General features: G+C 42.3%; 1 protein-coding gene across 4 annotated transcripts; it reads left to right on the top strand.

The window, feature by feature from the left end:
- The first annotated feature begins 7,402 nt into the window (after positions 1-7,402).
- On the top strand, positions 7,403-97,182 carry LOC122540912 (membrane progestin receptor gamma-B-like). Of its 4 annotated transcripts, none has more exons than XM_087981435.1 (9): positions 7,403-7,497; positions 51,218-51,446; positions 57,215-57,342; positions 66,160-66,392; positions 66,578-66,704; positions 76,762-76,806; positions 80,225-80,321; positions 84,174-84,318; positions 85,628-97,182. In XM_087981435.1, the coding sequence occupies exons 2-9, from the start codon at positions 51,396-51,398 to the stop codon at positions 85,951-85,953; spliced, it is 1,152 nt and encodes a 383-aa protein (XP_087837561.1). In that variant the 5' UTR covers positions 7,403-7,497; positions 51,218-51,395; the 3' UTR covers positions 85,954-97,182. The 4 variants fall into 4 exon arrangements, with proteins under 4 accessions (XP_087837561.1, XP_087837562.1, XP_043533135.1 ...); XM_087981436.1 differs by having other exon boundaries at positions 66,160-66,365; XM_043677200.2 differs by lacking the exon at positions 76,762-76,806.
- The last annotated feature ends 23,103 nt before the right edge of the window (positions 97,183-120,285 follow it).

A 120,285-nucleotide genomic window follows, 5' to 3' on the forward strand; every position in this document is an offset into this window, starting at 1 on the left:
ATCTGCTGAGTTTCTCCAGGAATTTCTGTGTCGGTTTTGACTGAAAGGTCTTGTCCCATTGCCACAGGGATTTGCATCACTAGCCAAGGTGAGACTGTGGATTAAGGTGGAGCCCCTCCTTTTCAAAGACCCCAATCCAAAGGGAAGTCTCCACCCATGTTAATTGCTATCCTTGCTTTTTTTCCACTTTCCATTCCTCCAAAAACTGTGGTCATGACCTTGGCACAGACCTCCCCACTGGGATCTGCCTGAGAGACCCTGGTGAAACTGACCAACTGACCTCACAATCTGCACTCCACTCTGCTCCTTTTCATGATCTGACTGCAGTCCCAGCAATGGCTATCATTCCCCCCCCCCCCCCCCCCGTTGGGGTGCTATTGGTCATCTGATTGACTGAGAAGGGGCATTTGTTGTACAAGGTCACGGTTCTGAAAGAGGTCGTGTTCATGTTACATTGAGCTCCATCCATTCTGATGGCATCACACAGTCATCGGTTGGAGAGGGTTGAGTTCTGCACAAGCACCTGAACGGAGCAGGCGTGTTCTATACAGCCCCTGACAGTCCTTAGTAAGCAATTTTTGCAAATGAATGTCAACAGTATTTATTGCTATCATACAAGAAATACCTTGTTACCCATGACAAGTGTCTCTTCTGTTTAGACTAACCAGTGGTCCATTCATTAGACAGACTCCAGATTCCAAGAGAATAGTGATGTGGTGGACAGTGAAATACTGAAACCAGGTACATCAGAGGTTGGCGGTGGGGTATCTGAAAGTATGGTAGCGTTCAACCACAGAAGGGGGCAAGCCACAACCTGAGATGCTTAACAGTCTGGCAGCTAATAAATCAGGTCACAGATTTCCAATCCTATGGTAGCAGAGTCCGCACCTTCCACCTATCCTGCACACCGCTCTCCCCACTCCTGGATTTTCAGCCAGGAATTGAGACCACTGCCTCCCTGTGAAATAGGTCCCATGGAAATTCCAGCCTTGGAAGAGACTCTCTTGCTGAGACTGTCCTCACGCTAGCTCTGAACTGCAGCTATCTATTCGAATTACTTGAATGTGTTCTAATATTGGAACTGAATGCAGGATCCATCCCTTTAATGTAGTGCGGTGTGGCGTTTAATTGTTTTTTTGTGTCATTGCAAAAGCAATTGTTTAGATCACCGTCATGTTACTGTACTGGTACATTAATTCTGTCAGTAAGCCAATACTAATGATAATTACACTACTCCATACAGACTTTTTGTATTCACTCCGCTCTCACATAATAATAACACTGAAAAATTAGATCATTTTGGTTGCATAAATCAGACCGGTATTGTGCTGCTTTGCAGGTTATTTTGATTGGAAGCTGATTTGAAGTTTCCCTTCAGCACTGTCCTGTCCCTACATGGAGGTAGCGAGGATTTGTCAGGGGACCCAGGATGTTAGCCTCTCCCCAGCCCCTTTTGACATGTGACTCCAAAACAATGCAAACTGCCCAGTCATGTGACTGTGGTTGTCACAGTGAGTCCTATTGCTGAGATCACCTATGCTCGACATGTGCACATTGCCCAGGAGCTAGCCCTAGAGGCAGTTCTTTAATCATGACCCTTGGAATGGCCTGACCCAAACCTCACACTTCAATATGCCATCAGAGCGGTCTGGAGGAATGACAGTGACCAACGACCTTCCCATAACTCCAAGCTGGGGTGTCCTTTCATTTCAAAGATAAAACCAAAGTCTTGTGCCTATGTAATTCCTTTCACAATCACCAATGTGTCCAAAAGCATTTTATACCCAACACCTTTAAAGCCCTGTTGTAATGTAGGAAACACTGCAGTGTAATTCAGACAGAGTAAGGATGTCCCAGGAGTGAGATGGTGATGATGAGGCAATTTGTAATTGGCATCGCTTATTGAGAAATATTGCTCAGGACACTGGGGTGAACTCTTGAGCTCTTGTTCAAAAGGGGGATCTTTTACATCAAGTTGAACGGGGAACTGGGCTTTGACTTTTCACATCTCATCTGGAAGTTGAGAGGAAATCAGCTTATGTATTTGCAACCTTGTGTTGTCTTTGTGAATTGTGGCCCGCAGATGCTATTTTTCGGTCACCTGGGATTACCTCTGCTTCACAGAGATAGCTGTCTTCAATCTGCAATGACCGATGACATAGTGAAGATTATCGTGACCAGGGTTTGTATCCCACACAGTTGGACGCTGCATAATTATAGATGACTTTGACCTGTGCTATGAAAGTGCCTTATCAATGCAGTAGGCCACAGGTCACTCATAAGTTGAGTTCGCATACTCAGTCAGAAAGAAAACACTTACTCTGCTCACGCGGGCTGTGTACATGTTTACAAGTCACACGAGTATTGAAGGAAATGTAGATAATGCTTGGATCAGTGAGGTGCAGCTCAGCTGATAATGAAGGGGACCCACCAGTACCTCCGTGTTCCTTCCTTCCTCACACTCCCTGTCAAGCCTACCAGACATTCCATGGACCTCTTTGAGTTCACCTCTCAACATTACTCCCAAGCCCTGGCCCTGCAGTTTGGTAAAGCCACCCATCATGTTGCACAGTCCCCCAGTTGAAGCCAGAGTGCTGTGACTATCGATGATATCCCTCCCGCAGTGTTCCCATGGTCTGTCATCTCTCCTGCTTATTTGCTGATCTCCCCCTTCACAAATACTGCCCCTCTGATGCCAGTGTGCTGTCTCCAATTCCCACGTCTGAGGTCACCCATTTCCCTTCCAAACAGTGACCCCCCCCAAATACCAGGACCCTTCTCGGTATTTATTAATCTGACTCCCATGACTGACCCTGGCCCACCCTCTGATGAACTTGGATGCATAGTCCCAACTGATGTGCGATTGGAACTCTGACTGGTGTGTAAATGACTTAATGCAAATCCCTAGACTGGTATGACTGCACCTGTAGGAGTGGCCATGATCTACTCTCCAGACTGGAGTGAGAGGCGCCCTCTGACCCTGACTGTCCCATGTGACCAACTGACTATGTCCAAGCCCCGGACTGACAGCAGACAATGCCCTTGACTCTCTGTGCCCGGACGCCCTGACTGAAGGCTGGCTCCTTGACTTGATTGAGGATTACTACTATCTAACTTAGAGACATGGCCATTGAATTGAAGCACTACTTGCAATATTCTTTTCTGCAAAAGCTGTTGGCACATCTTGCAGCTGTGACGGTGAGGGAAGACAGTGTCATGAACCAACATGTCTATCCCTTTGACTGATAACTGCTGACAATCATGACGAATTGCCTGGCTTTGTGTCTGTGCTGAGAGGCAAGGCAAACCAAGGCAGAGATGCTTTGAACATTGCATTTGACATAAAATAAGTGAGTGCTAATGGAGCATGTAATGAACCCTTTTATGCATTCTGGTCAAACCCATGACCTGGGTGCCAGTCACTGTGTGCAGAGTGCCTTGGTCGCATCATTCCAATGAAAGGTGCCTGTGCATTCCAAAGTACAGTTCTGACGTACTGAATTGCATTACTGGAATGTGGCATGAGGGTTCAGGTAGGCTGGAACATCCCGATGCCAATCTCTGTGGATAGATATTGGGAGAGAGTTGTGTTACATGTGGTCACTACCTGTGGGGTGTACCGTGAAATATTATTTACTGGTGTCCAAGATAGAAGGCCGGAGGAGCAAACAGTGAGCTGGGGTCAACAGGTACCTGCTTGGACTTCCATGCTGTGGATTGTTGCTATCCTGTTTCTATCCAGCCAAAGGCAGAATGGAAACTGCGAGATTAACTAATTAGAAAATGTTAATGCCTGCTAACAGATACAAATAGACCCCTCATCACTCACTATTGAGAATCTCATGCATTATTCAATACTTGGTTGGGTTGACATTGAGAATCCCCTTATTACCAATTTCAAGTGATTTTCCCAACTTTCCTACCAATGCCTGCAATCTTCACTGGCTGGGAAGACTCCACCATATGCTTTTATATGATATAAATCGATATGCATTTCCAAAACATCACAGTTTCGATGCCACACTTTGTAACTGTTGCCAAATAATGTTTGAATAGAAAAGGGCAAGAGTAATTTGTACAAATTTTGTTACAGCAAGTATTTGGCAAAAGAGCAACAGTTAAATCTTGTGCTTTTGCATTAAACTTAATTCCATCATGTTTACTTTATTAACGAGGAGATGGTGAGGACTGCGGATGCTCAAGAGTCAGAGTTGATAAAGTGTAGCATTGGAAAAGCACAGCAGCTCAGGCAGCATCTGAGGAGCAGGAGAGTTGACATATCAGGCATAAGTCCTTCGTCAGGATTCCTGATGAAAAGTCCTGCTGGAAATGTTGACTCCCCTGCTCCTCGGATGCTGCCTGAGCTGCTATGCTTTTCTAGTGTGACACTTTATCGACTCTTTACTTTATTAATAAAAGGCAGTGGAACAGAAAATCAGGTGCAAGTATTATAGGCACTGATGTGCTTTCAAAAGACTAATATTAAATCAAAATGCATTACCTTGCCTCAGTAATCAGTAACTAAGGCACATCCTTAGTGTAGGCAGTCTTTGATCTTACATACTTAGCTCGGGTTATCTGGCTTCACTCCTTTCCTCTGGTTGTGAAAACACAGTGGGATGGAGTAGGGACAGAAACAGTCATGGTCAGACAGTTTAGTAAATTAATAGAAAACTTAGCACCTCACACCCAAAATCATGGTCCAATTGGAGGTCTGTTTCCCCCAATGAATCACTGCTCAGAAGAGAATCACTTTGCTCCCCCACAATCTTCAACCAACAAAGCAGAACTCAGGATAGTGGGGAATCTCTTTATCAAAGGCAATAATTGTTTGGGGGTTCAAAGTCATTTTAGGATGGATCACTTGACTATGAGGTCATGGGTGTGATTAAAAGTAGCCTAACCACAATCGATTTTACTCAGCAATTCTTATATGAAGTGCAATGAAACTATAGTATGAGCAGAGATATTAGGAATTGTTGATACTGATTTACTAATCACTACCAGTGTGAGTGTTGGAACTTGTGAGAAGTCTGTTTGAGGAATAATAAGCTTTGTTGATAGTATGACTTTGAAAACGTGAAGTACACAATGAGAGTTCAGAAGGAGGGGCCAGTACCTGCAGGTTTGATGATTCCAGGTGTCAAACCAAATGTTTTGGGGCAATATCAATGATTGAGGAAGAATGTTTACTGTATACACAATTATAAATGTTCATTTTAGATAAAGGTTGTAGTCAGTTTGTCATGTGCCAGAGGTATTAGAGAGGTTCCCCTGTGGGACTTGCCTGTGGCACAGTTACATGGAGCCTGCATGACCTTGTGTTTTTTAGAAAGTCCCAGCCTTCAGCAGGCAGCAATAAAATTAACTCTTTCAATAGCTAACAAAATTACACAATTTTAAAATGCTCACAATGTCATAAACAGACTGACCATGGTGTGTGTGTGCGTGCGCGCTTACAGGTGCATGTGTGTCTGTGTACATGTGGGTGTCTGTGTATGTGTGAGTGTGTGTGCACGTGTATGTTTGAGTGTATAGGTGCGCGTCTGTGTATATGTGCACATGTTTGGGTGTATTTCTGTGCATATGTACATTTGCATGTGTGTCTGTGATTGTGTGTGTGTCAGTATATGTTTGTGTGAGTCAGTATGTGTGTGTTTGTGTGTGTGCGCGGTGTGCATGCTCCACCACATTGCCACATTTAGTGATTCTCATCTGTGAGCTACACAATGTTTGGATGGCAATTCAGCTGCAGGCTCGGCACTGGAGCCAAGAGTGACCTGTGTCCATTCCAGCAAGAGAAACTACCCAGCAATTCTGAGTTGGACAGTTTGTTTAATTTTTCCTTCTGTAGATCAGGAGCACTAAGGCCAGCCATATTTCTTATAATACCCATGTGATTGAGGGCATCTATCGGGGAGCAGACTCAGGAGGAAACCTTTTACCTTCTACTTTGCTTGAGGTCCATGATGCACCATACAAAGGATATGAGGCAAGAAAGCAACAGCGGCTCCTACTTGCTGAATTACCCCAACACACAATCTCCCTGTGGGGCTGTATCCCAGCAGGGAATCCCCCCATGGTACTGTATCCCAGCACAGAAGCCCTCTGAGGGGCTGTATCCCAACAGGTAAGCCCCCTGTGGGGCTGTATCCCAGCAGGGAATCCTCCTGAGGGGCTGTACCCCAACAGGGAATTCCCCCGTGGTGCTGTATCCCAGCAGGGAATCCTCATGTTGGGGTGTATTGCAGGACAGAATCCCCTTGTGGTGTTGTATCCCAGCACAGAATTCTCCCATGGTGCTGTATCCCAGCACAGAAATTTCCCTATGGGGCTGTATCCCAGCACAGAATCTCACTGTAGTGTTATATCCCAGCAGGGAATCCCCATGGGGCTGTATCACAGTACAGAATATCCCCTGTGGACTGCTTCTCAGCACAGAATCCTCCTGAGGAGCTGTATCCCAACAGGGAATCCCCCTGTGGAGCTGTTTGTCAGCAGGGAATGCTCCTGAGGGGCTGTATCCCAGCACAGAATCCCACTGTGAGGCTGTATCCCAGCAATGAATTCCCCAGTGGAGCTGTTTCTCAGCAGAGAATCCTCCTGCGGGGTTGTATCCCAGTAGGGAATTCTCCAGTGAGGCTGTATCCCAGCACAGAATCCCCCTGAGGGGCTGTATCCCAACAGGGAATTCCCCCTGTGGAGCTGTTTGTCAGCAGGGAATGCTCATCTAGGGCTGTATCCCAGCACAGAATCCCACTGTGAGGCTGTATCCCAATACAGAATTCCATTGTGAGGCTGTATCCTAACACAGAATTCCCCAGTGGAGCTGTTTCTCAGCAGAGAGTCCTCCTGTGGGGTTGTATCCCAGTAGGGAATTCCCCAGTGAGGCTGTATCCCAGCACAGAATCCCCCAGTGAGGCCGAATCCCAGCAGAGGCCTCCCTCATTTAAAACAGGAAGAAACAATGGCTGAAAAGTTTCGAGCATTTTCTACACACCTGAGACACTTGGCCGCTGTTAGTTTCTGACATGTGTTGTACTTAGGGACATCGAATAGACTGTTGCAAATTCAGCATCTGGGTCATTGCGGGGGAAATATTTTAATTATTAACCTCTTACTTTTCTGCATTTACTTGTGCAGAATGGCAAAACTGAAGTTATAATAATTAATCTTATTACATACACTTCACTGGGCCTCCAAGGCGAATCCTATTTCCAGACCTTTGGTAACGAGAGGATTTTAACCAACAATTGAGTTAAAGGATTTCCTGTGACTGCTCGTTCCATGTCTGCTCCCCCACACACCCTCTTGTCGTACTACTCCACCTCTTCCCCTCCCCTCCCAAGCTTACAAGAACAGCCAACAGCAATGTTGGTGGCAGATCAGGAAGTAAGTGCAGTATAACAGTGTGACACACACAGGCACATGCACACACCTACTTGTGAATGTCACAGGTAGGTGCACCTTAGACGCGGCTCAAGACAGTAAGAGCAGGTATGTCTCTCCCTTTTTTAACAGAATTTAAACAGGAGTCTGAGTCTGTTCCTAAGAAACCAACTTGTTGCACTTTGTATCTTTGTCGCTGCAGGAGACACGGTGCTTTCTTTCGGGTTAATTGTTGGCAGATGCTGTTTTGTTGTCTTGATGTTTAATATTGATCTGTCTCGCTGTTTGCCAACAGAATTTTTTTATCTCTGTTTCCAAGTCTGTATTTAAAGTACTGTATCTTACTGAGAGTATGCCTGAGGCTAGAAGACCACCTCTGTACTATTATTTCAGGGCCACATGTTTCTCAGACGTTCACAGTAGCTGTCTCATAATTTTCATTACGATTCTGCAGCTAAAGGAACGGCAAAGCTGAACAAAATTATTCCATCTGTTTTCTACTTCACCAGCAAGACTCTGTGAAAAATCAGAGTTCCACAACAAGATATATCACTTGAATTTCAGGGTCATCACCATGGTAACTGAAACAAGAGTGGGGGGGGGGGGGGCGGGGATGGTGGTGGGATTATGGGGTTTTCTTAGCCCACTTGGCTTCAGCTGAAAAGTGCTACAAGGAATTTGGGTCTGAAATCTTTATCTCTGATTGCGGTATCACGCCCAATTTGAAAGCCTTCCCAAGGTTTAGGTCATTGATGTTCCCTTCAGTGTTCATGAACTACCTCCCAATACCCTGACCTTAACTTGCCCACCTGCTGCACAGTAAGATCCAACCAACAACAAATGCACTGCCAGCTAACTTGTTTTCCTTTTTAATGAGTGGTAATGAAGTATCAGTGTCGCGACTGGGACATTGCAAAATCCCCCTCCAAAAACTGCTTGGGTGTCTTTAAATCCCACCTGTCAGGTGCAAGGGGCCTTGTTATATTGTGTTTTTACCAACATTACAATCAGAGTAGATTGTTTTTTCAAAAGTATACTTTATTCATAAAAAACTTAGTCACAAATGCAGTTCAGATGTACAGTAGCGTATCAAACAAGCAAACATTGGAATTTGTTTCAATCCAGCAAACAAAACCAAAGGCATCGCTAATTTTCACAAGGCTATATTTACATGCATTTGAGACACCAGGAGGGGCAATAACTGAACAGATCCACATTTAACTTTAGCAGAATGTCCTCAGATCGTGGTCTTTCCCCCACTGTACCTCGGCGGCAGCTGCTCCAAGCTTTAGCACATCCCTCAGCACGTAGTCCTAGACTTTGGAACGTCTTTCACTGATTTGATGGTCCTTCAGGCACAATCAGTATTTATCTCGATATACATCCAGGGAACAGGCCGTGGAGCACAGAGTTTTGCATCATTGAGCGGCTCAGGACGATCCTTGACAGTAATCACTGCATCTTCCTCTAGACCTCCTTTGCATAGGCATATTCCAGCAGGAGATTTGTAGCAGACTCTAACAGCCGTGTCCCACGCCTCCCTCCACTTTGGTGTGGATGAGCTGTTTTTATTAAACACTGCAGAACATTTGTTCAAATAACATTTTTAAAAATCTATGATATACCTTGGAGTGTCCTTGCCTCAAGCTGGTGACTCTGATGGGTACGTTACAGTCTCGTAACAATCCATACAAAGCACCTCTGACAACATGGCACTTTCTCAGTCCTGCATTAAAATAAGAGCCTTGACCACATGCTCAAATTCAGTGGTACTTGAGTTCTCAATGTCCTGAAATACAAATGCTATCAGCTGAACCAAGTACAATAGGACACCTCCTTCACTATATATAATGCAAGCAGCTAGCACCATAGATAGGAACAAAGCAGAAAAGTGGGGCAAAGGTATTAATTAATCATGATCTCATTGCTCAGGTTTGAGGGGCTGAACAGCCTCTTCCTGCTTCTATGACCTTGAGTGCAAGCTCAAGCCCTAAATTGTGCTTAAAGGGTCCAATGTTTGAGATCAATAGAGATTAGTTTGCTTACCTGAACCCAAGGACTGTTGAATTACAGTGTGACTGAGTTTTCAGTAATACGTTCAAAGTTATGTCTATCATTGATAGAAATTCATGTTACTCGAGTTGTGGTTACCATTGAATGGCTCCTGCAGACATTGCTGTCAGAGTCAGGTTTGGGGAAGGCAGTGATGCACCTTAGAGTCAAATAGTTGGCCGATGTTTGCTCTTTGGGCAAAAGTGTATTGGAGAGGTGTCAATACAGTGGCATTCACATCTCAGGAACCATACAGAAAAACAACAGGCATTTATTCAAAGAATATATGCTGTATTTATCATGGAAGGTTGTTCTGTCCTTTTGTTGGTTGGGGTGGCAGTTGGGGTTTGGGGGTGAATGAATGGGGGATGGTAATGATCAAACATATCATTATTGACTTATGACTTACACGGTTATAAAGCTAGAATCTAATGAGCATGTCCTTATGTCCCCTGGTTTTCCATGACATTTATCAACCATGGTGTATTTGGATCTCCGGATAAAGAATGTACTGTCTGGAAAAGTGGTGGAGGCTGGCTCACTTGGAAGCATTCAAGAGGGTATTGGATGGATATTTAGATAGATGGGTTGAAGATTGTCAGAACTGGTTCTTTGGATACATGATTTGTTGGCATTTTCTGTGCAACAGATTCTTTGAACGATTCCATCCTGTCTGTTTCAGGTTCAAACTAAAATCCAGAATGTTCTATGATAGGCCAATGAGACATGTTTGAGTGGGTACAGCTTCTCGCTCTCTGCTCTATCCAGTACACTCATAGATTTGGAAAGCATTTATTAAGGCTTTATCATAGAAGGGTTTTGTAGAATCTTTCCCACTCCTGATCCCAAATCACCCAATGGTGAAAAGTGGGGAATTACTCACTGGGATCACTCATAGGAAACATCCACTGTAAGGGATTATGAGGATAGATTGAATAAATTGGGGCTATTCTCCTTAGAACATTATAACAGTACAGCATAGGAATGGGCCCTTCGGCCCACGATGTTGTGCTGAACGTGATGCCAAATGAAACTAATTTTTTCTGCCTGCCCTTGGTCCATATCCTTCCAATCCTTGCATGTGCTTATCTAAAAGTCCCTTCAGTGCCCATTGCAGAGAAGAAGACTAAGAGGAGGTTTGATAAAGGCTTTCAAAATTTATGAACAGCCTGGTTAGCGTAGATAGGGAGAGCTGATCCCAGTCGTAAAAGGAAAAAAACAAACGAGACATAGATCAAAAATGATGTGCAAAAGAAGTACTGGTGCTGAAAGAAATGACTGTTTCACACAGCGAGTAGTTAGGGTCTGGAATGCACTGCCTGGGAACATGATGGGAATAGATTCAATTTGAGACATTGGAGAGGACAATGAATATTTGGATAGAAATAGAATTGAAGGATGCGGGGAGAAAGCAGGAGATTGGCACTGGGGGATAGAACTGGTGCATATACGAAGGGCCAAATGGCCTCCTTCTAGGCTGCTGTGATACTGTGAAAGAAGATCTGCTCGTACACAAGGTTTCTGGAGAAAGTGAATGTTTTTAGGAAAGGAAGGGAAATGAAAGTTTAGAATTGAAAATATGTTATGTCTAACTTGGATGGGATCACTTTAATGGTTATGACTGAAATTGGGAAGAAAGGCATCAGCCAGAAGTCTAAATGTAAAACATACTCAGATTGTTATAAACAACTGAAATGTCTCACTGGATCAGATTTTGATTCAATGTCAGGCTAGATTTGTCTCAATAACCTACATTCTTGTCACTCGTAGCAACAGGATTTCTGTGCCCATTCAACAAAATAGCTGTAGAACTGGACCTACCAGTAAGGACACATTCACAGAGATCTGCTTTCTTGTTTTGCAGTTACTTAAAATTTCTTTTGTGGAGCAATAAACATAAGGCGCCTCTACCATTGAAAAAGGTAACTCTAGACGCAATTAATAGAATCCCAACATTGTGGAAACAGGCCCTTCTGCCCAACAAGTTCACATTGACCCTCCCAAAAAGTAACGCACCCAGACCTATTCCCCTACCCTATTATTCTATATTTCCCCTGACTAATGCAACTAACCTACACGTCCCTGAACACTATAGGCAATTTAGCATGGCCAATTCACCCAACCTGCACATCTTTGGATTGTGGGAGGAAACAGGAACACCCAGAGGAAACCCATGCAGACACAGGGAGAATGTGCAAACTCCACATAGACAGTCGCCTGAGGCTGGAATCGAACCCGGGTCCCTGGTGCTGTGAGGCAGCAGTGCTAACTACTGTGCCAACATGCCACTTCACGATTATTAAGCCTCATTATTCCTGCTCCAAATAATGTTTCTCTGCACGCTGCTGAAATTAGATTCTTAGTTGCACTTGAAGAAGGACTTTTGTCGATTCTCCTGCTCGTCAGATGCTGCCTGACCGGCTGTATTTTTCCAGCACAACACACTCGACTCTTCGTCGCACCCTGTCCATCTTTCTCATCTCCTTAAAGACTACTTGTGATGTCACCAAGTGTCCTCACCTATCCTAGTATCTCCCCATTTGGCTGGGTATTGGAATTTCTTCAGTCCCATCCTCCCAGAGTTAGTTTATAGATACATGAAGAATGTTATTAAACTGGAAAGGAGTACAAAAATGTACAAGAATGTACCTGAGACTGGAGGGTTTGAGTTATAAGTAGAGGCTGGGTAGTTTAAGACGTTTTTCCTTGAAGCTGAGGGGTGATCTTATAGAGATTTATAAAATCATGAGGGGCATAGATAAAGTGAACAGCCAAGGTCGTTTCTCCAGGTTAGGAGTGCCCAAAACTACAGGGCATAGGTTTAAGGTGAGAGGGAAAAGATTTAAAAGGGACCTGAGGGGCAGCTTTTTCACACACAGGGTGGTGTGTGCATGGAATGAGCTGCCAGAGGAAGTGGTGGAGGCAAGAATAATTACAGCATTTTAAAAGAGGTTTGGACAGGTACATGGATAGGAAAGGTTTAGAGGGACTTGGGCTAAACGTAGGCAAACTGTACAAGTTCAGCTCAGGAAACTTGGTTGTGGATGAGTTGGGCCACAGGTTCTGTTTCTGTGTTGTATGACTCTATGACTTGAAACATTAACTCTGCTTTCTCTCCACAGATGCTGCCAGACCTGCTGAGTTTCTCTCGCAGTTTCTGCTTTTGCTGCAAGTTATTGTTGCCAATAGAAATTCTTACCATACTTCAGGTCATGAAAGGCATCTTATGAACACAAGTTGTTCTTCATGTAGTTGAGTACTATGTTTGGCAGAGTCTTTACCAAATGAGGAGAAAGTGAGGACTGCAGATGCTGGAAATCAGAGTTGAGAGTGTGGTGCTGGAAAAGCACAGCAGATCAGGAAGCATCCCAGGAGCACGAGAATCGACGTTTCAGGCATAAGCCCTTCAGGGGCTCTCGACAAATGAGCCACCAGATGAGCAGTGGATGGTCAGCTGTTACAATGAAAGGCAGCAGGTTTATAGGAGATCGGATTAAGAACCTTCTTCACCCAGGGGGTGGTGGAAATCTGGAATGCATTGCCAAGGAGGGTAGTTGAAACAGAAAACCTCACACTCTTTAAATATAGGGAGGTGATGGCCTAGTAGTGTTGTCGCTGGATTGTTATTCCAGAGACCCAGGTAATGTTCTGAGAATACTGGTTTGAATCCTGCTATGACAGATGATGGAATTTAAATTCAGTAGAAATCTGGGAATTAATCTAATCTTGAGCAAGAATCCATTGCCCTTTTAGGGATGGAAACTGCCATCCTTACCTGGTCTGGCCTACATGTGATGTGAGACCCACAGCAATGAGGTTGACTCTGAAGTGCCATCTGGACAATTAGGAATGGGCAATAAATGCTGCCTAGCCAGTGATGCCCTCATCCTGTGAATGAATTAAAAAGTAGTATTTGGGTGAATGCTTGTAATGTCATAACATTCAAGGCTGTGGGCCTAGTAGAGGAAAATGGTACTAATGTTGGTATTAGAGGTTTATTCTGGTACAAATTGGATGCACTTAAAGACCTCTTCTATACTGTATGTTTCAATGACTCTAGGCCACAATAATATACATGCTGTGAACTCCAGAGCACATTGCCTCAACAGCAGAATTGGCAAGGCCAAGTTTCAGTGACACTTGTTTGGGGACAAAGATGCATTTGAATGAAAAGCTCTGAGTGATGTGAGGCAGAACTGGACAGACCCCAGCTTGTTCTGGGTTTGCCCCTCCCTCCCTGAGAAGCTACCAAGGCAACAAAGAAGGACTTGCACTTATACAGCACCTTCCATCACTTCAAAATATCCCAAAGTGCACTACAAGCACACATTACCTTTGCAACATGGGCTAGTTGCGGTGTAAATATTGGCCAGGGCACCAGGGGAACTCCTCTGAGGGAGTGCCATCAGATTTGCTGTGCCTCCTGAAGGAATTCCCAATGGAGGACTTATGCCCGAAACATCGATTCTCCTGCTCCTTAGATGCTGCCTGACCTGCTGTGCTTTTCCAGCACCACGCTCTCTCGACTCTGATCTCCAGCATCTGCAGTCCTCACTTTCTCCTTTAATCAGGGAGTGTCAGCCTTGATTCTGTGGCTCTGGAGTTGGTCTTGAGCCCTTGACTGTGAGGCCAAAGTGCTATCAGTGTTGTGCCACAGCTGTTGCCAGGGGGGCAGAGCAGAGCTAACTGGCACAGGAGGGGGAAGGGAAACTCCTGACTGTTCCCCTTTGCTTTGCATACAATCTCATACTAACTACCCACTAGCTGGGGCCACCTCCTTTTGGTAATGACAAGGTAATATCCCGTGAGCTAATCCTGCAAATACCAATTATCATTAAAAATGCACAGGCACATTGTTTACTTTTCTTGTGCACTGTCCTTTGCTCTAGATAGTTTGAGTGTGTGCATGTTGATCACGCTCTTTTCAGGAGGTGATTCTTCATGCAGAAGAAAAAATATTCTCCACTTTGAACTGTTGGGTTTGCAGTCCCGAGATCGTCTGTCCTGACCTGCCGTGCTTTTCCAGCGTTATACTTATCGACTCTGACTATGCAGCATCTGCAGTCCTCACTTTCTGCGAGTTGGACTGAAGGGTGTGCTTCTGTGCTGTACAATTCTATTTCCTTCCCTGAAGGACATTAGTGAATCGGTTGGATTTTCAGAGCAATCAGTGATAGTTGTTTATATACAGTAGTTGGTGTCAGGTGTGGGTGCAGACTGCACGAATCTTTTACTGGAACAAAGGTTTTCTGTTTAATGATTAGCTGATTACACAGAGAAAATACCTTCATGCAATTGCAGCAATTTTGATAATTAGCATAAAAAGTCAGAGGCAAACTGCTCCCTCCTTTCAGTGTACAAACATAACCTTGTCAAGGAATTTGCTTACAGTATTTATGACATTACTCAACTTCAGATTCCAAAGTGAATTTAAATATAAATAAGAAAAAGAAACTCGTGCCAATTTTGGCTGTAGATCAGGAGCTGAAAGAATGTATTCCACATCTAGAATAAGGTCACAAGTCACACGACACCAAGTTATAGACCAACAGGTTTATTTGAAATCACAAGCTTCCAGACCACTGCTCCTTTGTCAGGTGCAGTGCACAACTGCCGGAGCTTCGAGACTTCACCTGACGAAGGGGCAGGGCTCCAAAAGCTCGTGATTTCAAATAAATCTGTTGGACTATAACCTGGTGTTAATAACCAGGTGTCAACCAGGAACCTGGTTTCCTGATGAAGGGCTTCTGCCTGAAACGTCGATTTTCTTGCTCCTCGGATGCTGCCTGACCTGCTGTGCATTTCCAGCACCACTCCAATCTTGACTATAACCTGGTGTCACGTGACTTCTGATTGTGAAGAGTATTGGTTCAATATGGGATGTCACCGGAGAGGAAGACTCTCAGAGTGAGATGGGCACTAAGCTGTTTGGCGGAATCCACTGAGTTTGGACAACTGAAAGATACCTCATTAAAAGTAAGGTTGTATAGATAAAAGGGACTTCAGCTGATGAAGAAGCAGCACTCTAAATGCTTGTGATTTCAAATAAACCTGTTGGTCTATAACCTGATGTCATGTGACTTCTGACCTTGTCAACCCCTGTCCAACGCCGTCACCTCCACATCACATCTAGAATAGAATAGAAATAAATTGTCATGTGTACTTGTACACAGTGAAAAGTTTTATAAGCCACCCTACTATGGCGCCTATGTTAATGACTGAAGTCATGCATAATAATAAAAGAGAAATTAAGACAAAATTCATCACAGTTCAGTTAACAGTTCCTGGCCTCAGGGAAAGCTGATTAAGAAGCAATGGAATACCGGGAAGAAGCAGCCAGGACATGACTGTCATTCCCAGATGCTTGGCTGGTGGAATAGCCTCAGAATAGCCTATTAGTTAGCTGTGTTTTCTAGTGTGTACGTGAGGTATCCAAATTTCAACCCCCATGTTTCTCCTTGCTCAGTTGGCTGCACTGCTTGTTTGCAATCTCATGTGAATAGCCTGGTTTCAAATCCTGCACTGGCTGAGGTCACCAGGAAGGTCCCACCTTCTCAACATTGCCCATTGCCTGACATGTGGTGATCCTCAAGTTAAACCCACTACCAGTTGAATCTCTCCCAGAGTGATGGCTTTACGTTTAGTTAGCTTTCGCCTCTTTTGTATGCCCCATTTCCTTCACTCAACCAATGGCAGCTTTGCTTTCAGGGGTCCGAGCCTAAGCTTTTTAATTCTGTCCAGAAACTTCTCTCCTCTCCATCCCTATACTCCTGTTTGCACATTCAACAAAACCAAACTCTCTGCCTAAGTGTTCCATAACCATTTTAACATAGTATTGTTTGTTGTTGGATTACCCCCATGCCACCTTATGATAGTCCCCCATGTTTAAACACAAGTTGTAGACCTCTCTGACCTCACTGACTCTCTCTCCTCCTTAGAATTTATCTCGTTCACCCAGAGCTTTTAGTAACCCCTTGCAATCCAGCTCCTTTGGCTTGGGTCCCTCATCAATGAGCATCCCAAGAGTAGAAGGTTCAGATCGAAGCATTCACAGAGTGGTTTACACAATTCTTCAGTTCAAGCATTGTTCTTCTTGGGAATCAAAACTCTTTTTGGTGGATATGGTTAGCAATGTGAAGAGGATCAGGTAATCTGCTTTATGTTTGTGTGTTGTTGATCGATGGATAGATATTGATCAGGATTCTGAGAATAACTCCCCTGTTCTACAAGAAAACAATGTCACTGGTTATTTCCCATCTATATGAGCATGTAGTAGGGGCCTCAGGTGAACTCCTCATCCAAAAGTCAGCACTTTCCAACATTGCAGTGCTCCCTCAGTATTGCACTGGCACGTCAGCCTTGTTTGATTTTGTGCTTGAGCCCTACAGAAAGTTTTGAACTCGAAACTGGAGATTCAAAAGCAACAGTGCTACCAACTGAGTCACAGCTGATAAAGTGAAATAATTATTAAATATTACAAAGCATTCTTTTCAGTGTTCAATTACTTGAGAGTGGATACAGTTTGAGTATCGACCAATATCTTAGTTGCTAATAAATTTGTCAACAAACATTTATTAACTTTCAATCAGCACCTAATTTGGAAACGTTCCAGCGTTGATTCTATTTGTGAAGTTAAAATAGAAGTTCTTTGTTACTGTAATGACATAGCTGCTTGAAACCTTGTGTCATGTACTTTGTGGTTCAAATGATATAGAAAACAGGAGTAGAAGGTGTGGCTAACTTGCCCTGATGGCTTAATCAGCATTGTATGAGGTGAAATTAAACCAAACAGCTTCAAATTGTTCTGATGTATGGTCAGGGCTAAATCAGCTGACTTTTATTCTGAATTGGTTTCAGAGTTGTACACTCATTAGCGCACATCAGGAAGCCATTCAGCCCCTAGAGTTCATACCAGTGCTTCGACTCACTTCAACTCCAGTGGGTAATAGAATGGAGATTTCAGTCCTCCAGAAATTGAAATTATCTGGATCTCTGCTGCCTGTAATTAGGTTCATGGGAAGTACATATTCGCTCATCACTCCTGTACTCACTAAACCTTGCCGCCTGTCCATTAATGTCTTCGTTTTTAAAATGTAACCCTTAGGTTCAAATCCTTCCCCTCTAGGTCTGTAACCTCCTCCGACCCCAAAACACTTCAAGAGCTCTGTGGTTGTCCAGCTGTGGCCTCTTTTGCATGCCACACATCCCTCACTCAAATGTTGTGGCTGTGCCTTCAGCCATCCTGGCCCTAAGCTTTGGAGTTCTGTCCAGGTAGATGCTATGTTGGTGGCTCCTGACTACCCTTTAAGATGGCCTAGAAAGCAAATCAATTAAAGGGCTGCAACTGAAATAGCATCCACTTGCCAGTGAAAGATGAGGAACAAACCAAACTGAATTTTTATTTCCCAGCTTCTATAACAGGTTGGCATCTGGAACCAGTTTCCAAATCAAGTCCGCCATGAGAAGAATTTGGATAGAGGCAGCAATGGATAGGTGGAGCTGTTCAGGCTTGGCTGAGAGAGAGAATATGACCGAGAAGAGTGGGAAGTGAATTGATTGAACTGGAGTCAACAAATATTTGGATTCCTGTTGCTTCACCAAAATATCGTCACAAAATACAAAGACTGTGACATGAAACCAGCATCTCCACGGCTTCAACAAATTCTTGACATCCAATTACCTGAATACAGAGCAGTCCAGATACCAAACTCCATTTATTTCCTATAATTGCAGAAATGAATATCTGTGTGACTATACATCAAGTTGCATCATGCCCTGACTATCTTCTCATACAACCTCAAGCAGTCCCAGTAAATACTTTTTTTTAATCTCTTATGGCAGTTGTCATTAAGTGTGTTTAATGTGGTACATGTCCCTTTATGGCAATTTCAGCTACAAAGTCACCAAAATCAGAGACCAAGCCTATTATCTAGGAATGTGCAGATTTAAAAACAGACTCATGTTAACCAGTGGCAGTGGTGGAAATAGAGGAAAATGGAAGAAATGGATGCACTACACTAGAGAAATCTTTTACTCCAAGGGACATCTTCTAATTATCCACATGTATAATATAGACAATAATGAGATGGTAGGTAAGTGCAAGGAACATTACGACGAAGAGACATTCTTTGAATTTTACTTGGCTCTTACAGGTTTTAAATTTCCTGAATATTTGGTGTAACATTGCATCAAACCTGACTAGCTGCATTCCATAGATACCATCCCTACAAGTGAAGCAACAACGCTACATTACATTTGATCATCTCCATCTGTATTCACCTCAACTGCTTAGTCACAATTTGATATTTGTCCAACTAATTGACATGTCATTACCAGTTTCAATGAATGCTCATTCCATTGAGATACAATGCCTTAGGAAACACGCAAAAATCTTTTCCTGGAGTTTTGCTAATTTTGCTTTCAGAGCTTTTTGTAATCAAAAGTAGAAGCTGATTAAATTGGTACTTCGATTAGCTGTAACTTTAAAGCAATATGCAGATAATTACTTAGTAGTATAGAACTTTAAAAGGAGGCAAGATATCAAAGCTTATCACGCTACACTAGTTAGAATTAGGATGCACGCTTTAGCCATGAAAATAGGGGCACCCTTTTATCGAGAAATCAAGGTTAACGCTTTTGGTCTGGTGAGCCTTCCTCAGAAATGAGGACCCGAAACATTAACTTTGACTTCTCTTCACAGATACTGCCAGACCTGCTGAGCTTTTCCAACAATTTCCATCTTGTTTCTGATTTACAGCATCTACAGTTTTTTTTGGTTTTTACTCTTTTTTTTTATAGAGGGTGAGAAGAGGGTGGTGATTGGTTGGGCCATCACGAGCATGGAGATGACAACAGAAACTGTCAATCTTAATCCTCTGACCTTAAGTAGGTTGACTCTGATTGATCAGGGTGTTACCATGGGAACGCAGCAAAGATCGGCAGTTTCCACGATCTTGAGAGAAAGTGAGGACTGCAGATGCTGGAGATCAGAGACGAGAGAGTGGTGCTGGAAAAGCACAGCAGGTCAGGTAGCATCCGAGGAGCAGGAGAATCGACGTTTCAAGCTTAAGATCTTCATCAGGAATCTTGTTTCCATGATGTTGTTTTGTCTGTGAAAAGGGCGCGATGTATGTATAAATTCCTTTTGTCTACATAGTCAAAGTCACATGACACCAGATTATAGTCCAACAGGTATATTTGTTATCACAACTTTTAAAAGTTCGCACTTTAGAAACAGCATTTCCAATTCGTCAATCTCATTGCAGTGAATTCACATTGACAAAACATGTATTATAGCAGAACAACCTGTATAATAGCAGCATGAAACAGTCAGTTTCCTTTGTTCAAATGTTTGAGAAATTTCCCCTTCCAGATAATCTGAGGTAAACTGGGCTAAATTGGTGTCCCTTTTTTTTCAAATTCTGTTTCTGGTTTCCTAATGCCAATGAAAGCAGGATTTGACATCTCATTTCCTTCCAGCACTGTATAGATCTGTATAATGTCCCTCCTCATGCAGTCCTCTTGTCAACAGTAAGGGGTTGAAGATGATACCTTGCTGGGCCTAGTGTTCTGAAAATAATTAAAGATGAGAAAAGCTGAGCTTATCAGTCCAAAAGATTGTAAAATCCACTCATGCAAATATCAAATAGTCTCTTAAATGATGTCTGGAATTGTGGCTCCCCTTATATACCCAGGAATCCATTGATTGTTCACTAATTCCTCTGCATTTGAAGAAACACAATATGCTGATTTTCAAAGAAAAATTCATATATGGGATATGGACCTCACTGGTTGGGCCAACATTTCCTGCCCAACCCCTGAGTGCTTTTGAGAAGTCTTGGGTGTGTCCTAAATTTGCTGTTTCCTGTAGCAAGGTAGCATCTTCTTAACTCTGAGTGTGTACCATTTGTAACACTGAAGTAATGCACCGAAGAAGCTTCAACAGCAGCTTCCAACTCCCTGCCCTGCGAATAAGGAAGGAGACAGGATTTGAACCACCAGTGATAAAGGAATGGTGATAGATTCTAAGTTGGATACTGTGTAAAAGGGAATTTGTTGGCGGTGATGCTCCTATGCACTTACTGCGCCTGTTCTTCTAGATGGGAGAGGTCAGGGATTTGGAAGGTAAACTATGCTGATTGTTTTGACAACCTTTTTCTGCACTTCCTCAATAGGATATACTGATGCATCAGTTGACATTCTGTTATTTTTATTATTTATTCATTCATTCACAGGATGAGGGCATTGCTAACTAAGGCAGCTATTATTGCCCATCCCTAATTGCTCAGAGGGCAATTAAGAGTCAACCACATTGCTATGGGTCTGGAGTCAGTTGTAGGCCAGACAAGGATGACAGATTTCCTTCGCTAAAGAGCATTAGTGAACCAGATGGGTTTTTTCCTGACAATCAACAATGGTCATCATTTGAATGTTAATTTCAGATTTTTATTGAATCTGCCATGGTGGGATTCAAACTTTAAGCATTCAAGCCCAGGTCCCTGGATCTCTGAAATAACAGTCCAGCAATAATACCACATGGCCATCACTTCCCCTAAAGTACTCAAGTGTTTGGAGTGAAAGTTGAACCCTCAACCTTATGATTCAGGAGTTGAAAGTGCCAGTGCTGGCACCGAGCATGTACTGATCGAGAAAGTCCAAGGTCTTCAAACAGACTTTGTGCTTCTCTGGACCTCAGTGGTGGTAAAAATAATCAAGATTCCCCAAATTACCATTGCCTTTAAACAAACATTCCTTTGGCGGAATGATCACAAAGTGGGATGTTCTCTTTTTAAAAACCGAAAGAACTGCGGATGCTGGAAATCTGAAACGAAAACAGAAATTGCTGGAAAAGCTCAGCAGGTCTGGCAGCATCTGTGGAGAGAAATCAGAATTAACGCTTCAGGTCCGGTGATCCTTCCTCAGAAATGTTCTCCTTTTTATCTGCATTTCTAAGTACATCGCTAAGACTCCACAATTCTGCAGTTGATAAATTCAGTTTAAGCAAAGTCTGAGGCTTCATTGAAGGTGTCATCGTCATAGAGAAGTGCAGCATTGAAACAGACCCTTCGGTCCAACCCGTCCATGCTGACCAGATATCCCTGTGCAAAGGTTTGGGTGAATCAGCTTGCTGCCAGTCCTGGTGGAACTAGTTAAACACATGAGGAGGACAGAGTCGAAGAGGTTGTTGATGGGATTAGTTGTTGAAGGATAGATAGAAGGTAGTGTGGAGTTTAAACACCAGCATAGAAACACTAACATAGACATGTTGATTTAAATGGCATGTTTCTGTAAAATAAGACATAAGACTACATAATTCTGGTAGGGAATCATTTAGTGTATAAAAATGCCTCTCACCCTGAAAATAAGGACCCACAAGGGAGAGATAATAGGATTCTGCTATTACCTGAGATTATTCAGAATTTGACAGAGGGTGGTGGAACGTTGTCAGACAAAAGGCGCGGAGGATCCAAGTCTGGCTGTTTGATATAAACTTGCATAACACGGTAAACAGAGCTTAAAAATCACACAACACCAGGTTATAGTCTAACAGATTTATTTGGAAGCCCTAGCTTTCGGAGTGCTGCTCCTTCATCAGGTGGTTGTGGGTGTCTGTGGTGTCTATAACCACCTGATGAAGAGCTGCGCTCCGAAAGCTAGTGCTTCCAATTAGACCTGTTGGACTCTAATCTGGTGTTGTGTGATTTTTAACTTTGTCCACCCCAGACCAGCACGGCAACTCCACATCACGGTAAACACGGTCCAAGAGAAAGCTGGAGGCAAATCTGTAAGGGAAATGAAAGATGATGGAAAAGAAACCATTTTAATTTGGAACATGCTGCCTAAGAGAGCAGTGGAAACAGATTTTGTCACAATGTTTGAAAGGAAATTTGACATATGAACTTCAAAAAGGAAAGATGCACAAGTCTATTGGGGGAGGGGGTACAAAGCAAGGGGCGTGTAGGTCTAATTGGGTAGCACTTTCGAAGACCTGGCATAGATAAGAATTGTCTCCTATTGTGTTAGCTGATTCCACCTCTGATTCATGAAATCTGATATCTGACAAAGGGTTCAGATCTGAAATGGTAACTCACTGTTCCCTCCACAGGGGCTGAGTGAGCAGTGTTGTGTCCGCAATCTCCCTTGCAGGGATACTGAGGGAATACTACACTGTCAGAGGCACTTTTCTTTGGTTGGGTCGTTAAACAGAGGGCCTTACGTACCCATTTGGACTCACTAAAATATCCCATGTCTCTATTGGAAAAAACACTATGGGGTTTCCCTGCAGCATCCTAGTAGATACTTAGCTCTTGACCAATGTGACAGATTATTCAGTCCTTAGCATGTTACTTATTGTGTGCAATTTGGCTGCTAGGTTTCGACATGAACAACAGTGACTACACTTCAAAAAGTAAGTGTACAAATGTTTTAGGATAGCCTAAAGGATTGAAAGGTGTCAAATAAATGCAAGATCGTTTTACTATTTCTTTACTGATTTGCAAACAAAGGTTTGACTAAGATGTGTCAAGGACAAAATGCAGTTTTCTTTAAGCCGATAATCTTACTGGAAGGAGAGGATTACTTTGGTTAGCGCATCAGGAGAACGTTGTTCCAACAGAAGTGATTGTATAGTGAGCAAATCAGAGACTAACTATTACAGTATTTATTCAGAAAAATAGCTAATAGTCACAGCTGAAAAGATCTGTGTTGCTGTTATCATCCACTGTCAAGCTTATTGTCCTATTCCTACATCCTTATCTCAGTTTATCTTCAAATACCTATTCAACCTACCTTTCAATGTTGACATGGCCCTTGCTTCAGTCACTATCACCACCAGTGTGTTCCACAACCTCATACTTCTGTGTGTATGAAAATGTTCTCTCACTCCACCCTAAATATTGTACATTTTTAATCTTTTTGTATCTTTACTGTAGCATTAGAAACATTCTGCTTTAATTAACTCAGTTGAGGGAGTTAGAATTGATGTTAATCATTCCACCATTGGTGATTGTGCTTTCAGCTGCTTTGGTCCAAAGCTCTGGAATTCCTTCCCTAAACTTCTCTATCTTGCTGCTATTCCCTCGCTCTCATCCTTAAATGCTCCACAAAATCTTTCTCTCTCAGCAGGTTCTTGGCTGTCAGTCCAGTTGTGATACAGTGTCAAACTTTGATCGAATATGCTCCTGTGAAGTGCATGAAACATTTTGCAAGTTAAAGAAGCAGCATAAATAGGATCCTGCTTGATGGGCACGCCATTTACCATCATTAGCATCCACTCCCTCCAACACTGATGTGCAGTAACAACACTGTGTACCATCTACAAGATGCACTGTAGCAACTCACCACCAGACAACTACAACCTGGCACAATGCTTCCCAAATGGAGGTTGGGACCCAGGGCAGGATCATGAGCTGACGTTTTAGTGTTATGAGTTGTCAAGTGATAGTAGCTACTATAGAGTTTCAACTGAGGTATAATAGCTGTATGCCTTTACCACCAGGCCCCTACTGTCTAAGCCTCGACCACCACAACTCAAAGAGTTCTCACTGAGGGGTTATGATTAATTTCAAGACGTGAAATGAGGTAACAGCAGGAAAAGGTTTGGGAAGCATTGATTTAGAAGGACAGGGCTGTAGATGCATGGGAGTACCACAAATTGCAAGTTCTCCTCCAATCCACACACCAACCCGTCTTGATTCAATATCCCCATTGTCACTGGGTCAACTCTTGGAATTCCCTCCCTAAGGGCATTGTGGATCTACCTAGAGCACATGGGCTATGGAGAAGGAGATGAATGCAAGAGAACTTGGAAAAATAAATTGTAGTGTCATATTACAGAAGAGGAGGTGGTGTGTCTCAAGGATCGGTGCTGGGTCCAGTGCCTTTCATCATTTATATAAATGATTTGGATGTGAATAAAGGAGGCATGGTTAATAAGTTTGCAGATGACATCAAAATTGGAGGTGTGGTAGAGAGTGAAGAAGGTTATCTCAGAGTACAACAGGACCTTAATCAGATGGGCCGAGGAGTTGCACATATAGTTTAATTTAGATAAATGTGAAGGTCTGCATTTTAGAAAGGCAAATCAGGGCAGGATTTATACACATAACGGTAGGGTCTTGGGGAGTGTTGCTGAGCAAAGGGACCTAGGAGTGCAGGTGCATAGTTCTTGCAAGTGGAGTCTCAGGTAAACAGGCTGGTGAAGAAGGCATTTGGTATGCTTGCCCTCACTGGTTAGTGCATTGACTATAGGAGTTGGGATGTCATGTTGGAGCTGTATTGGACTTTGTTAGGCCACTGTGTTCAATTCTGGTCTCCCTGCTATAGGAAAGATGTTAAATTTGAAAGGATTCAGAAAAGATTTACAAGGATGCTGCCAGGATTGGACGGGTTGTGCTACAGGGAGAGGCTGAATAGGCTGGGACTGTTTTCCCTGGAGCGTCACAGGCTGAGAGGTGACCCTACAGAGATTTATAAATCATGGAGGAGCCTGGATATTGTTAATAGCTTGGTGGGGGAGTCCAAACCTAGAGGGCCTAGGTTTAAGGTGAGAGGGTAAAGATGTAAAAGGAGCCTGAGGGATAACTTTTTCACACAGAGGGTGGTCCATGTATGGAATGAGATGCCAGAGGAAGTGGTGGAGTTTGAAACAATCGCAACATTTAAAAAGCATCAAGATGGGTATATGAATAGGAGGGGTTTAGAGGAATACAGGCCAAGTGTTGGCAAATGGGACTAGATTAATTTGGGATATCTGGTCGGCATGGATGAGTTGGACTGAAGGGTCTGTTTCTGTGCTGTACAGCTCTATGCTTGTAGTAGTTCAAGAAGGCAGCTAACCACCACCTTCTCAAGGACAACTAGGGATGGGTAATAAATGCTGTGCCAGGCAGGCAATGCTTAAATCCCTCGAACAGATAATAAATAACAAATGCAGATTTGTTGTTTGAGATGAAAGAGATAACAGATCAACTATTAAGTGCAAAAATACACTCATGGAGTCAGCTCCACCTCCACGTGGATTGGGCAATGTTGAAGCATTGGGTAAGGTCGCTCCCTGAAAGAGCAACAATTATGACAGAAAACATAGTGTAAAGTTCAGTCACTTGTTAAACAGATCAAGATAATATGGAATGACAAAGGTGTGTGAAGACTCCAGGAATAAAATGATATAGTACTATTGTTTGCCTGAAGGATAAAGCTAACAAAAGCTGGCTGGACTCACTCAATACTGTCCAACAATAGTACTATATCATTTTATTCCTGTAGTCTTCACCCTCCTATCTGATCTAGCCTCAAAGGCCCCACTTCAAGCATTAGTTTAAGAAGTACTGCCGTACCATTGCAAAACTCTCCGATAGAGATTTCCCGTATGTAACATTGAACCTGTATCTCTTCAATCATGGGTTGTTTTTATCTCTTCTGTTGCTTCTTAATTTTAAAACACCTCCTTAAAATTGCCCTTAAAATTTCTTTCTCTCTGAAAAGACCAACAATAGTTACATTGTATTGCCTTTAATCAGACAGGATCCTTGTGAACAAAAGGGAGAAAAAGCATTATGTAACTTGAATTACTTTCACATGACAGCCGTTTTGATATGATCTTGCCAAGGTGTGAGCAGGAAAGCTCACTTTGAGATAATGGGAGATTAACAAAGCAGTTACTTTCGCAGTTACATATTATCTCAGGATGATTGCCTTAAAAGAAATTCCAATGTTTAGGAAACACATTTCTTTGCTTGCTTTACATTATCTCTGGGTGATCAGTTATGTAGTAATATTTAGTTTGTTAGTTTTTAAAATATTCATCACCCTCATAACCATTGGGAGTAAACTGACTTGAGCCTTCCCAGCACTTCATTTCCACAGCCTGCTGAACTCCTGGGAGAGGCTGCAAAACAGAGGGCATCCCAGGGGAAATAAAGGAAAATCAGGAGGGGTATGGATAGGATAAATAGACAAGATCTTTTCTTTGGAGTCGGGGAGTCCAGAACTAGAGGGCATAGGTTTAGGGTGAGAGGGGAAAGATATAAAAGAGACCTAAGGGGCAACTTTTTCACGCAGCGGGTGGACGCTTGTACATTATTTGAAAGGCATCTGGATGGGTATATGAGTAGGAAGGGTTTAAAGGGATATGGGCCAAGTGCTGGCAAATGGGCCTAGATTAATTTAGGATATAGTTGGCATGGACGAGTTGGACCGAAGGGTCTGTTTCTGTGCTGTATATGTCTATGACTCTGTTTCATATGGCCTGAGGAGTGGATGTGGAGTATTTGAGATTGTTGGTTGGATTCTGTCGGATCTTTGGTAGGGTGAATACTGACCAAAAACCTTTGCTTTATTGTCATTGCAGTTTTGAATATTAGAAAATATCAGGATCCTAGTTCACAATTTCTGGGGTCTGTGCTGCTCAACACATTCTCCACTTGTGCACTAGCACTGCCAACCCTCAAGGATTGCCCCAGGGTCTAGAGAAAAAAAACGTCTGTTCAGCATTGAGGAAAATTAGTTTTTGTTCTCACTTTTGTGAATGCTTCTATCAGTTATGAAATTATTGAGGAAAGGGGCCAGGGAGTGTGGGTGTTAGAAGTCAAGATTAATCCATATGAGCAGAATTATTTCTTCCCTTTCCTGTTGGAAGATGATCGTGCAGCTGGAGAAAAGACAATTGCTGGGATTTTAGGTGATTTAATTCAGAAGGTCATGTGATGGAGCCTGCAGGAATGCAGCCAAATGGAGTTGGCAAATATACTGAGCACCTGTTGTTCATGACCTTCCAAAGACAGACTTGCCTTGTTGTGTCTGGGGATAGTGGAGTTGGCTAATGAAAAACACTTTCTTATCTACTTTTGACCTCCAAAACAAATATTCATGTGATTTTTTTTTCTCTCTCTCTATTTTCTCCTTTTTACCTTTGAAGGCACAGGACTCACAGTTAGACCATTCGTCTTCCGATACTCTCTCCGCGCCCCCCCCCCACCCCAACAAAGTGCCGTTTCTCAGCGTATGAATTTCAGCAATGAGTGTCAGCAGACTTTGGGCCATGAGGGAATCCCAGCTCAAGTCAATGGAACTAACAATCTGGGGCAAAAACTCTGCAAGATATTTTCCATTTCACAGCTCATGGGCAAGGAAGTCAATAATATACCTTTACTGTCACCCTTCTGCAACTGGCTTGCTTAATTGGCAAAGATAAATCATTAACCCCTTAAAATTCTAGTCCATACCCAGTTCATTATTTTAATTCTTCCATTATGAGTTTGCACATAACACTATTGACTGTCAAGAGAGTTGGTCAAAAATTCATCCTTGGATTTAGAATTGGACGATTCACCTATTGTGCATCACCTATTCCCATCCCCTTACTATTTGGGGCCACGCTTTCAGCTGCTTGGGTCCTAATCTCTGGAATTCCTTCCCCCAGATGTCTCCTCTTTCTACCATGCTGTCTGCCTGTAAGGCACTCTTCAAAGCGTACCTCTTTGGGAAACTGTACCAATATCTTCATATCCCATCCTTCACTTCACTGTCAAATGTTCATCTACTTACCTTTTCGTAAAGCACTTTGTGACATTTTGAAGGTCTTATATATGATCTTCAAAGTGGAAGCTAAAGTCACTAAAATGGCATTGGATGATGTTTTAAAGGATTTGTTTTAAAAAAAACCCTTTTGTGCAGTGTGAGCCAGACCAGCTTTATTGGTCATTCCTACTTGTTGCATTTAGTGGCTGGCTTGGCCATTTCAGAGAGTGGTTTATAGCCAACCACATTGTATCGGTCTGAAGTCACATGCAGGCCAGAACAGGTAAGGATGGCAGATTTCCTCCTTTCAAGGACATTGGTGAACCAGATGGGTTTTTACAACAACTGATGATAGTCTCATGAGGCTGAGATGTCAATTAAATTTTGACATTGTTGTTACTGGTAAATCATTTGTGAGCGGCGTCTCGGGCCCCTTGGTTATTTGAGCATGCTCATTGTTATCACCAGCTCCAAGTGCCCAATGAGAAACACAATCAGCCATAGGTTTCTCTGATATTGTATGATATATAATGATATTGTATAATATCTCTCAGAAGTGTCACTATTTCTTCTTACATAATAAATTACTTTGAATGCAAACACTGTTGCTTCATTGGGCAGACTCAAGCCAGTATCTACACAGAAAGATCCCATAAACTGCCCCTGGATGAAAGATGATGTTGCCTGGGGGGTGGCATGTAAACACAAGCATTGGGGAGTCATAGAATCCCTACAGCATAGAAATAGGCCATTCAGCCCAACAAGTCCACTTTGACCCTCCAAACAGTAACCCACCCAGACCATTCTCTACCCCATTACTCTATATTTGCCCTTGACTTAATGCATCTAATCTACACATCCTTGAACACATTGCCAATTTTAACATAGCCAATCCACCTAACCTGCACATCGTTGGACTGTGGGAGGAAACCAGAGCACCCAGATGAAACCCTTGCAGATGCAGGGAGAATGTGCAAACTCCTCACAGACAGTTGCCTGAGGCTGGAATCAAATCTGGGTCCCTGGCATTGTGAGGCATCAATGCTAACCACTGAGCCACCATACCACCCAGATGCTTTCCTTCACATCGACGTGGGATTGTGAATGTTGATCTGAGCCACAGAAACCGGTATATGGGCTTGTCATTTTATCATCTCACTCAGGGATTGGCACCTCCTGACAGAGTGCTGGAATGATCTAGCATGGTCTCATGATAAAAGGTTGTCATCTTTTTTTGGCAGGCTGCAGTCAAAAAGGGCACTGTTTTGATTGCACTGAATAAATTACAGTGAAACAAGGGCGCTAGAAATGGCATTAGCACTCAAGACTAGATTAGGGAAAATGAGACAGGACTTCATCTCCTCTTATGCTGTTTAGTGACCCCCCCTACACTATGCACAACCTCAGAAGCACACAGTTATGGAAAATGACTCACTCGTGTAAACATTCTCACATGAGGAAGGTTAAAGCTGAAAAACTAAAACATGAGCAAGTGAGGGATGTAATATTAAGCCAACCTGCTGAAACTTGTGAATAAAGGATTTGCATTTCTATGCCATTTTTTTTTATGACCTCAAGGTCATAAATTTGTGAAATGCTTTCCTGAACAGCAATGTTACTTTGGCTAGGTGTTTTAGATTCTGGATGAGGGTCAAATATTGACCAGAACATCTTGTCAAATGTCTGAACTCTCCTTGAAAATGTATTGGAATCCCTTATATCCACATGAGATAGATCGGAAAGGGCTTTAGTTTTACACCCTGTCCAAAAGACATCAGCTCTTACAGTTGAACTGGGAGTATCAGTCTAGACTTTCCATGTAGATCCTTGGGGGTGGGAATTGAACCAATAACCTTTACAATTCAGAGGTAAGAGCATTGCCAACTGAGCCTGCTGCCCAACTACAGCAAGCCCGGTGAACAAAAGATATATTAGCCCAAACCATCTGAGGATGTGCCTGTTGATCTCACGTTGCCAGCACTCTTTGGACACTAGCAATCACCTGATATGTACCAGAGATGGTCGAGAGTTCTTGCTGTCAGTCTGTCCTCTGAAAATTATCCGTTTGGATACATTCATTGAAAGGTAGATCAACTCCCGAGTCAGATTTTTTTGACCTATTTTATTGGTTAAAAGTCGAAAAATCCTTGATCTTAACAGATTAATTTATCTTTATGAAACACTTTCTGAAGGCCTAGAAAAAACATAGCAGAGCTGATATCAACCTTGAAAAAAACCAGTAAATGATCAGCTAATGGAAAGTACAGCTCAGAAAAAAAATCAATCACGACAAACACTCAGGTCAAATAAATTCACACTCAGTCAATAAAGTTGAGTGGCAGAACTGACAAGTTAACCTTTTAGGTGCCAGTGTACATAGAATGTAGAATACAGAACAGTACAGCACAGGAGCAGGCCCTTCAGCTCACCGTGTCGTGCCAACCATGATGCCATTCTCAACTAATTCTATCTTCCTCTATTCCCTCCCTGTTCATGTGTCTGCCTAAATGCCTCTTAAATGCTGCTAAAGTACCTGCTTCTATCATCTCCCCTGGCAATGCATTTCAGACACCTACTACTCTATGTGTAACAATCTTTCCTCACACATCTTGTTTAAACTTTTCCCCTCTCATCTTAACCCTATGCCCCTCAGTATTTGACATTTCTACCCTGGGACAAAGTCTCTGACTGACTGACCCCCACCCCCCGCTTCCCCCATCCATGCTTCTTATAGTTTTATATATTTCTATCAGGTCACCCCCTCAGCCTCCAGTGCTGGAGCGAAAACAATCCAAGTTTGTCCAACCTCTCCTTCTAGCTATTGCACTCCAGTCCAGGCAACACCTTGGTTACCTTTTATTTGCACCCTCTTCAAAGCCTCCACATCTTTCCTATAATATGATGATTAGAACTGCATACAATATTCCAAATGTGGCCTCAGTAAAGTTTTATACATCTGTAGCATGACTTTGCAATTTTTACACTCGATACCCTGACCGATGTCACACACTTTCTTTCCAACTTATCCACTTGTGTTGCCACTTTCAGAGGCTTATGGACTTGGACCCCAAGATCCTTTTGTATATCAATGCTCCTAAAGATAATGTTAAAAATCACACAACACCACAGGTTATAGTCCAACAGGTTTAATTGGAAGCACTAGCTTTCACAGTGCTGCTCCCTCATCAGGTGCAGCGTTCGAAAGCTAGTGCTTCCAATTAAACCTGTTGGACTATAACCTGGTGTTGTGTAATTCTTAACTTTGTACACCCCAGTCCAACACCGGCAGCTCGAAACCTAAAGATAATGCCATTTACTTAAAGTAAAGTTGTAGATTTTTTTGTTTTCATATGATTTTAGAGAAGATGGACCAACACAAGGGGAAAAGCAGGGATCGATATTTCAGGTGTACAGCATTCACCAGTTACTGAGATATTTAAGCCACTTGATTGTTATCTAACCCCTGTCCTCTGCCTGGTAACCTACATTGGCTCCTGTTTCTTGCCTTAATTTCAAATCCCATCAATCCACCTCCCCCCTCCCTCTCTGTAACTCCATCCAGTGCTATTTCCTTTGAAGAAGTCAAAATTCCTCCAACTCTGGCCTCCTGCACATTCCTGATTTGAATCAATTTGTCATTAATGCCTACCTCTACAGACCCTAAACTCCATGATTTCCTCCTTAAACCTCTGCCTCTATGCCCTTCCAAGAAACCTCTTAAAACCTACATCTTAGACCAGGTTTTTATTCACCTGTTTCACCTTCAGTGAAATGCATTGGTTTATTGGAACTCTGCTAAAGTTACTAAATGAAAATAGATATTGTGAAATCAGTGTAATTAAGTAATGGGCTTATCAGCTGTGCCATTGGTGAGATGCATTAAGGCTCTTTAAAATGAGCTCCACGGGTTTACTGTTGAACAATAAGAATGTTATTTTCTCAATGACAAATACTAATTTGTAACCAACAGTGAACCATTAACAAAAATTGCATATCACTAGAAATAGCACACTTGACCTTCACAATTCAGTGTTTTTAACCTGTGGAGGTTAAGCATGAAGAATTACATCCCAAACAGAAGAAAACATACCAGCCACATTTAAAAGAATTTTAAGCAGATGCTGTAGTTGAAATGATCAGTTTGGAATGCACTGGCTGTAGCAACAAAAAGTGATCTTTGCATACATTCTTTTCCTGAGATGAGCTTACAATGGCTTTGTATCGACATTGAATTAACTGTGTTCATAAAGTACCACTTCAGGAGGCAACCATACCTCCCTGCCTCATGGTGAAGGTTAACTTCTGTGTTCCTGAAGATCTAACATTTTCCTGTAAGCACTTGCTTGAATTAAAACAAAGTGTTGGTAATACTGAGCAGATCAGGCAGCATCTGTAGAGAGAGAGAGAGAGAGAGAGAGAGAATGGATTAACGTTTCAGTTTGACAGCCTTTTCAAATTAATTAACTAATCTCTTGATGTGCTAACCAATATCAAGGAATTTCCCAGAGGGCAGTTCAGAGTAAATCACCTTGCTGTGGGCCTAGAGTCACGTGTGGCCAGACCAGGTAAGGATGGCAGAATTCTTCCGAAAGGATCTTAGTTGATTTTTAATTCCAGATTCTTTTTATCTAATTCAAATTCCAACATCTGACATGGCAGAATTCAAAGCTAGGTCCCCAGAACATTGCCTGGATTAACAGTCCAGCGATAATACCACAAGGTCATCACCTCCCCGTAAGATTATGGCTGATCCATGACCTAAAACTATTTATCTGCCTTTGGCCCATATCCTTTCATACCTTTCTCCAAGAAAAAACTTGAAGTTTACAAAGGGGCAAGAAAGAACACCTAATGCCCTCTTAATTTAATTTACCTGTACCACATTTGCAGACAGTGCATTCCAGACCCTAATTTCTCATTGTGTGAAAAAATTCTTTCTCACCTCAGATTTGCCTCTTTTCCAAAACAGTTGAAATCTGTGTCTTCTGGTTCATGTCTTTTTACAAGCAGGGACAGTTTCTCCCTATCTACTCTGCCTCATGATTTTCAAAACTAAAATGTACATTGTCTGCTTTTGTACTCAGTTCTCCCCATGACGAGTGACTAGTGAATTCACTACTCCAAGTGTAGTGTGCACGGGGACACATAATAAATTTATGGAGGAGATAGATTTTTAAATTAGTAATTGGTTAAAGGGCTAAAGTGGAGTTGAGGCCGAGATGAGATCAGCCATGATCTGTCAAATGGTGGAGCAGACTTGAGGGGCTGAATGGCCTAATCTTGCTCTTTTATACTGTAACATTCTACTAATTTCCTATTACTTGCTGTACCTACATACTACCCTTTTGTGATCCATACATGAGGACACCCAGATCCCAGAGTTTGAGAATTTTTCACCACTTAGATAATGTCAAAATGAACAGATTCACCTATATTGTACTCCATATTGTACCTATATTGTACTTAACCAGTTTAAGTCCTTATGCCCTTTTCACAACTTACTTTCCGATCTATCTTTGTGTTGTCAGCACATTCCTTTTGTCCTTTCAGTTACATTCTTTTTAATCAACATGTTCAGAATTGGCATTTATATCCCTCTGGAGCAGGTAGGGTTTGAACCTCGGCCTGTGAGCTCAGAGACAAGGGCACTGCCACTGTGCCACAAAAGCTCCACACTGTCCTTTTAGCCAAGTCATTCATATGCAGTGAGGACCTGGTATCAGTCCCTGTGACACTTCACTCATTACATCTTTCTGACCTGAAAAAGGCCCAGTTATGCCAACGTTGCGCTTCATGTTAGACAACTAATCTTCTATCCATGCAATATGTTACCTTCGACACCATGATCTTTTGATTTCTCCCATAATTTTTGATGTGACAGGTTAACAAATGTTATTTGATAATTTACACACAATGCATCTTCTTTGTCCACAACACACTAAAATGGCTTCCTATAGTTTCTTTGATACTAGCTTCTAACATTGCTAACTGGCCTATAGTTTCCTGTTTCCTGTTTTTTTGAAGAAAGAAGTTCACCTTGTTTTCTTCTAATTTAATCAACCTGTTCTTGAATCAGCAAGTTTTGGAATATTGTATGCTTTCTAAAAAAAAACAAAGGAACACTTGCATTTCACAACGACTGGTCATTCCATAATACTTTGTAGCCAATGAAGTGCTATAAATACAGAAATTTTCTGATCAACCTGATATTACACACATCTGGAGCAAGATGGGATTTGAACCTGAGACTTCTGGCTCAGAGCTAAGGGCACTACAACTGCACCTCATGTACCCTTGCTGCTTGCAATGCAAATGTTGAATCAAGACCAGGATCAGCTGCTGATGATTAAATGAAATTAGTGGTGCTGAATAGTACGAAAAGGGTTAAGTCCCACACCATTGTATCACATGTAACCACTCCAGTACTGTAGAGTGCTGCACTGTTGGAACAGCCAATTTAAGAGTGAATCAGTTTCTCCTATAAGGTTCCATGGTACTATTTTACCCAACTTCTCTTTGGTTTCCTGGATAATATTTACATCTCAATCAAAACAACTGAAATCGATTATCTGGCCACTTCTTTCTATCATTCGTGGAACATTGCTTTGTTCTGTGCAACACCCTACATTGTTTGCGTCATTGTTTGCGAAATTCTTTTCAGACATCTCAATGTTGTGAAAAATTCTACGTAGGCGTGTGTTTGTACAACTGCACCAAGAATGTAAATAGAGGGCCCAACCCACTTCAGCCTGTCCCAAGTAGCCCATTTTTCTGTTTGTAAAGTACATTCCTGAAATAAAGAATACATTTGGCAGGGGTGGTCCCTGAGGTTGGGACTCAGCTGGGTTTATACTTGTGAAGGAGGTGATCAAATGGTTTGAAGGCTCCCTTATTTAGGAAAAGATACACTGACATTGGCTGCATTCCAAAGAAGCTTCATTAGGAATGGGGAGACTGTCAGATGAGGAGCGGTTGGTTAGGTTAGGCCTGTACTCATTGGAGTTTATAAGAAAGAGAGGCAAACTTATAGAAAGATATAGGATTCTTAGGGGATTTGACAGGTAGGTGTAGAAAGGTTATTCCACCTTGTGGGATAGAGGACATAATCTCAGAATAAGAGGTCCTACATTTAAGACAAAGTTGGGAAGGGATTTCTCTCCGAGGGGAGTGAATCTGTGGAATTATTCACTGCTGAGGCTGGCTCATTAAATATATTCAAGGCTGAGATGGACAGATTTTAAGTCAGGAAAGGAATCGAGGGTTATGGGGAAAAGGCAGGAAAGTGGAGTTGAGGGTTATCCAGATCTCATGATCTCATTGAATAGCCGAGGAGACTCGATGGGCTGGATGACCTAATTCTGCTCCTGCGTCTTCCAGTCTTATGGTCTGAACCGACAAATCCACCTGTACTACCTCACAATCACCATTACGGCCTGAAGCTAGGATATTAGAAATGCAAATGACATGATGCATATTCATGACCTCACAATGAAGCTGTGACATCGCTGCTGCTAACTATCCCAACATCACTATAAATGGGTTTTACAAAAGATGCAAAAAACACACAAATCTTTAATAGAATGTTTCCTGAGGGTCAGTTTGGGGTGATTTGTATTCTAGTTTGCTTGCCTGCTATTGACGGTTATTTTGAAATATCTGGATTTAAAGCTCTCTTTCTGAAGTCTGGACATGTAGGAGGCCCGTGTCAATGTTTAAAGAATGGGCTTTATCAGCTTCTTTTTAACATTTGTATTGCCAACAGCTGAAGCTCAGAAATATAAAAAAATTGGTATGTATGCCTGATTTAGATGCACAGCATTGTCATTCTGACTTTGATTTCACCCTTGCGCCAAGCTTCCCCTCTGCTCTGGTGCTGATTGCTTGCTTGTTTCTGTGGTCACTCCACAAGGCTGGCTCTCAGTAAGAAAAGTTCACAGATCCCACTGGCACCCAATAACGCCAGTGGACTTGAACTTTTCACTGGAGATGAAATAATAGATTTGGTATTGTGGCTAATCCCTCTCCTCTCCCTCCCATACGACACTCCACCTATTCCTCCTATTACGTGATCCAGTATTAACTTCTTGCTTTTTTAATAAATTACTTTACACCTGAGGCCTCTCCTTCTCAACCTTTTACAAGTAGGAACAGTTTCTACTCTATCCAGATCCCTTCTGATTTTGAAAACTTTGACGAAGTACAATGTTTAAAAGACATTTGGACAGGTACATGAATAGAAAAGGTTTACAGGGATGTGGTCCAAGCACAGACAAATGGGACTAGTCCAGTTTAGGAAACCTGTACAGCATGGATGGGTTGGGCTGAAGGGTCTGTTTCCATGCTGTATGAATCTATGACTCTAAATCTCATCTTAGCCTTCTCTCCAAGGAAAACAGACCCAATTACTCTAGTTCCTCATTGGAGTTTCTCACACCTTGAACGACTCAACTCCTTTCTCTTCCTCTTGTTCTCCTTAACCTCTTTGTGTCCTTTTTCCTTTTTCCTTTTCCCTCATTTTTTCTCTTCCTCTTTCTTCTTCCATCCAACCATTTTATTGATGGCAGCACTACCACATTGCTGGTCAATCCCCTTCTCCATCACCTCCCGTGTGTCACTCAATCTTCTTCCAATCCTGTCAAGTTTAATTCTCCCACGAGCCCTTGTTTGCTACTTAGGTCATTCTGCTGCTTTTTCCCGGCAGACCCATCTCTAGCACTTGGCTCACTACATTTCTCCTCTCTATCTCTTTACAACGTGCTATTTCAATCTACCTCTTGTCTGCTCTTTACTGACTTCCCCACCTCAATGTGTTGGTGCCCCATTTTATCTATTTTAGTTACTCAATCTACAATTCCACCTCAGTGATCACTTCTTGTGAGTATCCAGTCATTGTTCCTCCCTTCTAGATGTTGCCCATTTCCACAGACTGGCCTCGTACCTGTCTTCCTGTCAATTTCCGGAGTATTTTCCTATCATACGACACTCCACCACACTTCTTCCAATTATTTGATTTGATTTATTATTGTCAAGTATGCTGAGAAACAGTGAAAAGTTTTTTTTTTTTTGCCTGCTATGCAGAGAAGATACCGAGAAACATCAACTACTCCCACCAGAGCTAATCCATTGTTCCATGTTTCCACTTTCTACCATCACTAACCCCAAGTACCTGAAGTTACCCCCTTTCTCCAAGTCCTCAGCCCTCGTCTTTATACCTTCACTCTGGTGCTTTTCACCAGGGTCAAACCAGCAGACCATAAAGTGGGCCTTTGGCCTCTTGATAGTCATACCGTATCTATCAGGGCTCTTCTTGACCAAATTGGTCATGTCCAGACCACACAGTTCAATGTCATCTGCAAATAACATTGAGATGGTGCTTCCTGTCTCATTTGCTCGGTTATACCATCTGTGGCAATTAGGAAGAGGAAGGGGCTCTTGGGAAATGTAAGGGTATAGGGTAAGGGGTATGATTGGGATGCTCTTCAGAGGGTCAGTTGGATTGGATGGGTCGAAAGGCCTACTCCCTCACTTTAGGGATTCTGTGATCCATGAGGCACTTTGGCACCTTAATGTCCCTTTAAGAAAGCTCCAATTGTTAAAATGACTCACTTATTTGTTTTGGCCCATGGAGTCACTAAATATTTGGATTGAAAAGCTTATGTCTGTCCAGGGTAGAGGAAAAAGAAACTTCCAGAAATAATCTGACTTCACGGACAGAAGGAAGAAGTGAAAAAGTAACTGTGCGACATTTGGACTAATTAAGTCAGTTTTACAACAAAGTATGGAGCATGAGTTGCAACCTGTACAGAAATATGAGTGAGGGTTAATTGAAAGCTACAGCCAAGCCTGTCAGGAAGAGTACTGATGCCATCAACATCTGTGAGTCTTCCTTCCCAACTGTTTTGTTCCCTCGCACGTCCTTAAAGAGGCATAGAGTTGGTGGGAAAAAAAAGCATTTGTGAAAGCTATTTTGGGGAAAGTGAAGAACTAAAAGAGCATGTCGTGTCATTCACCAGTGAGTCAGGATTTCTATTGTTACATTTTTATTGCTGTTTTTGCTATGCGCATATTGATTGCCATATTTTTCTGCACCACTGGGTTTTATCAGTAATTTATTGTCTGTGAAGACTTTGAGGGGTCTCTGATAGTTGTGAAAAGATGCTGAGCTTTGGTGGATCCTAACACCCCCAACTATAATGGTAAAAAGCTGCACACAATCAGCCAATCAGTGTGTGCGATGCCCAACTTGCAGCTGGACCTAGGACACACAATCCTTACCTCCTTCTGTGCAGCAGCTCTCCAACCCAGTGCATCACTGAGCTCCACCAATCTGCCCTCTTCCACTTATCCAATCTCAATCATTCCACTATTTACAGTGTGCGTTCAGCAGCTAAAACCATAAACCCTCGCTACGTTTCTCCAGCCCTCGGCTGCACTCTCTCCTTTTATCTCCTCAAAGCCTCCTACCTTTTGACCAAGCTTTTAGTCATTGGCACCACATTTTGTGACACTTCACTACTTAGAGGTGTTAGACAAATGCAAGATGTTATTGTTACTCAATCTAACCGTGATCGTAAAAACGGACTATAGATATTCATAACACCTGAGATTTTATGGACTAACTGACTTTTAATAAGGACAAAGTCTAACCTAAAATAGCTATTGTGAAATACCTGCCCAGTTTCAGACAAGGACATGAAATCATCAGTGAACAAGGATCAGTCTGTGGAAAAACTAGCATTGTTAAAAAGGATCTGGAACTCAGACCTATGTCTCCTGGTTCATAGCTTCATGGATTTCTTTCTAATCAATTTGCTCAGAGATATTTTTACACACTTTTAGAATGAATGGAACTTGAACTCAGGCCTCTTACCTTAACATAAAGAATGTTACCACTGCACCACCAGATCCACCACATCGGACTGTTATATCTTGGGGATAAAAATCACCTGGAGACCATCCAGCTTGAAAGTATAACGATGCCAGACAGGAAAACCCACAAATAACTATTCCAACAGCAGCTTTTGAGTAGCAGAGGAGAGAGATGGAAAAATGGATTTGTGAGCATTAACTGAAGTGTACTCTATCTCTTTTTCTCAACCTTGAAATCAGTGCCTAGTAAAATCACAACTTTAAACAACAACCATTCACTGAGAACACAAAGGCATCTGCAACCCTTGCCACTGTTATGGACATAAGACAATAACAACACTAGGGACTCAGGTCATACTGAAACTCAAACTTAGGAACTTCAAACTGCACTTGCCTTTACCTTCCTGCCTGCCTCATCCCTGAAGAAGGGTTTATGCCCGAAACGTTGATTCTCCTGCTCCTCGGATGCTGCCTGGCCTGCTGTGTTTTTCCAGCACCAGATTTTTGAACTCTGGTCTCCAGCATCTGCAGTCCTCACTTTCTCCTGCCTGTAGTAGACCCCACCTCCCCTTTCTGTTACACATATTGTGCATGTGTTTGATGTTGTATTTTTTTATTTAGTTTCAGTATGGTAGGTAATATTTTCCTCCTTTCTTTCACTTAGGAAAACCTTTGTAATTTTGTTCCTTCATTTTGATCTTGACGATTACCTTTTATCTGAAGTCTGATTGCCACGTGCTAAGAAAAACAGTCAAAATATTTGTCGCAAATGATTGGCAGAGGAGTTAAGAAGGGAAATAATTCCCTCTCCTTACCTAGTCCTAACGTCTTATACTTGTATTCCTTTCTCCCTCATGTGGCTTGCTAACGTTTCCTTAAATTGCTTCCGTATTCCATATGAGGACAAGTTTCTGACCATTCTCTGGGAATGAAGTTTGAACTGAATTTTGAACCAGATTTCTAAATGATTATCATACATGTATCACTTTTAGTCAAGTGGAAACATCTTATTCACATCTACAGCCAAAGACCTTCATAATTTTGAAGACCTCAACTATGTCTCCCTTCAGCCTTGTGGTCAGACACATAAATAAATAAATATGGAATATTGGAACCACAGTTGATGCACAAATTCAAATTCGTAGTTTCTAATCTGAGATGAAATAGCTACACTGAATTAATTTTCAGTTCACTATTGAGTGATCCATACTATATAGTCAAAAGAGTCTGTCTATCCTAATTAGTGTTCAACAGTTCTGTGATTGGTTATAGATTGATTATGAGTTTGGTAACTGATCTATTCTCTATGTGCTGGATTAGTTAAGCCTGCAAGAAAACTGTAGGTCAAATAAGGAAGTTGTTGTAAGAGTTGCAGGCTAGAACTGAAGGATGGAGAGAATTTTGAAGCATTATGATGAAACTTGTTACCCATAGGAATTCGTGTTATCTTTGCATATAACTGAAAAATATAAACTAACAATGTAGAATCCTAATTGAAGAATAACCATTTGGTCTTTGAACCCTGCCTCAAGCTTGAGTCAGTACCTTCGGGAGAGGTGGGGAGAACAGAGGGAGAGCAATTATTGGCTTTCCTGAACTCAGAAATTAATCTCTTCCATTTTAATCATGGCAAAGTGACAATGAATGTCAGTTCTGTATTTGTAAGTCATTGCCTGCTGTTTGGCTTAAACCTTTTCAACAAGCAGTTGAACCAAGCAATAAAGTGTTTCCTACTGTTTGAATACAGTTGCTGCTTTTGACAGCCCCTGTCCCCCACACCAGTCCTCAGGGGGTGGGCTGATTGGATGCGGACTACTTGTGCTCTTTATTTGCTCTGTAGGCTATTTTACCCTTTTGGCCAGTTGCCCCTGGATGCCACACAGGAAACAAAGGTAACATGGAGGTATCTACAGGAGCCAGGAATCTCAAACTAAATCTTACACTGCAGCCAGGCAAATGTCTGCTGTTATGTGTCATCACACAACACATTGGCAGAATGAGGGGTTGTGGGAGCTGTGAGGCATTAGCAGCTTAACTTGCATGATGATAAGACAGGAGGGGAGGGTGGGATCACAAAAAAAACTGAGAAACAGTCTTACTGGTTTATTATTCCAGAGATTCTGCTTCCCAGTCAGTACTAGTTAAAGGGGCTGTCTCTTTTATAATTGTCTTCTGGGGCACTCATGCAGATTTTGAGATGGCATTTTGTAATTGAATTGCATCTTGATGGTCCAGTGGCTGTGTTAAGTGGATGATCTGGGCACAGGTTTAGCTGTAAAGCACATTTGTATGCTGATTTGGGAATGTGACTCTACATTGGATTTGGATTTAATAATCTCTTAATGAAAGGGTGCTTAAAGCCACTCAAGTGAAAAAGTGAGATCCTTTACAGTGGAGCAACCATTATAATCAGAAATTAAAGCAATGTTATAGAGTTTTTAGTGTCTGGGTAAATTGTTGGGAATAGGTTAAGAAGTGGGCATACAAGAGGGGGAAACCTCGGGAAGATTTTTAGTTCAGCTGCATAGAGAGAAGAAAGTGCTCTCATCACATCCTCAAGACCACAGGATTCAGTTTTGTTAATGCAGGCCAAGTTGAAGGTAAACTAGAAAGATACCACACTTACGATTGAAATGGTTAGAATATAAGGAGGCCATTCCGCCCATTACAACTCTGTTGGCTTTCTGCAAGAGCCGGTCCATCACCTCCCTTTCCAGATAGCCCTGCAGGTCAGAAGTGCCCATCCATGCTCACATGACATTGCATATAGATCCAGGCACATTAATATCTAAATGGCTTGGATATGGTCACTGAAAGCTGGGATTCTGTTCTATTTTCAAATTAGCGGAAACTGCTCCATAACACCAGACTGTCTGATTCAAATCAGCTCAGATGGCCACTTGAGGTGAAGACTTTTCTACTCATATCTCAGTTACATCCAAATGTGTACAAACAATAGGCAGAAACGATCCAGTTGATCTTCAAGCCTGACCCACAATCTTCACATCTGGAAACTTTATCAATTGTGTTTCCCAAAGCTGTGATCGCCACCATCCAGCAGCGATAACCAAATCACACAACTGTTCCAGTGTAGAAGGAGGCCATTCAGCCCATTGTGCCTGGGCTTGCTCTCTCAATAACTTGTGCCATTCTCTTGTCGCATCATCAAAACCTCACATGTTCTTCCTTGTTAAATAGACAAGAAAAAGAAAAAGCATCCTAAAGGGGGAGGTAAAAGCCTAGTGGTATTATCACTAATCTGTTAATTCAGAAACTTAGCGAATGTTTTGAGGACCCAGGTTCAAGTCCTGTCATGGCAGATGGTGGAATTTGAACATGATAAAGAATCTGGAATTAAGAGTCTGTTGATGATCATGAAACTATTGTTGGGAAAAGCCCTTCTGGTTCACTAATTCCCTTTAATGAAGGAAATCTATCACCCATACCCAGTCTGGCCGACATGTGACTGCAGACCCACAGCAATGTGGTTGACTCTTAGCTGCCCTCGGGGATGGGCAATAAATGCTGGCTTAGCCAATGACACCAACATCATGTGAGTGAAATCAAAATAAAACCTGACCCATGGGAACATAATCACACTTTCCCCTCTGACAGACATGCATGATCCTGACTTGGACCAACGTCCCAGGTCATTCACCATTGTGCATCATGCAGTGGGGAGGCAGAGGAGGGGTGCGTCCTCACTGTACAGACTGCAAAGGTACTCAAAGTCAGGGCACCACCCCCTTTTGCAAGGACCATGATGGATGGGGGTGGTTGGTGTGCATTAATTTGCCAATATCACCCACATCTTTAAAAATGTAATGAGATCCAGGATACAAATGCGTAATACTGACAGCTTGCCAATGATTTTTTTTGGTTGAGTGTGTTTATATAAGCTGCTTGTTTATTTAAGGTTTCAGGAGAATGTGCCCCCTGATCACAGTTTCCATTGCTCTCATATCCACAAGCCAGTCTAACAGAGGGTACAGCACAGATCCCTTTCCCCTGTGATTCTAGTCAGTTATGTACCAGTGTAAAAATAACTCAGAAAGAAAGCACTTGGATTTCAGATGTTTAGGCCCATTGTAGAATTCCACTTCCCTATCTCTATTACAGATGCTCCTTAAAAGTTGCGTCTTTGGCCGACCCAATCCCCTTCATTAACATTTCATCATGTGGCTTGATGTCAAATTTCGATGGACCATCTTGAGACTCTTACCAGTTGGACAGTGTCATGGGAAAACAGGTTGTTTTTGCAACTATTTAATGCTCTTCACATCCCAAAGCACTTTAATGTCAATGAACTATTTTCCAAATAGCCACTGTTGTAATTTGGATTAACCCTTCAGCCAATTGATGCAATGACGTAGTCACCAGATAACCAATGACAGTGATGTTGATTACCTCTGTTACTAAAGGAGAGAGGAAGTAATGTTTACATCTCTGTTTATCTGTAAATAATATATCTCAAAAATAATGATCAGATTTGAATGAAAATTAGTACAGAGATTTGGCACAATGAAAGACTCCATTATCATTGGGAGAGAAGACAAGTTGATTTTTTTTGTGTGCACATGTTCTGGGCTATTTTAGTTACATTGCTGTTTATTATTTTAGACTGCTGTGGATTCTCTCAGTTGCAATGTTGGAATTTGTCACAGTTGTCAAAATGTGATTAGAGTTTTAAGAGCAGGTTGTTGGATGTATATTGTTCTGGAGCCACCTCAATGAGCTGGAAGCTCCAAATAAAACAATTTTTTCTCAGCTTTGTGGGTCAGATCATCAATGGGACAGGGACAAGCGTAAAGGAAAAGCTGTGCCTTTGTAATGATGTTGAGTTAACATGCTGTGATGCAGATATGCAGTTTACTGATTGGCACTGTTTAAAAAAAACAAAATGGCAATCAGTACTCCAGAACCCTTGTTGTAATAAGTATCTCTGATGAGACTAAACATTACCATCCAGATGATACTTGAAATAATAATTTTAGTAATAATATTTTTTATTAATCTTTCCCAAAACTGAAGAAATGTGTGAGTGATGAAGATGCGACAATTGGTCTTGAGTAGTCTTGGATAAGTAGGACACAAATCTCCCAGGAACCTTTTGATGTCATTATATTCGATCATCTCTGCTGAGAAGTGAGATCTGAAAGTTAGGGGTGGGGGCAAGACCTTCCCATGGTTGAATAGCCCGCTGACACTGTTGACTAGATTCAAAAATAATGAAGTGTTAATTGGGAAAGGGTTGAACAAATACATAAAGAATGCACTTCACTAACTGCTTGTGGATGGAATGTAATGTTTGTTGGTATGTGACTATTCACTCAAGCTACAATTGCAGTGCAGCGTCCAAAGGAAGTCTGGTGGGGAACTGAACACATGTAATTACGCCATGAGGGGACAATTAATCTTCCTTAGAAATAAAGTACAGCATGGATAAAATCTCTGATAGAGCAATCTCTGCAGCACTGGCCACTTAAAGTGTCAAATCTGTTTTCCTTTGATCATTCATTCAATTCAGGTCACAGTCATTAAATACCTGAAACTCACCTACATCCAGTAAGCTCTTTGCAGCAATAATTTGGGAGCAACATTTAACAATGAGAGCAATAATGTCATTACAGAAATTCAGTCTGAGGAAATTCCAAAGTATGTGACCCAGTTACAGAACTTGGCTTAAACCTGTAACATATTATTATTATTATTATCAGGTTCTCTAGATAAATGATGAATGACAAAATCTGATTGTAAGAACAGTATGCTGCAAAAGATCAATTCAATTTCGCAGTTAGCTACAATTACACATCCTCTGGATGCAGTAGTTTATAGGATTAGCATCGCCAGGATAGTGGCCATATTGGGAAAATTCTTCTCAATGTTCTCCTATTGTATAGATCAGAAAAACTTGGTGACAAGACTCATTAAAGCAGATCAGAAATTCTCCAATTTAGGTCTCTTGAGTATCTCTGATTTTAATTGCTGCAAGTATAGCAGATGTGTCTTCAGTTTCCTAGACCCTGAACTCTGAACTTCCATCTCTGAGCCTTCCCAGCTCTCTTACAAACAAGGAGCAGGAGTAGACCATCCAGCTCTCCAGCCTGCTCTGCCATTCAATAAGATCATAGTTGGTTTGACTGTGGCCTCAAATATACATTCTCACCCCCCACCCCCCACCAATAACATTTTAATGTCCTTGCTAAATAAGAATCTATCAACCGCTACTTTCAAAATATTCAAGGACTCTCTTCCACCATCTTTTCGTGACGAGAGTGTCAAAGACTTAGTCTGGTAAACAACACATCTATATTCTCCCTTGTTTAAGTAATCTGTATGATGCACAGTACTCCACATGTGATTGCATCAGTGTTCTGCAAAACTGAAGCTTAATCTTTGGTATTCAAACCCTTCTTTCCCCATCAAGACACTCTGTAAAACCTATTTCTTGATTAAGTTTTTGATCGTTTGCGCTAATGTTTCCTTCTGTCAAATTTTGCTTCCAAATACATCTTAGAAGTTTTATTACTGTATTACAGATGCTATATTAAGACCCAGTTGCTTTTGTAAAAATGACGATTACAGCACTGATTTTAAGCCTCATTCCTATATTCACAAGTTCACTTTAGGTAAATAGGGTTGTCAATGACAGCCAAGTGGAAAGTGTTGTGTTTTAAGCGATGAGAACACCAAAGAGTCAAGGAAGGTGGAGGATCTTGATAATGAACTTGCCCAGAGATGTTACACTTGCCTCAGAATTCTCCATAAATCAAGTATAAAAATGGGCAATTCATAATTGATGGCCTTACTCCTAATTGCAGGAATCACTCAGCAACATAGTCTACTCAAAAACAACAGTGCATCTTGACTGTGTGGAACAGTGTAGAAAAATGTATTGTGAGTTGACAAGTGGATTTCTACTTCTGCAGGTGACCTTGATGGAATTAAATCACAGGGGTTATGTAAAATAGGCTGACAGTGCATTTATCACCTGTTTTATCCAAATGTACAAATTCAAGCTGTATCCCACAAAATATATAACTCATACTCAATTAATTAAATGAAGCTTTTTTATTCCTTTTGTGGGGTGTGGATATCACTGGTTAGGCAAGCATTTATTGCCCATCCCTAATTGCGAGGCAGGCAATTAAGGGTCAACTCATTGCTGTGGACCTGGAATCACATATAGGCCAGACCAGGTAAGGATGGCAGATTTCCTTCCCTAAAGGACAAGATGATTTTTTAATGATAATTGACAGTAATTACATGGTCACTATTAGACTAGCTGTTTACAAAGTATCTTATGTGGGGTGGTACAGTGGCTCAGTGGTTAGCACTGCTGCCTCACAGCGCCAGGAACACAGGTTCGATTCCACCCTCAGGTAACTGTGTGGCATTTGCACTTTCTTCCTGTGTCTGCATGGGTTTTCCCTGGATATTCCAGTTTCCTTCCACGGTCCTAAGATGTGTAGTTTAGGAGGATTAGCCATGGGAAATGCAGGATTACAGGGCTAGGCGGTGGGGGGTGATCTTCAGAAGGATTAAGTGGCCTTCTTCTGTGCTGTAGGGTTTCTATGATATTGAAAGTAAATTTCACTATTTGCCAAGTTGGGATCAAACTCATGTCTTCTGAACATTAACCTGGTGTTCTGAATTACTAGGCCAGTGACATTACCATGACATCATCTACACCTTCCAAAAAGGCTATCTAGTCAGTCACTGAACTCAGCCAATGTTTCTAGTGTGTATTTATCTCTAAGCCATGAGGCCAGTTCAACTCCCACTTGACCTGGAAGTGTGTCATATCATATCTGAACAAATGGACTGAAAATATCTGAGTCACATTCCATAATTTTGAGACGAACGTATGAAGACAGCTTTGCTGATTTCACTCCTGACTCTAATTTTAAGATTATTCCCGTTATTTTGGACCATCATACCAGAATTTCATCATTTATATAAATGATTTGGATGTGAGCATAAGAGGTGTGGTTAGTATGTTTGCAGATGACACCAAAATTGGAGGTGTAGTGGACAGAGAAGAAGGTTACCTCAGATTACAATGGGATCTTGATCAGATGAGCCAATGGGCTGAGAAGTGGCAGATGGAGTTTAATTTAGATGAATGCGAGGTGCTGCATTTTGGGAAAGCAAATCTTAGCAGGACTTATACACTTAATGGTAAGGTCCTAGGGAGTGTTCCTGAACAAAGAGACCTTGGAGTGTAGGTTCATAGCTCCTTGAAAGTGGAGTCACAGGTAGATAGGATAGTGAAGAAGGCATTTGGTATGCTTTCCTTTATTGGTCAGAGTACTGAGTACAGGAGTTGGGAGTCGTTTTGGGGTTGTACAGGACATTGGTTAGACCACTGTTGGAATATTGAGTGCAATTCTGGTCTCCTTTCTATCAGAAAGATGTTGTGAAATTTGAAAGGGTTCAGAAAAGATTTACAAGGATGTTGCCAGGGTTGAAGGATTTAACCAAAGGGAGAAGTTGAATAGGCTGTGTCTGTTTTCCCTGGAGCGTTGGAGGATGAGGGGTGACCTTATAGAGGCTTATAAAATCATGAGGGGCATGGATAGGCTAAATAGGCAAAGTCTCTTTCCTGGGGTGGGGGAATCCAGAACTAGAGGGCAAAGGTTTAGGGTGAGAGGGGATAGGTATAAAAGAGACCTATGGGGCAACTTTTTCACACACAGGGTGGGACGTGAATAGAATGAGCTGCTAGAGGAAGTGGTGGAGGCTAGTACAATTGCAATATTTAAAAGGCATCTGGATGGGTATGTGAATAGGAAGGGTTTGGAGGGATATGGGCCAGGTGCTGACAGGTGGGACTAGATTAGGTTAGAATATGTGGTTGGCATGGACGGGTTGGACTGAAGGGTTTGTTTCTGTGCTGTATACCTCTATGATCCTGTGACTCTATAAAATAGTTCATTAATTATATCTGACCTTTTACAAAAACAACTCAATGAAGCACAGATTTTCTTCACTCCACCACTTCATCCATCTGGGGACAACATTTAGGATTACTTTCATGGAGATGTGTTTATTAAGATAAAGGATGACATTAAGATGTTTCTTAAAACTTAACTCTTTTGTTTAAGCTTTTAGTCATCTACCCTAATACCACCTTACACAGTTGTGTGCCAAATTTTCTTTGTTAATGTTCTTGTGAAGTCCTTTCAGAGGTTTTACAATGTTCAAGATGCTATATAAATGGAGGTTGTTGTTGTTGTTGATTAGGACACCCCACTGTTTTCTGTACTCCGGGAAAGACAAGAGAAGTTTATGTAATTAGCCCTCTCTTACCTGGGATACTGCTAAGACAGAACAAGAAACCTATGACCATTATTTTTAATTCATTCTTAACAACAGGAGAAAATCCATTTCTCACAACCATATTAATTAGGGGCAGCACGGTGGCTCAGTGGTTAGCACTGCTGCCTCACAGCACCAGGGTCCCAGGTTCGATTCCAGCCTCCGGCAACTGTCTGTGTGGAGTTTGTACATTCTCCCCGTGTCTGCATGGGTTTCCTCCGGGTGCTCCAGTTTCCTCCACAGGTGTGCAGGTCAGGTGAACTGGCCATGCTCAATTGCCCATAGTGTTAGGTGCATTAGGGAAATGGGTCTGGGTGGGTTACTCTTCGGAGGGTCGGTGTGGACTGGTTGGGCCGAAGGGCCTGTTTCCACACTGTAGGGAATCTAATCTAACAATTCTGTGACTTGGCTAGGTGACAATCTCGTCTACACAGGAATTACTGTGTTCCATAGCAGCTATCATCTTTAAATGGGAGACAGGAGACTGCTTGGCAAATGGAGAGAGATCAGTAAAGTATAGGATAAATCCTCATCCGCAGAGGGAAGTTAAACTGGGATCTAGAAAGCTCACCTCAGTTAATCCAAACCGAGCCAAAAGAACATAAAAGTCTGGAAATGTGTTCTTTATTAACAATTTGTTGGTTCCAGAGCTCTTCTGAATGTGTTTAGTTTTAGTGTGAAGAGAAATATGAAGAAGTTGTAGTCAAAAATAGAAGTGCTTATGGATTAAAATGTTGAGAATTGCAAGAAATGTTCATTGACAATGTTGTTCTAATAGTACTTTGGTCTGAAGGAATTCCTAGAGGGAGTGAGTGGTGAACTGAGACTGACTGACTGTTCTTGATGCATTTGACCAAATGCGACATCAAAATATAAATAAAGGCAGTGGGAATCGGGAACAAAAATCCTCAGTAGTTGGGGGAGAATTGGCCTCATGATATTATCATCGGACTATTAATCCAGAAACCCCAGGGAATGTTCTAAAGGACCCACTTTGAATGGTGGAATTTGAATTCAATGAAAATCTCTGATTAAGAGCCTAATGATGACCATGAATTAATTGTCGGTTGTTGGAAAAACCCATCTGGTTCACAAATGTCCTTTGGGGAAGGAAACTGCCGTCCTTGCCAGGTCTGGCCTACACGTTACTCCAGACCCACAGCAATGTGGTTTACTCTCAACAGTCCTCTGGGATAGACAATAAATGCTGACCTGGCCAGCGATTCCCTCATCCCGTGACTGAATAAAAAAACTGCAGAAAGAAAGATGGTTGCACCCCCCAAAAAGGCCTCTGCCATAGGAGACTGAGATAGAATGTTTTCAAGAGGAAGTTGGATATGGGTTTTAGGGTTAAAGACATTAAAGGCTATGGGGAGGCAGTGGGAACAGGGGACAAAGTTGGATGGTCAGCTGAGATCATTTTGAATGTTGAAAAAGGCTCAAAGGGCTGAATGGTCTGCTCCTATTTTCGATGCTTTTTAATCACATGAAAGGCCCAAAAATGATTATTTCAGTCACAGCATGAGAGCATTAGGCCTCCTGGATGGAAGTGATGTGGGGTTCCCACCAACTCCCTAAATGGTGGATGAGGTAGGGGAACCAGGGGAATTAAGTTCTGGGTTGATAAAATGTGGTGCTGGAAAAAGCATAGATTAGATTCCCTACTGTATGGAAACAGGCCCTTCGGCCCAACAAATTCACACCAACCCTCCGAAGAGTAACCCACCCAGACACATTCCCCTATATTTACCCCTGACTAATGCACCTAACACAATGGGCAATTTAGCATGGCCAATTCACCTGTTCTGCACATTTTTGGATTGTGGGAGGAAACCGGAGCACCCGGAGCAAACCCACGCAGACACTGGGAGAATGTGCAAAGTCCACACAGACAGTTGCCCGAGGCAGGAATCGAACCTGGGTCCCTGGCGCTGTGAGGCAGCAGCGCTAACCACTGAGCCACCGTGCTGCCCTAGCTTGACCTGTTGTGTTTTTTCCAGCACCGCATTTTATCAACTGACTTTCCAGCATCTGCAGGCCTCACTATCTCCAAGAATTAAATTCTACCTTTTGCCTTTGAAATAGGGCCAGGAGTGAAATCATGAAACACCTTATTGTGCAGAGGCTAATAGAAACCTGGAACCCTTTTCCTGTAAAAAGATTTTGAAATTTGGGGTTAGTTGTGTTTTAAGATTTGGTTTAAATTAATGATTTCAAAAGGATAGTGGAAGGGAATTTGAGGGGAATAAACTTGCAGGACTGTGGAAATCAGGCGGAGGAATGAGACTGATTGGATTGTTGAATTGAAAGTTTGCACGCACTCAATTGTCAGAATAGCTTCTTTCTGTGCTGCAATCTGACACTATCTTTAGGTCTTTGTGTGGTATGTTTATCAGGGATAGGAAGCAAAACCTAAATGGAGCTGAGAGACGTTTCAGTCCTGGGCTTGACTGAACAGTGCAGTGAGCTAGATGAGCTGAATGGCTCTTAATTTTCCCAATTTATATCCCCACCCTGGCTCAGCTTTGAGTTTGTGCCAAGAAAATCAGCCAACTGACTCAGTGCAGACCAGGAGTACTGTTTGGGAATGTTGAGTCTGTACATTTAGTGATGCTCTTGCCCATTAGGCCATTGTGTGAACTGAAAGTGAAGGATTATAGGCATTCCTCAATCCAACTTCATTGCCAAGAACTGAATCACCAGTGTCCATTTAAGCTACTGTTAGAAAATGCACTGGTAACTTAATCCATGACAGTTATAAATTGCATGTGGGCTGTAAACTATCCTCTTTGTGTGGCTCCCCAGTTATTATCTGGGAAAGAGTTGAACGATTAATTTACATTCTCTGCTCCAGTCACTGATCCAGCTATCCTGACATTACAAAGCAAGCACTGTGGAAAAACTGAGACGAATACTGGAAGAGAAAGAGAGTGAAAGAAAAAACTAGCCGCAATGAGTTGATATAGGAGTGGCTTTCCAGTCAAAAGTTAAAATGTTTTTAGTACTTGCTTATTATCAGCGTTGCTAGAGCAATGATACATGTACATGCTTTCTGTTGTTTCCTTAGACCAGATGTGCTGCAGCCACAGTCAAGCGTGGAAGAGGAAACTGATGTGAAAGATCCTGGAGGTCAGGCCACCGCGGTAGGGTGGGAGATTGCAAAGGGGCTGGTGTTGCCAGTGAACATTTGTCCAGTCTGAGACAAAGCTGACACATTACGTGAGGAGGGCAGAATAACTTCAGGGATGCTGAGCTTAAAGTTACCTCGTCTGTTCAGCATCAATCAAGTGCCAAAAGTAGGTGAATTTTACAACCTATCATCTGTTTTTTGTGTCACAACCACATGATGATTCTCAATTCAATTTGATATAAAGCCGTAAAGTGCTTTGTGGGATTGCTTGCCACTGCAACAATTCGCATTATTTTCCTTTTCGCCATCAACAGGCTCCTGTTTTCTAGGACCTTAATTGCAAGTGTGTGACATCGATATAAACAAGGCAGCTTCTGGAGAATTAAATCCTTGTGTTAAAGCTTGAAGCTCCCTACCCTGAGACCATCAGGCCCTGCCTCTTGGGGCCCTACCTGAATTAGCGGCAGCACTCCGTGGACCCACGTCACTTGGTCTTGTTTTTTTTTCTCTTCGGGTTGTGATCTGAACTTGTCGACCTCTGGAAAAACACAACAGAAAATAGTTTTCAATGTGGATTGAAGTGCGGGTGTTTATTCCCATTGTGCTGCTGGAAGAACTGATGTGTACATTATCCCTTTGAGACCTTAAAAGTAGGGCAAAAAAAATCTACACCTGAGCAAAGGTCACCTTACAGAAAACAATCGCATCTTGTACCATGTTATAGAACATCACATCAGGATGGCCTTTAGTAGTATTATCACTGGACTGCTAATCCAGTGACAGGGTCAAGATTAGAGTGGTGCTGGAAAAGCACAGCAGGTCAGGCAGCATCCGAGGAGCAGGAAAATCAACGTTACGGGCAAAAAACCTTCATCAGGAATGAGGCAGGGAGCCTCCGGGGTGGAGAGATAAATGGGAGGGGGTGGGGCTGGGGAGAAGGTAGCGAAGAGTAAAATAGGTGGATGGAGGTGGGGATGGAGGTGATAGGTCAGAGAGGAGGGTGGAGCGGATAGGTGGGAAGGAAGATTGGCAGGAAGGACAAGTCATGAGGATGGTGCTGAGCTGGCAGGTTGGAACTGGGATAAGCTGGGGAGAGGGGAAATGAGGAAACCGGTGAAGTCCAAATTGATGCCCTGGGGTTGAATTATTCCGAGGCGGAAGATGAGGCGTTCTTCCTCCAGGTATCGGGTGGTGAGGGAGTGCTGGTGGAGGAGGCCTAGAGGAGGCACTGTTAATCCAGTGACCCAGGTAATGTTCCAGAGACCCAAGCTTGAATCCTGCCACGGCAGATGGTGGAATTTGAATTCAATACAAATCTGGAATTAAGAGTCTGATGATGACTATGCAATGATTGTTGGGAAAGTCCACCTGGTTCACTAATGTCCTTTAAGGAAGGAAACTGCCATCCTTATCTGGTCCGCCTATATATGACTCCAGACACACAATAATACGCCTGACTCTCTGGGTAAATTAGAGATGGGCAATAAATACTGGCCTAGCCAGTGGCGCCCTCGTTCCTTGAATGAATAAAACAAAAAGTCGCCTCCTGACTCAGGCTCTCATTGATCTCTGTCTCTCACGGTCCCTAGACTTAATACAAGTGACCCCATTACCTCCAGAAAGGGGAAGGAGAGGTGGGCAGGGACACCTAATCACTATTAGCTTAAGATCGTCACTAATAAATCAAACAAAAATATTCTAGCGTAACTGATTTTACTCGAAGAGTACCAGGAATGTATGGAGTGGCCCAAAGACAGGGAGCTGTCCCTAACTGCTGTTGACTAAGAGATAGTATGTTGCTTTCTTGAAGTGCTGTGAAATGGTGCAGGTATACCCACAATGCTGCTCAGGAGGGTGTTTCATGATTTCAACCCAGCAACAGTGAAGTAAAGACAATATAGCTCCAAGTGGAGGGCCGAATGATCTACTCCAACTCCTAATTTTTACTTTTGTAAGTTGTATTGCTTTCCTCAATGTTGCACAGAATGACACATCAAATGACCTCCATTGTGTTGCATGATTCCATGTTTTCTCACTGAATTTATTTCCACCAGTATTTTTGTTTTTTTTCCCTTGTTGTATCCAGGGTTACAAATCCTAAAAATAGCGTCAGTCTCACTGCCTAGAAAATATTTTATTCATTACTTTCAATTTTGTATGGGCGAATGATTGAAATGCTGTTCAGTTATTTTATCCTTGCAAATGTGATACTTATTTAGTGGCGCTAAAAATGACAAGTTCAGTTTTTATTCCATATTGTGTATTAAATTAAAATGGTGATATTTAGCTGGGGAGGTTAGTGGGGGGAGCTTCAGTCCTTGTCTCAGTGAAAAGGTGAACAGTCAGGAACTCCTGATCAGAGGGGAAGGAAAGTCTATTTTAATGGAAGAGTTTTTTTCAGGATTCTAACAAGCCCACATTATCACCCCATTCTAAATGACTTGGCCAGAGAAGGTGCTGGGTCTTTGTACAGCAGAATGGCTTTTGTTTCACTTCAGAGATTTGCTACACTTCCCGGAGATTTTATTACGTGACCTTCCGTCTACAAGGCACAAGTCAGGAGTGTGATGGAATACTCCCCACTTGCCTGGATGGGTGTGTCTCCAACAACGCTCAAGAAGCTCAATACCATCCAGGGCAAGGCAGCTACTTGATTGGCACTGCAGCCATAAACATCCAGTCCTTCCATCTCTGATTCTGAGTAGCAGCAGTGCAAGATGCACTACAGAAATTCGCCAAAGATCCTTAGACAGCACCTTCCAAGCACACAACCACTTCCACCTAGAAGGACAAGGGCAGCAGGTACATGGCAACCCTCCCACCTGCCGCCTCACCATTCTGATTTGGAAACATATTGCGTTCCTTTACTATCGCTGGATCAAATTCCTGAAACTTCGTTCCTGAGGGCATTATGGGTCTACCTATAACACATGTACTCCTGGGGTTCCAGAAAGCCACTATCTTCTCAAGGACCAACTAGGGCAATAAATGCTGGCATGGTCAGCGACACCCACATCCCACAAGTAAATAAAGAAAAAAATCAAACTGCCCTACCACCTCTCCCTCTAGCCTCTGTATTTTCAGTATTTTTACAACAGCAGTGGTGAAATCATGCATTGTACTTTCAATGCCCTCATGATCTTTCCTCCAACAGGGCGCTGAAGATTAATTTTTAATTTCTGGAGACTCGGAATGAGCGTACCTACTTCAGAGAGCATTATAATTCAGCCAGCGTCGACTAGTTTCACAGGCAGGCAGGGCTGTGCACACAGAGCACATTCCCTTTTCTATCAGTCGGTTTTTTTTGCAATGGTCTGACAGTTTTTAACGCTTGTTTTATCCTGGTGCCAATAAAAACTTCATTTAAGTCAAATTCCATACCCATCAACGGGAGGCACTCAGCCTATATCCGTTGGGTTACTCACTTAGTCCCATAGCTACTGTGGTATAGGTCTGCCCACTCTCCAGAAATGCTCCTGAATTAAAAATTAATCTGCTGGTCACACAGCTGCAATCAACCTAGGAGAAACACTGTAAGGGCATTCAAAACTCTTCTTTTAGAACTTCCATAACTGTATTTGCAAAAACAAGGTCATGGGGCTTTTCTGATCAGGTGACGTGGTTCGAGTTGGGAAGTGAGAGCTTCCAGGGATAAGTCCACTTGGAATTGGCAATGGTACAGCTGAACTGCTATCTAAGATACTGTGACTACAGAGAAAACTAGCTTCAGAGATATTCCTGGACCTCCCTCCAAACACAAGGTGGTTCACAGTGTAGCGATAGGATTGGGTTAGAGCATCCTTAGATCTGGAGAAATCAGAACAGAAATTGGCGGAAAGCCATTGACTTTTAAACATATTTGCAAAACCCTCCTTAGCTGATCTTGAGTTCAGTGATTGACAGTTAACTAGACATTTAGAGTCGTAGAGATGTACAGCACAGAAACAGACCCTTCGGTCCAACTCGTCCATGCCGACCAGATATCCTAGATAAATCTAGTCCCATTTGCCAGCATTTGGCCCATATCCCTCTAAACCCATCCTATTTATATACCCACCCAGATGTCTATTAAATGTTATAATTGTATCAGCCTCCACCACTTCCTCTGGCAGCTCATTCCATTCATACACTGCATGAAAAGTCACCCTTGGGTCCCTTTTTAAATTTTTCTCCTCTCACCTTAAACTTATATCCTCCAGTTTTGGACTCCCCTACCTTGGGGAAAAGACTTTGGCTGCTCACCCTATCCATGTCCCTCATGACTTTTTTACGAACTTCTATCAAGGTCACCCCACAGTCTCTGATGCTGCAGGGAAAATAGCCCCAGCCTATTTAGTGTCTCCCTATAGTAAACCATTTGGAGGTGAGTGTCTCAACTGAGCGGTCCCAGTAGTTCACGGACAGTTGGGACAAAGCACAAAATTCAGTGTGTTTGACTCTCTCACCTGGTAAAATGTTCTGTCTATTGGGGCTGCCAACTGAATGCATTTATCTCCACGTCAAAATTTCATAATGTGTATAAAATGTTAAACCATCGTGCTCTCTGAAACCACATACCAGTGCTTCCCAAACCATCTCACCATGGCCCCATTTCAAGCTTTGAAACTTGTCATGACCTCTCAGTGAGAAATGAAAGAGTGGGTTGTAGGGGTTAGGGGGAGGGGTGTGATGTGAGAGTAGGGGCCCATCAGAGAAGGAGCTGTGGGGCTGATGCAACTTCCCTCCCCAAATATTTTAGAAGCTAAGATTGATAATGCTTACACCTCTGGTAGGTGTTGATAATGTCTTGTAGAGGGGACAGGAAATTGGAAAGGAATATTCCAAAGTTTTTCAGGTTTCTTTTTGCCTGTCTGAGCTCATTTACAGGGATTGAGGTAGTAAGTGCATTGTCCAATGCTGGGAATTCTACATCAAGGAGATCACGCCCTGACTCCCCAAAGCACAGCCAGCACCTAGAAGGCTCAAGTCAGGAGTGAGATGAAATACTCCTCAGTTTTCTGGATAAGTGCAGTTCCAATTAACACTCAAGAAGCTTGATGCCATCCAGAACAAAGATGCCGGCTTAATTGGCACCATACCTACCACTTTAACACTCACTCCCTCCACAACTGTTGCATAGTGGCACCAGTGTGTACCATCCACCCCAATAATGTACTGATGTTCCTTCAAAAGCACCTTCCAAACCTGTGACTTCTACTATCTCGAAGGACAAGAGCACATGGGGCACCACTATCTGAAAGTTCCCTTCCAAATCTCATACACCATTCTGACTTGGAACTACACAATGTTCTTCATTGTCACTGGGTCAAAACCGTGCAACTCTCTCCTTAACAGCGTGTGGACTGTAGGTGTTCAAGGTGGCAGCAAACCACCACCTTCTCAAGGGGCAGTTAATGCTGGGCAAGAAATGTTGGCCCAGCCAGTGAAGCCCACATCCCAAGAATTAATAAACACCGCTCCAGCAATCATAGTGTGTGGGGCAGGATTGGTCCACTCTCCTTCTGTCCATGGATTTTGTGTTCATTGAAGTAACAATGGCCCTTCTTATGTGTCAGCATTTTGTATGCAACTGTTACTGACAGAACATTATCGAGGGTTGACAATTTGAACAACATGTTTTTGGAATTCCTCATTGACCAGCAAGTTGCTGTTCCTTGCACCAGGTGGTGGTCTGTTGCTGGACATCATGAGCAGGGGGTTTCTAAACAAGGGATTTGGTGCCCAAGGTGAGGTCTCTTGTTCACCTGGCTAGGACAGTGTCATGTAATTTGCGATCTTTTAACCTTCACCAGTCTGTTTGGGCATTGAATTCTGCAGTTAGTGGATATCTCCCCTCTGTAGGATGTCAAAACCCAGCAAATGCTAACACTTCATTTCAGGCAATTCAGTCAGAGAATAGGACACTTACTGATCTGCTTTAATTACCTGCAACAGGTATTCCATGAACACAGCATCATTTTTGGATATCGTCACCCAAGGAGCACAGCAACTGATTGTTTATTCAGCCTTTTCCAATTGACAAATGAGACTGTGAATATCTGGACCCACTTCCTGCCAACCTGGTAAGTGCTTGCTGATATGACACTAGAGCAACTGTTACAACACGTGGTAAACCCCTCTGCTAATTTAAATCAGCAGAAAAGATTCACCCCGTGCTATAATCTCTTAAAATTTGAGAAGCAAAGAGCTATCCCAGAGGTCACTATTTAAAGTATTAACTAAAAACTTTATTATTTAAGTCCAACAGAGAATGTTAAAATCAACAATTATTTAGAACTCCTTTCTCTTAAACCTATCTTTTACTGCCCACTCTACAATACTAGTCTGATTTAAAAAAAATCCAGATTAAGATTTACAAAAAAATTAATCACGTTTCAAAACCAGACAGTGTTGCTGAATTTCCTCTGTAGATTTTCTGCTGTGCAAACTCCTTCCCCAGACAGGTACCTCTCAGAGAACACTTGATCAAGCAGCCTGTATTTGTTGGTCCTTTGGCAGTTCTCCATCAAATGTTCAAAAATGTCTGTATTCCAAAACATTCGATCATTTCATTGGTTTTAATATTATCAAAAAACTAAATTCAAACTTGATTGGATTTTGGTATCTTGGGGCATAATTTAAACTGATTGGCCAAATTTGAATTTGTTTTTGTCTCAAGGCAACCCATCTACTGCTAGGTGTTTCGACTATGTGTTACATTGTTACCTTGTTCAGAACAGTTTGTGCTGTGTCTGGCAGGCTGAACTAGCTTTTCAACTTTCTTAAAGGTGCAGGACTTCTACACCTTTATAACACAACATAGAATGAGCATGTATTTACATCCCACTTCACAGCACAGTGGTGAAGCCACTGTTACTTTGTAAGAAAATGCAGCAATCCATTTAGACACAGTAAAGGCCTACAAAGGCAATAGGTTGTGACCTGTTACCTTGCTTCATTGGAGTTGGTTAAAAGGATGAATGTTGGATTGCGCACCAGAAAAACCTTTTTTAAGTAAGAAACCCTCACTTTCTTCTTAAAGGCCTCAGCACTGTGCTCCCTCAGTACAGCACTCCCTCAGCACTGTGCTCCCTCAGTACAGCCCTTCCTCAGCACTGTGCTCCCTTAGCACAGTGCTCCCATAGTAAACTCTCTCTCAGCAGGGCGCTCACTCAGTACAGCGCTTCCTCAGCACTGTGTTCCCTCAGCACTGCACTCCCTCAGTACAGTGCTCCTTCAACAATGTGCTCCCTCAGCACTGCATTCCCTCAGTACTGTGCTCCCTTAGTACGGCGCTCCTTCAGCATTGCAAGACATAGGGTACATCCACACCTGGGCTGGGAAGTGCAAGTTAACATTTTCACCCAACGACTGTTGGATAGTGACTATCTCCAGCAGAAGAAAATCTGATCCTCGCCCCTTGGCCTTCAATAGAATTCTCCATTATCAACATTTCTCTTGACCAGAAACTGAACTGGGCAAGTCATATAAATACAGTGGTGACAAGAACACGTCAGAGGCTAGGAATCCTGCAGTGAGTAACTCGCCTCCTGACTCCCCAAACCCTGTCCCCATCTACAAGGTCCAAGTCAGGAGTGTGATGGAATACTCCCCACTTGACTGGATCAATGCAGCTCCAACAACACTCAAGAAGCTTGACACCATCCAGAACAAAACAACCCTCTTTCTTCAGCACCTCATTCACCACCTTCAACATTCACTGCCTCCATCACCAACACACAGTAGCAGTAGTGTAACCATCTCCACTGCAGCAATTCATCAAGGCTGTTTAAACAGGCCATTCCAAACATATGATCTCTTCCATCTAGAAGGACACATGGGAGCATCTCCACAGCTGCAAGCTTCCCTCTAAGCCACTCACCATCCTGACTTGGAAATATAGCAATATTCCTTCAGTGTCTTTGGGTCAAAATCTTGTGACTCCCTTTCTTGCAGCATGTGGGTTTACCTACAGCAAATGGACTCCAGAGTTTCAAGAAGGCAGCTCACCACCACCTTCTCAATGGGCAACTAGGGACAGGTAGAGAGTGCTGGTCCAGCCAGTGATGCCCACATGCCAGAAAAGAGGAAGAAAATCTCCCATTCTCAAGGACATCCTGCTCTAAAGAATGGTGTATTTGTCACAGGGGTAATGCTTGTGAGATTATCAGTCCATTTATTTTATAAATAGAGTACAGCCAGGAGCGAACACAAGGATTTAATCTGACCAGAGGTTACAATTATTTACATTGAGATAGATTACCTACCTAAAGATTAATTTGTTAAGTGGTAGCTGGTAATGAATTGCTTGCAGAAGCAGGATACTGCCAAGGCTGGAAATCTGAAGTAAAATATAGAAGACAATGGAGAAACTCAGCATGTCTGGCAACATCTGTGCAGTGAAAAATATCAACGAATGCTTTGTGAAAAAGGTTCATGATCTTTTTCTGAACAATGAGATCCTGATGGAATATTTGTTCCTTTTATCTTCATCTTACTTTGCATCTTTTTATTAATTGTAAGGGGATGCGGGACAGGGAATGGGAACAGATGTTAGTGTTGCAAACTGGAACACTTTTTGTGTCAATATTTGGCAGCCAGTATCAGATTATTTATAGTGTTACAATGTTCTGTTTGTAATGTCCCAGTAAAATGTGGGAATGGTCATATTGTGAACATCATAATTTATTCTTTCACAGCATGTTCACAAAAGACTTGCATTTACATAATACCTCACCCAACCACACGGCAGTTTCCAGAGAAGAGTCAGACCGAGCGTAAAACATTATCCCCGTTTCTCTCTCTACAGTTGCTGCGATTCCAGCTGAGTTTCTCCAGCACTCTTTTTTAATTATTGTTTCAGATTTCAAGCATTTGTAGTATATTGATTTTATTCAAATGCATAAGGCCAATTATATGTTTTTTTGAAATAACACTAAATTATTCAAATGAAATAACTGTTTCAACGTAGGAATCACAGCTGGCAAATTTCCCAAAGCCAGCTAACGCTTTTGTAACATTGGTTGAGGGGTAAGGATTTGTCTGGACACATCAGGGGACCTTGCCTTCTGTTCTTCAAAATAGTGCAATCGGATCTTTCTTGCCCAACTGAGGGGGGCAGATCGGACTTTGATTTAACATCTTGTTCAACAGTCAGTATCACTGATAGTGCAGCACTCCCTCAGTACTGCATTGTGGTGTCAGCCTAGGGTATGTGCTCAAATCTTTGGAGTGGGATTTGGAATCATAGAGTTAGAGATGGGGAATAAGTGCCTGCGTTGCCGGGTTGCTGCGGTTATACAGCACAGGAAGAGACCCTTCGGCCCACCATGTTGTCCCTGGTCATCAAGCATCCATCTCTTTTAATCCCATTATTTCCAGCACTTGGCCCGTGCTACTTAAGCCACACCTTTTCTGTTTCTTCGGGGTGAGTGGTACCTTTCAGAAATCAGCCAACCTCAAAGTAACTGAGAACCACTGGGAATGTGTTTTTATTTCCCAGTTAGCCAGCCTTCTGGCTTTTATGAGTAATATTGCTAATGAGAAGATTTTTGAGCAATGCTGACCCAGTGTGGACCTTTTTGATCTAAACTTCTCTTTGTGTTATTTTAAAGCAGGTTTCAAGTCACCTATCCCTAACAGGGTAACAGCACCAATTAGAACAATAGCATAGTGCCTTGTCCACACAGGACAAGCAGCAATCTTATGCTGTAATTTGTTTCCTTGTGTTTGCTGGGGTTTGAACCAAGGCTGGATTTCAAATGATTTCATTTCGTTGGTTTTAATTGAGGAGCTGAAGCAATGCTTGCATGCAAGGGAACATGGAAGAGGTCATGTCTATTAAAATCTAATAAGAAATAAATCTCATGCTCACACTCGCACGACAGACTGAGCAACAAAGAGTTTGTAGCACAGAAACAAAGTTGGTTTGGCCTGTTGGCATGGGGACAGAATTACAGTCCTGGGTTAGTGAAGTGGGAAGTTCTCCTAGGCTTCCTGGTTCTGAGCATTATAGTATAATATGATCCATTCATACAAATCACAAGGATGTGACTAATCACATGGTTGTAATCAAGAGGAGAGGAGACACTACTCTGATGAGCAAATACTAAGGGATGTCTTAGATACTATACTGCACAGCTTTATTTGATATTAGCCGAGGGAAATGCAGGATTACGGCAATAGTGTGAGTCTGGGTGGGATGCTCTTCATTGGTGTAGGCTCAATGGGTTGAATGATCTGCTTCTACATTGTAGGGATTCTATGAATCTTGCACAAGTCAATGTAAATAAAGAAATGTAGCATGTAAGGAGTTCCAAGAGCCTTACTTAGCCAGAGGGAGCAAGTAACCTCATGGACTGTTCACATGCAGACACCCAGAATCCAAAATACTCCAGACCAATATCTCAATGTGCTAGTGACAGCATTGGTTTAAAGCATACAGAAAGCAACACCATCCAGAGAGATCAGCGAGAAGGGGCATCTGCACTGGGAACTATTCTGAAGAAGAGCACGGGCTTTTTTCTTCCCATTGTCTCAAACAGCATTCACCCCTCAACCAACAAACAAATTAAGCTGCTGTGCTGGCCATACATCCCTTTGTTATTTGTGGGATCTTGCTGTGTGAAGGTCACCCCATTTCCTACTATCCAGCAGCAACTGTACGTCAGTAAAACTTCAATGACTGTGAAGTTCTTTCAAACATCCCATGGTGTGACAGGCACGATATAAATGCACATTCTTCCTCGGGGCCCAGATCAGCTTTAGTGCTGGATTCCATCTCTGCTGGTGTTTGTAAGGGATTACCCACCTGGAATAGTCACATGAGTGTGGGAGGCAATTGTCGCACAACTGCTTTCATCCGTACTGTACTAAACCAGAAACCAGTCCAAATTACATCAGGCCTTTCTTATCACAATTTCGCCCTGGGGTCTCACTGCAGTGCATCCTCCAACATCAATTTGCTTTCAATCATTTCACTGTATAATCAAGAAAACTCTTTGGTGCAAAGCAGAAGGGAGCCAGAGATTTTCCTGATTGTACGGCATTAGCCAGCAAGCAGGTAAATGCGGGCAATAAATGTCTTGCTAATTATCCCCTTGGCAATAGCATGCATTATACACCAAGGTTAATGGCTGCTTAGAGTCACTTAGTAAATGTCTTACACTAGCCTGTTAACATCAAATACAGGATATTGCAGCCTGGGCTTTGACCACAGTGAGTAGTGGGAAGGTGGTGCTTGTGCTGTGTTAATCTACATGAACAATAAAAGATACTAAAGACTTCAGCGCCTAAGGGCTCCATAATCGTCTTTGTTAAATGTAACGTGGCTCCGACATGATCACACAGGGAATTTGCAAGGGCGATGAATCAAAGGCTTTGGGGCTCAGGGTGGAGCAATCATGGTTGCTTTCTCGAAAATAAGCTTCAGAAAGAAAACTGAATACCTTTTTCCCCCAGTTGAGGTTCTCCATTATGAAGGAAAGTGCTGTTTTCAGACAGGATGCCAGGTTAGCCATGCAATAGTCCCTGAATAATCCTAACGTGGTTTCAAGCTGGTTGAAGGGTGTAGCTGCAAAAGTGCTGCTTTTGGTGGCAGTCAGACTAGTTCAGTACTCGTTCAAAAGCAACCTGGCAACAAACAGCATGGAATCATCTTTACTGTAAATAATTTGGGGGAAACTCATGCAGGAAGAATAAACAGGGCGCAAATAGTGACCATCTGTAAAGGAGCCAACTACCATTACAGGGTGGGCTTTTATAAACAGAGATTTGTCGATACACATAGACTTTATCCTAACTGACCTACCCCATTATAAGAAAGATAGAGCACTGCAGAGCTAAAATAAAAACAGAAAGCACTGGAGAAACTCTGGCTCTTCTGCAAAGAAAATAATAGAATTAATATTTATCTCCTTTTTTCTCTCTCCACAGATGCTGCCAGACTTGCTGAGTTTCTCCAACACTTCCTGACCTCTATCATTGTTTGTATTCTGCACACCTCCTTTACTTTGTGTCTCTATCAACATATCCTTCTATTCCTTTCACCTTCAAGCACCTAGCCCTTACATTCACCTTAACTATGCAAGTTCCATGTTCAAACCACTTCCTGGGTAAAGAGGGTTTTCTTGAATTCTTTGATGAAATAATCAGTGTTTATTTTGTGTTTAGTAGCTCCAACATGTACCAAACTACAGGCAAATTTAATCACTTCCTCTATATCTGGCCCATAATAATTTTAAAGACTTGATCAAGCCACATTTCAATCTTCTCTTTTCTTGGGGTAAAAGGCATTACCTTTTCAGACTTGCGTGATAAGTCTTTGCATTCCTTGGATAAATCCTTTCCATCCATTCTCCATAGTTCTAGCTCCTGCTGTATTAAAACACATAATTATAAATACATTGTGAATGAATTACAGCAAAATAAACATTGACTTATCCAGTGGTCACAGCTGATGTTTCCCCAGGGATGCCCACTGTTTTCCCAGCCATAGAATTCACTGCGGAAAACTCACACGACTTTGCCTTTGGATTCCTATTAAAGACTGATAGCAAATAACTTATCCACAGATAGCCGAGAAGACAGAGGCTATATGTTGATACTGTTTTTTTGTTAAGAAAATGTAGTACCCCTCCCCCATTTATTCTTGCTATTTCATAGGTTTCTGTTAAAAAGCAGCCTGTCTACTCCTACCCACGCTACTGCACGATGACACTTTGAACAAACTCAATTGATCCTTAATTATTTATTTACATACGTTAGGAGGGCAACCAATTTCAAAGCCCTGCACCCCAGAATAATGAGAGTCTGCTTACATATTACATGCTCAGTCACTGCAAACATTTCTGTTAGGCAGCATGTAATTTCTAGCCTATTATCTCTGTTTCTGTCTCCACAGATGCTGCCCGACCTGCTGAGTTCCTCTAGCCCTTTCTGTAGAAAAAGCTGCAATTGGATTCTGAAAAGTATAAACATTTTAATTAAGGTCCACCTGTTAACATATACCATGGTACATATACTGAAGAAAATCATTGATAATCCAGCATAAAAACATTGATAATCAGTTATACTGATTTTACGATGTGTTGCTGCTCATATTCAATGTGTCTCTTCTGGGGACATTAAACATGCATTCGTGTCTACACACCCCATACACTCTCATCAATTTGTTCCACAGAAGCCAAATATAAAGTGATTTGTATTCCAAAATTCTTTCAATAAAAGAAAATAAAGGCTTACATTTCTATAGCACCCCTTTTAATATAATGAGAATATGTCAATTGTGATGTAACACTGACACTAATAATCGCATGCTAATGAGATATTAAGAGAGGAACGGAAGAGTTGTAAAATAGAGTGTATCCAGTATTCAGTATTTCAGAATGTAAATAGTTTACAGGACCTACTGGGAGTCAGACAATAGTCACTCTTTGATAAGTTAGAGACAGAGATGCAGCAGAGTTTGAGTAGGGACGGTCTAGCTAAGTATAGTGGCCTTGATTGCAGTCCAGCCACTCAATGTGCAGACTATGGTTAGTAAGTTGCTGATGACACCAAAAATGGAGGTGGAGTGGACAGCAAAGAAGGTTATCTCAGAGTACAATGGGTTCTTGATCAGATGGGCCCATGGGCTGAAGAGTGGCAGATGGAGTTTAATTCAGATGATTGTGAGGTGCTGCATTTTTGGAAAGGCAAATCAGGGCAGGGAAAGATTTAAAAGGGACCTGAGGGGCAACATTTTCATTCAGAGGGTGGTGCATATATGAAATGAGCTGCCAGAGGAAGAGGTGAAGGCTGGTACAATTACAGCATTTAAGAGGCATCTGGATGGATATATGAATAGGAAGGCTTTAAAAGGGATATGGGCCAAATGCTAGCGATTGGGACTAGGTTAATTTAGGATATCTGTGTGGTATGTTTGGGTTGGACTGAAGGGTCTGTTTCTGTGCTGTACAGCTCTATGACTCTATTACTCATTTCTGTCAGAATCTGAGGATTCTATAAAACAGGATAGACTCCATAGGAGCTGTACAGTCAGAGGAGACAGGAAATCACAAACATCCTTTAATGCCATCAGGACATTTCAAAGAGCCCGCTCAGCACATTTGAAACATAACACAAAAGTAGAAACTCAGCAGGTCTGGCAGCATCTGTGGAGAGAAAGAACAGTTAAATTTTGGATCCAATGACTGTTCGTCAGAATGATGCAATAAAATTAATTAATCAGTTATCAGTAATCATTAATAAAATTAACTATATTAAAGTAAATTAGAAATGATATTCTGAAAGGGTCACTGGATCTGAAACATTAACTCTGCTTTCTCTCCATAGTTGCTGCCAGACAAACTGAGTTTCTCCAGTAATTTCTGTTTTTGTTTCTGATTTCCAGCATCCGCAGTTCTATATGTTTATTACATTTGAAATGTATTTATTGTTATAAAGTGGCAAGTGGGGTGAGCAAGCACAAAGCTGAATTGAATGAATATTTGGTTTTCTGTCTGTACTTCACTTTAGGGCAGCACCGTGGTTATCACTGCTCCTCACAGCACCAGGGACCCGGGTTCGATTCCAGCCTTGGCTGACTGTCTGTCTAGAGTTTGCACATTCTCCCCGTGTCTGAGCAGGTTTCTTCTGGATGCTCCAGTTTCCTCCCACAGTCCAAAGACATGCAGTTTAGGGTGGATCTGCTATGCTAAATTGCTCATAGTGTTCAGGGATGTGTAGGTTAGGTGAATTCGTTGGGTAAATGTAGAGTGAAGTGGGAAAATGGGTCTGGTAGGATACTCTTCGGAGGGTCGGTGTGGACTTGTTGGGCGGAAGGATCTGTTTCCACACTGTAGGAATTCTGAATCTAAATAAATTAAACTAAATTAAAATTGTCTCCTTCTGTTCTGCAGGTACTTCCTCTGGAATCTTCTGGCTCTGTCCTACACCCTGGACTTTTGGAATGAAGCCTACACGTGGCCTTTCCTTGTTTACATGCTGTCGAGTTGCATCTACCCATTTACCTCAAGTTGTGCCCATACATTTAGCTCGATGTCCACCCGAGCCAGACACATTTGCTTCTTTTTTGACTATGGTGCTCTCAGCCTGTACAGTCTAGGTACAGATGACTCCATTGATTCTAAATGTATGTGTAGCTAGTGTGTGACTTTGGGAAGCTGGTAACCTCACCGCTTCTCCCATTGCCCCTGCTGTCCCAACCGCACAAAAACCGGGGTTACCGCTAACCAGAAGCTCTGAAGAAATTAATCTTCAGTTATGCTGATGAAAACAGTGTGATGCTTTACATCCTGTGTTGCTCTTTCCCCATAGGCTCTGCTACTGTGTACGCAGCCTACATTATGCCAGACAGATGGATCAATACCCCCTTCCACAAGTGGTTTGCTACCATCGCCGTCTTTAACACCATCATTTGCACTGCGCTGTCATGCTACTCCAGGTAAGGCTGGTTACCAGAGCATCACATTTCCTTTGGACTTGTTATGGTGCAAGATGAGGGAACCATTACAATCTTTCTTTTGTTCAAAGTTACAAATCTCACAATACCAGGTTGTAGTCCAACAGGTTTAATTGGAAGCACTTGCTTTCGGAGCACTGCTCCTTCATCAATTAAACCTGTTGGACTATAACCTGGTGTTGTGTGATTTTTAACTTTGTCCACCCCAGTCCAACACCAAAATCTCCAAATCATTTCTTTTGTTCTTTAGACTAGCCTCACACTGCTTACTGATATGATACCAATATAATTAGATGCAAGAGATTTGAGCCAATTGCCTGAATCAAAATGGTCAGATCATATCATGACACCTGCTGGTAAAACCTCACCCAATTAGATTTTAACCCTGGCCTTGCCGTGCCCCTAACAACTCTGACCCCAAATTACTCTGGAGCTCAACTGAAGCTGTGACCTTGATTATACTTCTCCTAATTTGAGGTCAGCCCTCTAGTTGGACCGTGACTGTAATTGCTGGATCCAGAATTGCTTGATGGATCCCTGATTTCATTTTGTCCTCCAGTTTCACCATGGCCCTAATCATGTGAGATGGATTGCCGCTGGAGTATTCCCAGTTTCCTGCAATCACTCCAGTGGAATTCTTGGAAATTGTCAAGAGCAGGAGTTTGAGAGATGCGACTTTCAAGGCGCCACAGGCTTTAATGGCCCTGTATGTGTGGGCTTTATCTGGTTTGATCTCCATTTGTTCAAACTGTGCAACCCATCAGACCTCCAATGGTAGGGATCCAAACAGGGTCACCTGATTGCTTGACTTAGCCTTAGTGGGCGGTTATTCATTTCTCTGAGGTTTATGCTAATCCTTCCCTAATGTTACATCAAGAAGTGGGGAGAGCTTCCATTGAAATTCTACCTGCCAGAGTCTATTGGCCCAAGAGTCAGCTTCTCACTCTGTCTCTATTATACAAACCTTACATGGTTTAATCTTCCTCCTCCTAATTCACATCATTTCTCCTCAACGCATTTACTTCCATTTCAGATAATTTTGCGTTGATGGTTCTCTGGAATTGTGTAATGGTATCTTATTGTGAAGCAATTTCTCCTGAACTTATGGAAAGAGAAGGCTGAAGGGTGACCTACTAGAGATCTTTAATATTATGAAACGTTTAGGTAGAGTGGATTCAGAGAGATTGTTTCTCTCAGGACGATTCTAACTAATGGTCATTGATATGAGAGAGCTATCAAAAAATCCAAAAGGGAACTCAGGAGGCACTTTGTCATCCAATGGGTGATGAGAATATGGAGTCCAAGATTAGAGTGGTGCTGGAAAAGCACAGTAGGTCAGGCAGCATCTGAGGAGCAGGACATTCAACGTTTTTGGCAAAAGCTTTTCATCAGACTTTTGCCTAAAACGTCGATTTTCCTGCTCCTTGGATGATGCCAGACCTGCTGTGCTTTTCCAGCTCCACTCTAATCTTGACTATAATCTCCAGCATCTGCAGTACTCACTTTCTCCTAGGTGAGAATATGGAGCCCACTACCACAGGGGATAGTTGAATATTATAGGTGCATTTAGGGGGAATATGCATTTGCGGGAGAAAGAGGAAGTTGATTACAATGTTATGTTTAGGAAAGGAGAAAGGGAGGTGGTTCAAATAAAACATTAAGCCAGTATGGCCTAGCTGGGCTGAAGGGTCTGTGTTTTTTGTGCTAGAAGGTCTCGCCTGTTTTATCTTTCTCTCTTTCTCACCCTCTCTCCTTATCTCTCTCTCATGGTTGTTCTTATAAAGCAAAGTTATTTTCAGTGTTATCTGTGACAGGGTTCTGCAGCATGGGTGGGAACAACAAAATGAACATAGACTTGCATGTTCATGTGCAAAGAGGCTCCCCATAGGTCTCGCGTGTTTTATTTCGAATTTGTAACTTCATAGCACTCCCTGATTATTCAATCTTGTGCCTCAGTTCAACATTGTACATAGTCTGCAGAACAAAACAAGCCATTCAGTCCATGTAACCTATACTCATGTTTACCCTTCCACACAAGCCCTGTCCTACTTCACTTAAGCCCCTCCCACTTGACCTAACTCCCCCAGCTTTCGCTTCTGTTCCTTTCTCCCTCATGCACTAAGTCGTCTATTAAGTGCATTAGATAAGGTGATTGCTGTCTAGTAATTACATTATTTTAGCCTTTTCACAGGCAAAGCATATACAGCTCAGCCTCTGCAGTGCAGCCACGACTGTAATTTCTTTCTGTAATTTCAAAATTCTATTTGGAACATATTGTGAAAGGAAGGAAAATCAGCCAGATGGCTGGGCTGTGGTTGATTACGAGACAGTAATGCAGTCCCTGGCTTCAGTTAATTTCCACAAACTGTTTCATTTAGTGGTTGATGGTGTAATTAGAAGGCTAGGACTAAATTCCTCTTTATTTGCTCATATGTACCGATTATTCAGACAGTCTCTTGTTCTCTCGCACTCTCTCTCTCTCTCTCTCTCTCTCTCTACTTATCTTGCTCTCCCCCTTTCTTTCTCTCACACGCTCTCTCGCTCTCTCTCTCTCTCTCATTGTCATGGTTATTCTTGTAAAGCAAGGTTATTTTCGGTGTAATCTGTGACAGGGTTCTGCAGCACAGGTGGAAACACCAAAATGAACACAGACTTGACCATGTGCATGTGCAGAGGCCTCTCCATGGGTCTCTCTAGTGTCACAACACAGCCCAGGTGTCAGTCACTAAGAGGACTGTGAGGGTATCTTGTATGGCCAGGCCATTTGATAATATTTCTGAGAAGCATTTTGCAGTTTTAAAGGTACATGGAAATACAAGTTGTTGTCTTTATTATTACCACATTTACTTTATAGATATTTTCCTAACTAACCTATTCAGAGATGTAATGTCATACCTCTGGAGTAGGTGGGACGTGTACCCAGGCTCAAGGGTAGAGACACTACCACTGCACTGCAACAGCACATACATTTACTATGCAAGAATACTTTGAAAGTTGAAATAGTCTCAGTCTCATTATTTAGGATGACCTCAATAATTTTCACGATTTATTGCTGCTAATCTGCTCCCCCACGATGTGGTGTAGGTCAGAGGAAAGAACGTAAACAGGCGCCATGCCTAAAACTGCCACCTGCCTAAACATGATCCCAATGACAACATGAAATGAAAACTGAACCCAACCCAAAAGCTGAGAGCCCATAAATATCATCCCTACCCAAACATAAATCACATGCACACATGAGCCCCTTACACAACAGTGAGCTGCAACCAAACACAAGATCACCCAACTTTACACAGCATCAAAACATGACCACTACTGCAAGACATGAAACACACCAAAACATCGACACTAGCCAATATGAATGTCCCTAAGGAAGAGTACTACCCAAAAAGAATATCTACAGAAGATTAATCATACCTGAAGATAAGCTACACCAAAGATAAACCGTACCTGAAAAAGGATTGTACCAAAGATGAGCCCTATCAAGCATGGACTCCACAAACTGTTATCCTTGTCCAAACACAGACTTAACAAAGATAAACATTATCAAAGATAAACTTTAACAAAACCTGAATTGCACCAACAGCTTCAGCAGAGTAACAGTGACATGTTTTGTATTTGTTTTGCAAAAAGATTACTTCACTGCAATTATTAGCTGCAAAAGCTTTATTTACGTACTCTATATACTTGTGTAAAAGTCAAATTTTTAGACTACTTTTAAGGTTAAATTTATTGGGTCAATTATTACATGGATCCTGCTTTGGAGGGCTGGAATTCATACTACAGTCTAAAATACCGTATCATTAGCAGAAGCCCAACTGATCTCTAAGCGAATAAAGAGGAAAAAAAACAAAACGAATTACCGAAATTACTGGATAAAGACAATAAAAACAAAATTAATTAGTAAGCTTTTATTTATACATACAAAAAGTGAAGTGGAAATATAACAGGACTTTAAAATCACAATTACATGATATATCTTAAATTAAACATGTCAAATTCAAAAGTTCATTAAAATCCTGCAAAATCACATTGTTCAACAACTTCAGCACTGAATAAAGCTTCTTAATCACCAGGATGAATGATGTCACCGTATGGATACCCTTCATGCTCGCTGTCTGTCATTAGCGGTAGCACATCATCCACTTCTTCTTCTTCTTCTGTGTCACCCCACAGATAATCATCCGCTGTACTGTCTAATGCATTTGAAATTCCACATTTGCTTAAATGATTTGAAAACAGTGTCAGTTTTTATTTCCTTCCATGAATCAATGATCCATTCACAGATCAGTGGCAGTGATGGAGCCCATATATTGCCTCCTTTTGTGTATGTTTTTTCTCCATCATGCATCCAATTATTCCACTTCATTCTCATTATGTCCTTAAATGGCTTATTGATACCAACATCTATTGGTTGCAAAACACTTGTAAGTCTGCCGGGAGTCACAGCTATGTCAGTGTTATGTGATGGGGTGTGAGCAACAACATTCTTCACTCAATGTGATCTAAACTGGTCCCAGATGAGCAAACTCTTTTCATTATGTGGTCCATTAGGTTATAAATTCCAAAGTTCCTTGATCCATTTTCTACATTTACCTCCATCCAGCCTTGTGGGTGCACATAGACAACAATTCTTCTTGGAATTATCTCCATTGGCAAAGTTTTTCTCTAAAAAAAAAACAGGCATTGGTTTTAACTTGAGTAAACCACCTTTTCTCACGGCCAGTGGTTCTTACAAAGACTGTTTTCTCTCCTTTTTGGTTCACAGTTTGATTCACCGGCATGTCGAGAGTAATAGGCGTTTCATCCGTGTTTCCGATGCATGATAACTTGTAGCCTTCCTTCTGCTGATTTCTGATTTACAAACTGGTGAAACTGTAATATCTTCTAGTTCAGCAGGCAGCTTTTGTGCAATCTTAGTTCTCTGCAGAAGTGTTAAGTCATGCCTTCGCATGAACCTTGCACACTATCCAGCAGTTGCCTTAAAGTCTGAAATTCCATCCTTCTTTGATTAGTTTCGTGGATGGATTCAGGTGGCTTCACAACTAACGCAATTTCCATTTTCAAGTACCCACTCAGCAACTTTTTTTCTCCCGCTGTGGTCATTTGTTGGGTTTACTTCCATTGGCACACTTTCATTTTAGCATTGTCTGAAGTTGGTTCGTTATCTTTCTCCAGTCTCTCACAAGTTTCTCTGAAACACAAAATTCTCTTGTTGCTACACAGTATTTTGTCTTATCTGCAACTTCAATAATTTTCACCTTAAATGCTGCTGTACATTTTTTGTTTTTGCTGGAGGACATTTTTATACAAAATTATGAAGAAATTTCAAAATCTCAACTCGGTATATGACTGTATTCCACAATGTTGGTTGTCACCTGACTCTGACCTGAAGCATCTTAAACTTTTGTGATGAATTGGTGTGAATTGTACATCAAATCACATAATAGCACGTTAAAAAACTCATTTCCTCATTATAACATTTATGTACAGGATAATACCTTGACCCACAAATGTAGACTTGTTATCTGTGAAGAACTGGGTCGACTTTCTAGATGGGTATATGAATGGGAAGGGTTTGGAGGGATATGGGCTGGGTGCTGGCAGGTGGGACGAGATTGGGTTGGGATATCTGGTTGGAATGGGCGACTTGTACCGAAGGGTCTGTTTCTGTGCTGTACATCTCTGACGTTTACACAAGATTTATGGAAAATTCCACATTTTTTAGCCAAAAATAGGTTGTTGACTTTTACATGAGATCGATTATTACTCGAGTATATACGGTATTAAATTTTTAATTACATTGAAATTAAACTAATCTAAATCATTTAAAATGTGCCAACAGTTTTGTGGTCCTGATCTCTGCTTTCCAATGGTCCCAGTTTTCAGCTTTTGTTGCTAATATGCTTTCTGAACAGACTCATTCTCATCACCGTAATCACACTCACATCTCTATCTGTCCCTACCCTCCCAGACACAATGCTGCAAGCTGTACTTTCATAATTACTGTCATCATTTGTTTTTGATTTTTGTGATTAGCTAAAATGTATTATATCAGGAGACATTGTTTTTCCCAAAGAAGGAAGTATTTCAGCTGGGATTTCCATTCTGCTGGCTGTCCGGTGATCCAAGCTGAAAATCTCATCTTTGCGTGGTTGTTAGATTGATGTACGACACGATGGCCTGTGAGATTGAGTGGTCCCACAACAACCCCAGAGGAAAGTGGAGAGAATGGAGAAGAACTAGAGACATTTATTATCACATCATCACTTAAAGGCTCCCCCCCACGCCCCCACCAAGAGAGAACTCATCAGAGCTCCAAACTCAAATGTCATTTGAAAGGAAACAGTAAAAGGAGATAGAGTTGACTTGCTTTTTTTTTTCATTTAAAAATATGCTTGGGGAATAACTGATCCTTGGTACATTCTCTTATTTTCCTAACGTACTCTGTACAGCTGTAATGTAGTGTAAACCTTTTTCTTGATTTTCTCTCTTTTTTTGTATCTACAATTTCTACCTAAGCACTTTGTACCCAAGATGTTGCCATGTGTTGGCATTATTGTACACTTTTCACTGAACTCCTGTTCTTTTGTAACTTGAATATACATGACGATAAACCTCATTTTAATTCTCCATGGCAAGGCGTTTTGACCGTGATGTGAAAGTGCCGGTGTTGAACTAGGCTGGACAAATTCCAAAGTCACATGACACCAGGTTATAGACCAACAGGTTTATGTGAAATCACAAGCTTTTGGGAATGCTCTGAAATTTGACTAATTGGTATCCTCCTCCTCCTCCTCATGTATTTTAATTGTTCCCTATGAAATTTGGCATTCCTGCATCAGTCCTGATGAGTACAAGGCAAAAAGTTCTCTATGTCTGAGTGACTGGTTGAAAGAATAGTTGGTTTTTTTTCTGTGACTCATATTTTCTCATAAAAGTCAGGACATAAGTATTCTATAGGAAAAAACAGAGTAGATAGAGATAAACTATTTCCACTGGTTGGAGATTCTGGAAGTAGGGTGGCATAAATTAAAAGTAAAGACTAGAGACAGATGTTAGGAAGCACTTCTACATACAAGCATGGTGGATGGTTGGAACTGTGTTCCACAAACAGCATTGGAAGCTGGATCCGTTGTTAATCTTAAATATTTGTCTAATCTCAGATTTGTTAAGCAAAACCGTTAAGAGAAATGGGCCAAAAACAGGTTTATGGAGTAAGAGCACAGACAACCATTAAATGGTGGGATAGACTCAGTGGGCTGAATGGCCTCCTTCTGTTCCTATATTCCTATATTATAACAGAAACGACATTTGGCCCATCTGGTCTATGCTATTAATGCTGTACACAAACCTTATTCTCAGCTTCCTACATCTTACCTTATCCTTCTATTCTTATATTTTTATCTCAATTCCTCTAACATAAAAAATGTGGTGGCACGGTGGCTCAGTAGTTAGCACGGTTGCCTCACAGTACCAGGGTCCCAGGTTCGATTCCAGACTTGGGCAACTGTCTGTGTGGAGTTTGCACATTCTCCCTGTGTCTGCGTGGGTTTCCTCCGGGTGCTCCGGTTTCTTCCCACAATCCAAAGATGTGCAGGTCAGGTGAATTGGCCATGCTAAATTGCCCTAGTGTTAGGTGCATTAGTCAGAGGGAAATGGGACTGGGTGGGTTACTCTTTGGAGGGTCGATGTGGATTTCTTGGGCCAAAGGACCTGTTTCCACACTGTAGGGAATCTAATTTAATACAATTCATCTCAAATACTCCACATGGTAACAAGGTCCACATTCTAACCGCTCCTATCAAAGAGTTAAGGTGGCTCAGTGGTTAGCACTGCTGCCTCACAGCGCCAGGGACCTGAGTTCAATTCCATCCTTGGGTGACTGTCTGTGTGGAGTTTGCACTTTCTCCCTGTGTCTATGTGGGTTTCCTCCCACAGTCCAAGATGTGCACATTAGGTGGATTGGCTGTGCTATCTTGCACTGTAGTGTGCAGACTTAGGTGGGTTACCTATGATGTTTGTGAGGTCAGAGTGGGATGCTCTTCGGAGGGTCAGTGCAGACTTGATGGGCTAAAAGTCAAAATTAGAGTGGTGTTGGAAATGCACAGCAGGTCAGAGAGCATCCAAGGAGCAGGAAAATCGACGTTTCGGGCAGGATCCCTTCATCATCATTGATGGGCTGAAAGCATCTTCCCGTTGTAGAATTGTAGTTAGCAGGAAATTGCACCATCTCCTGGCTGATTGTGGAACTGTTACTCCATCAGGATTGCGAGAGAGTGTTAGAATTAGGTTTACACTGTGTTTGAAATTAATTTAAAAGCAGAAGCTGATGGAAATACATAGTTTTTCCTTCAATATCTGCTAAGAGAAAGAGCATTTCAGCTCTGTACTAATTACTTCTCATCGCAGATGCTGACAGTCCTGTTGTGTGTATCCATCATCTTCTATTTTCATGACAGGTTGGATTTTTTTGATACGAGTCTTTAGAGCGGATTTGTTATTTCAGAGTGTTTGAGTGCTACCTCACACTGAGCTGTAGTCTTTTTTTCAAAGAAACACTTCAGATTCAAAGATAAGCTCACATTAGTGGGAAGATTTTATTTCCATTATTGAGCTGCATCGCTACTGTGATGTGACTGCAGTAAAAATACATAGCTGAAGGGAAAAGAATAATTTTTTCTCAGGCTGGAACTTTCTCTTAACATGTGATGTTTCGGATTTTTGAATTTTTATTTCATCTTTCTTTACTGTAGCTGAAACTTGTTTGTGATCTTGATTAGAAAGATCAGCAGGGTTTTTCCACACTGGGACTTTTCCACACTGGGACATTTTTCTGCTGTCTGAGCACCAAGTGTATGTCAAGATTAGAGTGATGCTGGAAAAGCACAGCCAGTCAGGCAGCATCCAAGGAGCAGGAAAATCGACGTTTCATCAGGAATCATTCCAGCACCACTCTAATCTCCAGCATTTGCAGTCCTCACTTTCACCACCATGTGTATGTGACAGGTTCTACTGGTTACAAATGACTGACACTGTCCCATCGTAAAGGTTAGATTATTGCATTCACACATCTCCTTTTACATTCTTGGCATGACCCAGAACACTTCATAGCTAATGCAATGCTTTTTGAATTATAGTCGTTGTTGTAATGTAGGTAACGTTGCAGGAAATTTGCATATAGCAGGATCCCAGAAGTGTCAGTGAAATACTGATCTGGATTCCTGCTTTGAATGTTGACTGACAGTTAAGTTCTCCCTAGAACATCACGGATAACTCCACAACTCATAGAATTAGCTTCATAGAATCTTTACCAACACCTGAGGGGATCGACAGGACTTAGGAACACTAGAACATAAGAAGAAAAAAAGGCCATTCAGCCCCGTGAGCCTGTTCCACCATTCAGTGAGCTCATGGCTGATTCGTGGCCTAACTCTGTATATCTGCCTTTGGCACGTATCCCTTAATATCTCTGCTTAACAATAGCTGAAGGGAAAAAAATCATTTCTCAGATTTAAAATGAACAATTGATCCGGCATCCCTTGCCATTTGTGGAAGAGAGTTCCCTACCACCCCTTGTGTGTAGAAGTGCTTCTGAACATCTCTCCTGAATGGTCTAGATCTAATTCTCAGACTATGACTGCTAGTTCTAGAATCCCCAACCAGTGGAAATAGTTGACTTACCCTGTGCAGATCCCTTTGATGGTGCAGCATTTAGATCCACACAAATGCAATTGTGAGTTACATGCCCGAGTCAAGTTTGAAATAGCAAACTCCGACAGAGGTTCCTACGAAGCACGGCTGATATATTATTGACATCCTGTTGACGAACAAATGAAGAAAGTTTTGCCAAATACCTCTTCATCGAGACCTGGTTTGGATGACAGTGCAGGCTCATTGAGCTTTTTGTTTACTCTGCCCCTACTGCATTACTGTGAGACATGTATGTAAAATACTGCTATCTCTAATATCTTGGTTACTAATCCAACACCTGCCATTTCCTTCCTTTCACATCCCTGCTCTGGTAACTCCTGCACAGGCTCGGCATGCCTTTCATCAATTATAACCGCAGCATCGTGGAGAGGTAAATGACAGCGAGAGGACAATAAGATTTGAAAAATGATCAGCATGCTTCTTGTGTGGGTATTTAACATGCCTGTTCCAACTTCTCCTTGTGCTATTTTAATACTGTGTTAAACAAGTTATAACCAGTGTTAAAATAATGCCAAATCATGCAGAATGAACACATGAAATTGTAATGTGGGAACAGCAGTGATTAGTTTTATTTTGCACCTTATTCTGCTTGGTTACGGCAGCTTCAGTATTTTACTTTGTTCTTAGAACATTACAGCGCAGTACAGGCCCTTTGGCCCTAGATGTTGTGTTAATGTGTGAAAAGAATCTGAACCTAATCTAACCTACACTATTTAATTTTTAATCCATATATACCGATAGAAAGTGTTAAGGTTTTCCTTGACCCTATCTGCCAATGACTTCTCATGTCCCCTCCTGGCTCTTCTTAGCTCTCTCTTTAGGTCTTTCCTGGCTAACTTGTAACTCTCAAGTGCCCTAACTGAACCTTCTCATCTACATACTGTGTCAGGAATTGGACACACTGGACTTGAATTATAGTATTCCCAATCAATATTTGGAAATTTGAAGTTCCCCAAAACAATTAGCCTGTCACTGTCACTCCAATCGAGAATCATCTTTGCTATCCTTTCCTCTAAATCTCTGAAATTATTCGGAGGCCTATAGAAAAATCCCAACAGGGTGACCTCTCTTTTCCTGTTTCTAACCTCAGCCCAGAGCTGAAAATGTGTTGCTGGAAAAGCGCAGCAGGTCAGGCAGCATCCAAGGAGCAGGAGAATCGACGTTTCGGGCATGAGCCTTTCAGGAAAGGCTGATCTCCAGCAACTGCAATCCTCACTTTCTCCTAACCTCAGCCCATACTACCTCAGTAGACTAGTCTTCAAACATCCTTTCTGCCACCACAATGCTGTCCTTGATTAACAATGCCACACCTCCCCCTCTTTTACCATCTTCTCTGTTCTTACTGAAACATCAAAATCCCAGAACCTGCAATAACCATTCCTGCCCCTGCTCAACCCATGTCTCCGAAATGGCCACAACATCAAAGTCCCAGGTACCAACCCATGCTGCAAGTTCCCCCATCTTATTCTGGATGCTCCTGGCATTGAAGTAAACGCACTTCAAACCAACTTCTTGCTTGCCGGTGCCCTCTGGCGAACTTGAAATCTTATTTCTCAACCTCCTGTATAATGGAACTACAAGATCCCCCTGCTGAATTAATTTAAACCCTCCCAAAGAACTTTAGCAAATTTACCCCCCCAGGATATTGGTACCCCTCTGGTTTAGGTGAAGACCACCCTGTTTGTAGAGGTCCAACCTACCCCAGAAAGAGCCCCAATTATCCAGGAATCCAAAACCCTCCCTCCTGCACCATTCCTGTGGCCATGTGTTCAATCCCTCTCTTTCCCTACCCCTGACCTTGCTAGCACGTGGCACGGGCAACAGACCAGAGATAACAACTCTATTTGTCCTAGCTCTAAGCTTCCACCCTAGCTCCCTGAATTTCTGCTTTAAATCCCCATCTCTCTTCCTACCTATGTCGTTGGTGCCTTTGTGAACCACGACTTGGGGCTGCTCCCCCTCGCCTGCAAGGATCCCGAAAATATGATTAGAGACATCACGAACCCTGGCACCTTGGAGACAACACACCAACCGTGAGTCTCTCTCGTTCCCACAGAACCTCCTGTCTGGCCCCTAACTATGGAGTCCCCAATGACTACTGCTCTGCTCCTCTTCCCCCTTCCCTTCTGAGCAACAGGGACAGACTCTGTGCCAAAGACCTGTACCCCATGACTTACCCTGGTAAGTCCACCCCCAAAAGTATCCAAAATATTATACTTGTTGTTGAGGGGAACGCCACAGGGGATCCCTGCACTGTCTGCTGGTTCCATTTCCATTCCCTGATAGTAACTTGTCTACCTTCTTCTTGTACCTGAGGTGTCACTACCTCTCTGTGACTCCTCTCAATAACCCCCTCCGCCTCCTGAATGATCTGAAGTTCATCCAGTTCCAGCTCCAGTTCCCTAACGTGATTTTCAAGGGGTTGGGTGTGCTTCCTGCAGTTGCAGTTAGCAGGGACACTCTAATGGCGACCCTTACCTCCCACATTCTAAGGCAGTTGAATGTTCGTCCTACAATCTCCATTCCCACTATTTTAACTTCCCAATGAGACTACTGAAAACGCCTTGCAGGCCAAGCTAATTTTAGTCCCCTTTCCACTAACTGGAGAACCCCACAATCATAGTGACAGCATCCAGTGAAATATCCTAGGAAGGTTTCCCTGCGATTTCCAACCTCACCCCTGGACTTTCTCCCAAGACACACACTCCACGTTGTGAGCCCCATTCTCGCTTCTTGGAGCCGTGAAACTCAGAAACGTGGCTGCATGGCCTACCCATCTCAGGTAGAAACCATTCCTTTGACCCTATTGTCGCTATGTGAGGTAGAACACTTCCTCACCATGGCCCTGTCTCAATTGCCATTGAGCCCTCAGTGAAAGACAGTGGCAGGATTGAAAGGGCCTCGGAGATTCGGTGACAAGGTGAGCTCTGATCCCAGGCCCCCACCTCAGCACCAACACCACCACTCTGCCCCATCTATTATCTTGTGGATAACTCGAGACATCCATGCTGAAATATCAGTGTGGAGTGTTTGAGTTCATAGCCTCAATAAAATTGCCTTGTCATGTTTGTTTTGCTTGAGTTTGGCTACTTTTCTTTGGGAACTAGACCAATCTTGTACAGTGTGAAGGTGAAGTGCTCTTGATTTGCTGCATGTGTTGGTTTATGTTGATTGTAACTGTAACCCTCTGTCCTTGTTCTGTGTATTTTGAACTGCATTATTTTCTTTCTTCAGTGTGGTGTGGGTGCTGAGTCATGCAAACCAAAGACAAAATCCCAGTTTCGAAATCAGCCTGGTCAATTCCAGCCTGCAACATTACAAGATGGCTGTGCAGCTGTAGGAGGGGTCAAGGGAAGGGGTCGTTGGATGAGGGGGTTTGGGGAATTACACTTGCAGCTGACATCCTGCTTTCCTGGTGGATGATGCGAGGAGACAGAACAGGATCTGGCTTGGGTGTGCTACCCCATGTGGTAGATCAGCCTAATGGTATTCACCACCCGAGTGGCAATGCAAGAAGTGGCCATTTGGATGGGACAAGGAAGGGAGGGTCTCGTCCACCCCCTCCCTCCTCCACTCCATCTTCAACCCCTGGGATAGCTGCAATAAGCAAACAGAGTGCATGTTGGAATTGAACCTGCATTGAACTGACCGAAACAAATCTCAAATTCCCGCCATTTCCACATTCAACTGTAATTCAGGAGATGGGGTGGGGCAGTGGGGGGAGGTTATTCAGGTTAAAAGAAATACTGAAGAGTACTTTACATACCTCATGATTGCTTTTGTTTCAGATCTCCGGAACTGGATCATCCCAACCTGAGTAAAGTACTGCGGATTGTGGCCTTTGCTTATCCGTATTTCTTTGACAACATCCCACTGTTTTACAGGGTAGGTCTGTGAGAAAGCAGCATCGATGCAACATCTTAAGATGTCAGTTCTGTAGTCAGTAGGCCCCCGTGTTTATATGCCTCCGATCTCCTGTCCAATCAATGGCCCTCCTGTGAATTGGGTCCGAAATGGAAAATAGGAACAGGAGTAGGCCATTGGCCCTTCGAGCTTGCTCTGCTGTTCAATCCGAACATGGCTGATCCTCTGCCTCAAGACTATATTCCCCATGGAGGCCAGAATTCCTTCACAAAATCACCCTTTACTTACATGTGCACAGAATATGGACTTTGACCAGAGTCAGTCCCTAGAGTGAGGAGAGTCCCTGTGACTCCTGTTTATATCTGTCAGCCAGGATTCCCTGACGGGCCCAGGTTCACAACCCCATTTGGGGAACTCATCCTACAAGATCCACCAGGCCAACCTCGTTCCAATCACCACACACTTTCTCTCCATACCCCTTGGCGCCTGCAACATCTTAAAAGTTTATCATTCTCTTTCTGGAATGTACTCGGTGACCTGACTTCCTCATGGTGGCAAATTCCACGCCCTCTGAATGAAGAAATGTTTCCTCATCTCTGTATCCTGAGACTGCGACCCCTGGTCCGAGACTGCCCAATTAGAGCAAGCATCCTCTCTGTAACTAATCGATCCAATCCTGTTAGAATTTTTATACATTTCAATGAGACCCCCTCTCTGTGAGGGCAAGGGTGAGGTGATAGCCTCCGACAGTCAGAGATTATATTATTGACTGGCTTACCCAGTTAATGCAACAAGTCACTGAGCAATAAGATCTGAGTCAGCCCAGTTTGTATCACGTTGGCTAATCCCAGGCAGAGTGGTATCAGGAGGGACTAAAGATAATCTCCCCATCTCTTAGTATGGCAGGGTCAGTCATAATTATCCAGCATCTCCTGTCGGGAAGCAAGGCTTGCTGGAGTTGGCTATGAAGACTGTTGCAGAGGAATAGCCAGCTAATATTCGGCTGAGAAATTTTCAGGCTCTGAAATCTGAGTGTCAGCACAAAAACAATTTGATTCACCTTTGTCCTGACCTTGTGTGGTCTCTGATGGAGCCGCAATCTCAAACTCCTTTGGATTCTTCAATGGGATGTAGGCATCAAAGGTAAGGCCAGCTTCGGTTGCTCATCCCGAATTGACCAAATGGGCTACGGTAGGTCACCACCTTTAAACTGCTGCAGTCTGCACAGGAAAACAAGCAGTAGAAGGAGAAGCAGACCATTCAGCCCATCAATGCTGCTACTCACTACTTTCAAAGCTGATCTTACGTTTCAATTCCACTTTCCTATCTAATCTATTGATTCCCTACCTTTTGAGGTAGAGAATTCCAAACACTCTCAACCCTTTGAGTGAAGAATTCTGGTCACCCTTCTAAAGAAAAGATGTTGTTAAATTTGAGGATGCAGGGAAGATTTCCAAGGATGTTGCAAGGGCTGGAGGGTGTGAACGATAGGGAGAGGCTGAATAGGCTGGGGCTGTTCTTCTTAGACCGTGGAGGCTGAGGGGTGACCTTATCGGTTTATAAAATCATGAGGGGCATGGAGAGGATGAATAGCCAAGATCTTTCTCCTAAGGTGAAACTAGAGGGCATAGGTTTAGGGTGAGAGGGGAAGGGTTAAAAAAAGACCCGAGGGGAAAACAGAGGGTGGTGCGTGTATGGAATGAGCTGCCAGAGGAAGTGGTGGAGGTTGGCACAATTACACCATTTAAAAGGCATCTGGATGGGTACATGAATAGGAAGGGTTTGGAGGGATATGGACTAAATGCTGGCAAATGGGACTAGGTCAGATTGGGATGTCGGGTCAGCATGGATGAGTTAGACCAAAGGGTGGTGTTTCCATGGTGTATGACTCTATAAGAAAACTTCTAGTTATCACATCCTTAAGTGATTGTTCCTTATCCTGATACAGTGCCCCTGAAGGAACAGCAGAAACTCTCAGGATTTCCTTCCGACCCTTTCTGAATCTTATTGGAGATGGCTGCTCACCTTTCTAAACTCCAGAGAATGTAGAGTCATTGAGGTCCAATGATCAGAAACGGGCCCTTCAGGCCATCAGTTCTATATCATTCAAACACAAGCACCAAACTAGTTTAATATTGACCCAGTTTACGTAGCCTCTCAGTCGAGGACAGCTCCCTCACCCACAGGGCTGATGAGAAGGAGGATCTGAAAAAATTAAGCACACACAGGGTGTAGATTTTGTTCCCACTCTCCCCTTTCCACCCCCCCCCCCCCCCCCCCATTCTCCTGATTTATGAGAATTTTGAGTAGGAGTCTTCAAGGACTTGCATACTGAAGGTGCCTACATTTGAGGTGGGTAGCTGGCACATTTGAAATTTGCCTGTTTTCAATGTAGCAACAACGCATGTCTACAGGAAATTGGGAGGGTGTCATAGTGACCCAAAATGGGTTCCTCCTCGTGCTAATTTTACCACCAAAAATTGGACTTGTCACCAATTTCCTCTCCCTTGTAGTGTCATGCATAAGTGATGCAGTGGGGTTTGAGGGTTGGTTTGCTCAGTTGGCTGGATGGCTAGTTTCTGATGCCAATAGTTTGCGTTTCCTACACCAGTTAAGTTACCACGAAGGCCATACTTCTCAATCTTACCTGAGGCATGGTGACCTTTAGGTTAAACTCACCACCAGTTGTCTCTAATGCCCTATGGGGGACTATGGTAACTTTGCCTTATGTACAGGGAGGTATAAGTACCAGCTGAAGCCAGTACACTTGAGAAAAACCGACTATTTAAATATTGGGGTCAGACTATTGTTGGGTTTTTAAAAATCTATGACTGTAAATGGTGTGTAAAGTGTATAAATCAAATACAAGTGAAATGAACATACCAATGAACAAACCATCCTCGAAAAACAAAGGACAAGAAAATGTTAGAGGCTTTGTTATTTTTAAAAAATAGAATTGTGTAAAGCTGGAGCAACAAGGTTTGTATTTTGATTTCTTTCATGATCATTCATGGGCATTAGCTGGGCCTGCCTTTGTTACCTGTCCCTTATTGCCCATGGGAGGGTGGTAGGCTTGAACCTCTGTACTCCGCTAGCGATCAGTAGACTTGGTGCTGCTGGCGGTTAGTTTCCTGGATTTTTGACCCAGCGACACCGAAGGAACAACGATATATTTCCAAATCATGCTGCTGCATGGCTTGAAGGGCAGGTTTCCGCACTGAGAAAAACCTTTCACCCTCAATGATCTATGCCAGTACTTCTGCTCCGCACAAAGCTCTACCCATCTTAATGCATTGAACATGATCAGCATCTCCCCCTCTCTCTCAGGCACTTAGCTACATCAGTGCTGTTCAGCTCAGCTCCACTAGCTGTGTGATGATGGGTTTCACATGCTCTATCAGGATCCTGGGCTACTCTGTCACAGGAGAAAGTGAGGTCTGCAGATGCTGGAGATCAAAGTTGAAACTTTATTGCTGGAACAGCACAGCAGGTCAGGCAGCATCCAGGGAACAGGAGATTCGACGTTTCGGGCACAGGCCCTTCTTCAGCTTTTAAACCAGATTGAGTTTCACCGTGATTTCCACACTGCTTCAATAATGAAAAGGAAACAGCAGCTATTTCATTAACATCCTTGTCATGGTGTAAAGCTGGTGAAACATTTCCAAAATCAAAAAATATTTCCTCCTGAAGTTGAAAGTCTGAAAACTGTGTGAAGACAGTTTCTCAAGGTTACTAAAGGCATCGCAACAAAGACCAGCCCAGCCAGTGACGTCCATATCCCATGAATGATTCTATTAAAAAAATTTGGGATTTTAGCTATTTGTTGTTAAATGAACTGAACCAGTTTCTGTTTTATTTTTTCTCTGTGTGCAGTTGTTCCTATGCTCCGGGGAAGGTTGTGCTCACAATGAAACAGTTCCTATCCACTACAGACATGTGGCACTTGCCTTTCTGACTTGCTTCCTGTTTGTGACACACTTACCGGAGCGCCTTGCTCCAGGGAGGTTTGACTACATCGGTAAGGAGTTGGGAAAAGTTGGAATCTCTGTGCTATAATAAGCTCAATGTTATCCTTAGTTTTGTGATCCTTTGTGTTACTCCATTATTGCCAACCCCATGAATTAACCCCTTAGTATGTCCAAAATTGTGGGTAGGATGAAACGGAACCAGGTTTAAAACTGATGCTTGCAGGTTAACCTCAATAACCCATGGCTCTGCATCACAGCGTTGTTCCAGAAATGTGACCATTGGCATCCAGTTTTAAATGTGGAAATATGTAGACAACTTCTTCAAAGTTGAATCAAGACCAACAATCCAATGCCAGTAAAAGCTGGTAACATCTGCTTTGGCTGTGAAAAGGACATACAACAGATAATGTAAGAGGAGTCCCAGGACATTTTTCAAAAGTATAATGAATGTGTTTTCGTTTGGGTTTTTGTCCCTTTCCCTCTTGACACTAGTGGTGCTCATGTGACCACACAGCACTAACCTGCAGAGCATTTGGTCTCCCCTAGATTCTGACCAGGTCAGCTCCTTTCGAGTCTCTAGCAGTCCACAGTACAGTAAATGTTGATTAATTATACAAGTTCACTGTTGCTGTTTTACTTTGTAACATTATATTCATTATATTACGCAGGGCATCAGGGTGCTCAATTCAGAGAGAACCAACAAAGAGACTTGAAGTTGGAGTCAGGGTTTGAATAAGACATGATCTAGGCCAACAAACCACAAACTCCGTCAATACTGTTTTTGCCCCTGTATTGTGTGTACTAATACCCAGGAAGGTGTTTGATTCAATGACCTGCACCTAAAACTTCTTTCTGAACTTAAGCAGTGCTTAACTTCCACCAGGTTTGAAAGGGATGAAGTTAGAGAGCTACGGAGATAGGGCTGGAGAACGGGACAAGCTGGGTAGCTCTTTGGGGAGCTGGTACCTACACAATGGATATAAAATTCTATGATTCTAAGTCCGTAAAGGCACATTTGAGTTTGGAATCTCTCCACGTACGGAATTATGGCTGTTCCTTCTTTATATTCTGAACCATTCCATTAGCATTCACTTTCACTTTCAAATGCCCAGAGGTCTTACAACTTTAATAGAGTGCTTTCTATGTTGAAATGAATTGTGGGAAGATGTGCCTCTATGGCAAATCACTGGGAGATCATTTTCCTTCCCCCCACAGGTAGTAAGTTAACAGTGTGTGAGAAAGTAAGAACACAAATGCATCTGCTTGCAACATTTTTTTCATTGATAATATGTTTTTGAGTCTATTGTTTCAGGTTTGCAAGTTTTATGACCGTCTCCATTCACAATGTATTCCTTCCAGGTCATAGCCACCAGCTGTTTCACATCTGTGCAATCATCGGTACTCATTTCCAAATGGAGGCGATCATAATGGACATGACATTGCGCCACTCTTGGCTCTCACTTCATGCACCATTGCCCTCTTTCATGGGCACCATAGGTGCCCTTGGTTTTGCCCTTGTGTTGAACCTCCTGATCGTTGCACTATTCTCCCTGGCTCTGTACTGGACACCAAAGTTGCCTGAACTGAGATATGAATACTTGAATGAGAAGTTCAAGACGGATGAGGATGTCACGCCACGATTCTTGACCCGGCTGGTGAAGAGGCCGAGAGTCTTGAAGGAGTGAGAATGATTAGACTAACCCTTCAGCTGTCGCTATGGTGACGTAGGAAGAAATGAAGTACATTCCTGTTTAAATTGGATATGTCTCCCAAATAACGGGCTGTGCCTTTTAATGGTACATAGTAATCTTTAATAAGCTTGTGTCTGATGATGTGGATATTTATATTAGACAGTACGGGTGTTTATTTACTGTGGTTAGAAGATGGCCCTTGGGGCTAGTGGAAGGTCAGTTCAACTACAGCAGCCCATGTTTGATCACTGGTACCCAATAAGCACATCCATCATGGAATACATCATTGCACCTTTCCTCTAGGTTAGATGTAGATTGTGTTCTCAGAGGACTGGATTTCAGAGTTTTAGGAAGATGAATAGACAAGTTTTGAGTTAACTGGAGAACCCTTGTCATAGGGCTGATTAGGGATTAGTTATTAACCTTACTTTAAGAATATTTCCAAATTGACCTGTTCAGAGATTTCATTACAGATCTCTGAAGCAAGTGGCACTTGAACCTGGGACATTTGATTTAGAGGTAAGGTGTTGAACTATGTCATCACCATTAGAGCTGTAATCTTATTGTCCATCCTTTCAGGGATAGTCAATAAATGCTGGCGTAGTTAATGATGTCAACATCCTGTGAATGATTTTGAAAAGAAAAGCTGCAGTGACCTCAATCTGGCCCCAGTTGTGGCTATAGATCAGGCACGGCAACCAATCGCATGACTAAATGTTTCTGCTGGGTTTCCCAGTGTTTCTCTGTGACTCCATTGAGGACAGGGTCATTTCTCACATCTCCAACACTATCTTCAAAGTTTCCACTGATTAAAGGCCAAGGGGAATGGGCTTGCCCATCAACTGGGTGGGGGAGGGGGGGCCACTGAGGGTGGAGGGCAATTGGGACGCCCTTCAGCTCTTTGCAGATTGGCAGTCCCATTGGCCAAGGTGGGAGTTGAGCGTCAGAGAAGGGAAAAGATGTGGATCATTTTTAAATATAAATACATATCAGAACAGACCAATGCTGCCAGGCTGTGAGCATAGCATAGAGGGGCAATTACACCACCTCTCCCACCCTGCCCCTCAAACCTGTAAGGAAGCTGCCAGAAATTGCAGCTGCAGTCCAATGGTGCAGATGGTGGGGGCGGGATAGAAGTGGAGTTTCTCGTGGGATCACACAGCAGCCCACCCACCCCCACCCCTTGATACCACCACCTCAGCCTGAACTAACCTCAGGCTGATCTGGGCTGGCCACGCACATTGACTGGAAATCCCAGGTAGTGCGGAGAAGTGACTCCATTCTGTTATCCCTAGCAGGCTATCAGCAGCTTGCAGGTGGGTGACCACTCTGACCCTCGACCAGTCTCTGAACATGGCTCAAGATCAGGATCGTGGTGCCATTGCTGACACAATCCTAGAAGGAGGAATCAGTAAAACATGTGAGTGGCCTGATTCATTCTGAATATGTCATATATCGGAGCGTTTCCAAGCATTTTACTGGTTTCTCCTTCCGGGAATAACCTGTGACATGAAAACCATGACTCCAGGTGACTTCTGTGGCCTCTGTATTTACTCAATGGCCATGTTTAGAATGAGGTCTAATTGTGAGGGTACGGGTGGTCTGTGTTGCCAGTCTAAACCAGACCATGGGAAATTAAAGCATTGTTGAAGCGGGAGTGTTGGGAGCTTTACAAGAACAACTTACTTTTACATAGCACTGTAACAAAAACCATCGAAAAGTGCTTCACACGAATGTAAACAAACAAGCCTTTGTATCTAGTCACAAAAGAAGATATTAGAACAGATCCAAATGCATGGTCAAAGTTCAAGCTACATAGCTTCAGGTGAGAGAGAGAGAGAGAGAATTTGATCTGTTTGGAGAGGAATTTCAGAGCTTAAGCCAAAGGGAGCTGGACAAAAGCAGCCGATAGTAAATTGGGCCATTGACGTTTATCATTAGGGGCAGGAATTGCAAGAACACAATTTGTGGAGGGGTTATAGAATTCATGAGGCTACCAGGATGGAGAGGAGTGAGGAAGAGAGACCATGGAAGGGTGTCTGAAGGCAAGGGTAAGAACTTTTAAAGAGAATTTTAAAACTTGACACTGCATCTAAGCCTGTAGATCAATGTCTAAATGTGGTCTCTAGAAAATTGGTTCACATACTTGCCGCCCTTTCCTGAAATGCCTGGAAAGAGATCTTTCGTTTTAACATTCCCAAAAGGTTTCTTGTGTGGCTTCTAACTTTCTTGAAAACAGGTGGGAGGAAACTTCTCATCGCTATGAGCTGGCTGCATGACAAAGACTTCCTAAGCTTATCTCATTGAGAGAAATTAACAAGAAGTGATTCTAAAATGAAAGAGAATTTCTGCTTTTTCTCAGAAGAATGCTCCCCTCCCATCTTCCAAAAACATTTCCAGTCGTCTTTTTCTAAGAATCCTTCAATATTGTTACATTTCAACCTCAGAGCGAAATCCATAGACTAACAAATTAGTGTCACTTCCTTGAATGTTGCAGACCAGGATTGAAATTTCAGAAATGTCCATCACATGTTCCTTCTCTGGGTCTTGGAGGGGGATACAGAGGAGATTTATTAGAATAGTACCAGGGATTAAGTTCTCCTGTTTTCAGAGGAGCTGTGATGGTTTTCATTAGAGAATAGAAGGCTAAGGGCAATTGGATTACAAAAGCTCAAAAGTGACGTCTTTTTTTTTTCCGTTCATTGATTGTGATGGTGCAAACTTGGTCGAAAAACTGAAGCATTGTTAGGAAAAGGTTTAAAAAATCATAAATAGTCAAGCCTTCCAACGTAGTCCTGTTGGAAGGAATTGGTCAGATAAAATTTGCATTTTTATACAACTTCTTTCGTAAACTCAGGAAGCCCTCAGGGCACTTTCCAGCCGATGAAGTTCTCAGTGCAATGTAGGAAATAGTAATTTAACAATCTTACCCAAAACAAGAACAAAGCAAATAATTGGACTTGTAATTATATGGGGGTGACAATTATTTTAGCAGAAAATCTAATCCATTCATTTTGAGTGGTTTGTTTCAATGAACAGGTATTTGACATAAACATGTTTAGCCTTGAGAAAGTAATATCATGCTGTACAACTTCATTGAACTGATGTTCTCTTCATAATTGAGAGGAATTATAATTGGACCAAGTGGTAAACTGGACCTTCATCACTTCAAACCCAATTAATGGGACAGTCCAAGTGGGAAATAGAGCTTGAAATTAAATATATTATTAGAAATAAAGGTTAGCGATTTCATAGTTTGACCTAACATTTACAGTGTTTATGTTTCTTATGAGCCTCCTCCCGTGCTGTTCTTTAACCAGTCCCATTACTGTATCCTTCTGTGCCTTTCTCCCCTCATGTTTTTCCCTTAAATGCTGTGGTATCATTTGCCTCAACCTCGCTGTGTGGTGTTTGCTGTGCTGTGGATATTAGCATCCGAAGTTTTAAAATGTTTATGCCAAATTGCTTTGTCATTTCAAAGTGAGAGGGTTGTTATGAGAAGGATGCCAATTTTTTTCACAGCCCATTGATTTGTCATATGTTTTGTATAAGTTATATTGGCACAGAATCTGTGCCAGCCTCGTGTGCATGTGGAATAAGCTCCACATAGCTCTTTCTCAAAGCACTGAAGTGAAGTTTGCATTTTCAATTCCTTAATGTTAAGTCCGATTGCGAAAAGTCAAGGCACCCATCATTCTTCAATGACTGACTTCCTTGTTAATATAGTTGCAGAAAATATCAATCCTTATGTAATTTTTAAAGGAATTCCTGGATATCTTTACATGTGTGCTGATATATTACGTAAACTACTATGCATCATTTTGAAAATATTGATCATTAAGTTAATGATGCAGGGTTAATAGAAATGGACTATTTACAATGGATGAGGGGTTCAGAATGAGGGGAGACAGATATATGATTTAGTCTTGAGAGATCAGGAGAAATGTTTATCTTACATAGAGATGCACAGTACACTACTGACTGAAATAAACTCTGTGTCAACCATTAAGGCTGGATCCCACAGAAGGTTGAGGGCAATGGGATTAATGACTAGTGGAACCAAATGAGTTAATGGGATTAGGGCCACTACTTTTACAAGTGATAAAGATGCAGGACAAGCTGCTTAGGCTGAATAGATGCACTACATAACACTCTCTATATAAGTCTATATAACATTGATCTCAATGTCTTGTTTGTGGAATCAAAACCATGCTTTATGTCAGGGTGATACGTCTTCAGCATTGGGGTCCCATTGATGCTTCAATTGTCCGAATAATGTGAAAGTAGGGGTCAGAGTGTGTTTTTAATTGATCAACATCTCTCCTCCCTCAATCCTAAACTCCTTTTCCACTCACCCAATGCCCTGAGAAGGTAAATTTGATCAGAGAACAAAAGAATTGTTTTTTATAGAGAGTGAGGTGATCAGTGAAGATCACAGCACAGCTTACCAGCAAAGATTTTTTTTATAGTAGAAATAGTGAGATAGATCAAGGCACAGAGAACAGAAATTGCTGGAGAAACTTAGCAGGTCTGGCAGCATAAGTGGAGAGAGAAACAGAGTTAACATTAACTCTGCTTCTCTCTCGACCAAAGCTGTCAGACTTGCTGAGTTTCTCTAGCAATTTCTGTTTTTGTGTTTCAAATCCACAGGTCCTTGTTTTATTTTAGATAAAGGTATATTGATTCGGGAACAGCAGGATTTTGTAAGGTCGTACATTTTTGATGGAATTAGAGGATCCATAGACTTTAGATCCTGGAAGAGAATGAAATTGGATTTGGAAACATTGTAATGAGTTTGTAAAGTGTTGATTCAACCACTTGCTTGATAAGGAGGATAGAGATTATTTGAAAATCATCATTAGTATATTTGTTTAGAAACCTTCAACACATTTTTCTCTGAATTTTTCAACAATGTCTGACTTTCATTGACCTGTGAGGCAAAAGCTAAAACTGGACATGAGATATGTAGCGCCCCTGTGCAATTTATCTCTGGCATAAAACCCTCATTTGGGAGAGAGTGTATAATGACTATTGCTAAGAATATAATGCAAAGAACTACAGCTCAAAGCCAGATCTGTTCATGTTACTGTGATGTTATAAGGGAACCATGTTAATTGGGTTTTCAAACTGCATCTGGGAGTGTTGATGGAGAGAAACTAAATGCAACATTTTCCACATTTTTAAATCTGGGATTCCAACACTGCAATTGATTGGCTATGATAGGGAACGTCAAGTAATCTGAATAGGAACAGAATTTTACAGAGCAGATTCCCAGTTTCCTGAAGTATAACCCAATGGCTGGAACTCAGGAGAATGTGTGTATTTAACATATTGGCACTTAACTCTATAAGGAAATACTGTGTGGGTGTGACTCTCACAGCCAATGTATAGATGTTTACCCATGGAGAAAGTGAACCTCACAACTGATTGCAATACCTGATTTAGAAAGTCAAGGGCCCAGATCCGACACTTTGAGCAAAGTCAAGATACAGTTCTAGCATTTCATTTCATTTCTAATAATTTGTTGTTGGTCTTAAGTAGAATTCCAGGGTCTAGGTTAAGAATGGTGAACCAATCTTCACTGAATAAGGCAAATATCTATCTATCCCTTCCTGCAACTCAAGTATGGACCAATATTTAACAGAATACTCCATAAGACAAGTGTTTGAAAGGAAATATTAGCGCAGAGTTTAGCTAACAGGTGAGAAAAAAATCTTTAAAACAACCAGAAGCAATTTTTTTAGGTTGTGCTTTACTTTCACAGAATGAAGTATTTGATTATACTTGGAACAGTCAATTAATTGAAAGACAATACACGTCTAGCTAGTACAATGATTACATTGAAAATTAGATAATTTTCCCACAAGGAGCACAATTTCAGAATCAGTGGTGTATGAAAGTCCATGAGATGAATGGTGAAATATATATGTGTGGAGTCTGCATGTTGTCCCTGTTTCTGCATGGTTTTCCTCTGCGTGTTCCAGTTTCCTCCCACTGTCCAAATACATGCATGTTTGTTGGATTGGCCATGGGAAAAGCAGGGTTACAGGGTTAGGGTAGTACTTGGGATGCTGTTTGGAGCGTTGGTGTGGGGAATTAATGGACAAAATAGCCTGCTTCCATACTGTGTAGGGATTTTATGATTCTGGAGCATGTGGGACATGAACCTGAGTCTCCTGGCACAGATGGATGGACAATACCCCTTTTCAACCCCAGTCTGCTTTCTGAAGGGCTCATATGATTAGTTCCAGTTGCCATTGCCTGTTACCAAGGAGACCTCTACAAGCTCCATGAGGAGATTATTTAGGAGTTCCCCCGGGCCTTGTAAGGTTTATTACACTTACACATGACTGTGTTTGAGATTTGAGGCATGTTAAAATGGGACAGTGAACTCCCTTACACCGTGCTGTATCTGAAGCGAACACAATGCAATAGGAATTTGTTTTGTGCAGTTTTGGATCCACTGTCTGTTATGTGGCTCTATCCAATAACGATTCCATTGACTGTGATGCTTTGCGGGCAGAGTTTATACCAGGGTTGGTCGCATCTAGATTTCACTCATTTTCTGGTCAGGTTTCTATCCTGGGTGCCTTAAATAGAAAATGTTGTATCCCCTGGGACAACCTCATAGATTTCCACAGTCATTCAGCCCATCCTATCCGTGCCTGAAAAGTAAATACTACCCAATTTAATCCCACTTTCGAACTCAGAGTCCATTGTCCTTGCAGCTCTTCAAGTGCATGTCCAGGACTTCTTAAAATGTGAGACTACCATTTTCAGGCAGTGAGTTCCAGAACCCATCACTCTCTGGGTGAAAAATCATTCTGCTCAACCTACCCCCAACCCTTCGAATGAGAACTACATCTTTGGCCCCTTGGTCCTAGAATCATAAATTATATTCACGGTCAATTCAGTGAGCACAAAGTAAAACAACAAAAAGCACATTTGGTTGCAAAGTATTATGAAAAGAATACTTTGCAGCTATTAATATACTTTACAGCGCTCTAACATGTTGCCTGGTCTAAAGGACCTGGTGCTGTTTTGTCAGAGCAATTGGATACAATTATAAGGGGTGTTTTAAACGTAATTATGGTTAAAACATTATTGATTAATCATGAGAACTAGAACTGGTTTACCAGCTGCTATTAATGGCTTCTGAAGCAGCTTTTTTTTTCATTAGAAACACAGCAAATAGATTAAAATGCTTTGAGTGCTTTCTCAGTTCTCTAATCTAGGGAGAAGTGCCTGTAGATATGTCAGTTTGCTTGATCCTAAAACCTCCTGAGTCAGTTGCTTTTAGTTAATTAACCATTACTCTACTGAACAAACAGAAACTAAAGCCCAAAGCCTTCACCCAACAATATTGTAGAGAGTGTTTTATTTTTGAAAAGTCATTGAACTAGTAACTGGAGTAAATTTTTGTGGGGAGGCAGAGTGGGAAGTCAGAGGATTGGGCAGGAAATGTTTTAGCATCTTTTTACACTACTTTGTAAAGTAAAGCTGAAGGTAGAACAACACAGATTGGTCTCAAGAGCCTTTTGAGTTTGGCACAAAGTATGGGATAAAGCCTGGCTCACAGGAAGCCACATCTTTTCCAGCTGCCCTGTAAAATGGTGAAATCAAAGCAACGTGCTGACACCATTCATGTGTAGCCTGCGATTTATTTTGTACTTTATCCTCTTTCATTTACACAGATGCAGAATCAATTTAGCATACAGCAAAATCCAGCAATCATCAATAACGTGGGGCAGGTCTGTTTTTACTGTATTAGCTGAGGATGAAGGTTGATCAGATCATTGGGAGGACTCCCTTACATGAGATCTTTAATGCAGTTCAGAACCAGTTGATAGGAATTGGTTTAAAATCTCATCTTTAGGATGAGTTCTTGGGTACTGCATTGGTACATCAATGCTCCATTGCTTGGAAATCACAATTGCTGACTCTCAAACACTACCAAATAGAGTTATCATTCTATGTGAAAACATATCTGATGGTTTTAAAATAGCCATAGAGTTCTACGGCGCAGAAGAAGGCCCTTCAGCCCATCAATCTCCGCAGGTTAGAAGCAATCACCTTACTATTTTAATCCCATTTTCCAGCACTTAGCTCATGGTTTTGTATGCGTTGTGTACATCTAAATACTTCTTAAATGTTAAGAGGCTTTTTACCTCCACCACCTTCACAGGCAACAAGTTTCAGATTCTTACCTCTGTGGTCTTTTTCACATAGTCTCTAACCCTCCTGCCCCTTAACCTTAAATTTATGCCCCTGGTCACTAACCTTCCCACTAAAGGGAATAAATTCCATTGGCTTGATTATCTATATACCTATGCCTCGAAAGGTGTGATGTTAAGCATTGGCAGTCACCTCGTCAGGTTCCATTGTTTCTGAAATTGTTGCTGAAGATTTGGGTTTTTATGATATATGTCTATGCCTATCAGATCATGATGGGAATGTAGCCTGGACCTTACAGACTAAAGTGGGAACAAACACTATCTCTGTGGCAAACCCTATTGCTGTGGCATTAAACACTATTAACTGAACTGAAATATCACCAGTTGCCTTGGTGAGATTTGAACACTTGCCACAGATCATTAGCCTTGGCATCTGGATTTGCTAGATCCTGACATTATAGCCTCTCCCCCTCAACCAGTCAAAGGACTTTTCTCTCCCTTTTCTAATAAGCAAAAGTGTTCAAAGAAAACATAGATAAAAGCCACACAATAGTTTTGGACATTTGTATTTTTTTCAGGAGTGTTGCTCATAATCCATGAGATTAACACTTCATTTCTGAATGAAGACAATCTTAGAAAGTTATCAACCCAACTGAGATAAGTTTGCCACTGATGACTGCTTTGTACATGCTAGGGAAGGTTCACATTGAACTAGCAACTGAAATCGGGTCAGCTAGCTGTGCAAAATACCCTTACAGGTGCCACACTGCAAATGGAGCACCCTTTGTGTAGCAATATCAGAAGTACAGATCTGTGTATGTGCTCCAATCTGATACAGAACAAATGATTAAATCCAGAAATTGTTCCTTTGTTTGTTGTAAAACAGGTTCTTGGAGTAAATCTGAGGTTTTCAAAGTTGTTTTAAAAAGATCCAGATTACTAGTGTAAGCACAGCTGTAACATAGATTGTTGCAAAATATAAAATGTGTGTATTTTTAATGGTTCACATATAGTTTTTTTGTGCCTTCAAAATTCAGGTCCATAAATATAAGATAGTAGCCAATAAATCTGTTGAGGAATTGAGGAGAAATGTCTTTGCCCAGAGTAGTGGGAATGTGGAACTCATTTTCATGAGGACAGATTGAGGGGAGTCACACATGTCCATTTAAGGGGAAGCCAGGTATGCACATGACAGGATGAGGATGAGGAATGTCTCAACAAATTAATGTGAATAGCATAGATGCATTGAAGGAAAAGAAAGGTGGCATTTATTCAGTGCCTTTTGTAACCTCAGGATATCCTAACATGCCTTAGAGCCAATGAAGTACTTTGAAATGGCATATTGTAATGTAGGAGAGGCAGTCACTAGATTATACACAGTAAGTTCTCAGGCGTTTTAGTGATAGTTATTGAGGGATATATTTTGACCAGACAGTGGGGAGAATGCCCTTGAATTTCATTTCAATAGTGTAGTGGGATCTTATACATTTATCCTCAGGAAATGCTTGATCTGTAAGACAGTTCATTTAACTATGCAGCACTCCCTCAGTACTACGGTAAAGCGTTCATGTTTAGTATCTTGAATAGGCCTTCAACCCATGGTCAGATTCAGAAGTAAAAGCACTACCCATGAGTGCATGAAGATTTAAGATATTTTAATTTAATAACAATGTGCAAAGTAATTAGTTTGGGCTACAGGCTATGGAAATTGGAGGCAGTACACCAGCACATATTAAAAAGCTGCCTGAGGAACCATAGGGGATTCTGGGCTGTGAAAATGGACAGTCTATATTTAAAGCCATAACCTTTATCTGAAGTAATTTTTTTTTCAATCTATATTTGTAAAATGTTGATGTTCAAAATCTTTTAAAAATATTTATATTTTCATTTGGGGGTTTGTAATTAAAACTAAATCAATGTGATCAGAAAATGTATGCACAAAGGCACACCCGCCCAATGTTGCAGATCATTTCAACACCTCTGTGGCCTTTGGTTTTGAGAAATTGTGCCTTAAAGGTGTGGAGCAAGGAGAATGTAACATGAAATATGATAACTACCTCCAGCACAGTTACAGTGAAGGACAGAACCATGAAACCAGGGGGTCCATGCCAATTTGGCAATCTCACTCGGGTTAAAAGACACGGTGATTTCATGAATGGAAACCTGTTACATTGATGAAGGTTGGTGTGACCTTCTAATATTGGAAACAGTTGAGCAGAAGAGCTTCATTTCATATCTTTCCCTGGGTGATGCTTGACTTGGGATTGATGCATGCTGGTAATATGGCTTTAACATGAACAGCCTTCCACTCTGCAACGCTAACAGCCCAGATCTCAATTAGCGCTAAGTGAAATAAATAAGTAAATTTGAAAAGAAGAATTGCTGTGGACTGTCACACACTGTGACACAATACCCTGGTTCATGGAGAGTGTAGTGAGATGCAACCCATACTGTTGGAGTGAAACAGTGTTGCCTTGCACCACGAATTTGGAGTGTAAATCTAGGATTGTAGTGGAATGATTTGTAATCATTTTATCTTGGGAGTTTTGGATCATTTAAAAGTCAGATCGAGCTTCACACCACAAATGTACTGTAGGTGCAAAGCTGTCTTGTGATTAAGTACAGTCTTAGGCTTTTAAATAGTTTAGAAAAATGGAATTAAGTAATCTGTGTTTCAAGTATCTTAATCAATCAGAAATTTCTATAAAGCAATTCAGCCCAGCTTTAAAGCTATTTTGTATTTTTGGTATTGTCTGAAATATGTAATTTAGGATTTATGTGGAATGTATTTTGTGTTCTTAGAGTTGATTCTGTTTTTACTTAAAGCTGCAATCAAGATAACTGCACTAAAATTGAACTCTTGTGGTTCCCTTGGCTATCAGATGCCGTTACATGTTGAGAATTCTACATGCGACTGTAACAGGTTTAAGATTTTCTATTTTTGTTACATTGTTGACAACTAACACCAAATGTATAATGTTTGTGGGAAAGGAGAATAAACTTATTTAAATTTAATAAAACAGACCATCCTTTGTGATGGGAAAAGTAAGCATGCTTGCAGGCTGATGTTTAATATCTGCTTTACCAGCTGTGTTCAACTTTATTATGCATCACTGATGAAGGATTGAGTTATGTTCAACTCCACAGTGCTAATTGTCAAGCAGCTAAATATCTGTGACCTCTTCTGGATCTCTGTACGAGTGTTTTGCATCTCTGGTAATCCAGATGTGTAACTAAATCTTTTATAAAATCACAATTAGATTGACATAATTGGCATCAAAATAAGTGAACAAAATGTCTCTTTTAAAGGGATGACAACACAGGTTAGAAAACAAGTGGAAACTTACTAAATTGAAGCAAAATGTGTCCTTAATTTTTTCTCTAATTCTGAGGAAAATGTTCTCAACTCTAAGTCATACAGGACTCAAAACTGACTCTTTCTCTCTCGACAGATGCTGCCAGACCTGCTGAGTTTCTCCAACATTTTCTATTTTTATTTGACTCTCAGCATCCATACTATTTTGTTTTCATTTGTTGGTCCTGTTGTCTAACACTTCTAGTGCGTGTAGAGCCCAGCCATCACAGAAGCTGTAAGCGTGGGAGTGAAAGCAACGTGCCTGTGGTATCAGGTCAGGGTGCTAGCCTCAGAAGAGAGGCAAATACTATATTTGGGTTAAATAAGCACATCCCCAGTGAACCTGTGAATGGCCTCCATGATCAAGCCGAGGAGCAAAGCCATTAGCAGATTCTCAAACTCACCGCACTCTCTCAATGACTAAAGATCAGGAACATGGGAGTGAAGTGCAGCTGGAGGTTGAGGTGTTTTCAATTAGTTTAATTAAGAAAAGGCATCTAAAGTGATGAGAACATTAAAGCTAAATTGTATCATATTTTCATATAATTAACCATCAGTCAAGGGCATATTTTAATCACACTCTCCAGTGTTAATGTGTTTAGTATAAGCTGATAATAAAACAGAAGTATCTGCATTTGACAGATGGTGGAAGCTAAAACAATGAACATTAAGGTTATCTGTCTATATCAATATCTTATGGAAATCTGTGCTGTGCAACTCATTCTATTCTGAGCTCGTCTTTGTAGCATAGGTGCTAACATCCCTCAACCAGTTTACTCTTTGCCAGTGCAAACTTCCCCCCCCCCCACCCCCCGACAAACCTTTACTCTGTATCTTCAGTAAAGACGCGTTGTCCTTTCTTGTAGGATAATGATGCAAAATATTTAGCATGTTCCACACAGCACTCTCTACAAACTCAAAACCACCCCTCAGGACTCAAATACCATCCCATAGATTTTATTTGTGTTTGTTCTGTTGACTTGTTTTTCACAGAGTGGTTTTGATAAGCAGCCTTTGTTTGACCTTAATCTTGTGCAGTACAATTGAGTTCTGAAAACCGGAAGCTTTATCTTTCCAGTTCCAGGTACAAACTGTATGTTCACAACAGTTTCTGTTTCTCTTTCAGCCTGTGTGTTTCTTTCTCCTTTTTTTAAAATTAAAATTTGAATTGAAATTTCTTTCAGGAACTTACATTTCTCTAGCACCTCCTGCAATCTCAGGATATCCAAAAACATCCTTCACAGTCAAGGGAGTACCTGTTGAAACCTAGCCACTGTTGTAACACAGGAAATGTAGCAGCCAATTTAGACACAACAGGCTCCCACCATCATCTGTTAATCACCAAATAATCTGTTCTCATGATGTTTCATTGAGAGATAAACATTGTTCTTTCAGGGAGAGAGCTCATTGGTAATTCATTTCATGACTTTTGAAGGAGCAACAATAGCAGAAATTGAGAAGAAATTTGCAATCCTCGCATTCTACGTGTCTTGGCCCCATCTTCAAATGTGTAAATAAAAAATCAGCCAACAAAATCCTTCACGTTAACAATAATCAAGATAAGCTTTTGCGTGGGAGGAATTCATGAAAATTGATTTCTAAGCTCTGGAGCTCCAGCCAAGTGTTAAATTTCTTATAGTTTTTAAAACCCAAGCTGATTCCTTTCTCGCTTGTTTGCCTGCCATCCTGGAGGTGTTTAGCTCATGCTGAGGTACAGCTCCACAGGAACTGGCAGTTCCTATACTGTGTGAATCAATGCTCCCTGATCACAAGAAGGTTCTTCTTGGGGAGTGAGCTTGTTTCTCGAGTCTTCATTTCGGTGTTCAGCTATGGCTCAGTGGATAGCAAGGAGTCAAAAGGTCGTATGTATAAGTTCCATTTGAGAAAGTGGAGGGCAACATTGAAGTGGACAAAGTTAAAAATCAAGATTAGAGTGGTACTGGAAAAGCACAGCAGGTCAGGGAGCATCCAAGGAGCAGGAAAATCGACGTCTCAGGCAAAAACCCTGCATCAGGAATGCCATTTCTGGTGAAGGGGTTTTGCCCGAAACTTCGATTTTCCTGCTCCTTGGATGCTGCCAGACCTGCTGCGCTTTTCCAGCGCCACTCTAATCTTGACTCTGATCTCCAGCATCTGCAGTACTCACTTTCGCAAAGTTAAAAATCACACAACATCAGGTTATAGATCGGGTGTATGTTTTTAACTTTGTCTACCCCTGTCCAATACCTCCGCAACATTGAAGTGGACACTGCATTGCAGTTGTGAAGGTACGCTGTTTCTTTCAAATGAAGACTTGCCTGCCCTCTACTGTGGATATATAAAATGATTCCACTGCACCATTTCAAAGAGAAGCAGAAGAGTTCTCTCTAGGCCTGGACTAATATCTATCCCTGCCATTTCACTATTAAATCAAATCGTCCAGCCATTTTCACATTGCTCTTTGTGGGAGCTTGTGTGTAAATTGCCTGCCACATTTCCCACAGAGCAACAGTTACTGTGCTGCAAAAGTGTGCTTTTTGGCTTCAAAGCACCTTTATGACATTGTGAGGTGATGGAAGGTGTTTATATGTTTATCCAGAACTTTATTTTATTCTTCGCGACTGTGGAAAATGCCAGTGACAAAAAACTGTCATTGAAGCAAAGGCAAAACATTTGCTTCAAACAAAATAAGATAGGATCCTGAAAGAAGGGGAATATTAAAGTGTATGTTTTTTTTAATTCGCTTGTGAGACATCGGTGTCACTGGCTGGGCCAGCATTTATTGCCCGTCCCTAGTTGGCCTTGAGAAGGCGGTGGTGAACTGCCATCTTGAACTGCTGCAGTCCGTGTGCTGTAGGTAGACCCACAATGCCCTTGGGGAGGGAATTGCAGGATTTTGCCACAGTGATATTGAAGGAATGCTGATAGAGTTCCAAGTCAGGATGGTGAGTGGTTGGGAGGGAACTTGCAGGTAGTGGTATTCTAATGTATTCACTACCATTGTCCTTCTAGTTGGAAGGGGTCATGGTTTTGGAAAGTACTGTCTGAGGACTTTCGATGAATTTCTGCAAATTGGAGATGGTACACCCTGCTGCCAATGGGCATTGGTGATGGAGGGAGGGGATATTTGTGGATGTGGAGTCACTCAAGCGGGTTGCTTTGTCCTGGATGGTGTCGAGTTTCTTGAGTGTTGTTGGAGCTGCACCCATCCAGGCAAATGGGGAGTATTCCATTACACTCCTGATTAGTGCCTTGTAGGTGATGGATAGGCTTCAGAAAGTCAGGATGAGTTACTCACCATGGTATTTCTATATTGTGACCTGCTGTTGTGGTCCTTATCAATGGTAACCCCAAGGTTACAGTGATGGATTCATCATGGTAAAACCACTGAATGTCAAGGGGCACTGGTTAGATAGTCTCTTATTGGAGATGGTCATTGCCTGGCATTTGTGTGGCCTGAATGTTCCTTGCTACTTGTTAGCCCAAGCCTGGATATTATCCAGATCTTGTTAGATTCGAACATGGACTGCTTCAGTAGCTGAGGAGTTGCGAATGGTGCTGAACATTGCACAATCATCGGCAAACTTCCCCACTTCTGACCTTTGATGCAAGGAAAGTGGTTGATGAAGCAGCTGAAGATGGTTGGGCCTAGGACATTGCCCTGAGGAACTCCTGCAGAGATGTCCTGGTGCTGAGATGACTGACCTCCAACAACCACAACCATCTCTCAATGTGTCAGGTATGACTCCAGCCAGTGGAAAGTTTCCCCATGACACCCATTGATTCCAGTTTGCTAGGGCTGTGTGATGCCACACGTAGTCGAATACGGCCTTGATATCAAAAGCTGTCGCTCTCACTCTGGGAGTAAACAGGAAGTAGGATTAGACTAGATGGGTAATGTAAAATTGCAGACCATTGATGAGGCAAATGAACAGTTTGTATGTGACACTATTTCATGACTTATAGTTTCCACTGTACCGCACCTCCAATGCTTAACTCTCTTTCGCCTCACAGTGAATTCGCATTTTATTGGGGATGTTGGAATCTGTGAGGTTGTTAATTATGCACTGTGTTAACAAACAAATTCCTTTTTTTTAAACTAACAAAATGAAGATTTCAATAAAGGTTTACCTCTGTTTGGAGCCTCCATGCTGTTTGCATATTCACGATATATTCAACCACATAATAATGGACTTCCAATGTAAATTATATATCTATTGCAGAAACATCTCCAATTATGTAGGATATGTGCAGCAATACAATAAAGTGGAGTTTCCATCAGATACATTTTCAAAGAATATGTCAAATATGTGCAGGCTGCCTCAATTACTCTAATAGCTGAATAGATGTAAGAGAAAGGAATTCTTGTCCTCTGGCTAGCAAACCTCAGTGCTCTTTGAAAATGAATGCAGCTGAGTCTAAAAGCAGCTGGATAGAAGCCTGCTCACACTTACCAGATAAATAAGACATTACCCACTGCAATAGGAGCCTGGGTATACCTTCCAGCTGCCTGCACTTTCAACTTTCCTTTCAACCGAGTGTTGCTGCAGGGGTAAGTTGAACAGAAACAGCCTCAACACTCAGGACAGGACACAAGAGTGGATAAGTAGTCAATGTGCACAAGAGGCATGTTATATGTAATCTCATCAGCTGCAAACCATGTCAAAACAAATTATGGATTTATTTTACTGCCAACATGGTGAGTGCTTTTTTTTTATAAGGAAAGCACTTAGTTGCAAAAACAAAAGTTGTAATTCGAAAACTTGCAAAAGCAGTAGCAGAACTGAGAGATGATAGCCAACAGGAAAGGCTGCACCTTTTTTTTGTCTAAAATGGATGAGGTTGAGGGTTAATCTGATCGAGGTCTTTAAGATATGTAAGGAATTAAGGATATTTCCACTTGCCAGAAATGGAGATATATATAATACAAATGTAAGATAGTCACTAATAAATCAAAAGGGAATAAATGAGAAGTATATAGGTATATATATATATATATATATATATATATATTTGCGACTGTGTTTGGACAAAGGAAAAGAAGAATACGTTGATGAAGGAAGGAGGCCCATGTGGGAGTTAAACATGGGAAGGACCTGAGGCTGATTTTACTGCTGAACAGAGTGTGCAATTCTATGTAAAATTAAACCATTTCACGTTATCATAAACACTTACATTGAGTGTCTATGTCTTCCAAATATACTGATGAGCATTTAAAAGCAAAAAGATTTAGTATAAGCACGTTAAGTTTTCATACGATAATTAGCCTTGAATATGGTTAAGGCATAGGTTTAAATCCACCCAGGTCAAATCAGCAGATGTCCCTCTTGTGCCCACTGTGAGTGAAGGCAATATTCAGGGGTCTCACTCATGGTGTCAGTACAACCATCCCTATTGGCAATGTCTGTGTGTGTGTGAATGGTGAGCAAAAACAGAATTTGGGCTTGTGTGCAGTGTTGGCCCTGGTTATTTAGGCAATTGAATTCACTTAACCCTCTTTTTGACTGGATGAGGAAACAGTGGGTTTTGTACCCCATTCAGGATTCCTCCCCCCTGAGTTTAATAGAGTGTAACATCCCCCTCTTAAACCCCCTCTCCCCATCACTGATACCCTGTCCCCTGTGTCCCCTGGAAACCTGTAGTGGAACCACATCTTCACTGGCCTTGACTGAGCACTGTCCTTGCAACTCTCTGACTGACCCCACGGTTCACTGACTCTCTTCCCGGCCAGGACTGACCACTGCCCATTCCTGACAGGACTGATCCTTGCCCACTCCCCAGGCTGTAGCCAGACCAGCCTGTGAGCAGCTGGAGCAGATGACTGACCGTGACGAAGGCCCTGGACAACATGTGGACTGTGCCTCTGACTGACAGCAGTTCCCCCTTGACTGGATTGAGGACAAGCTCCCACCCAGTTTGTGAATTGGTGATTTGGATGAATAAAGGTGCCATGTGTTTGCCGCAGTTGGGAGTCAGGCTGACTTTTCTGAGTGTCACGCAGTGAGACAAGGTACCACCTCCACCCCCACAAGCCACATGCCTCCCATTCGATGATGAGCACAATTCTGTAACATTGTCACCACAGCCCACATCGTTCAGGCCCCTGTAAGATTCTACCAGATGCATGCAACAAGGATGGTAGGAAAATCAGCTTTTTATTAAAATAAATTCTCACAAATTGACCATGAGACAGCCAGTGCACACATTGGAACCAAAGTCAGAATTTAAATGGAGGGACTGAAAGGGAGATTTCTCCCCTTGACCCAGCAATGCCCAATGTTCACTGTTCAAAATGGAAAATGTTTCATCACCTTAGATGTAATGTCCCACACCCAGACAGTGCATAAAAAATTTAAACATGCAAGAAGCATTTGTCTAATAATGGAGCCAATTTAATTATGACTTAATGACCATCATTATCTCCTTAAAGCCATAAACCAATCCAATTTCACTGCTATTACAATATTTTTTATTCTTTCATGGAATATGGGTATAGCTGCCTATGTCTTCATTCCTCATGAGCTGGTCTTACTCAGCTATTTCAGAGGGAGGACAGTCCGGTAAACCTGGAGTTTTATGTAGGCTAGACCATGTCAAGACAGCCAATTCCCTTCCCTGAAAGAACATTAAGGATGAAATGAAATTTTATAACAATCAATAGTTTTAGGGACTGGCTTTCAATTTCAGATTTAATCATCAAATCTAAATTTCAACAGCAGCTATGGTGCGATTTGTACCCATCTGGATTAATGAAGTACAGTCCAGATATCATCTCTATGCCACCATCTACCAGTATGGACACATATTGCCCGGAGTGACATCCCCTGTAGTATGGGTCTGTCCTGAAAACAGCTCTCAATAAGATGTTGATTTTCACTACACGTTCTCATTGATTAAACCTCAACAGTAGTCTTACTAAAGGGACTAGGTGATTTACAATTGAGAACAACACCATTCTCACCTGCTATTCCAATGTGTTGCTTTCCCAATACAGTCACTCAGTAGTATTTAATCAGGGATAGGGACCTCAACTAACTTTTACCCCTCTCTGATTAGGGGAAGTTGAGGTTAACTGCATCATTCCCCATGGTCCATTGGTTGAGAACAGTTCATTCAAAGTACTGTAAAATTGAAACTGAGGTCTCAATCAGACTCATCGCAGGCATCACAAAGATTGAGAAAGAAGCTGAGAGAAAGGCATTTATCAACTTGGAAACAATTCTTTGTCTTAATGCTCTTGCCTTATCTCCTTGAATTAGTTTGGCATGGATTTCAATAGAGAATCTGGATTAAAATGTAATTATCTAGATTTTATGAACACAAGTATTAAGAATGAAGGAAAATACTCAGAGCTCTCATTAATATAATTAAGACGCTCTTCGGGATCAAATATTCTTTTTTACCTTTAAGACTTTGCCTTAAGAACCCCTTAATCTAATTTTATCTGTTGATCCTATTCATTCGGAGGAAACATTTCACTTTGAACTCATTTAATCAGCACATTTCCAGTGCTCTACTGCCCTCATGTGGAACTCTGATCTTGATATGTTTCAATCTGTTTCATATTTTCATTTTCTTTTGGACTTTTGCCTTAGCCCCGAAAGGGAGCAAATGTTGTTGGCATCTTACCCAGATGCTGCTATATGGAAGTCATCTCTGGCAAAGTTACTTGGTGTTGCAAACACAGCTAATCCTGTACAGTCCTCACCCTCTCTAACCTTAGTGGAAAGATGGTGTTGGAGTTGTCACTGAGTTATTAAGCCACAAGGCCCTGAGGACATGGGTTAAGGTCCAACCAGAACTCCTCATGGCACTTAAATTTAATAAACTGAGAATATAACGCTAGTCTCAGTTGTGTTGATTTTGTCCTCATTGACAAACCTTCTTTAGGGAAAGAGATCTGCTGTCCCAGTCAGACCTACATGTGACTCCAGACCCATATCTATATGGTTGACTTTTAGCTGCCCTCTGACAAGGCCTGGCAAATCATTGCCAATTTGGGATGGGCAATCTCAGGGAGTCTCTCTCCCACTGCAACTCCCAGGTCATTTCCTCTGCCCTGAAGCTCTTCAACCATGTCCTGAAACAAACCCGCTACTACAGCCACATTTGCTTCCTCAGTACCTGCCTCCGTAACCAACTCATCCCACACGGACTCCAGACCACCTTTAAACCAGCAGAGTTCGACAAAACGCCTCATCTTCCGCCTCGGAACACTTCAACCCCAGGGCATCAATGTGGACTTCAACAGCTTCCTCATTTCCCCTTCCCCCACCTCTTCCTAGTTTCTAACCTCCAGCTCAACACTGTCCCCTTGTCTTGTCCGGACTTGTCCGACCTGTCCAGCTCCTTTTCCACCTATCCACTCCACCCTCTCCTCCCTGACCTATCACCTTCATCTCCTCCCCCACTGACCTATTGTACTCTATGCTACTCTCTCCCCACCCCCACCCTCCTCAAGCTTACCTCTCCACGCTTCAGGCTCTCTGCCTTTATTCCTGATGAAGGGCTTTTGCCCGAAACGTCAATTTTGCCTGTCCTCGGATGCTGCCTGAATTGCTGTGCTCTTCCAGCACCACTGATCCAGAATACTGACTTTGCCAGCAATGTCCGATCGCATAATAGAATATCACAATGAAATGTGTGCCCACTTATATTGGCCAACAGGAGCCAACTTAACATCAAGGACTCCATAGCAAGACACTGACTCAAACCACATCAGAATGTGGGGATATTGAGCATACAGACCCACATCCCACAGACATGCTTAGTGAAATAGTGACCCTTAGAAAAGGCCCAGGTCACAGACATAAAAATGATTCCTCGGCTAAACAACATCAGCTACTCAGATAGATGGGTTCACAAAACTTCAATCTCTTCAGTCTACGGCAGTATGGACCAATAGGTAATCAGGTAAAGGTTTATAGAATAATGAAAGGCCTGGATACCATTGAGAAGTTATTATAGTGGACGAGGGAATGCTAGTGGAACTCTGCAAGACGAAGCATTGGATTGACGGGAACAATTCCTTTTCTGAAAAGCCCAGAGACTCTGAAATAATTGCTGGCTGACGCAATGGATGCTAACTCTCTCTCTCTATGCCTTCAAGAGGACATTGGCCCTTTCATATTGAAGAAACAGGCCCTAACAACTACAACAAAAACTTATATTTACAGTCAGGTAATGAAGGGGAAGCGCTCCAAAAGCTTGTGATTTTAAATAAATCTGTTGGACTATAACCTGGTGTCATTTATTTCCTTTACTGGTCAGAGTATTGAGTACAGGAGTTGGGAGGTCATGTTGCAGCTGTACAGGACATTGGTAAGGCCATTTTTGAAATATTGCATGCAATTCTGGTCTCCTTCCTATCAGAAAGATGTTGTGAAACTTAAAAGGGTTCACAAAAGATTTACAAGGATGTTGCCAGGGTTGGAGGATTTGAGCTATAGGGAGCGGTTGAATAGGCTAGAGCTGTTTTTTCTGGAGTGTCAATGGCTGAGGGATGACCTTATAGAGGTTTACAAAATCATCAGGGGCATGGATAGGCTAAATGGACAAGGTCTTTTCCCTGGAGTGGGGGAGTCCAGAACTAGAGGGCATAGGTTTAGGGTGAGAAGGGAAAGATATAAAAGAGACCTAAGGGGCAACATTTTCGCGCAGAGGGTGGTACGTGTATGGAATGGGCTGCCAGAGGAAGTGGTGGAGGCTGGTACAATTGCAACATTTAAAAGGCATCTGGGTATATGAATAGGAAAGGTTTAGAGGGACATGGGCTGGGTGCTGGCAGGTGGGACTAGATTGGGCTGGGATATCTGGTCGGCATGGACAAGTTGGACCGAAGGGTCTGTTTCTGGGCTGTACATCTCTATGACTCTATGTGACTTCTGAAAAAGGACATAATTATGCAAGAAGAACTTTCAAGGAAGTTATTATTGATGAAGGGTTACCTTATGAAGAAAGGTTGAACAGTTGGGCATTTACCCAATGCAGGAGATTAGCACTGCGTCACAATGCTCAACATTTGCTGAGCTTCTCCTGCATTCTCTGTGTTTGTTTCAGCTAATGTATACCATTTGGAAAAGGTGTGGGGCTGGGGATTGGTTGTCATGTCAGCTTTGATTGGCTGAGGCATTTTATTTTAATAAAAATATGAAAACATTGAAGAAAATGCAAAAGAGATTTACAAGGATAACATCAGAACTGAGAGGGTACAACAATCAAGAAAGTGAACAGCCTGAGGTTATTTTCACTAGAAAGTTGAAGGTTGAGAGATAACAATGAAGGGGTAGATAGGACAGAGAGAAGATGTTTCCAGGTCTGGGAGATTGAAAGATGAGGGGCTATGGTTATAAGAGAATCACTAATAAATCCAATAGGGCATTGAGGAGAAACATCTTAATAATGAGAGAGATGAAAATGTGGAACTCATTATGCCATGAAGTGAATCGCATGGATGTATTTAAAAGGAATCTTGGTAAGGGAATGGGGCAGAAAAGAATAGGAAGATATGTTGATGGGGTCAGATGAAGAAGGTGGGACAGGGCTTGTGCAGAACATAGACACGGTATGAACAAGGTCTTTGTGGTCTGGATGTGATTTTCATGTGGGGCGCACACTAGATGTATTCAAGGTGTGTGCCATACATTTGAACTCATTGTGACTTAACATTGAGCTCCTGTCTTTTGTCAGTCACTCACTGAAACATCAAGCTGTCAAGGTCAGAGTCAATAGTGGCTTCAACCACTTTGACCTTAGATTAGATTAGATTACTTACAGTGTGGAAACAGGCCCTTCGGCCCAACAAGTCCACACCGACCCGCCGATGCGTATACCACCCAGACCCATACTCCTACATTTACCTCTTCACCTAATACTATGGACAATTTAGCATGGTCAATTCACCTGACCTGCACATTTTTTTTGGACTGTGGGAGGAAACCGGAGCACCCGGAGGAAACCCATGCAGACACAGGGAGAATGTGCAAACTCCACACAGAGAGTCACCTGAGGCGGGAATTGAACCCGGGTCTCTGGCGCTGTGAGGAAGCAGTGCTAACCACTGTGCCACCGTGCCGCCCACTAGTGCCACTGTGCCACCGTGCCACCGTGCCGCTTACTGCAACGTCAGGGACTGGAGTCCCTTCCCCACTGCCTCACATCCAATATCCTCTGAGCACATGCAAACTCGGTAAGGTGCTAGAGAATTAAGAGCAATTGGGATTGCAATGCATGTTTACCTTGCATTTTCTGCCAAATCTGGGTCCGGATAAGGAGCAGGATCTGACTCAGGCTGCTGATACAATCACAGCTCAACTCTAAGGCTTTCTTCAATTTTGAAATAAAACTGTCTAATAAAAACTTCAAATGATTAAAGCACAAATGCAGTCATGAGTGGACAAACTAGGTTCATATATATTGTTATATTTTCTTGGACTTAGTTTAATGGTGATGTTAAGCTGTTTTAAAATGCTTACAATGATAACACAAGTTTAAATCAGCCGAGAAATGGAGTTCATGCAAGTCATTTAGCCTCCAAACTATAGTGATGCACAGCCCAGGAAATTCCTACAGCTCATCAACAATGAACTTTCCACCAGACAATCAGGTGGGTTTTTCCCTGAAGGAACCATCTACAGGCCAAAAAAAATTACCTCAAAGGTTACAATCTAGATTAAAAATCATTAAAGTGTAGAGTGTTGTAAGTGGACTCTCAATTTAATTGTTTGACATCTGTAACATACTACTTTTAATAAAATTCAAATATTTTACTTACTCACCTTTGAATACAAGTTGAGGACAGGATCAGCTTTAGCTGATAAGGACAGTCTTATGGTCCTTCCCTCATGTGAAGAGCAGTCACTTGTCATGAGAGAATCAATGACAATTGTACGTCTGTTAAATCCGGTGTGGGACCACCTCGATAAGACAGATTGGAGCAGTTCAAAGAAGTGGGTCAACTAAGAATGTGCAATAAATATCAGCTTTACCATTGATGCCAATTATCTTGAGAATGAATTATAAATGTACCAGAACAGGAATCTTGTAGAGTTTCTTCCATTTAAATAGACTCATAAATTCATGGAATTTTTAAATTCCTCTTCTTTCTCAGTAGATTTTCTCCTCCACCCTCTTCCCCATCTGTACTCCCCATTCCTCTCTCTGGTCTGTGAATAATCATCAATGCTAATCCACAGGTTGTCTGAGGGTCGCTGCACTATTGCTTACCGTGGGGAAGGTTTGCTACCACCACCTTCTTTCAGGGTAGGACTCGGAGTGAGGTCCAGGTGCTGGTCTAATGAGGAGAGGTGCTTGTCTTCAACAAGATGTAGTTTGTTGCATGGGCCAGTCACTCACAATATGACAGACATTGTTGCAGTGACCATGAGGAGGACCCGAATGGTACACGTTACTCCTTCGAGATTCTGAGCTATGCTCTAACCAGGTCTGTGTGACATCATCATAGTGAGTATTACTGAAGGGATTCCTGTGCAGGACAAGGGTTGGACACCTGCCTCATCAGCCTGGACCAGGAGAAAGCCTTTGACAGGATATCACACATGTATGTGAGAGATGTTCTTTCCAAAATGGGCTTTGGGGAGGGAATCTGTAATTGGATCAGACAGCTCTACACCAACATTGTCAGTGTAGTCTCAATCAATAGGTGGGAATCAGATAGCTTCCCAGTCAGATCTGGAGTCAGGCAGGGCTGCCCTCTCTCTCCTGCCTTGTTTGTGTGCTGCATAGAGCCATTTGCCGAGTCCAGGAAGGATGCGAGCCTGAGAGGGGTGACTATTCCTGGTAGTGGGAGCCTACAAGTTAAGGCCTCCCTGTTCATGGATGACATCGCCGTTTTCTGCTCGGATCCACTGCCCGTGCACAGACTCATGTGCATATGTGACCAGTTCGAACGGGCCTCGGGGACCAAGGTAAACCATGGCAAAAGCGAAGCCATGCTCTTTGGGAACTGGGCCGACCAATCCTCTATCCCCTTCACCGTCAGGACCGACCACCTGAAGGTGCTGGGTATTTGGTACAGGGGGGCTGGGGCATGCGCCAAGTCTTGGGAGGAGCGTATCAGCAACGTGAGGCAGAAACTGGGCAGGTGGAAGCTACGGTCACTCTCCATCGCGGGAAAAAACCTGGTCATCAGGTGTGAGGCACTGTCATTGCTGTTGTACGTGGCACAGGTTTGGCCTATTCCCAGAATCTATGCCCGTACAGTCACCCGGGCCATCTTCCATTTTATATGGAGATCAAAGATGGACTGGGTCCGAAGGAACTCGATGTATAAAGATCTGGGCAATGAGGGGAAAACACACCCAATGCCGCCCTCACGCTGATGGCTACCTTTGTGTGTGACTGCATCAAGCTGTGCGTGGATCCCCGGTACGCAAACACCAAGTGTCACTATGTACTGAGGTTCTACCTGTCCCCGGTGTTGCGAAGGATGAGCCTGGCCTCGCTGCCGCGGAACGCTCCGAGTAGTTGGACTGTTCCGTATCACCTGTCCTTCGTGGAGAAGTTTATGAAGAAAAACACCTTTGACCACAAGTCCATCAGGAAGTGGTCAGCACGTAGTGTCCTTGAGACCCTTCGGGAAAAGGAGAGGGCGGATCCTGTCGAGCGGTTCCCTGAGCAGACTGTCAAAGCCATTTGGCAGAATGCCTCATCACCAGAACTTTCCAACAAGCACCAAGACATGGCTTGGCTGGTGGTGAGAAGGGGTCTGCCTGTGAGATCCTTTATGCACGCCCAGACTCTCAGCCACACTGCATGCTGCCCTCGAAGCGGCTGCGGGGGGGGAGGAGACTGTCACACACCTCCTTCTGGAATGTGCCTATGCAGAAGAAGTTGAGGTTCATCCCAAGCAGCGCCTTGACGTGGGACTCCGTGCTCTACAGTCTGTTCCCCAGGACGTATACGGAGAAGAACATCAACTGTGCCTGGAGGATCATCATCTCGGTGAAGGACGCTCTCTGGGTGGTCCGAAACCTGTTGATCTTCCAGCTGAAGGAGTTGACCCCAACTGAGTGTTGCAGACTGGCACAATCCAAGGTCCAGGACTACGTGTTGAGGGACATGCTGAAGCTTGGGGCAGCTGCTGCCAAGGCGCGGAGGGGAAAGACCACCATGTAACATCTGCCTGCCTAAGAAGAACAGGGGGCCCACCCAGTCATTTGGGCTCTGCTGACGCCTCAGCAGAAGAGCTGGATAGTAAATGTACAGACTTGTATATAGGAAAAATAAATTTTGATGTCTGTATGTAAAGCAATGTAATGTGGGCACAAGAATGACATGACCAATTGTAAAGAGATCCAAATAATTTTATGAATAAAGTTTATTTTTGAAATAAAAAAAATTACTGAAGGGATTCCTCAGTATTGGCCTTTTCACATCCTTACAACCCTTATTCTTTTTTTCTAATTGACCTGATTGAGGTGTTAACACACATCTCTGGAGGAGGCAGGTTTTGAACCCAAGCCTCCTGGTCCAGGGGTAGGGATACTACCATTGCACCACAAGAGGGCCACGAAATAGCACTCTCATTGTTACTTTCATGTCCTTCCACACTGATATTGACATTTTGTTGGATGTGATTATATAGGCATTTGATATCCTTCAGTTCATTAGCTGGGACACCATTCTTCTCACTGATGGCCGGATAGTGCGTATTGGTCTCATATTCAACATTGAATACATGACGGCTGAACCCAACTGGTATACAGACAGTCTCTCCAACCAGATCCTGCATTGCACCAGTGTGTCGCTCTTGATCCTCCATTGTGAGAGCTTGAACAAGTTCCAAACCAACGAGTCTTTCAGCAGTTGATAGTGAAGAGTAAAGCAAGCTAATTTTCTCAAGCCGTCAGCAATATCTGAGGCCAATTTACTTTTTCCCCTGCTGCCCCTGGCAAGATTAGGACGAAGCACTGGTCAAGGATAACACTGATCTAAATGGCCTCAGCTCCAGACTGGCTGAATCAGGTGGGCCACTGGGAGAGTCTCTTTTATATTTGCTTTTGCAGCTGCCTGCTCATTTATGGTGATTGTGGTGCATGTGGATTTCAGTAAGGTATTTGATAAGGTTCCCCGCAGTAGGCTCATTCAGAAAGTTAGAAGGTATGGGATACAGGGAAATTTGGCTGTCTGGATACAGAATTGGCTGGTTGAAAGAAGACAGCGAGTGGTATTGGATGGAATGTATTCTGCTTGGAGGTCGGTGACTAGTGGTGTCCTGCAGGGATCTGTTCTTGATCCTCTGCTCTTTGTAGTTTTTATAAATGACTTGGATGAAGAAGTGGGAGGGTGGATTAGTAAGTTTGCCAATGACACAAAGGTCGGTGGTCTTGTAAATCGTGTTAAGGGCTGTTCCAGGCTACAACAAGATATTGACAGGATGCAGAGCTGGGCTGAGAATTGGCAGATGGATTTCAACCTGGATAAATGCGAAGTGATTCATTTTAGAAGGTCGAATTTGAATGCTGAATACAGGATTAAAGACACAATTCTTGGCAGTGTGGAGGAACAGCAGGATCTTGGGGTCCATGTCATAGATCCCTCAAAGTTGACGCCCAAGTTGATTGGGTTGTTAAGAAGATGTATGGTGTTTTGGCTTTCATTAAAAGGGGGATTGAGTTTAAGAGCCATGAGGTTTTGCTGCAGCTCTATAAAACCCTGGTTAGACTACTCTTGGAATATTGTGTCTAGTTCTGGTCGCCTGATTATAAAAAGGATGTAGATGCTTTTGAGAGGACGCAGAAGAGATTTACCAGGATGCTGCCTGGATTGGATGGCTTGTCTTATGAAGAGAGGTTGAGTGAGGTTGGGCTTTTCACACTGGAGAGGAGAAGGAAGAGAACTGATTTGACAGAGGTGTACATAATAATGAGCAGTGTAGATAAAGTAGATAGCCAGAGACTTTCCCCTAGGCAGAAATGGCAGTCATGAGGGCTTATAATTTTAAGGTGATTGGAGGAAGGTATAGGGAAAATGTCAGAGGTAGGTTCTTTACGCAGAGAATGGTGGGTACATGGAATGCACTGCCAGCCATGGTAGTGGAGTCAGAGAGATTAGGGACATTTTAGCGACGGCTGGACAAGCACATGAATGACATTAAATTGAGGGGTTTGTGGGTTGGGTTGATCTCAGATTAAGATAAACGCTTGGCACAACATCATGGGCCGAAGTGTCTGCACTGTGCTGTACTTTTATATGTTCTATGCTTCCAGCCCCCTATGAAAGTAGCGTTGTAGAACAGACAGACTTCAGGGTTCAGGTACATAATTCTTTGAAGTTTGCATCATATATAAATAGGGTGGTTAAAAATGTCTTAAGCATGCTTGCCTTCATTGCTCAGACCTTTGGGTATAGGATTTGGGACATTATGTTGAGGTTGTTCAGGATGTGGGTGAGGCCTCTTCTGGAGTACTGTGTACAGTTCTGGTCGGCTGTTATAGAGTCATAGAGATGTACAGGAAAGATAATATTAAGGTGGAGAGGGTTCAGAAGAGATTTACCAGGATGTTGCTGGGAATGGAGGATTTGAATTATAAAGAGAGACTGGATAGGCTGGGATTTTTTTCACCGGAGTATAGGAGGTTAAGGGGTGATCTTATAGAGGTTTATAAAATCATGAGGGGTATAGATAAGGTGAATGGCAAGTGTTTTTTTCCCTAGGGTGGGACATATCATGACTAGAGGGGCATGTTTTTAAGGTGAGAGGAGAAAGATTTTAAAAAGACATGAGGGGCAACCTTTTTACACAGAGAGTGGTTCGTGTGTGGAAGGAACTTCCAGAGGAAGTGGTAGATGCGGGTATAGGTACAATATTTAAAAGACATTTAGATGAGTGCATGAATAAGAAATGTTTGGAGGGATATAGGCCAAGCACAGGCAGGTGGGGACTAGTTTAAGATTAGATTACTCACAGTGTGGAAACAGGCCCTTCGGCCCAACAAGTCCACACCGAACCTCTGAAGAGCAACCCACCCAGACCCATTCCCCTACACCCTTTAGCATGGCCAATTCACCCAACCTGCACGTTTTTGGACTGTGGGAGAAAACGGAGCACCCGGAGGAAATCCACGCAGACACAGGGAGAATGTGCAGGCGGGAATTGAACCCAGATCTCTGGCGCTGTGAGGCAGCAGTACTAACCACTGTGCCTCTGTGCCACCGTGCCCCCATTTAATTTGGGATTCTGGTCGCCATGGACTAGTTGGACCGTGATGTATGATTCTATGAAAGACAGCAGGGCTCCATTCCCAATGGACCTCCAGTACTCTGCTATTCACAGTGTCCAGTGCTCAGCACACAACAAATCTGATCAGGGGAGAGATGAGGAGAATTTCCTTTACATAGAGCAGGTCCCATGTCCACAGTCACTTCTTCAATCTCATCATTATTCATTACTGCCCCAAGATGTGAGTCCTTGATAAGACTATTGTAGTTCCTTTCCTCATCTACCACACCATCCAAACCATTTTATCCCACTCTGTTTCCATTACTACATTCCCACCTTTCGGAGATGCCGGTGTTGGACTGGGGTGTACAAAGTTAAAAATCACACAACACCAGGTTATAGTCCAACAGGTTTAATTGGAAGCACTAGCTTTTGGAGCGACGCTCCTTCATCAGGTGATTGTGGAGGGCTCGATCGTAACACAGAATTTATAGCAAAAATTTGCAGTGTGATGTAACTGAAATTATACATTGAAGAATTGATTGTCTGTTAAGCCTTTCATCTGTTAGAATACAGTGATACATTCCCACCATTTACCTGAGAGAAAAATTCCCCCCAGCTGCCTCACTAACTCAATTTCCCTATGTTTTTCCTTCTGACCATCAATGCACCCTGGAATCTCTGCTACAATATTCCCACTTACCTGTTTCTTTGCCCTTTCCTTTGCCACCTATTTTACTCCAAAATACTTCGCTTCTCCCAAAAACCCTCTTTCCCATGACTTCAAATCAAAGGGCAATAGACTGGAGCACATTTATCGCCCATTTGGTAATCCATTTCTTGATCTGGCTCAACCACATCGAGCCATCTCATACAGTGTGGCCTTCAATGCTAAGTGTGAAGGATTCATGTACTCATTTCCAAGACCAGCGCTAATGCAGAGCTTCCTCTGCCATGTACCTTCGCTTCCTCTCCCCACACCACCACTGTCATGTTGGCCTCCTTCCCAGACCCCAAGCCGTTGTAGATCCTATCACACTGCAGTTTCTCCTTCAAACATCCCTCTTGCTCACCCCCTTCACAACACTAGATTGGTCTCACCTTAAACATCTTCCAGACTCAACTTCTGGCCACTCAGCATCCCCTCCTGGGGATGTTTGAGAACTGTGAGAAATATCCAATCTGTCCCTTTGTTCCCACTTATTTTGACGCTAGGCCACTTAGTTCTAGTTTCACCCACCACTCCCTGCTTCTATCTTATTTATTTCTTTCATAAATCTATATGTTTCTCTTAGACACCCTTATATTTTTCGAAATCCCAGTCGAGAGTGTGGTGTTGGAAAATCACAGCACGTCAGGCAGCTTCCGAGGTTAAGGACAATCGATGTTTTGGGCATAAGCCACTGATCAGGAATGAGGCTTGTGGGTCAGGGCTGAGAGACCTCTCCTCATAAGCCAACCCTCTCAACTCTGAAATCAACTTAGTGAACCTCCTCTGCACCCCCTCCAGCGTCAATACATCCCTTCTCAGATTAGGAGATAAAACTGCGGATCTGTGAATCGGTGGAATTCCCTCACTGGGACACAATTGAGGTGACTTTATTGAATGTTTTTAAGGCAAAGATAGATAGATTTTTGAACAGTAAAGGAATTAAGGGTTATAGTGAGTGAGATGGTAAGTGAAGCTGAGTCCATGAAATGATTGGCCAAGATCTTATTGAATGGTGGAGCAGGCATGATAGGCTAGATGACCAATTCCTGCTCCTATTTCTTACATTCTTATGTTCTTCAGGATGTCAGGTTAAGACCAAGATGAGGTGGAATTCTTCTCTCGTCGAGTTGCGAGTCTTTGAAATTCTTTGTCACAGAGAGCTGTGGGAGGACTGAGTTTTTGTGTATGTTCAAGGCTCAGATAGATTCTTGATCAGTCGGGGAATCAAAGGTTATGGGGAAAGGGCAGGAAAGCAGATATGAGGACTGTCAGATCAGCCATGATCTATGAATGGTGGAGCATGCTTGAGGGGCTGAATGGCCTACCCCCGTTCCTATTTCTTTTGGCCTTATGTTCTAATCATTGGTTAAAAAAGTGTGGGATGCACAATAATTTTTTTAAAGTAGTGCCAGGCATGAGATTCCAGCCAAGAACTTACAGGTGAACAATTTGAACTAAAAGGTAATGTTTGAACATTTGGATGTACGATTAATTCAAAATTCCTTTGTGCTGGCAGCTCAAAGATTTCAATTGTAAAGAAGTTGCATTAACATTGCCTGGATTCCTTTGAGTTTTGAAGATGGTGGATCAAACTAATTACAGTGTTTAAAACAATATCAATTGGTTTGCATAAAAAAAGAGAAATGATTTCCTGCAGTTGGGAGAATCCAGATTAATGCGACACAATCTTAATTTTAATTCCAGATGCTGAAGAGTTAAGTCAGGAGATATCTCTTCCTAACCAAGGTCACAAATATCTAAACTTTGTTCCCTGAAGTCTTCAAAGTAATTAATCTTTCTTGGAATATGGAGTAAATGTGGATAAAGATTAAAATGTCGATTACTCCTGATAGAATTGAACAACATTGCAGATAGTTGGGAAAAAACTGGCCCACCCCTGTCTTGTACACAGTTAGACAGAACTTACAGCACTGAAAGAGGCCATTTGGCCCAACTGGTCCTTGCCAGTATTGGATGCGCCATATAGGCCTCCTCCTAATTGAACCTTAAAGCATAGCCTTCAATTATTTTTGCCAATAGCTGTGTGTCTAGTTTCTCCTTAAGTATATCTATGCCATTTCTCTGAGTTATTCAGAGATGTGTCTGGATTCTTGAAGAAGGGCTTATGCCCGAAACATCGATTCTCCTGTTCCCTGGATGCTGCCTGACCTGCTGCGCTTTTCCAGCAACACATTTTCAGCTCTGAATTATTCCCCATGGTAGCATGTCCATATTCTCAACACTCTCTGGTCAGAGAGGTTCCTTCTGAACTCCCTCTTTGAGTTCTACAATTTATGATTAAGTATTATCCTCATAAATTCTTTTTGCAACTTTTCCAGTGTTTCATTATCCAGTTGGTTCTTGCATTGTATAGATATAGATGGATTATTGTGGGGTGACAAGGTGGCTCAGTGGTTGCAAAGCTGCCTCTCAGCACCATAGACCAAGGTTCGATTCCAGCCTCAGACAACTGTCTGTGTGGAGTTTGCACATGTGCAGGTTAGGTGAATTGGCCATGCTAAATTGCCCATAGTGGAGGTTATTAGTCAGGGATAAATATGGGGTAGGGGAATGGGTCTGGGTGGGTTACTCTTCAGTCAGTGTGGACTTGTTGGGCCAAAGGGTCTGTTTCCATGCTGTAGGGATTCGAACCCTAATTGTGATTTGATCTATTTTTAACCATAAATGCTGGTTCTAGTTTCAGTCAACAAAAGTGAAATGTTTTGATAGGACAGAGAGAAACCACAAAGTCAATGTTTAACATCCAAACTATCTGGAAAGAGAAGGCAGTTTCTTTTTCTCCATTTGCAGGGTATGGGCATTTATGGCTGGGCCAGCATTCATTGCCCATCCCTGGTTGAAAAGGTGGGGGTGATCTGCCAACTTGAACCACTGCAGTCCGCCTGCTGTGGGTTGGCCAACAATGCCCTTTGGGATGGAATTCCAGGATTTTAACTCTGTGACAGTGAAGGAATGGCAATATATTTCCAAGTCAGGATGGTGAGTGGCTTGGGGCAAAACTTGTGGTGTTCCCATGTGTCTGCTACCCTTGTGCTATTAGATGTAAGTTTGTGGCTAAAACAAGATGTGATCAACATGTAAAAGCTATTAACCATAATCCCAGAGGAATACCTTAAAAGTAAATAAGGACAGAAGAAAGCCTTGTGGCTCAGTGGGTCAGGTTCCGAACTCAGGGTGCGAGCTCTCACTTTGAGTCCCACTCATTGATTCCATAACCTTAGATGGTACATTCACAGTGTGAGAAAACAGGTTGATTACCAGTCTGTAAATCCTTCCAATATGCCTTTTAGCAAGTGATAAGAGTGGGAGAGTGTCCTAGTCAGCCATCCTGCAGAAGCTAAAGCACATTGTGACAGTGCACTATTCATAAGCAAGGAACAAACCCATTGAAAACAAGGCCAAGAATACAGACAGATCAGGACACAGTTTCCAAATGGAGAAAGGTGAATTTAGCCTTGATTTCTCCAGGCAACATATGATCGACATTGGAGACAGTAAATGGTGGAAGGTGGAACATAACTAATGTGTTTAAAATAAATTTCAACTTAGCTAATGGATGGAAGAATCAAATGTGCACTCATTCAAGAGGGCACGAAACAAAGAAAGTTAGTACACAGATACAGCAGGTAATCAGGCTAGAGGAATCTTGGCCTTTATAGATTCAAAGATTTATAGTTTCATACAGGCCCTTCATTCCATCAACTCTGCACTGACATAACTCCCACTAAAAGTGGGCTAATCCCAAGTTCCTATACTTGTCCCACATCCTTGAATTTTATGATATTTGAAGTACTCATCCAAATATCTTTTAAAGATTGTAAGTCCTCCAGCCTCTCCTACCTGCCCAAACAGTGTATTACAGATTCTCACCACCTACTGAGTGAAAAATCTTTTTCCCAAATCCCCTCAGAATCTTCTGCCCCTTACCCTAAAACTATGCCCTCTCATGTCTGATGCCTCAATAAAGGGGGACAGCTGCTCCCTATTCATGCCGTCCATTCTGCTCATAATCTTTACATCTCAGTCATGCCGCTCCCCCCCCCCAACCCCAGCCTTCTCTGCTCTAGAGAAAACAATACAAGCCTACCCAGTCAAGCCTTATAGCTCAATTTCTCCAACCCAGGCAACATCTTGGTGAGCCTCCTCTGTACTCCCTCTTGTGTGATCACATCCTTATTTCAAAGGCGTTGGATTATAAGAGTAGGGAACTCTTGTGAGAACTGTACAAGGTGAGGGGGAGACCACATCTGGAGTACTGTGAGTCGTTTTGCTCCCTTTATTTAAGATGATATAATTTCATGGAGGCAGTTCAAAGAATGTTCATGAGGATGATCCTGGAGTGGCGGGATTATCTTTTGAGCAAAAGCTAAACAGATTGGGACTGTACTCATTGGAGTTTAGCAGAATGAACAGTGACCTCATTGAAACATATTGGATTCTTTCAGGGATTTGAGAAGATGTTTCCCTGCATGGGAGAATCTAAGCCTAGAGGGAACAGTCTCAAACTAAAGAGGTGCCAATTTAAGACTGAGATGAGGAGGAATTTCCTTTCTTAGAGAATTGCAATCTTTGGAGCTCCTTGCCACAGAGAGCTGCGGGGTAGAGTCCGTGTGTATACTAAGGCTGAGACAGATAGATTCTTGATCAGTTGTGGAATCAAAGGTTATGGGGAAAGGGCAGGGAAGTGGATGTGAGGAATGACAGATCCTCCATGATCCTATTAAATGGTGGAGCAAACTCCTGTTCCTATTTGTTATGGTCTTACTCCAGTAAATTCTGCAAGAAGACAACATAGTTGGCCATTTAGATCATTAGAAATAGGAGTCAGATGAAGCCATTTTGAATCACGAGCCTGTTGCATCATTCTAAGATGTTATGGTTGGTCTATGACCAAAGTGACAGT

The sequence above is a fragment of the Chiloscyllium plagiosum genome, unplaced genomic scaffold (genome assembly GCF_037043375.1).
Source record: "Chiloscyllium plagiosum isolate Xiang-an unplaced genomic scaffold, Cpla_swu_hap1 HiC_scaffold_39, whole genome shotgun sequence".
NCBI lineage: Eukaryota > Metazoa > Chordata > Chondrichthyes > Orectolobiformes > Hemiscylliidae > Chiloscyllium > Chiloscyllium plagiosum.

Coding starts and splice junctions, on each gene's coding strand:
- LOC122540912 (XM_087981435.1), top strand. CDS start 51,396: ATGCTGAGCTTAAAGTTACCTCGTCTGTTCAGCATCAATCAAGTGCCA. Junction 51,447..57,214: donor GCATCAATCAAGTGCCAAAA/GTAGGTGAATTT, acceptor TACCTGCAACAG/GTATTCCATGAACACAGCAT. Junction 80,322..84,173: donor ACATCCCACTGTTTTACAGG/GTAGGTCTGTGA, acceptor CTCTGTGTGCAG/TTGTTCCTATGCTCCGGGGA.